General features: G+C 48.6%; 2 pseudogenes; one reads left to right on the forward strand and one right to left on the reverse strand.

The window, feature by feature from the left end:
• The first annotated feature begins 3,586 nt into the window (after positions 1–3,586).
• Positions 3,587–33,352, forward strand: LOC135886706 (alpha-2-macroglobulin-like; annotated as a pseudogene).
• Positions 33,353–37,514: 4,162 nt separating this feature from the next.
• Positions 37,515–62,942, reverse strand: LOC135886809 (scavenger receptor cysteine-rich type 1 protein M130-like; annotated as a pseudogene).
• Positions 62,943–138,435: the final 75,493 nt, after the last annotated feature.

The raw sequence follows: 138,435 nt of genomic DNA on the forward strand, positions 1-138,435 counted from the left end.
ATTAGGCACCTAAATAACTTATACGTGGCCTGATTTGAAGAGGAGCTGAGCACCCACAGCTCCTGTTGATTTCACTAGGAGTTTTGAGTGCTCAGCACCTATGGAAATCAGGTCACTTTTAGTTAGTTGCTTAAAAGTCGGTTTAGGGGCGGAAATTCAGGCATCCTAAAGGTTGAAAATATTGGCCAGTTTCTCTGGAGCCCTTAACTTGGTGATGCTTCCCGTCTCTCAGAGAACCCTCATGGCACCCAAGCCCATGGGAAGGGTTCTTTGCCATTCCAGAAACCCAAGTGTTCACCATTTGTCACTCTCAGGTTTGATTAGCCGCTTCTCTTGTTCGTGAGCTATTTTCTGAGACCGGTTTAGAAACAGCATCTGGAGAGAACCCCTCACATCAGGCCAAATCCATTGTGTGATGTTGCACTCTATATGATTTTATGAAAATATGCTAATGAGTTCCACATAATGTAACTGGAATATGCTTCATGCAAAAGGTCTCTTGTAAGGTATCATTACAAAGCTTATAATCTACTGAGTGTGGTCATCCTAGTTGTATAAATGTACCGCTCATGTATCTGAAACTAGAAATATGAAATATAACTCTGAGGGCCTATTGTAATTATGCAAAGTGTGGGCCATTAATGGTGGTTTGGAATCTTGATGACTCCCATTAACCAGGACAATCGTCTGCAGATGGCTCTCTTTTACTTGTAAGTCTCCCTGTATACCTGTGTGCTGGCAAGTGGGTAATGTTTTCCCTTTAAAAAGGTGATCAAAGTTTATGTGAACCCCGCCAGGTATTTAATAATTTCAGAAAGCCTGATTCTAGTTTCACTTATACTGTTTAAATCTGATATTACTCTAAACGAGTCAGTGGTTTTATTATGGGGTAACTAAAACAAAACAAAACAAAACAAAAAGAACAAAACAAAAAGAAAAAGCAGGCCCATAGGCTTTATCCTTCCTGTGTAATGGATTAAATTTTTCTGTCATGAGTTTGTTCTTTCTTCTGTTTTCACAAAACATGCAATACACATCAACTTCACTATGGGAAAAATGTTCCTAATCTTCAATCTATTGGGGAAATGCCTGAAAAAAACACAGAAATCACCTCCCAGAATCTACACGATTTAGACATTTCTGCTCCAATACGTCTGTTGGTCTATAAGGTGCCACAGGACTCTTTGTCGCTTTTTACAGATCCAGACTAACACGGCTACCCCTCTGATACTTGACACCATTTAGACAATTTCTGATGTAAATTTCTTAATGAAATGATTGAGTTCTATCTTTCTAGGCTTTTATACCATATTATCAATGCAGCTACCTGACCAACTGAATGATCCCTTAAAATTGTAGGATAGTAAAAGAGGAAATTAATTCACAAAAGAAGACCAGGCATTTTAACTGCTTTTATTAGACCATACTGATGCATTTGAAAAGAGCCTTGCAATCAAGTCAATGTCATTTCTCCCAAATCTGGGGTGGCAGTCTCCCCTTTGCTCTGTTCTCACTTAACAGGGACAGGAGCAGGGGCAATCCTTCTCTTGATGGCTCTCCTGCCATTCCTCTTCTTGGAAGGTAAAACCACAGGCTGATTTAAGTGCAGGACTCCGCCCTGAGAGATGGTGACACCTCCCAGCAGTTTCTTGAGCTCTGAGCCGCTGTGAATGGCCAGCTGCAAGTGCCGTGGGGAAATCCCACGCTTCTTGCTGCATGCAGCGACTTCCCCAGCAATATCCACAATCTCATGAGTCACTTATTGAAGCACCGCGGCCATATATACTGGGGCTCCAGCTCCAATACGGTCTGCAAATTGTCCTTTGCGGAGCAATCTGTCTATGCGACTGACAGAGAACTGCAGCCCAGCCCAGGAAGAATGGGTGATTTTGGCCTTAGGGTCTTTTGCGGTTGAGGTCTCCCCAGAGTGCTCAGACTCTGACTCAGTCTCAGACATGTTGCAGACTTCTAGTGTTCCAGCAACACTTGGCTTGACTTTCTTGGCTTTCTTTTGTTTTCTCTGCTTGGTTTACCTGAGTCTTTCCTCAGGAATTGGCCTGCCTAGCTTTTTTCTTGACTTGCTTGGCTTCAGTGGATGTTTCCTTGCTTGGCTCCACTTGCCTGTGTCTTTCTTTGCTTGGCTTGCCTGACTCTCTTTCCTTCTGTTCCTGGCTCTGTTCACTTGGTTTTCTCGCTCTTATTTTGCCTTCTTTGATTTCTTCCTGGTCTGGCCTGATTATGACTGGCCTGACAAAGTGTGGCTTGGCTAAGCCACCTCTTGAAATCACCACAGTAGTATGCTGACCCTGTCTGAGCCTGCAGCCTTTTATAACCTCAGTGCAGACAGAGAAAACATACTTTCTGATTGGTTGTCTGAGAACCAATGGGCAGCTACTTCATTTGTTACCCAAGCCAGAGGGGATATGTCATCCTTTGATGACATCATTCCCATTGATTCACCGTTTGTGTTGGATTTTTAGTCAGTGATATCTGCTATTAGCAACACTCATCCTGTAACGGCATGAAATAGGCTTTGGTTACATTTTGAAAATGAGATGCCTTAAATTAGGCACCTAAATAACTTATACGTGGCCTGATTTGAAGAGGAGCTGAGCACCCACAGCTCCTGTTGATTTCACTAGGAGTTTTGAGTGCTCAGCACCTATGGAAATCAGGTCACTTTTAGTTAGTTGCTTAAAAGTGGGTTTAGGGGCGGAAATTCAGGCATCCTAAAGTTTGAAAATATTGGCCAGTTTCTCTGGAGCCCTTAACTTGGTGATGCTTCCCGTCTCTTAGAGAACCCTCATGGCACCCAAGCCCATGGGAAGGGTTCTTTGCCATTCCAGAAACCCAAGTGTTCACCATTTGTCACTCTCAGGGCTGATTAGCCGCTTCTCTTGTTTGTGAGCTATTTTCTGAGACCGGTTTAGAAACAGCATCTGGAGAGAACCCCTCACATCAGGCCAAATCCATTGTGTGATGTTGCACTCTATATGATTTTATGAAAATATGCTAATGATTTCCACATAATGTAACTGGAATATGCTTCATGCAAAAGGTCTCTTGTAAGGTATCATTACAAAGCTTATAATCTACTGAGTGTGGTCATCCTAGTTGTACAAATGTACCGCTCATGTATCTGAAACTAGAAATATGAAATATAACTCTGAGGGCCTATTGTAATTATGCAAAGTGTGGGCCATTAATGGTGGTTTGGAATCTTGATGACTCCCATTAACCAGGACAATCGTCTGCAGATGGCTCTCTTTTACTTGTAAGTCTCCCTGTATACCTGTGTGCTGGCAAGTGGGTAATGAAGTCTTACAGTGACATGTGATCATGTCACCTGAACTGGAATCCATCTTTAACCTGGTGCTTTTCCATTGAGAAGGGGGGCGTGGGAATCCAGAGAGGGACAAAGGATTCCCGCCTTATGTAAAAGATATATAAATGGGTGGAACAGAACAAAGAGAGAGCCATCATGAGGAATCCCCTAGCTATCACCTGAGCTGGAACAAGGGCTGTACCAGGGGAAGGACTGTGCCCAGACTAGGAAGGCATCCAGTCTGTGAAAGAGACTTATTGAAACATCTCTGTGGAGGAATATGGTAAGGAAGGGTCCCACTCGTGCTGGGGTTGGGGGTGTTGGAAGCAGGAGCAACCGTCTGGGATTCATCCATTCCAGGCACAAAAATCCAGTTCAGGATTGTCTGGGGTTTAGATGAGTGAAGAGTGATCTGAGGAATGGGCCAGGAAAACACTGGAGGCTTTAAGGGATCAGGATCTGAGCCCCCATCCAGTGGTGTTTAGGTTTCTCCTCAGCACTTGAACTGCCAGGGTCACTGTTCACTGTAAGCTCGGGAGTATCTGGATCTGACTACAAAGGCCTATCCCTCGGGCCTACTGGATTTGGGCTGTGATTCCAGCCTCAGTACAATGCAGCTTTATTTTTGTGTAGGGTCTTTCCTACCAGTTGTGTGCAGTATATGGTACGGATGCAGAACAAACTATGTGCATGCTGCATTACAGTGGCACAGTTTGCTCCCCCTGTGCTCTGCCAATGAAACTGGCTTAACGCACCTCTCCTGTCTACCCTTCTCCCACTCGGGTCTTCACACCTTTGTCCTTGCGGCCCCTGACACTCAGAACATCGTCAAATGTTCAAAATAAATAAATAAAGACACTTTGGCTGGAGACCAAGCCTGGAAAACATCAGCCCCAAAGGACAATCTTTCGGAAGGTTTATGAGGAAAGGAAAATGAGGCCAGCAGGAGTGGTAGATTCTCAAAGAACTTTAATTATAGTGGTTGCCACTAATCACAAAAAGAGAGAGAAATTACAGCTCTGTCTAGTCTAGGGAAATGTACCACTCCAGCCCCAACCCCGACCACTTGTGAATCATCCCACAGAAATGCTCCAGCCACTTACAAGCATTCCAAGAGCTTCCTCTCAGCAAGCCTAAGAACCAGCTCATTCTGAACGGGTTAGTAACAGTGGCTCCACTACTCCTCTCGCTGCTGTCCGACAGGGCATTCTGAAACTTCCCAGAATCCACTGCTTCTGGGGTCTGTGCTGGGAACTGCGGGATAGGTACCACATGGTGTCGCAACTGAAGGGCTTTAAAGCAGTGCTCTTGTAGGGCAAACCCGCAGAGCTCCGAACACCAGTCAGCATGGCAGTGCGGGCACAGTGACCAGCCTGTGCTCCAGCTGGGCCGATCTCACAGACTTTCACCTCCTTGCTTGGGATGCCTCCCCATGTGCCACTCCAAGCCATGCTGGCTTTTGCCTGAGCCTTATACCTACAGCAGCTCTTATTGAGTTTGCTCTCCACTCTTCCCCCCCCACCCCCACCAGTGTCTCTCTCCCATTATTACCCCTCATTCAGTTAGTTCAGAACTGCTGAGAAAATTCACTTTGGGGCTGAAACTTGACAGTCTAGTGCCCAGCCAGGAGGCGAATGTATTCTGTGAGCTCAGCCAGCAGGAAACAATATTTGCTTTTACCGTGTTATGAAACAGCTTTTATCCGACTCTTTTCACGCAGGGATAAGTTTAAAATGGCTGAACTTTCGGGGCCAGATTCACTGGTGCTGTCCGTCTGCTTTGTACCACTCCAGGGACGCAAAGTAACCGGGCTTATGGCTGCTTTGCTTCACTGGAGCAGCACAGGAGCCAGAGCACACAGTGAATGTGGCCCTTTAAATCTGGTGAGTGACGATGGTGCACTGGGGAGTCGGGCCCTCACTAGGTATCACTTGCGTAGCATAGTTTGGAATACAGCCTCTAAAGCAACGACAGCCCGACGGTCGGGGTTGGGCAAGGGGAGCAAAGGGGAGGGGAGCAGGGTTACGGTGTCTTTCTCTTCAGTTCCACAGTCCCTGGCCAGATCCTCAGCTGGTGTAAGCTGGCACAGCTGCTCTGACAGCCATGGAGCTGTGGTGATTTATAGCAGGCTGAGAATCTGGCAACATGCGTTGGGGATGGGAGGGGGAGAGGCTGTGTCTGTCACTCAGTGGGGAAGTGACAGTGATGTACATGTGTTCCCACCACTCTGCTCAACTCTGGCCCGTCTCTCCCCCTCAGTGCTGCCCAAGTACAAGGTGTCAGTGAAGCTGCCCAAGAAAATCACCATCCAGGATGAGGAGCTGTAAGTGGCCGTCTGTGGTCTGTGAGTCGCTGGGTTTGAGTCACCGTTCTTTGTGCTTGTCCACCATTGCCTTCCCGCTGCTACTCCAGAAACCAGAGCTGCAGAAGGCCCCTGGGGTCACTTTCTCTCCATCCCCAGGCGCCCTGGGCAGGATTGTTCCTACTGTCTATTCTGCACCCAGCCCAAGCTTTAAACATCCCAAGGAATGGGGCTCCTCCCCCTGCCCCAGGAAACGATGCCTCAGACTCATACAACGCACTCTCAGAAAGGTTTTCTCCGTTATTCAACCCAAATTTTCCCTTTCTTAACATCCTTCCATCCTTCCTAATCAGACCCCCAAGTGCCCCCTTAAATAATCCTGCTCCCGCCCTTGGTGATGCCTCCTTCAGACACTTGTAGGCAGAAATTACGTCCCTACTTAGACATCCCATAACCAGACTCGCCAGATTTAACTCTTCCTTCCCTCCTCATAAATCCCTCCCTCCAGCTCCCTGCTCATATTGCTCTTCTCTGAACACCCTCCAATTTGTCGATGGCTTTCGGGTAAAGAGGTGCCTGGAGCTGAAAACAGTGCTCCAGAGGTGTCGTGTAGCGGTGACCGGAGATGATAATCCCTCTCTATACAGCCTTAGTGCGACCCCACCTGGAAGACAGTGTTCAGCTCTGGGCCCCACAGCTCTGAGGAGACTGCACCTGGAATATTGTCTGCAGGTCTGGGCTCTTCCGTACCAGAAAGGTGTGGCCAAATGGGAGGGAGCTGGGAGAAGGGAAACTCAACTGATTACGGGGCAGAAGAGCCGGAGTATCAGGCAACATTTCCTAATGGGGTAAGCCTGCTGGGTAATGGAATAATCTCCCCCGGGAAATGGCAGGAGTCCCATCACTTGAGTCACTGAAAAACAGGACTAGACCAAGCTCCAGAGAATAGACATTAGGAAACCAGCAACAGAGTCCTCAGGGGCAATGGTATAAAGGGCCCCAAAAGGCCTCTTCTGACTGACTCTGTCTCCCTGTCTAAGCACCTTGTGTCTCTTTAACCCCTCTCTGGTTACAGATACACCTATGGGACCCCTGTCCCCGGCCTGGTGAATGTCCGTGTGTGCCGGAGATTCTCCCCGTCCAGGTCACACTGCTATGGAAGAGAGGCCGAGGCTGTGTGTGAGGAATTCACCAGACAGGTGAGTCCAAGGCCCATCCCATAGGCAGGAGGCGACTGTCTTGAGGAGGGCGATCTGTGTCTGTCAAAGGGGATTGTTAGACCTCAGCTGGGATTCTGTGTTCTGGGTTGGGCTCTGTCTCACAGGAGGGAGGTATTGGTTAGAAGGAGGTGAGGCCAGGGCTGTGGGCTATAAATTATGAAGAAAAACCCCTCGGGTGAAATCCTGGCCCCATTGAAATCCATGGCAAAACTCCCATTGACATCAGTCAGATCAGGATTCACCCCCAAATGGGTATTTCTTCTAGCTGGGAAATAGAAGACCCAGTGAACGGGATTGAGATGGGGAGGGGAGCAGGAGCAAAGCAGAGGAGAAAGCAAGAGGGAAGTGTAGGATCCGGAAGAGAGAGAGAACTCAAGAGGAAGAAGAAGAAAGAGAGAGACAGGGCAAGGAGGTAGAGAGAACAGGGTAGAGCAATAAAGAGAGAAAGGGAGAATATGAAGGAGAAGAAAGTAAGAGAGAAAATAGAGGTAGGTTAGACAGAGATAGTTGGAGGAAAAGAAAGAGAAAGAAAGAAGGAGGAAAAGAGAAAGAATGTGCATGGAGAAAGAGAGAGGATTCCAAGGGTGGATAAAAGACACAATGAGATTTATCACACTAATGGGAAGTTGCAGATCTAGGGGATGTAATCTGAACAATCAGGGAACCAGGTGTGTAACTTGGAGAATTTGGGGTGAAGTGCATCAGAGAGGGCAGCATGTTAGATACATCACTGGGGACCAGAGATGCCTTGATTGGTTTGTTGAGGAAGAAGGGAAGAGAGGGAGTCAGGCCGGATCAAGCCAATAAGAGGATGGCATTAAGGCAACTCAAGCAGCAGGGAAACGTCTTGGGTGCTGGGGTATCTGTTCCTGTTTCACACGGACCTGAATTGTACAGGGATTTCCATGGTAATTTCCTCTTTGGTCTCTGGCTCAGGCGGAGGTTCGAGGCTGTGTCTCCAATGTGGTGAAGACTAAAATATTCCAGCTCAAGCGAAAGAGTTATGAGATGAAAATTGAGGTGCAAGGCAAGATCACGGAAGAGGGTACAGGTATGCATCATGCTGCCCTGCTGGAGCTGTGGGGCCACACTGCAATAGCAGTGGGCGTTGCAAGCCAGCACTGAAGGGTACTGGCAGAACTGGACAACATGGGGCAGGATTGGAGCATCTGGAGGTGCTGCAGGTCAGTGCATTAGTTCAAGCCCCTCTTTGCTGTGTTTTCTTGCAGGGGTGGAGTTAACTGGGACAGACTCCAGTGAGATCACAGGCACCATGAGCAAAATCAGCTTTGAGCAGGTGGACTCTCATTACATACCAGGGATCCCCTTCTCCGGGCAGGTAGGGAACCTCTGAGAGCCCAGGAAATTACCTGACACGAGTGTGCTTGTCTGTGGAGAACGAGAACTTGCAAAGGGAAAAGGGAAAACGTGGGAGGATCACAAACCACGGGAACAGGAGCCATCTCCCTCTGCCTCTACACATGCTGCGGTATCCTTGCCATTAGTGGGAATTGCAGCGCCTTCCTCTGACCTCCTAGTGCTGTCAGAGACAGGATACAGAGGAGAAGGCCCATTGATGTGGCCAGCACAGTCCTTCCCATGTTCCCAATCACACACTCTGTGAGGACGCGCCACCTCCTCAGGTGGTTCAGACTCACCCAGCACATTCATACACGCCTGGCCCTTGGTCAGCTCTGTAGGAAACACCCTCTGGAGCTGCCTCAGGGGAATAACGTGGGCAAAGGGTCATTAGGACTGTGGGGACTGCTTTCCCTGAGTAGTAAAAGCAACGGAGATTGGATTTGTTCCTTTAGGTGAAGCTGGTGGACGGGACTGATGCTCCAATCGCCAACAAAACCATCTGGATTTCCATAGGGAGAAACAACTATGAAGCCAACTACACAACGAATGAAGAGGGCCGAGTCTCGTTTTCTATAGACACTGTCAACTTCACAGAAAACTCCATTCAAATCACTGTGAGTGGCTGAATCCAGGGAGCTAGGGGATGGGAGGTGTCACTGACTAATCTCCAGGGGAGATGTCCGTGGGTTTATTGATCTCTCTGCCCATCGGGAGATAAAACAAAGAGTTGGTTGGCTGGGAATTTCAGTCTCCTCCTCTCTGTCTTGCTCTCTCTCTGTCTGTCCCTTGCTCTCTGTGTCTTGCACACACTCTGTCGCTCTCCCTCTGGTTCTCCATCTCTCTCTCGCCACATGAGCATGGAAAATGCAGATCAATGCACTGTGCACTGAAAAATCTGCCAAGAACATGTTTTTAAAATTACCCACTTTTTCCTTCTGAAATGCTAGTAGACTTGTTACTCACTTTTTGATCTGATGTAAAAACGTTCTTCTTTATCAGGCAAACCATAAATCTGAACTGAACTGTTATGACACAGACTGGATCACCCCTGTGTATGGTAACGCCATTCACACAGCAACACGCTTTTACTCCCCGAGTAAGAGCTTTCTCAAAATCGAGCCCCTGTCTCAGACTTTAAGCTGCGGCTCCAATGAGATTGTCCGGGTGCACTACATCCTGAAGCCAGAGGCCGTGGGGGAGCAGAAGGAAATCGTCTTTTACTATGTGGTAAGCCCGGACCTAGTGACCTCTACCTCCGTATACATGACACAGCACTGGAGGCCAGACACCCATATATGTCCCAGGTCACCAAACTGCCCTGAGGCCAGGTTCTCTTGACCTTGACATTTTCATGTAAAAGCCAGTGAAGGAAATGCTGAACTGGCCAGCCAGTGGATGGTTTCTGCAGGGAGAGAGAATTTCTGACTTGGTCGAGGTCCCGGTAAACTCCAGTCTGGGTCTGGGACTCTGTATGGCTCTGTGGGATTTTCTGCTCCTTCCCCACAGGAAGGCATCAGTATAGACACCCCCCACCATTCCCCCATGAGCATCCCCCACCTCCCACCAGGACCCCTGTAACAGGAGGGTTTCTTCTTCCTGGCACGTGATGGCCAAGGGAGGCATCGTGAGGGCAGGCACCGAGGTGCATCCCGTGGGGGATGGAGAACGTGAGTAGAGCTGTGTGAATAACTGATTTCCCGGTTCCCTGGCCGAACCAGAAACCTCCAAAAACAATTGTTTGGGGGCGACTGAACCATTTCACTTTTGAGCTGCTTTAATCTTTTAAAAATAGAATTGAAGGGAAATTGTAAATGAGGAGTTGTTTTGAATTGAAAAATGGAACCTTCCATTTAGGAAATGTCGAAACAAAACCTTCTGATTTGTTGCCGATTTTTTCCTGACCAAAACCATTTGGTGAATTTCACACAAATTTGTGAAATGTTTTGGTTGATCCGAGTCTGCGTTTTTCGACAACAAAAAATCATCTGAAAAATTTCGGCCCGTTCTCATTGTGAGCTCTCCTCACCCCTTTCTCTGTCTGTCCTGGGAGGCTGAGCTGCTGTGTCTGAAGGAGGTGCCGAGAACAGCGCCCTTCTCTCCTCTTCACTTTCTCTCTTTCCTTCTTGTCTCACTAGTCATGGTCTCTCTCTCCCTTTGACACACACACAGTTCCCCTGACCGATTTCATTTCATTAATGGCAGTCTCAAGGGATTCCCAGTTTGACTGATTCAGGCTGGCTGGGCAAATTCCACCTTGAGGAGCAGGAGTGTGGAATCCCACCCCCTCTGCAGCCCTGTGCGCACAACCCTCCGCACAGAGCCCCTGTACATGCACTTCTTTCCTCGCCTTCATTATTGCATGGGCAGGGGGGTCCTGCACTGATGGAGGACAGTGCTAGACTCTAGCTGATATGGATTTAGGGGACATGCTGAGATCCACCAAACCCATCTCACCTGAATATCCCACACCGGGTGTTTGCAGTAAGAGTCAAAGGCCTCAACTATGCGCCAAAACTCTTACCCTTGGATAGCGAATTTTTCAGGGTGGCTGATGTTGCAGCCATAATGAGGGAGCCTAGGGAAATGTGTGGCCCTGGAGCTGATTCTCTATAGCTTAGCTCCCGCCCCCTGTCTCTGTTTGCCAGATATCCAGGTATTTGAGCTGAGCCTCCCCGTGGGGCCTGATATCGCCCCCCTGGCCCGGGTACTCGTATACACCACTTTACCCAGCGGGGACGTTATCGCCAATTCCAAAGATTTCAAGATTGAAAACTGCTTTGCCAATAAGGTGAGCATCCGGTTTCTATAACTCACATTCACCCCATGGACAATGGCCCACCTGTGGAACCTGGAATTGAAATTTTCAAGGAAGACTCAGGAAATGTTCAATGGCTCCATGAGCCCATCGGGCACTGACCATGGATCAGTAATTGAATATGAGAGATGAATGCACATCAGGACTAATTTGCATAGGCAGAATTATGGAGGCACAATTGACGTATGGGGGCGCTGCTGGTCATGTGTGAATTGCATTGGTCAGGGATGAGGCGCATTGGCAGGGCTGTGTGGGGAGCCCAGGACTGGAATAGCGGGGGCTGCAGGGCAGAGTTCAGGGGCATTGACAGAGCTGTGTGTGGCGGTTCTAGGACTGAGCTGTGCTGCGGGTCAGAGTGTGAAGGTACCTGGAGAAGTAGCTCCTCTAACTCCTTTCCTGGGGTTGCAGGTCGACTTGCATTTCTCACCGGCCGAGGGCCTCCCCGCCTCCGACACTCACCTCCGAATCGGAGCCTCCCCGGGCTCCCTGTGCGCCGTCCGTGCTGTGGACAAGAGCGTCCTCCTCATGAAGCCTGAAGCCGAGCTCTCGCCCAGCTCTGTAAGCGCCACAAGAGCTGGTCTTGTCTGGAAAGTGCCGAGAATCACTCGTGAGAGCTAGGGCAGAGCAGTCTGTCTGTTATTGTAGGGTCCCTCATCAGCACAGGGGCTGCGCCCACTGCTTGATCTATGTAGGGCCCTCATGAAAACTATTGCTGCACCCAGTGGTTTATAGTTCTGGGGCCACTTGTGAGGACACAACCACACATACTGATTTATTACTGGAGGGCCACTGGTGAGCACTGGTCAGCACACACTGGGTTATTATGGAAAAGTCAGTGCTAAGCCCTGGAGTCAGATATTCTGCTCTGTTACTGTAGGGTTTGTTATTGTAGGGTCACCCTTGGTCACTGGGATTGCACGCACATGTGTGTTAGTTTAAAGTTGTCTGTGATCACTAGGGTGGCACACACTGTTGGTTTATTATTGGGCCTGTGGTCACTGACATCGAGGCGTGTCCGCACAGGTGTATGATTTGCTCCCGGTAAAGGAGATCAGGGGTTATAATTACCGGGAGCACCATTTGGAGGAAGAAGACGATAATCCTTGTGTGGAACTGGACAACGTCATTATAAACGGATTCATCTACGGACCCATTTCTCCTGACGGTGAAGGGGACGCCTACAACGTTCTCAAGGTGAGTGCCACGTCTCCCTTTAGTGCGCTAAATTGCTGCTAGTTCAGAAGATTTCCTCACCGGATGCTGGCTGAGCTGGGTGCATGTTAGCCAGCACATTCGAGGTAATAACTAAAGCTGGGCCAGAAAACCCCAGATGGGAACACCCTAGCTTTGGGAACTGAATGCCTCTTTCCCCATCATTAATTTAAACACGACAAGGAGACGTCCTAACAGCTGGGGCAAAGAAATAGCGCCCAGAAATGGGCAACTCCGCCTCTGCAGCCATTTTGACAAAGAGATTCTGTCCCACACGCTCTCTATCCCGTCTACGTAGATCTCTGTGAAGTGCCAGTCTCCATTTTATCTACACACACACACACACATGCACACATGTGCGGAGTGCCGCTCTGAGCCAGCACCCAAAGTAATTACCCAGCCCCAGCTGGTGAGGCTCGCTCCCAAATCACCCAAACCCCAGCACACCTGAAAATGACTGCTAGGCATCTCAGCAGAGAGGCAGGGGATGGACTGGGCCAGAGAGTCTGAACTCCCTCCAGGGCAGGGCCGAGGCAAGCCGGCAGGGGCTGAGTGCACGGCGCAAGCTTGCACTGCTCATGCCTCTGATGAACCTGCTCTGAGGACACAGAGGACGTCCGTCTCCAGCTGCTGGTCCGGCGCCTTTCACTGACATAGACCTCGCCCTTCGCTTCCCACCAGCCACACTGGCATTGACCTCTCAGGCCTTAGTATCTGCTCTTGCAGTGACCCATCCCTGCACTGTGATAAGCCCGTCACATCCTGATCCAGTCCAGACAGCACATTTATCTCCCGACGTATGGTTTACTTTACCACATGGCTGTCTGGGTTATCTTTTTACAGGGGATGGGTTTAAAAGTCTTCACCAGCACCAAGGTCCAGAAGCCCAGACTCTGCATGGAGAGAATGGACCGTGTACATATGGCACGTGGTAATGGCAGTAAAATAACTTGCTTTGTTTTACCCTGCTTATACGCCCCGTTAGGTGCGTTTCCTGCTCCCCTCCCTTTCACCCTCTCCTCTGCATGGAAATTAGACCAATTGGACCAAATTCTGATCTCAGCTATGCTGGCCAAAATCCACCTACAAGATCTCTATCAAGCATTCTTAAAACTACAATACCCACCTGCTGAAGTGAAAAAACAGATTGACAGAGCCAGACGAGTACCCAGAAGTCACCTCCTACAAGACAGGGCCAACAAAGAAAATAACAGAACACCACTAGCTGTCACCTTCAGCCCCCAACTAAAACCTCTCCAGCGCATCATCAGAGATCTACAACCTATCCTGAAAGATGATCCTTTACTCTCACAGATCTTGGGAGACAGACCTGTCCTCGCTTACAGACAACCCCCCAACCTAAAGCAAATACTCACCAGCAACCACACATCACTGAACAAAAACACTGACCCAGGAACCTATCCTTGTAACAAAGCCCGATGCCAACTCTGTCCACATATCTATTCAAGTGACATCATCATAGGGCCTAATCACATCAGCCATACCATCAGGGGCTCGTTCACCTGCACATCTACCAATGTGATATATGCCATCATGTGCCAGCAATGCCCCTCTGCCATGTACATTGGCCAAACCGGACAGTCTCTACGCAAAAGAATTAATGGACACAAATCTGACATCAGGAATCATAATACTCAAAAACCAGTGGGAGAACACTTTAACCTGTCTGGCCATTCTATGACAGACCTGCGGGTGGCTATCTTAAAACAGAAAAACTTCAAAAACAGACTCCAACGAGAGACTGCTGAGCTGGAATTGATATGCAAACTAGACACAATCAACTCAGGATTAAATAAAGACTGGGAATGGCTGAGCCATTACAAACATTGAATCTATCTCCCCTTGTAAGTATTTTCACACTTGCTTCTTATCAAACTGTCTGTACTGAGCTATCTTGATTATCACTTCAAAAGTTTTTTTTCTCTTACTTAATTGGCCTCTCAGAGTTGGTAAGACAACTCCCACCTGTTCATGCTCTCTGTATGTGTGTATATATATATATATCCTCAATATATGTTTCACTCTATATGCATCCGAAGAAGTGGGTTGTAGCCCACGAAAGCTTATGCTCTAATAAATTTGTTAGACTCTAAGGTGCCACAAGTACTCCTGTTCTTTTTTTAGTCCTGAAATAGGAATCTGGTCCATTTCCACCTGCTTGCTCACCTACCTGCTTGCTCCACCTGCTTGCTAACCTTCCACCAGCTAAGGAAATATGCACTGTTGTAACTACACTGATGCAGTGGCACCTTGCATCCCCTAATGTAGATTTGCTGCACTGGCACAAAATGGCTGCTAAATCTTGTTGACTTTGGTTGCAGCTCTCTCAACCTGGAACAGGACAATTTCCGCATCCAGGTTTTCACCTTCCAGCAAGTGCTAGAGAAAAAAACTAAGCAGAAAGAGAGCCAGGTTCAATGGGGAGGGAGTGTGAACCCAGGGGGAGAGTTTAGGATTGGGAAGCAGGAAATCTGTATTCCATTCTCAGCTCGCCCATCAAGTTGACCTTGGATGAATCATTTCACTTCTTTGTGCTTTAATATTCCTATCTGTAAAAGGGGACTAATTATACTTACACAGCCTTGTGAAGAGCTCTGAGATTAGATGGCTAAATATTAGTGTTAATTATGCTCTCAATTACACTAGTGGAAATGAAGAGTAACCAGATCAGATTACTGACCCTCTAATCCAATGTCCCCATTCCTACTGTAGAACATCAGACTACTGGTCTATATATGGCAGTGTCCTGCCTCCTGACCATATTGGATCAGCACTGTCATCTTTTTAGTGCAGGATCCCTCTTCAGACAGTGGCCAATGGTGGCTGCTTCAGAGTAAGGTGGAAAACCTTGGTAATACACCTCACTGTGCAGTACCGTGGGGCAAATTTCTTCCTGGCCTACGGCTTCTTATCAACTTGTGTTATTCTCCGACAATCCTGATGCACGAAAACTGATATCCCTGACCATGTGAATCCTAGCTGGTGTCACTAGTGTTGCTGTTACTCTTATTCATATACAAACACAATTTTTTCCCCTGTGAATCTGACTCAGCTACTGCACCTATAACGGCTTGGGGCAGTGAGTTCCACAGGCTAATTCCATATTGAAGTGGATATAGGCAGGGCTCTAGGGGTTGCTTCAACACAGTCATTACATCTGGGCTTCCCATACATTCTGGGATTGGAGGTGGGGGAATAAATATGTCCATCCATCCATCCCACCCCTGTAAGGGGCGCAGAAGTCTTTAGAAAGCAAACAGTTTGAGATCACAATAGGGCAATAGAGATGTTTTTTCAATGGCTTTGAAAAAGGTTCTAAAAAGATGACGACGCTGGGAGTGGCGTGTGCAAGAGAATGACTGGTTACAAGCAGAGACGGGTCTAAGTTTGGGTTTGAACATGGCTGAAGTTTGTGAGGAAAGGTTATTAGATCTTGGGTTTAGGATCAGGCCTATCACTAACTATAAACAAAGTGCCATGGTTTAGAATAAAGTCTAACATGTTATGTCCTCTCTCCCCTTGCCACACCCTGCACCCCTAATGTCTAAAAAAGAGAATACATTTCCGATAGCGAATGCACACAGCGTCGCTCACTTCTCCGATCATTTGTATCACATCATCGCTCATGGCCCAGTGGAGACCATCCGGAAGTATTTCCCTGAGACGTGGATTTGGGATTTAGTTCCAGTGAAGTAAGTGATGTTTATGGGATGTGGTGAGTGTGGTCAACTGGGTTACACAGACACTCAGAAGAAGTTGCTCAGACACCCATGAGATGTGCTTATATCCTTCTATGATAGATGGAGTACCTTTTGTAGATAGACTAGAGAGAGACAAGCATGAAGGATGGATAGGCAGGTAGAGGAAAGGCAGGAAGTAACTAGTTCTACTAATACACCACATCCACTCCTTCTCCTCTCAGTAACTGGGAGACAATTAATTGTGTGCATCACAATGGATGATCCCCTGTTAAGTGATCCAGCACTAGGTGACCTGCCTGGGAAATTTGTGTGTGTGAGGGAGATGTAAATTTTTTTTGGTCCCAGCTCTGGTGCAGAAGTCGCTACTAGCTATGCATCTCATCCTTTTCTGTATCCATGTGTCTGAGGGATTTTCTGTTGTTCACCATGGAACCCCACCCCCAGTCTTGTTACTTGGATGATTCTTCTGTGGAGCTGGATGTAGGATGGGATGGGAGGAAGTGCTCTGCGGTGAGCCTACAATAACCAACCAGCATGCACACCCCCGGTGCTCCCGAGGGACCCTGCAGTTACAACGGGGGGGGGAGTTAATTCAGGATGCTGTGAGGGATACAGTTGTTTCTCCCATGCTAGGAAAGCTTCCCCCATCTCCTTGTTCTCCTTTTGTCACCAGGTCCGTCGGAAGTGCTGAACTGGCCATGACCATCCCCGACACCATCACAGAATGGAAAGCCAACGCGTTCTGCACTTCAAGTGATACTGGCTTTGGCCTGTCCCCGACCGTGTCCCTCAGAGCCTTCCAGCCCTTCTTCGTGGAACTCACCCTGCCCTACTCCGTGGTGCGCGGCGAGACCTTCACTCTAAGGGCCACTGTCTTTAACTACCTGACCCGCTGCATCAGGGTAAGGGACACTCGCAGCTTTGCTCAGCAGGGGCCAGGGAGGAGACCACATGGGCCAGTTGCAACATGGCTTCCCATCCAGGAGAGGCAGCTGATTGGCCCTTAGGAAAGTGTCTTCTTACAGTGGAAAGAAATGGGTGATGGAAAGGAGGAATCTGATTGGCTCCTAGGTGTGTGTTACTATAGGGGTACAGAGTGAGCGTTATGAAAGAAGGAATCTGTTTGGCTGACAAAGGTTTGCGAGCTGCAGATATACCTGACACCAACTTCCTGTGTGGCTGAAGGCACCTGGCCTTAGACCTCCTGTGCCTATCTCATGACCCCATGGTAAGCAAGGTACCTGGGGTGACCACACACTGTGCATCACCCCTTACTCTAGTGGAGACTCCAGGCTTCCTGGAATGGACACATGTGCTTGGCCTTTGGCCTCATGCCGCACAACACCCCCAGCTGCACTACAGCCACTGGGAAACTCGCTGGCCTGTTGCATCCATGGAAACGGCACTGACTCTTTAGCCCCACTAGCCTGCAGTGTATTCCTGCTCCAGCACAAGGGACTGGAGGGGGCTCAGGAAGGGGGTCCCTGCAAAATTGTGGTGACTTTTCTCTCAGCTTTTATTTAAATGGGTTTCATTCTAGATAAATTGAAACGGGAACATGCTTTACAGTGTTAAGGGCCCCCAAGGCCCTCTCATCCGCTTCCCCATCCCTTTCCTTCCCTTCGCTACGCTCACTGATGGTCCCCAATTCTGTTCTCTCTCAGCTACTCCCAGATAGCCCCCCGCCCTCCACAGCCAGCACTTCACCTCCTCCCCTAACAAGACACCAGAGGGCTCTCAGACTCATACCAAGGTGGTAAATTTGGGGTCACCACTTTGTCTTTATTTGCACAACTGGTCCCGAGTCCCTCAGGCCCTGCAATCACCTGTTTCTTCAGAGCCATGCACCCAACTCTCTGCCCATCCTCAGTCTCCTGCACCTCCCCAAACCTCGGTACCCCTCAGCTTTCCCCACCTCAATCCCTGCCCCACCAAATCCCTGTGGCCCCCAAACTCCCTACCCCCTCTCCTCCCCTGCACTGTCCCATCTCCATTTACCCCCAAACCCTTCGAACCTGTCTCTGTACAATTGACAGGTCAGCATCTCACTGGCTCCATCTGATGACTTCCAGGCTACCCCTGTGGAGAAGGAAGAAGAATCTTATTGTCTCTGTCTGAATGGTCGGAAAACAATGTCTTGGACTGTGACCCCAAAATCTCTGGGTAAGGGACTTGGCAACTCCAAAATCTCAGGATAAGAGACTAATGGATGGCTCCAAAACCTCTGTGTGAGGGACCAAGTGGCTCTGAAATTTCTGGATCAGATACTGGATGGCTCCATCCTCTCTGGAAGGGACTGATCTGCTGTGAAAGGAGGAAGGCTGGCCTTGTGGCTGAGGCACTGGACTGGACTCAGGAGACTTGGACTCAGTGTCCAGCTCTTGGGCAAGTCAGTGTCCCTGTGCCTCAGTTTCCCCATCTGACTACTGCGATGGGGGCCATATAAATACCTGGATTGACAGACTGGTTGGGTCTGAAATTTCTGGAAAAGGAAGATGATGGCTCTGAAACCATGCAGGGGCCCGGGAGGCAGAATCTGAAGAACTGACCCTGCACTCCCCTCCTCTCTATCTTGCCCAGCCCCATTCGATGTAGCCATTGGAGTCTAGGGGTTGGAACTAAGGCTGCCGCAGAGCTGTGCTAAAGTGCTAATCTACATGTGACTTGAGCTCTGCACTTTTTAGAGAGGTTTCCATGTAATCAAAACAGAACACCAAGCGAATGACACTGACACCTCTGTAGCTGCAGTGCCTGGCAGAACACTTATCCTCCTTTGTTTCAGGTAATGTGAATTTCTCAGTGAGCGCTGAGGCCCTGAAGACAGATCTGCCCTGCGGGAACGAGGTAGTGGAGACCCTGGACAAAGGGCGGAAGGACACCGTGATCAAACAGCTGTTAGTAGAGGTAGGTGGGCTGTTTGGTCTCTGTGGTATAGAGAAGCCATGATAACTTACTGATGTGTCGTGACAACTGATATAATGCTGCAGGTCTTCTTGGTTTTATAGGGAAGCCATAATGACTTAATATGATCTCAGCAATAACACGTTCTCTAACGCCGTAAAGGGAAGCAGCGATAAGTCCCTATATTAGCCAATATAAACTGTAATACTGCATAACTTCTTACAGAAAAATACTGGTATCTTGTTACACCGTGTGACTGAAATAATAAGCAAAGGTGATAAGTTTCTCACAGCCATGTCTTTTGGGACAGAAACCAAAGGAGAGTCCAAAGGAGAGCAACAAAAATGCTAAGAGGTTTAGCAAACCTGACGTATGAGGAAAGGTTGAAAGAATTGTGCATGTTTAGTCTAGAGAAGAGATAGCTGAGGGGAGAACAAGATAACAGTCTTCAAATATGTGCTATAAAGAGAATGGTCATCAATTGTTCTCCATGTCCACCAAGGGTAAAACAAGAAGTAATTGGCTCAGATTGCAGGAAGAGAGATTTAGGTGTGATACCAGGAATAACTTTCTAATTGTAAGGGTAGTTAAACACTGGCCCAGGTTACCTGGGAAGGCTGCGGATTCCCCATTATTGCAGGTTTAAGAACAGTTTGGACAAACACCTGTCCAGGATAGTCTAGGTGTACTTGGCTCTGCCATATTCTGAGCGGGATGGATTAGATGACCTCTCAACAGGGCCGGCTCTAGGCACCAGCAAAAGAAGCTGATGCTTGGGGCGGCAAATTTTTAGGGGTGGCATGGCCGGCGCCAGAATGCCGCCCCTAAAAATGTGCCCCGGCCGCCCTAGCTCAACTCCGCTGCTGCCGCTCGCGCGCCATGGCGCACGAAACAGCTGATTCGCACTCCGCTGCTCGCCCTCCCTCCCAGGCTCTCAAACATGGGAGGGAGGGGGAGCTCCCGAGCGGCCGCGGCACGCAAAACAGCTGATTCGCGCGCCGCTGCTCGCCCTCCCTCCCAGGCTCTCAAACCTGGGAGGGAGGGGGAGATCCCGAGCAGCTGCGGCGCGTGAAACAGCTGATTCGCGCACCGCTGCTCACCCTCCCTCCCAGGTTTGAGAGCCTGGGAGGGAGGGGGAGACTCCGAATGGCCGCGGCGCGCGCGCCGCTTCTCGCCCTCCCTCCTAGGCTTCAGAGCCTGGGGGGAGGAGGCAGGGCTGGGGATTTGGGGAAGGGGCGGAGCTGAGGCGGGGCTGGGGGTGGGGTAAGAAAAAAACGGGGGGGGGGGGGCAAAAATCCTAGAGCCAGCCCTGCCTCTCAAGGTCCCTTCTATGGTTCTGTCCTGTTACAGTCAATCTGTTTTGGCTTTTGCTTTAAAGTTATCCTATGTGCCAAGTGAAATTTGAATTATAACTTGGCTCCTTTTTCAATATATAGGGACCCAAAGAACTGTGAAACACTTCACAAAAAAATTCAAAATAAGTGATTTCTAAACCTCTTCAGCTGAAGAATATTCACTTTGCTTCCGTCACATTAGTGGAAATGTCCAACTTCATCTTTGGCTGATCTGACAGTTCTGGAAACAGAGATGATTTTTCTCAGAATTATGAAGGAGGTGAAAATAGGGCTTAAAATAATAGGAGCCTAGTGGCCACCTTATGGGATGCAGGGGCTGTATTGGTCTTGCCCTGTTATTTTAAAGAACTGACTAGTGCACCACTGCCCTCTACCAGATGGAATCAGAAATGCTCATCTGTGTGTGCTAGGCTAACAAAGAGTTAGAGCTGGTTGGAAAACAGGATTTTTTTCCCCCCAGTGAATTTTTCACCAGAAAAAAAATCTTTAAAAAATCTTTCCTGTGAAATATTCAAAACTAAACTCAACAGCAGATTTGTCACTGAGATTATTTTTGAAAAGACATTTGGAAACAAAACAAAAAACGTTCATATTGACCACAAATGTTTTAGTGTGTGTGTGTGTGTGGGGGGGGGTCAACTTTTGGATTCTCCCCCCTGCCATACCCCCACACTTTTAAAAACTTTTTACCTTTCCGACTGAAGAAAGAGAGGGAAAGGTTTTTTAAAAGTGTGAGAAAGTGAGGGAAAGCCCCTTTTTACACTTGGCTACAGTTTTCCACCTGGCAAAAGTTGGAAAACAGTTATAAAAAGGGGGGAAACCTATTATTCTCAGAATAAAAATTTGCGGGGGAGGGGTGTGTTCCAAAAACAAAAGTTGTTTTGACTAAACCCACTTTTTTCACAACATTTAGTTCCTGAGTTTTAGTCAAAATTGTTTTGGTCATCTCAATAAATAACAGGGCTTCTTCTTTAGCTCAAGCCATGGGGGTCTGGGCCTTTGGAGCAGGAGGAGCTAAGTTCTATCCCTACTGTAGCCCTACAGGACTAATTGGCCACAATGTGTAATGGTGAATTTCTAGTTGGCCCTGCAGTCACTACAATATGTCATTTCAGGGCACTGAGCGCTTTGGCCCTGACACAGCAAAGCTTGCTTTACTTTAGGCACATGACTTGTCCCATTGACCTCATACAGCCTTAAAGTTAAACACTTGGCAGGATCGAGCCCCTACATCCCTTCATTAGCATCACAGCATATTATCAGCACCAGCACATGGTGTAAAGCTGGAAGTTCTCTCTGTGTAACAAGGAAAGTCCATGTTTTACAGTGTGCTAGCAGCAACTAATCACCCATGGTAGAACACTGCAATATCCTCCCCTGGGGAGTGAGGAGGCAATAACTTGTTAGTAGCCAATTTCCAACTATTATCTGCTGGCTTCATGAGAATTATTATTACATGAGAATTTGCAAGTCTCCCTCTTTCTCTGATTCATGCTCTGCTCTTTCTTTCTTTCTTTCTTTCTTTCTTTCTTTCTTTCTTTCTTTCTTTCTTTCTTTCTTTCTTTCTTTCTTTCTTCTCTCCATCACCCCTGGCCAGATGTTTCTGAAACCAGGTGCTCAGTGTCTCTGCAGGTTCTCATCTTTCTCATTTTCCTTCCCCTTCCCTTTTCCTCCCCAACCCAAAGCCTGAAGGGCTTGAGAAGGAAATGACCTACAACTTCCTGCTCTGTGCAGCTGGTAAGAGCCCCACATACCTGACTTGTCTCTGCAAAGGGAAGGGTGGAAACCCCGGGTGTCCGAGGGGAAGAGCTAACTAGAAGCAGTAATATGGAACTGAAGAAAGTGGGACACCTCCAGCTGGATAACCAGGAAACGTTTCCTAACACTGAAGGGCTGGAATGGCCCCCAAGGGAAGGGCTGGAAGCCTAGGTCTTAGGGAACGTTCCTGCCCGGTCCTGGGGGGATGGGCTAGATGGGATTTAATGGGGCTTTCCCCTTCTCTCACTCTCTGATTCCATGGAGTGAATTTACAAACTGGAAGGTGCCAGAGAAAGAGCTGGAGACTGCAGTTCCCTTGTCTCACCAGGTGGTGGCACCTCGCTCCATGTGGAGGGCTGGGATGGCAGGTGAGGGGATCCACGCCTGAGAGGGGAGTTGGGGATGGGTGGGGGGTTCACTATAAAGCTATGGAGGAATGGAGCTACTAAAGGCAGGGAGCCCCTGTGCATGCCAGGGGAAAGACATTAGCAGGGGCAGTGTCCTAGCTCCTGTGCTGGGGCCTGGTCACTGTTACACAGGGGGGGATTTTACTACAATACCATCTATGTCACTTTTCCCCAGGAAAGACAGTGCCTCAGCCAATGTCCCTGAAGCTCCCAGAGAACGTGGTGCAGGGCTCGGCCAGAGCCTATTTCTCAGTGCTGGGTAAGTGAGGCAGTTCGAAGAGCCTGGCTGTGGGTGCTGCTGCCGTCCCTTCCGCATGCCTGATGGGGTACTGGTCTTTCCACCCGTTCCACTCCTCACCCTGTTGTGCACCCGTCACAGTCCCTCCATTTATCCCCCAGCTACCCACTGCTATAGTCTCTATCTAGCACTTCACCCCTTTTTCTCTCTCCTTCCCCCCACCTCTGCCTCTGGGCCCACGTCTCTAGCTATTCATCCAGCCTAGTGCTCCCATCTGTCCTTCCAGCAGCACGCCCTTCACTTTGCCTTTCATGTGTCCCTTCTCTTTCAGAGCATATTTCTCTGTCTCCTCCTTTCTCTGTGTTGTGTGTGTCTCTCTCTTTCCCTCTTATTGCCTGTGATCTCACAAGCCTGTTATGGATGCCTCACACTAGCATCCTTGCTCTGCGGTGCACTCTGCCTCCGCAGGCCGGCTCTGGGCCACACTGACTCCCTGTGTCTCCATCCCCAGGCGATATCCTGGGCACAGCCATGCAGAACCTGCAGCAGCTCCTCCAGATGCCCTTCGGCTGTGGGGAGCAGAACATGGTCCTGTTTGCCCCCAACATCTACGTCCTGGACTATCTGAATAAGACGGGGCAGCTGAGCGAGGAGACCAAATCCAAGGCCATCGGATACTTAGTCAGCGGTGAGGAGGGACGGGGCTTTTGTTTCTTCACTTGCTCCCTTCCAAGCTTGTGCTGGGAGCTTTTCTGTCTGCCTTGCTCAGATAATCCTTCCACATGGAAGGATGGACGGACTGAGGGAACCACCTGCCTCTCGGGGGGGAGGGGGAACGCACTTGTACCTTCTCAGCCCTTTCATCCCATTGCTCTCCAGTGTGTGAGCCCACTGGTAATTCACTCTTACCCAGCAAACCAGACTCGGCTCCCCAGATGGCCTATAGGCCTTTCCTAGCCACCAGTGTATTGGCAGCACCGTCACAACTGACCCCTCATCATTCACCTTTGAATCAGGGCCTCTGACACCCCCTCCCCCCCCCCACCAGAGGTCAGAGGTTCCCTTTCCCAGGAGCTACTCCGAGTAGTTACTTCATTAATGGTTGGTGTTACAATAGATCACTTCCCAACAGGGGGTGCCATAGCATGGTAGTAGAAAACTCTACTCTCTGGAAGTGCTTGATGGGAGAAGATGGGTCCATGTGGATGAATGACACAGCCTGGGTGCTGCACTGCACTGGGTGCATTTCTGCTGATGACATGCAAGGCGGAGAAGAAGAGCTGGGTTGGTTCTGCAGGTCTGGCAGCAGTAAATGGAGCAAAACCTGGGTTTAAGCCTTGTTTTCACTAGGGGAGATGTGTCTATTTGTGACACATTTAGCCAACTTGTAGTTTTAATACATGTTAGTTGATCACGGTAAACTCTAGGCTCCTCGCTAAGGTTAACTCAGCCAGCTAACATGTGTGAAACTACAAGTGCCTTGTCTGTGTTAGGATTGAAACACGTGTTAGCTAGCAATGTTGGTAATGCTCCTTTATTCCTAATGTGGACATGACCTTTGCCAGTAAAGCCAGTAGCCATGACTCTGAACACACACGGGGCAGAGCTGCTGAGTGACAAGGGGCCTTTTCCACGCAGTCACTTTTCAGAACAGCCCCAATTTGGGTCACACCTTTAATTATTCCTCATTCTCCATTTCTGCTCCACCCTGTTTTTAATGAGGGTTAGCAATCTTTCAGAAACAGCCTTCCCATTTATTTTAGGTGCTGCAAAGGGATCCTTGAACCTGGTATAGGTGGCTAGTAGATGCACATCATAACCCTGTTGCCTGTACTTTCTTTTAACGCCTAACAGAAGACCCAGGCCTCTCTGCTGAGACACTGAGGCTGTTTTTAGGAATGGGAGGCCTGCCTGGCTTGTGTACTCTACATCGGACCTGCTTCTGTGTCTAAGGCTTGATCTAAACCCAGCTTTGTACCAGTGTAACTATTTCAGTTAGGTGGTGATATTTTACCAAAATAATTTAATCAGTACAACCCCTAGTGTGGAGGCAGTTCTACCCCTTTCCCATCTGGGAACAAGCTGTACTGGTATTAGCACTTTTATACTATCCTAACTACATCCACACTGGGGGATTCACAGCATTTTAATGTTACTGGTACAATTAAAGCAGGATGTTTGTGTGTAGACAGGGCTGAAAATTCTCTTTTCCTGGCTCATGTCTACACCTGGACTTTATTGCAGTAAAACCCAACTTCATTCTCCCTTTCAGGTTACCAGACACAGCTGAGTTACAAACACTGGGACGGCTCCTACAGCACTTTTGGGCCACGTTATGGGCAATCAGGGAACACCTGGTAAGATTTCAGTGCTGCTGAATTCTTTCCCTTCTCTTGTTATAACCTGGAGCTTGCCCATTGTTAACAGATGCTGATCATGAAGGGGCGGAGGAGAGGGGAGGAGCTCTAGAGCTGATGATGTGGGATAAGGCAACTATGAGAAGTGGTAGGGAAGGGAGATCTCCCTTAGTTCATATGCTAGAGGCCTGCGATTTTGGATTAATAACCATTTACAGCCCTCTGATTTCCTGCTCAGCTCAGGTTAGAGCAGCCTGGGGGCTGTTCTAACTTGCTCCAGGTGGTCACAGTCCCCTGAGGATCAGACGTCAGCTCGGTGTGTCCAGAACACAGCACACTCCAGCCACTCACTCTCTGTACCAGGGGCTATACGGAGGATGGTGTAAAAGTGCCGGCCAAAGATTCCCCTGCTGGGTGACTTGCTGGTAGTTTCAGCTCATTTTGTGTTACCTGAACAAGGTGCAGGGGTCAGAACAGGGCAGAGAATCCATCCCAAAGTCCTGATTGTGGATACTTGTCCTTTCTGAAATTATGTGTTTGACCCTCCGATGGAAAATTTAGCCACCACTGCCCTCAGGATAATGAGGTGGCTGGTAACTCAGGGTGGAGCCATCACAGCCCCTCAATGCTTAGTGTATGCCTTGCTGGGTGAACAAACAGTTCTGCAGGGAGTGGCAGTGGGCAGCTCTGTCGGGGTTGCTCTTCCCTCTGCCGCTACTGACTCCATTGCCCCAGTGTGGTGCTAGGAGGCGCTGTGCTGCAGGGAGCGGGTTGGGTAGCTCAGTAAGGGGCATTCTCCCTCTGAGTGCTGACCCCAGTCTGATGTTAGGGGGCGCTGTTTTTATAATAAGTGTAACTTTAGCGCCCTTGTGGCCAAGATGGAGTCTGCTCTGCAGGCAACTCTGGCCAAGAGAGGGCGCGCGCAGGAATGCAGCAGGAGAAATCCCTTCCACCCCAGGGGCGCCTGTTCCAAACCCCCCAGAGTGAACACACACACCCACAGGAAAAGCACAATGGATATAACAAAGGGAAATATTTATTTACAGAGGGATGAGAGGAGAAAAACAACAAGGCGAAATATAGGGGGAGCCTGGGCTTGCTCTGGCTTTTTTGCCGCCCCAGGCAAAAAAGCCTCCCGCCGCCCCCTCCCCCCCGGCGGGGAGCATGGCAGGGGAGGGTGCCGAGCCCGGTCGCAGGCCCGCTCTCCCCGACCGGCCGGAGCGCCGGGGGGAGGGCGGAGAGCCCGGCCGGGGCTCCGCTCTCCCCGGCGGCCAGAGCGCCGGGAGGAGGGCGGAGAGCCCGCCGCGGCTCCGCTCTTCCCGGCGGCCGGAGCGCCGCGGATAGGGCGGCGAGCCCAGTTGCGGCCCCGCTCTCAGGCCGGAGCGCCGCACTGCGCCGCCCCCCTCCAGGTGCCGCCCCAAGCACATGCTTGGTGGGCTGGTGCCTGGAGCCGGCCCTGGGGGGAGCAGTAAAACAGGATTGCATCCAAGCCAAGGCCCCACAGGCCCAGTGGTAGCACAGTCTGGAAGGGCAGACACTGAGCAATGTGTCTGCACACAGAGTTCAGGAGTCCTGAGGAAAGTTCCAGTCCGGTGGTGAGTCTTGGGTGCTCCTGGTCGTCTTTGGCGCCAGTGAACTTTCCCCCAACAAACCCCTCCGGTGCCCTCTTCTGACGCTCTCTGCAAAGCCACACAGAGCGACCACCTCCCCACTTAACTATCTAGCAACCTCCCTCCTTGTTCCCAATGCAGAGTCCCAAGCTCCAGTACTCACAGCCCCATACAGCTCTGGGCAGCCGTGATACTGGGTCCAGCTCCGGCCTGTCCTTCTCTGGCGATTCCTCCCTGGCACAGTGCTCCTCCTGGCTCCTGTCCTGGGGTGTCCCCGATCGGCCCTGTCCGTCCCAGGCCTCAGGCAGGTTCTCCCTCCTTCATTTTTCCAGGGCCTCCGGCTGCCTCTGCCTCTCCCTCTCCTTGGAGCTCCAGCGCTGCCCCCTGGAGTTTCCCTCATTTTTTCTTACTTTCCCCCTCCACCCAGGAAAAAGATTTAAAGGGGCCATGCACTCTAAACCCCAAAGGGGTTACATAAGAAAGTGCAGAGCCAGTGTCCTGGCCATTCCTGGTCACTGAAGATTGTGGGCTGTTCTCCCAAGGGTTCTGGACAACCACCTTCTACCCCCTAAACTGTGCCCCGGCCATTTGAAACCAATGCAGGAAGCTGGCTCACTTCCTGTCCTAAAAACGGGCAGTTTTGCTGTGGCCTGTCAGACGACTGCTGGGTCTTGCCCCCAGGCTCTGCTGCATGTCAGTAGGTGGCTGAGTGAGATAATGGCTCCCTGGCCCATGGCCACCAGCTCTCCGGCCCCTGCTGCTTCCCCTCAAGCTGGCGATACCCCAGGACCCCGTCCCCTCCAGCGAGCACAGGGCATGGGAGGGAGCTCTCACTGCTGCCCGCTCTCTGTCGCAGGCTGACGCCCTTCGTCCTCAAGTCCTTCGCGCAGGCCCGCTCTCACATCTTCGTCGAGGAGAAGCACATCCAGGACGCCCTGGCCTGGCTCGCTGGCAAGCAGAAGGAAAACGGCTGCTTCCGCAGCTTCGGGACGCTCCTGAACAATGCCATAAAGGTGACGTATCCACCCAGCTGGCTTCCCATGGGCCTCATGGGACCCATACAGGACTCCAGTGACATGGAGAAAGCCTGCAACTGTGCATGGGAACAGCTCAGCCACTGCAGCACATGGTGCTGGGGCAGGGGGCTTGGAAATGGGGCAGATGGGATCTACCAAGGGAGGCAAGAGCGGGGGAGAACCATACTGTACATGGAGCGACCATGGGTAGGGGAAGGGAGAAGAGGGGCAGATACCTGGAAGCTACCATAGTGTGGGAAGAACAGGGATGTAGAACGCCCCTGGGAGGAGGGGCCAGTGGGTGGGGTTTCGGGGTTAATGTCTCTCTCTGTGGTTCCCTGCAGGGCGGGGTGGACAATGAGGTCACGCTCTCTGCCTACATCACCATCGCGCTGCTGGAGATTCCTCTGCCCATCACTGTACGTATCTGTAACCCCCCAAGCCACAGACAGAGCTGGGGACCCCCAAGTCACAGCCTCCCATCCCGAGAGAGAAGCCTTTAAAAAAGGGGGAAATCCAGTCAGAAAAGACTTTAAATTGAGGTCCAAATCTGGAACTGGAATTTCCCTGCAGCTTCCCTTCCAGTCCAGGGTGCTGGTTCTGTCTCATCTCTAATCCTTTTATATGATCTTTATTTAAAAACTTTTGAGATGGCATTTGCTTGATCCTCTCTTACAAGCCTACAGCTTAGCGTTTTACAGATATTTAACACTTGGGTAAATAACACTTAACCCCTTGGCAGTTGACACCAGCCAAATGGGTCCCCATCAAGGGCTGATTTCTGTTCTCCTTCAGTTAGGTCTGCTCCACACCCAGAAATCGCACTGGCAAAAGTTTTATCATCAGCGAGCAACCGAAAAGACTATATTGGTGCAGTGAGTTGACACTGGGCCAGTTGTGCCAGCGCGTTGTGTTCAACTAGTATCAGGCCAGATTGGCAAAAGTGTGGTGCGTTGTGGGTAGGCATCCCAGTGTCCTCTGTGCCACTTTCAGCAGCACTGCCTTGTGGGGAAATGTTGCTGCGTAGCTTTCGCTGTGCTTGTGGGAAATGTTCACTCAGCACGTGGGACAAGGTAGCAAGTAGCAGGAACAGCTGTGGCTGTGGAGAATGTGCTGACTGTGTAAAAGCCAGGCGGGCTTCCCATCACTGGGCCCTTGGTTCAAAAGTGCTGCCAGTCTCTGCTAAAGGGAATGTTGCACTGTGGGACTGCAGTGGGCGACCTCTCCCCTCCCTCTCTCAGCCCATGTCTCTCTCCCCATACAGCACTCTGTGGTCCATAATGCTCTGTTCTGTCTGGAGACGGCTGCAGAGCAGGGAGGAAACCACGTGTACACCAGGGCGCTACTGGCCTACGCCTTCGCCCTGGCGGGGAAGGAGGAGAAGCGCAGGGCACTGCTGGACTCGCTAGACAAGGAAGCTGTGAAAGAGGGTGAGAATTCCCGACGGGCCCTTCTCCTGCATCCCAGCCCACTGGCCCTACCTCCCCCACTTGTAAAGTGACCATGTACTGATAATCATATACAGCTGCTCAGAGGGGAAACCACAGCAGAGGAAAGTTAGGAGGGACCAGGACCAGGTGGGAGAATGTTATTTGACTTGAAACAAGATTGAGAGAGAGGCAGCCCAGGCATCCAGATTGTAATTGATTGTATCCTTCAGTATCCAACCTACCTATTAGGTAAAATGTCAACATTCCCTTTGCATTTGTCTCCCTTGCGTTTGCCCTTTCCCTTGTCCCTGCCTTCCCTCCATTTGCCCCCTTTCTCTACTCTGGAGCTTGTTAGCTTTTCCTCTGTTTGTTTCAGTCTGTTTTCCCCTTTTCTATACTGTGAAATAACTGGTCTCTCCTTTCTTTTCCCCGTGCTCTCTTTCTCCTTCCCCCAAGTCTCCAAATCTCTCTCCTGCCTCCCACACCAAAAGCTCTCACATACTCCCTTCTTCCCTGCCCACAAAATCACAGGCATACTGTGCAGATTCTCTTCCTCCCTTTCCTGCCCTCCTCCCTAGGATCTCTCACCCAAGGTTTTTCTTTCCTTCTCCCCTGGTTTCTCCTTCCCTCTCCCTCTCCTTGCTCCTTTGGGTCCAGACCGTCGCTACCCTCCTCTCCCCCTTTGCCTCAGGAGGATTCCTGCCCCCCCCACCCCCCTCCCCAGGACTGTCGCCCATTTTGAGGGGGGAGCCTGTTGCAGGGGGAGGAAGCAGCTCAGTGACATCTAGCTTCCTCCCCGCCCCCACAGGCTCTGTTGGCTACAGCAGCCCAGGGGTGGGCCAGCACCGAGAGCAGCTCAGGGGGCAGCAGGTGAGGCAGAGGATGGTTTGGTCTAAGGGGCATTACATGGAGAGAAGCATCAAGGGGGCACATTTTAGGACACTGGGAGATGCCTTACAGCTCCCCAGACATAGGGGGCATTACCAGGGAGGAGAGAGTTGGGGCCGGGTCCCCTTTCCCTAGGGCTGGTTCCTGTGGGGACGGTTTGATTGTTGCTTTTTTTAAGGTGCTGAAATATTCATATAAAGACAAAGGGAACTTTTAAAAAAGGAGAGCTGGGGCCGGGGCTGCCGGTGCCTAACTTTGTAGCGACACAGGTGTATCTGGGGGTCCCCCCCCCACACCTCAGTGCTGTGAGTGAGCATATCGTGAAACCCTGACCAAATGGTACAATTCCCACTGAGCAATAGCACAGCTCTTCCGGTGTCTTCACTGGCTCCGCTCCATTCCTCACTCCAAGCACTGCTCCTCGCTCTGAACACTCGTTCCATGGGAGCGATGGCCCCTGGTCAGCACAGAGTGACGTCTGCTCCCTATAGCAACAGACAAATGAAGAGGAGAAGCCTGATGTTTGGACTGATAAAATGAAAAAACAGATCATTCCGGGGGGCCCAAATTAAGGTTCTGGTGTCCCAGGAAATCCCAGGAAGAACTGGGACTGTGCTGGTAAGAAAAGGACTTATGGGCTCTTCACCCCGCTGGAGTGGGGTGTGACCGTCACTGCTGTAACCCTTCGGCCTTGAGCGCCTGGGGCCACTTAGCGACCTCACACTTTTTGGATCAAAGAGCCCAATAAAGGCTGCTACTGTCCATTCCTGGGATGTGCCTTCATAAGATAAAGGGGATGTAGGCACAGAGGTGGCAGCCTGATTAGTTGCTGAGAGTTCGTACCACAAGGTTTGTATAAATACAGTAGACCAGCAAGTGAGGGACTATTTAATCCTTTCACGTCTCATGTCAACATGCCAAACGAGCTCGGGGGGCTCTGTTCTCCCACCCGCAGCAGCAGAAGGTCAATAACCCCCTCAGAAATGGCATGTACTAAGCATCTGTATTTCCTTCTCTCCTGCCCTCCCTCTCCCTTCTCCCACGGCAGATGGCTCCATTCTCTGGCAGAGGCCTGGGAAGGAGCCGAAAGCCGATCTCCCCTTCTTTCACCCCCGTGCTCCTTCTGCCGAGGTGGAGATGACATCCTACGTGCTCCTCGCGTACCTCAACACTCAGCCGGCGCCATCCCAAGACGACCTGTCATTAGCATCTCAAATTGCAAAGTGGATCAGCAAGCAGCAGAATCCCAACGGGGGCTTCTCCTCCACCCAGGTGAGTGGTTCTCCTCCCCAGCCTCAGACACCCAGGGCAGGAGGGAGAGGCAGACAGGAGAGGGCAGGAGACAGACAAGCAACCTGGTGGACGGGGGAGGCTGCCCTGGGGAGAGGGCAGTCCCTTCATTGTACAGTTTAGATCATGGGATAGTCACAGCATGGAGCATAGTGACATCCAATCCCCACAGGCTCCGGCGGGCTAATGAGGCGAGAGACTGGACAAGTGATGCTCCTGTGTACGGAGGGCAGAAGATTCGCATTGAGCACCCACGAATGCAGTGCCATCCCCAGCTGCCCCCACCACTGACCTCATCCAGCCAGGCCAATTCAGCTCGGGAGCTGAGGCCTCCCCAGAGAAGCAGCAGCTTCTGAGCTGGTACATTCCTCCATTTTGTTCTTTTCTGGATTGTCCTCTCAAGATCCCTGTCTCAGGCAGGAGCAAAAACAGCTGAGGCAGGATAGATTTACCCTCACAGGGCTACCGATGTGTAAGTTCTCAAAGGCCTCTAGAAAGACATTGTCGAGCTTTTGAGAGATTTTCAGAAAAGAAACAGTGTAAGTTCCCACTATTTGTTTTAGAGTTACACAACCCCAGTTCCTAACCCTCTTACACACACACACACACACACACACACACACACACACACACACACACACACACACACACAAATCCTCTAACATTACTTCTTAATCATTCATTTACCTGAGCAATGTCTTTTCCATTTACCTTGTCCACCCGTGACTCCCCCAAGCCATGGTCGCCTTCCTAGATAGAGGTGGACAAGCAGAGGCTGTCACGCTCATCGGTCTGCCTCACAAGCAGTTGGGTTCAGGGTTGGGTTCCAGCGTATCCATCAACGGGCCCTGATTGTAACTGTTGCTGATGTAGTGCTTTCTCCACACAAGTCCAAAGGTGCTCGGAACTAAAACAAAGTCCGATGTTCTCACGGGGGTGGTGAAGGAGTCCATGTTACCTCTCAGCATTTCCATGATTTCTAAAACACGTGTTCTTGGGAAGAGATGGCCTCTTCTGCCCAGCGCTGGGACTTATGCGGTGGTGGTGATGCACCCTGATTGGCAGAGGGCAGTGGGAGGAGTTCTTCGAGGGGTCACACGACCCTCTTCTGGGCGGTTCATCCCACCCCAAAACCTGCCCTATTTTCATCAAATATGCTCTCGGGGGTGGTTCCCAGTGGCTGAAACCCATCCTGATTGGTAGAGGATGGTGAAGAAGTTGTTATGGGGTCACATGACCCACTTCTGGATGGGTTACCCCGCCCCAGAACTCCCCCCAATTGGTCAAATCTCCTCTCAGGGCAGTCCTATGGGGGCAAAACCCATCCTGATGGGAGAGGGCGGTGGGAGAAGTTCTTAGAGGGGTCACATGACACACCTTGCTTCTGGTCATGTGTCCGGGTTGACCCCGGAAGTAATACCCCCAGGGCGGGATTTCCTGTGACAGGTGGGTAGGGTTTAACGGGTCAAGGGGCAGGGATAACACTGATTGATGGTAGGGTCCTTATACTACTCACCAATCATCACCATGTGAATTTGCTTGTATGTTATTTCTCCCATATCCAATCCTGCATCTGTTCTTGAGTGTTTTAAATTGTCAGCTTTCTGGATCTTGGAGTGTGTCTGTATCTGTGACCTGAATGGGCCTTTGGGTGCTACAATAATATACATTAAATAACCATTTGATTATTAATAATAATTAATATTTAATCCACCTCCTGCTTTATTACCAGGAAGTTGAAAGAAGAAGGCTGCACTAGTTAAAAATAAACCAACCTGGCTTAGAGGGGAATTGAAAGCTGTTATAAAAATTATATATATGTGATAAAAATGAGTATATATGAGCCGCCAGGTATTGTAGAAAATTGATAAGGGAAGCAAAGGCATACAAGGAGAAATCTATAGCCAGCAGAATTAAGGACAATTGGAAGCAATTTGTAAAGTATACTAGCAACAAAATGAATCCTAAAAATGGTATCAGTCTATTTACTAGACGGAAATGGTAGAATTATCAGTAGCAATGCAGAAAAAAACAGAAGTGTTCACTAATTTTTGTATTCCATATTTGGGACAAAGTCAGATGATGTAGTCATATCACATGAGGACAAGGATGATGATGAAGAAGAAACTCAGGAGAAACATTAAACAGCAGCTACCATTAGACATTTTAGAATCAGCAGGTCTGGATAACTTGCAACCAAGAGTTTTAGAAGAAGTGGCCAAGAAGCTGTCCGAATCATAAATATTGGTTTTCAGTAACTCTTGGAATGCTGGGGAAGCTACAAAAGATTAGAAGAAAGCTTATGTTGTGCCAATATTTAAAAAGGGTGAACAGCATGACCTAGGTAATTGTAGGCCTGTGAGACTGACATCGATTCCAGGCAAAATAATACAACTTCTAATATGGGACTCATTTAATACAGAATACAGAATTAAATGAGTGCAATACAATTAATGCGAATCAAAGTGGGTTTATGGAAAATGGATCCTGTCATATTAACTTGATATCTCTTTCTGGTGAAATTACATGTTTTATTAATAAATAGTATGATTGTGCTAATGGACTAAAAACTGACTACCTGACAAGTGGAGCCATTGATAAGTTTAAGGTGCAAATTGCACAGGTCACTAATAACAGGTTCCTTATTCAGGGAGCTACCTGAGATTATTATCAAGTGAGACTGGTGAATCAGACAACTAGAAATAGGAAGACTATTTAAATTTATTTAAAATCCAAGCATAATTATATGAAAACACATACATATAACACAACACCCTCACAGCTCGCATTCTTGCAATCTTATGGAGACCATTAGAGATAAAGATGAAGAGAACAGTAAGTGGAAAGCACCCAAAGTTGGCAGTGACAATCTGTTTCCAGCATCCTGTCGTCCCAATGTCTCAACTAAGGGTTGGTCTGACCATCTTTTTATAAAAGGGATAAAATAGGTGAGCTAATATCTTTATCTGCAAACATCTTTTTATACCCTTTTTCTTTGGAGGCATTTCGGCGATGAAGCTTCAGTGCCAGTGAAGACACCCGAAGCTAGTGAAGGGCCCATTGCTGAAGTGGCGCCGAAGACCCAGAGCGCTGTCCCGTCATTAAAAGCGCCGCAGCAGGTGGCACCTTTTTTTTTCGCTCCCGGGTGAGTAAAATTAAAAAAGGCTCCACTTGTGCTCGGTGAGGGAGCGGCCGCTGCCCCGCTCCCCCCCAGCTACGCTACTGAATCTACGTATTGTAAACTATTGTTAAATCTTATAACGTTAGGTTAAGCTGTCATGCTAACTCCTTTCCTACATAGGCGATCATAACTATTAACAGACCCTCTAGGCCTCAGATTATTGTCAAGCCTTCATTAGTTGGTACACAGATTCTTATAGGTTTCAGAGTGGTAGACGTGTTAATCTGTATCAGCCAAATCAGCGAGGAGTACTTGTGGCACCTTAGAGACTAACAAATTTATTTGTGAACTAAAACCCACTTCATCAGATGCATGGAGTGGAAAATACATTAGGAAGATATATATAACAGTACATGAAAAGATGGGTGTTGACATACCAAGTGGGGGGTCAAGACAATTCAATTAAAATGGGCTATTATCAAAAGGACGAAAAATCACTTTTGTAGTAGTAATCAGGTTGGCTCATTTCAAACAGTTGTCAAGAAGGTTTGAGCAACAGTAAGGGGAAACTAGCATGGGGAAATTATTTTTTAGTTCTTGTAGTGACCCATCTACTCCCGGTATTTATTCAGGCCTAATTTGATGGTGTCCAGTTTGCAAATTAATTCCAGTTCTGCAGTTTCTCATTGGAGTCTGTTTTTGAAGTGTTTTTGTTGAAGAATTGCCACTTTTAAGTTTGTTATTGAGTGTCCAGGGAGGTTGAAGTGTTCTCTGACTGGCTTTTGAATGTCATAATTCTTGACGTCTGATTTGTGTCCATTTATTCTATTGCATAGAGAAGGGGCAAGGCAGGGGCATGGCCTCAGGGAAGGGGTACGGATGTTTGGTCTGTAAAATTACAATAAACAACAAATGTCCAAAAGCACATCAAATGGTTTTATTCAATATGAAACCTTTTTTTTTTTAACTTTTGCTTTCGACAACATTTTCAAAAAAGTCATTTTTGGCTCAACCCAAAACATTTTCTTTATTGTATTATTATTATTATTTATTTTTTACTATTGCCAGAGAACCAAAACATCTGTTTTTTGCCAAGTTCCAGCTGTGGGAGCTGAGTCTGAGGTGAGACAAGCAATCACTCATGTAGACTAGGGTTGCCAGGAGTCCGGTTTTTGACCAGAACGCCTGGTCGAAAAGTGACCCTGGCGGCTCCGGTCGGCATCGCAGACCAAGCCATCAAAAGTCCAGTCAGTAGCGCAGCAGGGCTAAGTCAGGCTCCCTACCTGCCCTTGCCCCGCGCAGCTCCCAGAAGTGGCCAGTATGTCCCTGTGGCCCCAGGCGCAGGGGCAGCCAGAGAAGCTCTGCACGCTGCCCCGACCTCGAGCGCTGGTTCCACTGTTCCCATTGGCTGGGAACCATGGCCAATAGGAGCTCCAGGGGAGGTGCCTGCAGGCGCGGGCAGCGTGCACCACGCAGAGCCGCCTGGCCATGCCTCCGCCTAGGCAGCAACAAAAGAACCAATTCTAACGAGACAATTCAATTAAAGTGGGCTATTATCAGCAGGAGGAAAAAATCACTTTTGTAGTGGTAATCAGGCACATTTCAAACAGTTCATAAGAAGGTGTGAGTAACAGTAGGCAGGAAAATTAGCATAGAATAAAATATCAGGGTTGGAAGGGATCTCAGGAGATCATCTAGTCCACCCCCCCTGCTCAAAGCAGGACCAATCCCCAGGCAGATTTTTGCCCCAGATTCCTAAATGGTCCTCTCAAGGATTAAACTCACAACCGTTGGTTTAGCAGGCCAATGCTCAAACCACTGAGCTATCCCTCAGCATGGGAAAATAGTTTTAAGTTTGTGTAATGACCCATCCACTCCCAGTCATAATAGCCCACCTCCTGCTCAGCACGGCCTGCAGCTCCCACCCAGATGTCATTCACCCCTAGATTTCACAGGCCATGGAAAGGAGCTCCTTCCCTCGGGCTACAGCTGGCAACTCCTCCCTCTGTAACCCAAGCACCAAGGAAATTTAACTCTTAATGGGAGGAGGGGGATGTTTTATCTGGGTGTGACATTTCCCTCTGGTGTTATCTGGACCAGTGATCTGCTAGGCCTCTCCAATCCTTGACTTTGGGAGCCAGTCTTACCCTGCTCTGCTGTGAGAGCCCCCACTCCTAGGCTGTTCTCGCGCAGCCTCTGGCATGTAAGCTGATTGGATTGTGCAACCATATGACACTAGCCAATATCTCCAGTCCCAGACACAACCCTAGTTACCTCCGTCTTGCAGTGTCCAGTTATGCCCACTGCACGCTGCAAGCTTATATGAGTTCGTCAATTTAACAAAGAAATTGATATGTACCAAGCTTGTTCTCCCAAGGGGAGTCTCTGACACACTTCAAACCAAATGCACTGCTTCAGGTAGAATAAACAAACAGATGTATTAACTATAAAGATAGATTTTAAGGGATTATATGTCAAAGCACAACAAGTCAGATTTGGTCAAATGAAATAAAAGCAAAACGCATTCTAAGCTGATCTTAACACTTTCAATGTCCTTACAAACTTAGATGCTTCTCACCACAGGCTGGCTGGTTACTTTTCAATCAGGCTCTCTCCTTTGATCAGTGTTTCAGTCGCTGTGTGGTGGTGGTGGTGGTGTCTGTAGATGTAGGTGGAAGAGAGAGAGAGTATGGCAAAATGTCTCTCCCTTTTATCATGTCCTTTCTTTCCTCTTGGCTTTGCCCCCTTCAGAGTCAGGTGAGCATTAACCTCATCACATTCTCAAACTGACCAAAGGAAGGGGGTGACTCCCTCGAGGGTCTAACAGATTCTTTTGTTGCTGCCTAGGCCAGTGTCCATTGTTCCTGTGAGGCTGGGCTGGGTTTGTCCTATCCATGCCCTGAGGAGGTGTGAACTGCCTTGTGTCTTCGAGAGTTTTTGCCTGGGCTTGCTTTTAAGCCCTGAGGATACATTTTCAGCCTTATAACTACATACATGAAATTATAACCTATAACCTTACTATAACATCACTGTAACAATTACTATAACATCACTATAACAACCATGCTCAGTGCATCATGAGCCTTGCGAAGACACCCGACATGACAAACTTTGCATTGGATGCCACACAATCATTTTATAAAGATGAACATGGGGTGTAAGGTGTCCCGCTGAGGAACAGAGTGTCACACTGGGGTATTCAGAGAATCTGTCCTCTCTGTTGGACCTGCAAAGGGAAAGGAAGGAGAGTTGGAGCCTGGAGTGAGGGGGAGGTGACGTGTTTGTTACCAGGTAGAACCTCACCTCTGAGAGGCCTTGGGGGCACTGTCCAGCTGTCACTTCCACAAACTCCCTCACAGCAGCACAGGGCCTGTTTGTTAGTGATTTTGGGCCCAAGTCCCTTGTGCTCTGTACAACAATGAGGATACTAGTAACAAATCAGCACACTGGGGCCTGTGATGAATACAGGGGCTTTGTGGGCTGATGTCTGAGCCAATCTGACCTGAGAAAGGATCCATCCCACAACATCCAGGATCCTCCTGCACACAGGAGATGGAAGGGCCTGGTCTGGGAACAAAGTGGGGGGAGGGGCTGGTCCATACTGCTCCCTGAAAATTACAGCATGTAGCAGAAACATCTCCTGTCACTCACCTGAGCAATTCACAGCAGCATCTTCCTTATGGTCACAGTTACTCTCACCCCAGTGCTTGGAACAACAGTCCCAGAGAGATGACTCTGTCCCTCTGCAATTCAACGTCTCCACCCAGATGGGACCAGTCCCCTCGCCGAATGCAGCCTCCCCCGGGGCAGATACAGCAGATCCACAGCCCAGTTGTTTACACACAATGTTAGCATCCGCCATGTCCCAGGAGTCATCACAAACTGTTCCCCAGGAGCCACGGTACCAAACCTCCACTCTCCCCGAGCATCTGTCCTCTCCTCCCACAACACGTAACTTCTCCTGGTCTGGAAATGCAGAAACCTCACATGTTACTGAGACAGCTGGGAAAGTCCTTAGGGACCAAGAGGGAGACACAGAGAAGCAGAGATACCTGTGCAGCTTGTAGAGTTCGGGCATTCGGTAAACAGGGTCTGAGGTGGTTTCCCTTTCCTTCCTATGGAGAGAAAGCTGAGGTGAGTGGATCGGACAGTGTGTGCGATGCAGGTTCGAGTAGGGTTTATCGGTATTTCACATCCCTAATACCAGTGCTTTATAAATTGGCTGAAAGCCAAAATCTGGGTTATTGAATAATTAATTAGCTACTCATCGGTTACTCTGGATTTTGCAGTCTTTAAGCAGCTTCCTGCTGGTGGGTGTGTCTCTTTATGTAACTGGTAGGACAGTGTCTGATTCTCCTCTAGCTCTCCCTGCGACAACCCCCCTAACACCTCTGCCCAGAGACTGGAATGGAAACAGACACCTGAGCTGAAACTCACCCTCATTACCGCAGGACCCAACAGAAGAGGGAAAGTAATATTGAGAGGGGGCTGTACAGGAGCTGCAGGTCTGAACTTCCCCACACGAAAAGGCAGTGTGGTCCAGTGGTTATGGTGCTGCACTCGGACTTAAAAGACTCGGGTTCTATTTTTGTTTCTGCAACAGATCTGCTGTGTGACTTGGGCAAGTTCCTTCAACTCTGTTCTCTGTTTCCCCTCCCACTCGTCTGGTCTATCTTGACTGTAAACTCTGTATGGCAGGGCCTCTCTCGATTTGTGTTTTGAGTGCCTGGGGCAGTAAGGCCTTTGGGGATTTTAGGTGTTACCATAATATAAATAATACTTGAGACACAGATCTATAGATGAACTTCACAGCCCAAACTTCTGATTGTTATTCCTTGGAAGATGTTTAACCAGAAAGGCACACGAATCATGTTCTTTAATGAGTAACAGTTCCTGGCTCTTACTAGAGGCCTTAGCCAATGCTCATTAAGGCACCATGGGTGACCTTAGGACACTTCATCTCTGTGTCTCCATTCCCTGTCTGTAAAATGAGGGTAATAATGCTTTCCTGAAAGGCTCTGCTGCTGTGTGAGTGAGACTTGAGAGATCAAGATTCTGATCCCAGTAACAAGGATTGCGAAGGGCTTAGAATGTGTTCATGCTAATTAACCATTGAAACAATTTACCAAGGGATATGGGAAGTCTCCTTGATATGAAGTCATTAAATCAAGACTGGACGTATTTCTAAAAGATCTGCTCTAGCTCCACTAAAATGTACTGGCTTGATGCAGGAATTACTGGCTAATATTTTATGGCCTGTGATATGCAGGAGGTCAGATTAGAAGATCCTAACAGTCTCTTCAGCCTTTAAAATCTGTGATTCCGTGACTTCACTGGGTATTGGATTAGGCCCTAATTGTGGTTGCGGTGAAATGTATGTTTTTGTAATAGCGATATCCATGTTTGTTATTAAGAGGCCACATTACTATTTCTAGAACCTCAGATACCAAAAAGAAGTTTGTACCATTGCTGAGAATGTTATATAGCTATAGATATAGATTGATATAATTGTTATATGTTGTTACTTTTCATTAGATCTTTTTAAGAAAATATAATAATTATATCAAAATCTTTCAGTGAGCTAGACCTGACTGTTGAGTGTGTGTGTATATATGTTTGCTATTTACCTTCACAAGCAATATGGGTTTCTTCTACTCTGTTACACGATTGTTGTTTCCAAGGGTCTGACGGGCATTGCAAAAGGGAGCTGTGCTGCTTATCGCACCGAACACCATCCACCCAGGTGGGGCCAGAGCCACTTCCATGTGTAAACTCTTTCAAAAGTGTCCCTCTGTCTCCGCAGTCCAAGTGTTTGCATATAAGTGCCATGGTGACAGCATCCATAGGACTGTTGCAAACACTGCCCAAGTCCCACTGTAGAAAACCTCCAGTCGCCAGCACAGTCACTGCCACTCACCAGTCTCAGATCCGTGAATTCTAGGAGGAAATGCAGAAGTTGGGTGTGAAGGTTTCTGATTCTGAAATACACGGGGGTTTAAAGGCTGAAATCCCAGAGATCGCTAACAACCCTGTCCATTCTTCTACAGAAAAATCAGAGACATTCTTCTAGAGACCAGTGACCTGCCCATGAGCAATGAAATTATTATTTAAAAGACGCCAACAGTTGCAAACAGTGGTACCCGAGATTCAGAAATCAATCTGATATTTGTAGTACCCCTTGGTATTAACTGTTGGCAATGCTGACTTTTTAATGGTGACCACTGCCAGTAGCGGGGAGTGTGAGAGAGAGAAAGGAAAAAGGAGATAAATTTTTGAACATCCTCAGCTCACTCCTCAGACACCCATGTACTTCATTAACTCCCCTGATTATCAGACTCATGGGAGCATTCCCAGACCAGACCTGAGCAGAGAACTCCTGCATCCTCTTTGTGTCTGCAGTTGTGCTGGCCCCACCCCCTGGAAGGACACGCCCAACGATTGGATTCATTACCAGTGCAGTTCACACCATCCAGCCAGATCTGCCCGGATCCTTGTGAAGAAACTTCTGATAAAAAGCATTTAAGGGGACTGGACCTAACCCTGAACCTTTAGTCGTCTGAGTCATCCTTATGGGACAGCTCTTGAAAGTAAGAACTACTAGTGAAGCTAAAGCTTTGCAGAATCAGCTCCTACTTGGAAAACTTGAACATTTTCAAACAGCTCTTCTAAAGATGCGCAAGAAATATCATATTAACTAACAAATTTATCAAAAATTCCAATTTTCTTTTAAATTGTTACAGACTTGGGAGGTTCCAGCGGCTTGGAGAAAATCAGACTTGGGACCCATTTATTTTCCAAATAAAGGAAGAAAGGCAGGTGGATACATGTACCTACGGTAAAGTCTAATAGACTTAGGGCTCTATTCTAATGCTGCTGAAGTCAACAGCAAAACTCTCCCTGCCCTAATGGTAGCAGGAATGGGCCCTTACTGTGCCGTAGTTACCCTGCAACTGGAATCGGCATGAACAATTATTTCAGTGCAGTAACAGTACAGTGCATGATACAGGTGTTTGTTAAAAAATCTGTTATTTGAAGAAAGCCATTGTTTATTTAAACCCTCCCCAGAAAAGAACCATAAGAACATAAGAGCTGCCAGCCTGGGTCAGACCAGAATTCTGTCTGCAAAAGTGGCCGGTACCAGAGCTGTACCCTGACCATCTTAGCTAATAGCCATTGGTGGACTTTTCCTCCAGAAACTTATCCAGTTCTGTATTGAACCTAGTTATACTTTTGTCCATCACAACATCCCATGGCAATGAGTTCCACAGGTTAGCTGTGCGTTGTGTGAAAAAGTTCTTCCTCTTGTTTGTAAACCTGCTGCCTATTAATGTAATCAGGTGATTCCTTGGTTTTGTGCTGTGTGAATGGGTAAATAACATTTCTCTACTCACTTTTTCCGCACCATTCATTATTTTAAAGACCTCTATCATATCACCCAATGCGTCTCTTTTCTAAGCTAAACAGCCCTAATCTTTTTAGTCTCTCCTTGGACAGAAGCCATTCTGTACCCTTCAACATCCTTGTTGCCCTTCTCAGTACCTTTTCCAGTTCCACTATATCATTTCTGTGGATGAGGCAACAAGAACTGGACATAGTATTCAAGGTATGGGCAGACCATGGATTTATTGTGATAGTTTCTGTCTAATTTTCTATCCCTTTCCTAATAGTTCCTAATATACCATTAGCCTTTTTGATCATTTCTCAATTTTCAGCAGTTTTCAAAGAATTATCCACAGTGACTCCAAGATCTCTTTCTTTGGTGGTAACGGCTAATTTAGAAGCCATCATCGTATATGTGTCACTGGGATTATTTTTTTCCAATGCGCATTGGTTGGCACTTATCAACAATGAACTTCACCTGCCATTTTGTTGGCCAGTCACGCAGTAATGTGAGATCCCTTTGTAACTCCTTGCAGCCTGCTTTGGACTGAACTATCATCTACAGGCTTTGCCACTTTACTGTTCACACCCTTCTCCAGATCATTTATTAATATGTTGAACAGCACAGGTACCAGTACAAATCCTTGGGGGGACCCGCTGTTCATGTCTCTCCATTGTGAAAAGTGACCATTTATTCCTACCCTTTGTTTCCAATATTTCAACCAGTTACTGATCCATGAGAGGACCTTCCCTCTTACCTACCCCGTGGCTACTTAACTTTCCTAAGAGCCTCGGTGAGGGACCCTGTCAAAGGTTTTCTGAAATCCCAAGTACACTGTATCAACTGGATCACCCTTATCCACACGTTTAGGACTCCCTCAGAGAATTCTAATAGACTGGAGAGGCATGACTTCCCTTTACAAAAGCCTTGTTGACTCTTCCCCACAAATCATGTTTATCTCTGTGTCTGATAATTTGGTTCTTTACTGTAGTTCCTACCAGTTTGCCTGATGCTGACGATAATTGCCAGGATCTGCTCCAGAGCCCTTTTAAAAAATCAGCCTTACATTAGTTACCTTCCTGTCATCTGATACAGAAGGTGATTTCAGTGATAGGTTACATACAACAGTTAGTAGTTCTGCAATTTCATATTTGAGTTCCTTCAGGACTCTTGGGTGAATACCATCTGGTCCTGGTGACTTATTACTGGTTAGTGTATCAATTTGTCTAAAATATCATCTTATTACACATCAATTTGGACTGTACATCAGATTGGTCACCCGAAAAGGATAGCTCTGATGTGGGGATCTCCCCCACTTCTTCTGCAGTGAAGATTGATGCAAAGAATTAATTGAGCTTCTTGCAATGGCCTTGTCTTCCTTGAGTGCTCCTTTAACACCTTTGTTATTTAGTGGCCCCACGGTCTGTACGGCAGGCTTCCTGCTTCTCATGTACTTAAAACAATTTCTAGAGGTAGTTTTTGTGTCTTTAGCAATGTGTTACAATAGTGATGTACAATCAGTAGCAATAAAAATATCATATAATCCTCAATTCCTTTTTCTTTTCATTGAAGCAAAAGGATGTACTACTAAGATTAGGACATAATACCACATTATAACAAAAAGTTTTACTTAATCACCAAGAGAAATAGGGTTATGTATGACTTCCTTTTCCTGTTAATAATAATAATAGAGTCTAATTCGGATATAGCACAGTTCAGTGGTAGTTCTCAAAGCAATCTACAAAGGAGGTCAATGTCATTATCCCCATTTTACAGATGGGGAAACTGAGGCACAGAGCGGTGAATGACTTGCTGGAGGTCACCAGCAGGCCAGTGGCAGAGCTGGGAGGAGACCCCAAGTCTCCTGAGTCCTGTTCCAGTGCTCTGTGAAATAGGCCACATTGCCTCCCCCTCTTTTCTTTTTTGATTTTGAACACCCCATTATTGAAGTTTTTAAGATAAGAAGCCACTGTAGTTACATATTTACTGACATGCTCAGAAAATTCTCTCTTCTGCCCAACAAATGTTAGAATGGATATCAATATTTTTCATTGTAAGAATTTTCCGTTATTCTTTAAAAAAAAAAAAAAACCCCACCAAAAACCCATCTGATTGTTTTTGTGGTGAATGTGGGGGCAGGGTAGAGGTTACTGCTGTGTACCCTGAACTGTGACTTAAGAATTTGACTTTTAAGATGGTGTCACAGTGTCAGAGGGAACAGGCAGCTCTGTCCCACAGGTGGATATGGTCACAAGACCAGTGGCTGCCAGTCATTAAAGCTGGATGGGGCTGACTGCGGGACAATGGAGCAATCATCATGGGGATGTTTTCCTAGATGGCCTGGCTGGCCAACCGGGAAAACTAGTCTGAGGCAGAAGGAAGACTTCACCTGGCCCTGTAACACAGACCACTGAGCAATATGGTAATTGAGCTGAGACACACACAGGACGGGTGGGGACTTCCAGAAAAAGCAACTTCACAGAGAAAGGGGAACAGAGTGGGGCAGACAAACTGAGCCCCAGCTGGGTCTCATGAGCACCTTGGTTCTTACAAGAACACAGGCTCATTCTGTTCTTTTCTTGTTACTCCCCAGGGAAGCCCAGCTCACTTAATTTGCAGGGAAGCAGAGATTAGATGAGCTACAACACAAGTATGGGGTGTTTGTTTTTTTAAACCCCTTTTGCTCTAATACGTTGTTCCAGCTGCTGAATAAAGTGCTTTGTTCTGAGTACGCTGTAGGTCACTATCACGGGACACAAGTTCCCCGGGGGAAGAAATGCTGGTGCCTGAAACCCAGTCGGACCTGCAGGGTGCTGAGCGGTTGGTTTGCACAGGGTAGTGTAACCAGGCCAGGCCTAGCGGAGGAAGAATCTCGAGATTCCACCCCAAGACAGGCCAGGGCAAGTGGGCCAGACCTCACGTGGGTGCACATAGAGACACCAGAAAGGGGAGAAAGGTGCAACTAACTCTGTAACCCTGACAATGTTCAATGAAAATAAAAAAAAGTTTGTGAAAATTTCCATAACAAGGAAACTGTTTTACATCTGAAAAGTTTTGATTAAAAACACAAGACAGACAGACAGACAGCGAGGTTGCTGCAGTGCATTAACCTATCCTATGGCTGTGCTTTTCTCTGCACATAATACTATATTTTTACAACAGAGTTTGATCCTCAGATCCACATATTTTCAAGGTCTGATGTGATCACTGCACAAGTTGGGGAATATATAGGCCCTAGGACAGGTCATATTCCCCTTCAACAAGGACAGGATGTTTGCAAGATTTCATAGTAAGTCACCTCACCTGAGCAAACAATGCCGACATCCTCAGCAATTCCTGCCTGCTCTGCCTCAGATGTGGAGATGATGCAGAGCATCAGATTAGTCTTGTTTCCTGCACACTGGACACTTCTCAGCCCCACGGGGCCCGTTCCTCGCTCAGACTTAGGGGGGTTATAAGCTTTCTCAGCGACTCCGCACTGGAGCTCCCTGCACACCACGCTGGCATCGTCCATGTCCCACTGGTCATCCAGCACTCTGCTCCACACACCACGGAGGGAAATCTCAACTCTCCCGTCACACCGGCTCTCTCCATTCAGCAGTCTGAGTGATTCAGAACCACCTAGGCACAGGAGAGATGGGAAACACACTGAATAACACTCCCTGTTATACACTAGAAATAATACAGAGTGCACATGAAATTATGGACAGTTTCTCAATAAGAAGGCATAAGCCACTGGTCAGAGTGTGCCACAGTGTTAAAGGGAACAACCTCTGTGAGAAGATACTTATTCTTTTCACTCTATAAGTAGAAGGTGCTATAAGGATTGTAAAACTCTGAGCTTGACAGAAGGGCTTGCTAGTAAACCCTGTAAATGAGTGAGCGAGGGAATTCCTGCAGGTTACTGATTGGGAAAATAGTCTCTGTGTGTGGTGGTGGAATGGCTGCTGAGGTCTGTAGTCACTTTATCCAGGTTTAAATGCCTGGAAGCCAGTGAATGGTGCCTGCACAAGCACTTAGCAGGTGGGTCGCGCATGATTTAGGCAAGTTTGCCGTGAGGAAGTTTGACCAATGGAAGAACAGGGTTCATCGTGGTCAGGAACAAGTTATTGTTGATAAATTCCCTTAGTTCCTTCTGATCTTTGCTCAGTAGGTGGCAACTTTCTTGGTTCACCTGGGTCCAGTGCAGGAGCTCCTAGTGTGAGATAGTTCCTGGCACTGGTGGTTCTACCAGGAGTTGTCCCCTGAAGTGTGGTGTCATCTCTGAGTCCAACGTGAGATTCCAGCTGATCAATCCACATCACACTAAGCAGGTTGTGTGTGGGGCGGGGAAGTGGACGTTCTCTGTTGGTGAATATTGTGACGTTCTTGGGATGTGAATCTCAGTCTTTGCGTGTGTATTGGAATCAGTGAATCCTACAGGTGGTAAGTTAGGAATTACTCACCGAGTTCAGACACAGGTGCAGCCAGAAGAGACTGACAATGTCAAAGACAACAGCAGAGTCAGTGCAGGGCACACCCACTGGCTGTGTCAGGTACAGTATGTACTAGTATAGCAACCTGACGGGTGCAGTGTGTGTGCACTGGGTCCAAACAGCTCAAGGATCTTGGTAGCCAAATAACATTTCAAGGCTAAGAGTGAAATCCTGGCCCCACTGAAGGCAATGCTAAAACCTCCATTGACTTCAACAGAGCCAGGAGTTCGCCCTAAGACTGGACCAGGAGAATGCCTGCATGCAGCTAGTGTAGGCAGGGGTGTAGCCATGGGTGGGCTGTGGCCCACCCAGTTAGCATCCAGACCCAACCAAATCAGGGCCGGAGCCCCCCGAATCCACAGGCTGGGGCTCCCAACCCCAGCTCGGTGTCCGTCAGCCTGGCCATGTCTCTCTCCTGCCAGCTCCGTGCACTGTTTCCCTGGTTTCTGACCCCAGTGCTAGCCCCATGGGGAGTGTGCCTTGTTGGGGCAGGTCTGGGTGGGGCTCGTGCTGGAGCCGGAGACGGGGGCATCAGCTCCCGGCGCCGGCAGGAAAGGGACGTGGCTGGGCTGATGGACACTGAGCCAGGGTCGGGAAGGATGGGTGGAGCTCGAGCCCCAGCGGGACCCCCCTTTGCCCAAAGGGCGCACCTAGGATTACCAGATGTCCCGATTTTATAGGGACAGTCCTGATATTTGGAGATTTTTCTTATATAGTTGCCTATTACCTCCCATCACCTGTCCAATTTTTCACATTTGCTATCCGGTTACCCAAGACACACCCCGCAGCCTGTGTGCCCTGGGCAGCCTCAGCTTTGGGTGCCTGCTGAGTGGTAAGGGCTGGCTGGAAGGGGTGGACGGAGGCAATCCCTCCCTCCCTCCCTCCTATCCCCTCCCCAGGGCACTGGATCCCTCCTGCACCCCTCCCTCTGCCCCTCCCATCACTGCCCACCCCCCGAAAGCCTGGTCCCACCCAGGTTTCCTGTCCTAGCTATGCCACTAGTGTAGTGTGAGGGTAGAGAGTAGATTTGGGGCTTTCCGAGGAGGCTCCTGGCTATAACTGGTACCACAGCCCCTCAGGAAGGGGAGATGGGATCATGGCAGAAGGAGCTCGTACGGAAGGGACCAGGTGTTTTTCCTTAGAAGGGATTCTCCTTCCAGCAACTGTAGGGAGAAATCAGAATCTTCATGTGCTGAGGAGTTCCCTCCGAGAACCAGGGTATGGGCTGGGTAGGTAGTTAGGAGAGGCAGGGCAGGGCTGCAGGGAATTCAGTTAGGAATGCAGGTAGCAGCCTCTATGAGAAGCAGGAGAACTGTGAGGTGAATTGCCCCCAAGGTACAAAGGTATCAGCTGTAAAGAGGAGAGTAGATGTCTGTTGAGAATGCTGGGCAGGGCCCTATATGCTTAGTCATGGTGTGTAACGGCACCAGTGACTCTGGTCTCTGTCGGAGTCAGTCCTGGAAGCTATGTGTCCATTATTAGGAAGAAGGTTGAAATCCAGGGCTTCTGCAGTAGGTTTCACTGTAAGGACCCCAGTTCCAGCCAGTCAAGATGCCCTATGGAGACTTTGTACATGGATGAGAAGAGGGGGCGGAGAGGTGAGCTGCAACTTCATTAAGCAGGAGGGATCCCTTTGGTGAGGGTAGAAGCAGATGATCACAGTGGCCTCTTTGGGTCTTAAAACTCTGCCGATCTATAGACCCAGAAGACAGGCTCCATTTAGCCACAAGGGAACCAGATTGGCTGGCCATTAAAATTAAGTTTTCTAGTGAAATATTTTCCCCACAGGGCCCTGGCCACTTTCAGTGCCCAGGATGGATAAATCAGGGTTGTGCAGCGTCAGGCTGTTGCCTGTACAACCCCTGCCTCATTCACTGTAGAAACTGGAAGGCCTGTAGAGAATGAGCAGGGGAGCGCAGGAAGAACTAGGATGATCTTATTAAGAGCGGTGACTGTCATTCAGTAAAGCTCAGTTCTGTTCCTGCCTCTGCCACCGACTTCACAGGGTGAAATCCATCCCATCATCCAGATCATTAATAAAGATGTTGAACAAAACTGGCCCCAGGACCGACCCCGGGTCACTCCGCTTCATACCGTCTGCCAACTAGACATGGAGCCATTGATCACTACCTGTTGAGCCCGACAATCTAGCCAACTTTCTATCCACCTTATAGTCCATTCATCCAATCCATACTTCTTTAACTTGCTGGCAAGAATACTGTGGTAGACTGTAGCATGGCGCAGCACTCACTGGCACGATGCCTCCTGCTGGTTGGTCTGGGAATTAGCTCTTCCAGCTTCGGAGCACCTCCTGCTGGCCAGTGTCTCCCTTGCTGCTGCCTACTTCTTCCTTTCTTCAGGTACCACCCTTTAGTTCAGGCCCCACGTCCCTCCCAGCCTGCAGTGCCCCTTCTCTGGGGTACCTCCCCACAGCAGTGCCCCCACACTAAGGGATCCTCCCCTTCCTGGGGAACCCCAATTCCCTGAAGCTCACCTTGCCTCAGTGACCAACTGCCTGTCTTCATCTAGCCCCTTTTCTCAGGAGCAAACTCTAGTCTGAAATGGCTGCTCATGATTGGCAAGGGGCTGCTGCCTTTTCCTAGCCTGGCTGCACCGCTGCAGCCTCAGTACCAAAGGCCCTTTTAGCTCAGTCTCAGCCTGGGGACTCGCCTGGCCAGAGCTCCCCAGCTCTGCCTGTCCTTCCCCAGCACTACTCTGTTTGAGATACCCTTCTCTAGCCAGCAGCCAGGTCCTTCCCACTCCACCAGTGGAGTGAGACTCCCCCGCCTAGCTCCAAGCCCTTTTATCAGGGCCAGCTGCACCCTAATTGGGTGTGGCCACACCTGTGGCTGCCTACCCAATTGGCTTCACTTGGCTGCTTTCAGCCCCAGCGCTCTCCAAGGGCTGGCTTTTAACCATTTCCAAGCCGGAGCGGGGTGACCGCCCCACCACATATCAAAAGCTTTGCTAAAGTCAAGTTATATCACATCCACCGCTTTTCCCATATCCACAGAGCCAGTTATCTCATCGTAGAAGGCAATCAGGTTGGTCAGGCATGACTTGCCCTTGGTGAAACCATGCTGACTGTTCCTGATCACCTTCCTCTCCTCCAAGTGCTTCAAAATGGTTTCCTTGAGGACCTGCTCCATTATTTTTCCAGAGACTGAAGTGAGGCTGACTGGTCTGTAGTTCCCCGGGTTCTCCATCTTCCCTTTTTAAAAGATGGGCACTGTATTTGCCTTTTTCCAATCATCCGGGACCTCCCCCCATCACCATGAGTTTTCAAAGATAATGCGCAATGGCTCTGCAATCACATCAGACAATTCCTCAGCACCCTCGGATGCATTAGATCTGGACCCATTGACTTGTGCACGTCCAGCTTTTCTAAATAGTCCTTAACCTGTTCTTTCACCACTGAGAGCTGTTCCTCCTCCCCATACTGTGTTGCCCAGGATAGCACTGTGAGAGCTGCCCTTGTCTGTGAAGACCAAGGCAAAAAAAGCATTGAGTACTTCAGCTTTTTCCACATCATCTGTCACTAGGTTGTCTACTCCATTCATTAAGGGTCCCACACTTTCCCTGACCTTCTTCCTGTTGCTAACATACCTGTAGAAACCCTTATTATTATCCTTCAAATCCCTTGCTAGCTGCAACTTCAGTTGTGTTTTGGCCTTCCTGATTACACCCCTGCATGATCGAGCAATATTTTTATACTGCTCCCTAGTCATCTGACCAAATTTCCACTTCTTGTAAGCTTCTTTTTTGTGTTTACGCTCACCGAAGATTTCGCTGTTAATCCAAGCTGGTCGCCTGCCATATTTTCTATTCTTTCTGCACATCGGGATGGTTTGTTCCTGCACCCTCAATAAGGCTTCTTTAAAATACAGCCAGCTCTCCTGGACTCCTTTCCCCCTCATATTAGCCTCCCAGGGGATCCTGCCCATCAGTTCCCTAAGGGAGTCAAAGTCTGCTTTTCTGAAGTCCAGGGTCCATATTTTACTACTCTCTTTTCTTCCTTTTGTGAGGATCCTGAACTCAACCATCTCATGGTCACTGCTGCCCAGGTTCCCACCCACTTCTGCTTCCCCTACCAATTCTTCCCTGTTTGTAAGCAGCAGGTCAAGAGGAGAATGGCCCCTGGTTGGTTCCTCCAGTAGTTGCACCAGGACGTTGTCCCCAACACTCTCCAAAAACTTCCTGGATTGTCTGTGCATTGCTGTATTGCTCTCCCAGCAGATGTCAGGGTGATTGAAGTCCCCCATTAGAACCAGGGCCCGTTTCCTGGAAACTTCAGTTAATTGGCTGAAGAAAGCCTCATCTACCGCATTCTCCTGGTCTGGTGGTCTATAGCACACGCCCACCACGACATCACCCTTGTTGCTCTCGCTTCTAAACTTAACCCAAAGACTCTCAACAGGCTTTTTTCCAGTTTCATACTGGAGCTCTGAGCAATCATACTGCTCCCTTACATACAGTGCAACTCCTCCACCTTTCCTCCCCTGCCTGTCCTCCCTGAATAGTTTATACCCATCCATAACAGTGCTCCAGTCATATGAGCTACCCCACCAACTCTCTGTTGTTCCAATCACAGTATAGTTCTTTGACAGTGCCAAGACTTCCAATTCTTCCTGCTTGTTTCCCAGGCTTCTTGCGCTCATGTATATGCATCTAAGATTACAAGCCGTCAATATAACTAGGGTCAAGGAAAGATGTGGCTGCTCAGCTCTTCTGCAGTCAGGCAGTGTGGTCGGGTGGAACGAGCACAGGGCTGCGAGTCAAAACACTTTGTTTTATCCTGTCTCCACTGCTGACTCACTGGGTGGCCTTGGGCAAGTCACTTTGCTTTTCTCTCTCAGTTTCACCATTTGTAAAATGGAGCTAATAATAATACTTACCCACCTGCTTCCCTGGAGTTTCGTGAGGGTTTATTAATGTCTGGACAGTACTTTGAACACATAAAGCTCTGCAGAAATGGTGAGTACTCTGAAGAATCAGGCACTGAGGGTCTCAGGTTGCTGCCCAATCACCCTGAGTTTGGAATTTTAGGTTTAATCGTTATATGTAAAATTTTCAAAAGCAGCTAAATGATGTAGGAACCTAAGTGCCATTTTCAGAAGTGACTTAGGCAGCAAGAGGGAGAAGTCTGCATGGTTCCTGGGCTCCTACGTTACTGGAGAAAATGGGATTTAAGTCTCTAAGTCACTTAGGCACTTTTGAAAATGTTATTCTTGGGCTTCTAAGAGCCTAAGTCACTTTTGAAATGGGCATCATAAGAGTCTGCTATCTCCTGGGGGTGTTATGAAGACAACTTCATTAATGTTTGTGGTGCATTCTCATACTATGGTGATGAACACCACAGAAAAGTCCATGAAGAAATTAATAATTCTGTATTCAGTGCAGTGTTTGTATGGTATGTAGAGTGAATAAGGCCCTGGATCACATGTTGAATGATGAGGATAAAAAGAAATATTCAACAGCTCCTCCATCCCCTGAGCACCATCCTTCCTGTGCACTGAAGGAGGCAGGAGCTGGGGGTAGGTGAGAATAATAGGATGTGTGCATGCAAGTAGACTGTATCATAATGTATATGCACAAGGGAGGGTGGGGGGCTGAATTAACATTAGATAGGTAACCTTAACTCTGGTATTTTCTAATTCTTGTGCCTTTGGCTTTGACTAAATCAACTAAATAATGTAGTTTAATTTTTTACTTTTATAAAAGGTAAATATTAGAGCGGGTCAACAACCCAAAATTTTTCCTGTGAAGTATTTCAAATGCAGTATTTCAATTTTTAAACAGATCTGAGATACTGGCATGTGGAAATGGAATGAAAATTTTTGTGTAGACTCTAAAATGTTGATTCATTTAAACTTTTGGAAAATGAAACATTCAATTTTCCTTTCCAGCTTTTGGATTTACAGGTTTGCCACTTCCTCCCCCTTCTATTTTTTAATCTTTTCTTCCATTGTAAAAAGTTAGAAAAAAGTAAATTAGTAAGAACGCAGGGGGAAAAACCTTTTGAGTCTTTTCAATTGGGAAGGTGTGAAAAAAGTAAAAAAAAAAAGCTAAGTGAGTAAAAGCACTAATTTCTCTGTGGTGTGCTACCAAAAATACCCGCAGGAACTCACAAGAGAGAAGGGAAATGGTGATTTTCAGCAGTTTATAATTCAGCCAAACCTGGGAGGAATCTCACTGCACTAGGAGAAGGCACCTCCCTGGCCCCAGCACTGACACCTTCCCAAATTTCAAAGGCTGCAGCAATCAAGGAAGGTGCGAGAGCTTCTCAAGAAGGTGCCGAGAATATTTTATAATAGAAAGTGTGAAGCAACCTCCATATTCGGAGTCACTACCAGCTCCCCCCTCTAATTACTATTGGAGAATGCTGGGGACAATGAATTGGTGACATTTATGTAATCTGAAGGACAAAGCGCTGCCCCTGCTCCGCTGCCCTGCGTAAGGACAGAGTTGCTGATGTTTTTACTGGAGAATCCAGGGCTTTCCCAGGTCACAACTATTCTTTTGTGAGATATTATTTACTTTAATTTTATATTTAATACATTTACTATTATTATACGTGCTTTAGGATCTAGCTCCCCCTCCCCTTGCTGTGCCCTGAGGTTCCCCTGCTCTGGGAGCAGTGTCACACACTGAGGGGCAGGTGTCCTTAATCCAGCATTTCTCCTGCACTTACCTGAGCAAACCACACTGGCATCATTGTCACGTGAGCACTGAGAGGCCCCCAGAGCAGTAACAGGGCAATGTCCCAAATGGGTTTCAGTCCCTTTGCAGTTAAATGTGTCTGTCCAGACAGAGCCAGTTCCCTTCCCAAAATACGCTTCTCCTGGAGCCAATACAGCGAATCCACAGTCGAGCTGATGACAGAGAACGTTGGCGTCCGGTAAATGCCAGTGTGAGTCACAGAGGGTTCCCCAGGCACCAAGAACCTGGATCTCCACCCTCCCTGAGCACGCTGTGCTGCCGTTCACCAGCCGGAAACCTGTGTGCCCAGGGGAGAAGGGAGAAGGGGTTTAGAGAGGGAACCTTGGAACTATTTTATACCAAATAGTAAAAGAAAGGAAAGTCCGGTGGCATTTGATCCCTTTCTAATTATCTTGGCTTGTTTGGGGGTTTGATCCAACCCTATTAAACCCAACTCCCTACTCAGCAAGATCATTACATTGCTTCACCCTAATCTAGAATACACAGAACTGGGATTTTAAAGACATTGTGCTGAATTCTTACGTGAGCATATGACACCAGCATCATTTGTGTGTGAGCACGTCTGATTCACTTCTGATATCCTGGGACAGGAGAACAGGAGAGACTCATTCCCCACACACTGGAATTCTTCAGTCAAGATCAGCCCTTGTCCTTCTCCAAAGTGACCTCCTCCTGGGATAGATACAGCTATTCCACACTCAAGTTCATTACAGATAATGTTGGCAACTTTGAGATCAAAGTGTGCATCACAGACTCTGGTCCATGTATTTCCACGTTTTATCTCCACACGTCCTGAGCAGGCACTGTTTCAAATGTAATCAGCTGGGGCATGTGAAGGCCAACTGCCCCAAGAACCCCAACAGACTGAAGTTCATTACATTGGAGTCACACCCAAGGTCCTCAGGCCCAGATGCCTCCCAGGTAACCTCAGAGCGAAGGGAAACTGTGAGTGTGGGCAGGAAGACGCTTACAGCGTGGATGGGCCACTGGAGCACAGGTGTCAGCTATCCACCAATCGGTAGGGGACCCCAAATTCATCAACCCAGAGGCCCAAGTGACGATTCAACCATTCATGTCAAAATCTTTAAATTTGCCTACAGCTGAGTTGCCTGTCCAGTACAAGGGCTGGTCAGGAAAGTGGACTTTTGCAGTCTATGATGATTATCCCATTCCCATGCTGCTGGGGGAAGATTTGGCCAACCATGTGAAGCTAGCCAAGAGGGTGGGAATGGTCACCCGCAGCCAGGCTAAGCTTCCACACCTATCCCTGTTCCTGAGCCTTCCACCAGGGCCGTGTCTGTGTTACCAGAGACCCAGACAGAAGTGGTGGAACCAGATCCCCTGCCAACGACTGCAACAGCCGTAGTGGATCCAGTCCCAGAGACCCAGCCGAAGCCAATCCCAGAACCGGAATTGGCGAAGCAACCAGCACCAGAACCATTGCCAGCACTGAGTCCAGCGCTTGCAACCCCGTCTACAACTCCAATGCCAGAGGGCATCAGCGAGCCTGCACTGGCAGAAGCAGCAGATAACCCTACACAAGAGGCTCAGCCAGAGCCTGAAATACCACATAGTGCTCCAGCAGAGAGCGGTTCGCAGTCAACGGAAACAGCACCATCACCTGCATCGCTTCCAGAGGGACCAAGCCCAGGTCCACAGTCCAGTGAGGAACTGATGTCTCCAGCATCAAGGGAACAGTTCCAGGCCAAACAGGAAGCAGATGAAAGCCTCCAGGGAGCTTGGACGGCGGCACGGAGCAACCCACCGCCTCTCATCTCTTCTAATTGATCCTGGTTTGTTGTAGAAAGAGGACTTTTATACAAGGAAACTCTTTCTGGTGGGCACCAGGAAGACTGGCATCCTCAGAGACAGTTGGTATTTCCAACTAAGTACCAGGTAAAACTCTTGAGCTTAGCCCACGATCATCCTAGTGGCCATGCTGGGGTGAACAGGACCAAAGACCGTTTGGGGAGGTCATTCTGCTGGGAGGGACTGGGCAAGGATGTTTCTACTTATGTCCGGTCTTGTGAGGTGTGCCAAAGAGTGGGAAAACCCCAAGACCAGGTCAAAGCCCCTCTCCAGCCACTCCCCATAATCGAGGTCCCATTTCAGCGAGTAGTTGTGGATATTCTGGGTCCTTTCCCGAAAAAGACACCCAGAGGAAAGCAGTACATACTGACTTTCATGGATTTTGCCATCTGATGGCCGGAAGCAGTAGCTCTAAGCAACACCAGAACTAAAAGTGTGTGCCAGGCACTAACAGACATTTTTGCAGAGTAGGTTGGCCCTCCGACATTCTTATGGATTCGGGAACTAATTTCCTGGCAGGGACCATGAAAAGCCTGTGGGAAGCTCATGGGGTGAACCACTTGGTAGCCACCCCTTACCACCATCAAACGAATGGCCTGGTGGAGAAATTTAATGGAACTTTGGGGCCCATGATACGTAAATTCGTAAATGAGCACTCCAATGATTGGGACCTAGTGTTGCAGCAGTTGCTTTTTGCCTACAGAGCTGTACCACATCCCAGTTTAGGGTTTTCACCATTTGAACTTGTGTATGGCCACGAGGTTAAGGGGCCATTATAGTTGGTGAAGCAGCAATGGGAGGGTTCTACACCTTCTCCAGGAACTAACATTCTGGACTTTGTAAGCAACCTACAAAACACCCTCCGAGACTCTTTAGTCCTTGCTAGAGAAAACCTAAAAGAGTCTCAGGAAGAGCAAAAGGCCTGGTATGATAAATATGCCAGAGAGCGTGCTTTCAAAGTAGGGGACAAGGTCATGGTCTTGAGGGCGCTCCAGGCCCATAAGATGGAAGCATCATGGGAAGGGCCATTCACGGTCCAAGAGCGCCTGGGAGCTGTTAACTATCTCATAGCATCCCCCACCTCAAACCTAAAGCCTAAAGTGTACCATGTTAATTCTCTAAAGCCCTTTTATTCCAGAGAATTAAACGTTTGCCAGTTTACAGTCCAGGAAGGGGATGACGCTGAGTGGCCTGAAGGTGTCTACTACGAAGGAAAAAGTGGTGGTGGCATGGAAGAGGTGAACCTCTCCACGACCCCTGGACGTCTGCAGCGACAGCAGATCAAGGAGCTGTGCACTAGCTTCGCGCCGATGTTCTCAGCCACTCCAGGACGGACCAAACGGGCATGCTACTCCATTGACACAGGTAATACTCACCCAATTAGAACCCCACCATACCAGATGTCTCCTCATGCCAAAACTGCTATAGAACGGGAGATCCAGGATATGCTAAAGATGCGTGTAATCCGCCACCTAACAGTGCATGGGCATCTCCAGTGGTTCTAGTTCCCAAACCAGATGGGGAGATACATTTTTGCGTGGACTACCGTAAGCTAAATGCTGTAACTCACCCAGACAACTATCCAATGCCACACACAGATGAGCTATTGGAGAAACTAGGACATGCCCAGTTCATCTCTACCTTAGACTTAACCAAGGGGTACTGGCAGGTACCGCTAGATGAATCTGCCAAAGAAAGGTCAGCCTTCATCACCCATGTCGGGCTGTATGAATTTAATGTGCTCCCTTTCAGGCTGTGAAATACATCCGCCACCTTCCAAAAACTTGTGGATGGTCTCCTAGCAGGATTGGGAGAATCTGCCATCACCTACCTTGACAATGTGGCCATCTTTTCTGATTCATGGGCAGAACACCTAAAGCATCTGCAAAAAGTCTTCAAGCACATAAGGGAGGCAGGACTAACTGTTAAGGCTAAAAAGTGTCAAATAGGCCTAAACAGAGTGACTTACCTTGGACACCAGGTGGGTCAAGGAACTATCAACCCCCTACAGGCCAAAGTGGATGCTATCCAAAAGTGGCCTTTCCCAAAGTCAAAGAAACAGGTCCAATCCTTCTTAGGCTTGGCCGGATATTACAGGCGATTTGTACCGCACTACAGCTAAATCGCCGCCCCACTGACAGACCTAACCAAAAAGAAACAGCCAAATGCAGTTCAGTGGCCTGAAGAGTGTCAGAAGACCTTTAACCAGCTTAAAGCGACACTCATGTCTGACCCTGTGCTAAGGGTCCCAGACTTTGACAAACCGTTCCTAGTAACCACAGATGCGTCCGAGCATGGTGTGGGAGCAGTTTTAATGCAGGAAGGACCGGATCAAGAATTCCATCCTGCCGTGTTTCTCAGCAAGAAACTTTCTGAGAGGGAAAGCCACTGGTCAATCAGTGAAAAGGAATGCTATGCCATTGTGTACGCGCTGGAAAAGCTACGCCCATACATTTGGGGACGGCATTTCCAACTACAATTGGGCGAGGGATAGCTCAGTGGTTTGCGCATTAGCCTGCTAAACCCAGCGTTGTGAGTTCAATCCTTGAGGAGGCCATTTAGGGATCTGGGGCAAAAATTTGTCTGGGGATTGGTCCTGCTTTGAGCAGGGGGTTGGAGTAGATGACCTCCTGAGGTTCCTTCTAACCCTGATATTCTATTTTCTTTTCTTTTTCTTACAAACCGACCATGCTTCACTAAAGTGGCTTCATACCGCCAAGGGAAATAATAAAAAACTTCTTCCGTGGGGTTTAGCTCTCCAAGATTTTGATTTTGAAATACAACACATTTCAGGAGCTTCTAACAAAGTGGCTGATGCACTCTCCCGTGAAAGTTTCCCAGAATCAACTGGTTAAAAGTTGTTCTTGGAATGTGGGACATATTGTTAGTTTTTATATAATCAGTAGTATGTCTAAAGGTGCATGTGTCTTATTAACTCTGTTTTCTCCTAGAGCTCTAGGAAGAAATCACAGCCAGTGTGGAACCGGCTGTCCAACACTATCTGTGATTTGGGGGGGCGTGTCATAACTTTAAAGGGAAGGGTAACAACCCTCCGGTATACAATACTATAAAATCCCTCCTGGCCAGAGGCACCAAAATCCTTTTACCTGTAAAGGGTTAAGAAGCTCAGGTAACCTGGCTGACACCTGACCCAAAGGACCAATAAGGGGACAAGATACTTTCAAATCTTGGGGGGGCAGAAGGGGCCTTTTTTTGTGTGTGTGTGTGGTGTTCGCTCTTGGGACTAAGGGGGACTGGACATCAGTCCATGTTCTCCAAATCTTTCTGAACAAGTCTCTCATATTTCAAACTTGTAAGTAACAGCAAGGCAAGGCGTATTAGTTTATCTTTGTTTTCTCAACTTGTGAATTTTCCCTTTGCTAGAGGGAGATTTATCTCTGTTTTGTTGTAACTTTGAACTAAGGCTAGAGGGGGTTCCTCTGGGCTCTTTGAATCTGATTACCCTGTAAAGTTATTTTCCAGCCTGATTTTACAGAGATGATTTTTACCTTTTCTTTTTAATAAAATCCTTCTTTTAAGAATCTGACTGATTTTTCCATTGTCCAAAGACCCAGGGGGTTGGGTCTTTGATCACTTTGTAACCAATTGGTTAGGATATTATTCTCAAGCCTCCCCAGGAAAGGGGGTGTAAGGACTTGGGGGGATATTTTGGGGGAAGAGGAACTCCAAGTGGTCCTTTCCCTGTTTCTTGTTAAATCATTTGGTGGTGGCAGCGTACCAGGTTTTAACCTAAGCTGGTAGAAATAAGCTTAGGGGGCTTTCATGCGGGTCCCCACATCTGTACCCTAGAGTTCAGAGTGTGGAAGGAACGCTGACAAGGGGTCATAGTAGACAAAGAACTGAACGTGAGCTCCCAGTGTGATGCTGCTGCAAAAACAGCTAATGTGATCCTTGGATGTATAAATAGGGGAGCAATGAGTACAGCTGGCTGACATGCAGGATTTCCAGTGTACAGGAAATTTCACTACTTTAAAATTTCCTGTGAATTGGAAATCCGGCTAAAATTTTGTTTTGGAAACTCCAGCCCATGGTGTATCCAACATGAAATTTGCTCCCAGGAACCCCAACAGATGCGGAGTGACACTGTTAACATCAGGACAAGCATGTCAATTTCCCACAGCCACTGCTGGGGCTCTGGGGCAGCCTCATCAGGTGGCCTGCCCTGGACCGGGGACCCCCGGGCTCCCAGACTGCTTGGCCAGCTGGCAGCCTAAATAGGCAAATAGCCCAGTCCGAGACATTCTGAAAGGCAGGGCTGTCCCAGAACCACAGACCCTGGGACACCGGAACCTATCCCAGGACTTCCAGGATCCCTGATGCAGACCCTGGAGCCGAGCCTTGGTTAGAGCTGGGGCTCCCAGGGCTTGCAGTTTCCTATCCCATGGCAGAGAGCCTGAAAGCATTGGCAGGGCTGCCCTGGAGGCACAGACCCTAGAAAGACCAGGGTCTCCAATCCTGGGTCAATCTGTATGGTGGGGCTGCCCCAGAGCTGCAGATCCTAGAGGACTGGGGTACCCAGCCCCGGGACAACCTGCATGGCAGGACTAACAGGAGCCACCAAGGAACCTGTCAGGGAACTATGGACATTTCCACGAGACCCTGGATTTCTCCTAGAACCTGATTCACTTTCATGATAAATGTTGAGTTCAACAAACTGGCATTTTCCAAGGAAACTCTGATTTACCAGATAATTTCCAACCCGCTCTAGTAGGGAGGTGATTTTTTTCTCTGTGTACAGCACTGGGGAGACAGATACTGCATCTGCTTTTAGTGTCCACATTGTAAGAAGGATGTTAAAAAATTCCAGGGCTTGAAAATGTGCCCTGCAGTGAGAGATTAAAGGAGGTCAATCTGTTTAGCTTATCAAAAAGATTACCTAGATGGACATGGTAAAGGGTGGTAACTAGCCACGTCAGAGGGGCAATGAGTAACTTGTTTGTATCAGAGTAAAAAAGACAGGTCAGAGAGGGGATGTCTTTCTGTCCTCAGCGGGGGGGAAGTGGAAAGTCTCGCCACTCACTGAGCCAAGTCCATTGTAAGGGGCATAGATGTGCCAGTGTAACTGTTGACATTGATCCGGGGAGCTAGTACCGTGCTTTGTCAGCAATAAACCTGGCCGAGCGCCTTCGCCACTGAACCGAGTCTGTGGTCTTCTTGGGTAGTTTGGTCGAGGTCTGCTGCGTCAGCCACCTGCGCACAGCTAAGAACACACACAGAGAGAAAACACGCACAGCCAACAGCTGACAACACCTGGGAGGCAGGGAAGTGTTATCTCCATTTTACACATGGACAAACAAAGCCCAGAGACGCTATGGCCAAAATTATCAAAAGCGTCCACTGATTTTGGGTGCCCAACTTGAGAAACCCACGTCCTGGCTTTTGAGAGTGCAGCATCATTCCCACTGACTTCAGTTTAGAGCTGTGAGTGCTCAGCACTTCTGCAAATCAGACACTCACGGTCTCAAGGGGGCCACCCATAAAATGAGGAACACACAATTAATGACCACCTGGGAAACATTTGGTTTCAGTGACTTGCCAAACATCACATAGGAACTCTGTGGCAGAGGCAGGGATAGACTCCAATTCCCCAGGGCAGCATCCAACTGCCTTAACAAGAGACCCTCCTTTCTCTTTCTGCAATCCCCTGCCTCACACACTGCACACTTCACAATTCCTGCAACAAATGAGGCAGAGATCCTATAGACAACCTCATCTTTCACTCCACAACCCTGATTCAGAGCACTGTTTATTCTGTGAAGAAAATAGCATGTAATCATGTAATGAAAGACCATATCTTAATGCATACGCCAAAATAGAGGTGCAAAGACAACTTTAATTCTGCCATTTCCTTATTTTTTACATCTCAACTTTGCAAACTTAACGTTCCTTAAAAGTAATGTTTTGTGCATAATTTCCTAGCTTTAAAAAAAAACAAACTGAAAAAACAGAAGTTCTAAGATGCGGAATCATGTTGAAACCCACATAGATCGTCAGCAGGGTTGGAACCTTTAGATCTGCCACACAAACCTCTGCCACTTGAGCTAATGGAGTAACTGACAGCAGTAGTAGGTTGTCATCCTCTTTGTGGACCAGCACTAAACAGGTATCAGAAGATTTTTTTGGAGTGTTTGACAAATATTTGCTGACAGCAGGGGAATGGCAAAACTCAGGGATACTGGGTTCCATTCCAGGCTCTGGAGAGGTGTGTTCTCTCATCGTCACAGACCCATCTTCCCCTTTTCTACCAAGCCTAACTCCTTGTGTTCCTCCCCTCCAACCTGTCCCGGTCCTGTCTCTTCCCCATCCCTTGCTCTGTGTCCCAGTCCCATTCTTCTTGTCTATCCAATTCCAGTCTCCACTCCTCAAGCTTCTCATCCCCAGTCCCAGTCTCCTTGCCAAGCCAGTCCTAGACTTCACCTCTGGCTTCCCCGGCCAAGTCCCAATTTCCCCCTGTTTCCTGTGCTGTCCCTCCCCTCTGGGGTCCTCAGCTGATCTGTTTCTCACTCTTACCCTTGCCTTGGGTTGTCTTGTCTGTCCCAAGGCCCAGTTTCCATCCCTGGATGCCTCATCCAGTCTCAGGGTTTCTCTCTACACACACTTAGCTTGTGGAAAACTGGGGTGTAAATTTACCTCGCACTAGCCTGCTGTACACTGAGTGTCCATGTGGAACCTGCAGCTGCGCACTAACATTTCCCTAGTGCTTGGAAATGGGATAGATCAAAGCACACAAGGGAACTGCTAGGGCTTCTCTTCGCTACCACACTAAATCAGTGCCACTGTATCGATGCAGCGGTGCCGATTTAACGCGTCTGGTGAAGACGCATGACGTCGATGGGAGAGCTCTCTCCTGTCGACATAATTAGTCCACCTCATCGAGAGGCAGAAGCTTGCTTGGCGACAGAGCATATCCCGCTGACATAGTGCAATGTAGACACTGCTTTAAGTCAATGTAAGCTCGGGGAAGGGGGGTTGTTTTCACACTCCTGAGCGACATAACTTACATCAACGTAAGCAGTAGTGTAGACAAGGCCTCAGTGCGCAGCCACACCGTCCACATGGACACTCAGTGCATGGCAGGACAGTGAAGGGGAGATTTACACGCCAGCTTGCCACAAACTAAATGTTCATGAAGATATGCTCTCAGTCTCCCCCACCCCACCCTGACTGCTTATTCCAGTCTCATCGCCCAGTTAGTCTTAGACTCCCCCACACCCTTGTTCCTGATCTGATCTGTTTTTTCTCACCCACAACCAGTTCCTCCCCACTGGCTCCCAGTCCCAGATTCCTCATCCAGTGTGACATTCTATACTATGGGAGAGCATGCTGTAACCCCCATATAACCTAATTTTCATACAGTTGTGATATTACATACAAAGCATGCGTTGTAAGGTATCAGGGGAAAGGTTATGATCTGCTGAAAGTCATTTCTCTATTCATATATGTATATCATTAATGCATATGAAGTTATGATAATTGTGTAGTATGGTTGTCACTAAAACATGCTGTAAGTTGGGGGAATCAGCCAGATATTAGCTTCCCAGAGGCAACAGTAAGGAAAGTAACCAACGCCCAGGCGGGGTGTCAAACAACCCATCAACAGCCATTGTCCAGGAAGGGGAAGGAAAGGACACGATAAAGGAAGAGATGTTTGCCCAGCTCTTCCTCTCTCTTCCACCTACATATACAGATATCACACCAAGCAACTGAAGCACTGATCTAAGGGGAAAGCCTGGCTGAAGAGCAACCAAAGAGCAACTTTGGAAAGAGTTGAGGACTTCTGTTACCTTGGTTGCCAACTTTCTCAAAAGGCAAAAATAGACAGTGAGATCAAGCACAGGATCCAGTGCACAAGTGCTTCCTTTGGGAATCTTCTCTGGCACGTTTTCACAGACCATGACCTACAGCAGGACACCAAGATCCAGGTCTATGAGACAATTGTTATTCCTACACTCCTTTATAGATGTGAAACCTGGGTGACCTATCGACAACACCTCAAGAGTCTGGAGAGGTACCACCAACGATGTCTCTGGAAGATCCTTTGCATCAAGTGGGAAGATCACTGCACTAACACCAGCATTCTCATTGAAGCCAATGTCACCAGCACTGAAGCAATGATCCTCACTCACCAACTCTGCTGGGCTGGACATTGTGTGCGGATGCCAGACTCTCGCCTCCCAAAACAAGCCCTCTACTCTCAGCTCACCCATGGTCAGAGATCCCGTGATAATCATAGGAAACCCTACAAAGACACACTGAAATCATATCTCAAGAAAACTCATGTGGACATCACAAGCTGGGAGAAGCAATCAACCAACCGATCTCAATGATGTTTCATTCTCCACCAGGCAGTGGCCCGCTTCAAGGAGAAGTGCCCTGCCCTCGAATTTGAAAAGAGAGAGAGAAGGAAGGAGAGAAAAAGAACTTTCCCCCAGCAGGCAGCTGACTCATCAGGAAATGTCTGTACCTATTGCGGGAAGATCTATGTTTCCAGGATCGGACTCCTGAGTCGTCTCAGGACCCATATGTAAATCTGTGGTAGAGATCATCCTCAAATGGAGGGGTCGCCAATGATGGCAATGCTGCTGCTGCAACCAATGAGGCTGTGGGCCGACAGACAACAGCCTCTTTCACTGTGCATCCCTGATTTACTCCCTGGGCACCGTTCAGCCTGTGCACTGACCGGGGCAGGGACCTTGGCAGAGGAGAATTTTTTGGCGAAGTCTGGTATTAATCCAACCAGAAATGAAAAGCGAAAGCGGGATGAAAAGGGGTTGAGAGAGACAAGGTGGCTGAGGTAATATCTTCTATTGGTCCAACTCCTGTTGGTGAGAGAGACAAGCTTCTGAGCTTACACACAGCTCTTCTCTGTAAGATCAAAAGTTTGTCTCTCTCCAGCAGAAATGGGTCCAATAAAAGATATTACCTCACTCACCTTGTCTGTCTAATATCCTGGGACTAACGCAGCTACAACAACACTGCATATAAGAAGAGGGCTGTCACTTTTTGGAAAGTTTTCTAGTATTCTGTCAGAACAGTATCTCTCAAAAATTGCTTGGTGCAGAAACATCACAGCTCTCGTATGTGTTTGTTCTCAGTGATATCTAGTGCACAGGGCTAATATGTAGACAGGTCACTGGTTATTTCTAGAATAATTCTGAATGGGCTCAATCCTGAGTCCTTTATTCTGTTTCTACTCAGTCTTTACATAGCAAACTCACATTACAGTCAATAGCTGCCTGCCTGAGTAAGGAACCCTGGGTTTGGCCCTATGAGCTGGTCCTGCACCTCTATCCAGGGAAGACGGGGATTAGTGACAAGAATGGACATAACCATAAGAGCTATGGAAAGACTCATTCTCCTCCCCAACCTTCAGCACAGTCAGGAACTACCCTGCCAGCATGGCAGGGGTTAAAGGGACACTTTGGGCCCAGCTAGCCCCACCCTGCTATATCTGCAGCCAATGCCAGGCCTGGGGGGAGAAAAGGAGAGAGCCTGGCTCAGTTGAGGGCTGACTGGCGAAGAGGCAGGAGCTATCCGCCTCCCTACCTGAGGGGAAGGGTCACTAGCCTGGCAGCCGAGGCAGCTGCCAGGGAGTAAGCGCTGTCTCCCCAGCCAAGGGGGACTGTGGAGGAGACCTAAGAGCCTCCGGCAACTAAGGTAACTGGGTGACTGAAGCGCAGAGACATTGTGGGGGTCAGTCTCACCAAACTTGCGGCTGCCCCATCTGAAGGAATCTGGGACCACAGCAGGAGGCCACCCAAGATCCATGAGAGGGCACTAAGGGGTACAAGCCACCCAGCGAATGGGACTAGAGGGGCCATGCCCCAAACAAAAGGGACAGTGGTAGGAAGTAGCCCAGTGCAGGGGATTTAGATCCCTGCTGGGAGGCCTCCCCTATTCCGGTGTAGATGCATGCAGGACCCTGGGCTGGGACTCGTTGGAGAAAGAGGGCCTGGGTTTCCCTGCCCCACTGCCTAAAATGGGGCAACTTAACCTGGAAAACAAGGGGCTGGAGGTCAGGGGCACCAACCACTAGGCAGCCTGGCCCTTCAGACGCCCTGTTACAAACTCAAACTTTATTCCCACTGCAAACGTGCAGCTCCAGCTGAGATGCAGGCGCAGTTTTACAGAAGGGACTTTTGCTCGGATGCCCCTTTGTCTGTGAGCAGCTCCCTCCTCCTGGTGCGGTTCAGAGGAGAGGGACTCCCTGCTGTGCACTTGCTAGGTGTGCAGCACAAGGCATTGCAGTGGTTATTACCGGGTTAGGGAATTCACACTGGCGAAGGTCGATCTGTTTTTTGCAGAGTTTCAAAGTCCTGACAGTGAAGCTCATTTCTGTAAAGTTGCTGCCCAACCCATCTTTTTATTTTTTTAAAATACTAGGAAATGGCAGATGTGAGCTGGGTCTGAATGAGTTCTCCCCTGACAGCTAGCTGGGAGGGGGAGAGATTTACATGAACACACCTCCTCTGCCTAGATATCCCGCAGATAGAGCGGGATGCAAATTACTGGGATGTAAATTTACCCGCACTAGCCTGCTGCACACTGAGTGTCTGTGTGGACCCTGCTGCTGCGCACTAACAGTTCCCTAGTGCTGTGAAACGGGAGTAGATCAAAGCACACTAGGGAACTTGGTGCATGGCAGGCCAGTGCAGGGGAGATTTACACCCCAGTTGCCACAAACTAAATGTTCATGTAGATCTGCTCTCAGTCTCCCCCACCCCACCCTGACTGCTTATTCCAGTCTAGCAGGAGTGGAGACTGGAATTGGATAGACAAGAAGAATGGGACTGGGACACAGAGCAAGGGATGGGGGAAGACACCAGCCCACTACTGCCCTGATGAATGACTGCATCAACAAGAAACCTTCCACCCTGCAAAGCAGGCAAACTCCTGGCTCGATCAGAGATTCTTGATAAGCCTCCACCCCTGGCCACAGGTCCCACAGCTGGGCTGAGACCCTCCATGACACTGACCCACGTTCAGAAAACGAACGGGAAATTGGGAGCCATTCCAAGGGAAAGGAAAGGCCTGGCACTGGAACAACTGGAGATGAGAAAATGAAAATGCTTCACAGTCACAGTGGGGGGTCCTCAGTGGCCAGTGCCCTACAAACACTGAACCTTCTCCCCAGTCAGAAACAACCCCACCCTTGTTACATTTTACAACCCCTTTGCCCCCTCTCACAACTCCCTCCCCATTACTTACAGTTTTCCATCTAACACTGTCCTTTCACCTTCCCATCATTAAACACACGGACTGCTTCCATCTCCCACCTCACTGCTGCAATCCCCATGGCAAGAAGATGCCTGTGCTCTGCCACTGACACACCCTACAGAACACAGCACTGTGGAAGCAGAGAAAGAACTGATAGGAAGGGGATTGCAATGCATGACAGTTTGTTAGCAAGAGTCAGGCTAACTGTAACCCTAATAACGCGAGATTTGTAGAAGCGAGGATTGTGTGAGGCGAGTGGGAAAGAACTGTGTGAGAAGTTGTTGTGACCTTGTGTAGATAATGTGCAAACAATATGGAATGTAGACTAAGAGTCTACATTAGTGAGAAAAACAAGATATCAGAATGACCTATGTATAAACAAAATGCAGCTGTTGCTTTTCTTTGTCTGTAACAAAAGGTATAAATGCTTGTTGTAATTGTTTACCTGTTGAGAGACCTGCCTAGGAGGGGGAGACCCTGTGTCCTAATGCACTCTCTCCCTTTACGCAGCTGCTTGAGAGAATAAAGTATCTGACTTTGCTGTATCCAACCAAAAGAGTGAGAACTCTATTATTCTCTGACAGCGCTAAAATGATGCATACTGGATCCCTCAGGGTACATTGGCATCTCTTCCCTTTGGTCACATGGGTGGCTCAGAACCAGATCTCATATCACAGTCACAGCTTTTCCAAGCTGCTCCAACTCATCGCCTCCACCATTCAGTACAGCTACACCTAACACAGTGACTGCAGCTGGAATACAGGCAAATAATTCCCAGTGGCAGTGGCTAGTCCAGCTCCAGGGGGCAGAGTTAAGGCTGCCTTGGCATTCACCTTAACTCTGTATTGCCTGGTTTTCAGGGGTTTGAGTTTTGCCCAACTCGATGTCTTGGAAGGGCACGAGATATCTCGGGCAACCTGAACTCTGTGTGAATGAAGTCTCTGTCAGTGAATTTTAACTTAACTCCACAGTCTCTGACATGCGGAGCTGTCTGTCCACAGGCAGTAAGGAGAGTCTGGCCTTCATTGCAGTGAATGAACAACGGCCTCCTGTCTCGGGCGGGACTCGTAGAGCACCAGTGACAATAAATAAGTCACCAGTGTGAGAAATGTTTAACTCTAGCAGTGACTGCAGGGCTATGTGCACACAGAGGGCTCGGGTCTCCATAGCGCTGTGTGTAGGCAGCTGCACTGGTGTAAAGGTGGTGTAAAGTGGTCCTTACACATCACTACTAGTGAATTACATTGGCTCACCACCTCTGAAGTGATTGTTGCCTGTGTGAAATGGGTGTAACTGCAGCTGGACCAGTTGAGTTCGTGAGACAAGAGTCATGCTCCAAAGGAGAATGAGGCTGAACAAAGAAGGGAGTGGTTAGCAAAATCTATACTGTGCTCAGTCTCCAGTGCAAACCTGGGTAAATTGGATGCAAGTGGCTGGAGTTTGTACAAAGCTGGTGTACAGGGTCCTACTCGATAACCATATTTAACAAGGCCATGCTCTGTGCTGACCTCACCGCTGTTCTTCCCTGGGGAGACAAGTCTGTTTTTATGCTTCCCCCCTGGTACTGCCTTGTGTATATAGGATTGCTGCCTGACGTGTAGACTATGGGTAGGACCTCGGGGGGAGGGATAGTTCAGTGGTTTGAGCATTAGCCTACTAAAACCCAGGGTTGTGAGTTCAATCCTTGAGGGGGCTGTTTAGGGATATGGGGCAAAAATCTGTTGGATGATTTAATTGGGGATTGGTCCTGCTTTGAGCAGGGGGTTGGCCTAGATGATCTTCCAACCCTGATATCACTGGTCTACAATTTTTGAGAAGTCGTCTGCTTCAGAGATAAAATGTGCTATTTATTATGTATTTTGATGTGCTGAATTCAAATATGACAATTAAAACAACTGATTGGCTACTGTTTCTAAGATATTTAAGTTTTTACATTTTATGTCTATGTATATTGTGTAGATAGTAGAGTTTTAATCATAAATTGTAAACCTAGGTCTTTTCATGTGTTTATGGTTGCTTTACATGATAATATTTCACCTGTCCTGTTTCTGTAACACTTTAAAAATCAGCAAAAGGGTTATATAAATAAAATTTATTATGAAGCAAAAGGCAAAAAACTATTATGTACATAGTTTAGTCCTATTCAGTGTCTACTCGGCGCTTCTTGGCTTGTCTCTTGTATTCATGAAATGGAGCATCTCTTGTCACTGTCCAGCAATAGTCTGCAAGCATTGATGGGCTCCATTTGCCCTGATAGCGTTTCTCCACTGTTGCAATGTCCTGGTGAAATCGCTCGCCATGCTCGTCGCTCACTGCTACGCAGTTCAGTGGAAAAAAATCTAGATGAGAGTGCAAAAAATGTATCTTTAGTGACGTGTTGCAACCAAGGCTTTTGTATGACTTGAGGAGGTTTTCCACCAACAACCTGTAGTTGTCTGCCTTGTTGTTTCCGAGAAAATTTATTGCCACTAACTGGAAGGCTTTCCATGCCATCTTTTCCTTGCCACGCAGTGCATGGTCAAATGCATCATCTCGAAGAAGTTCACGAATCTGAGGACCAACAAAGACACCTTCCTTTATCTTAGCTTCACTTAACCTTGGAAATTTTCCACGGAGTTACTTGAAAGCTGCTTGTGTTTCGTCAATGGCCTTGACAAAGTTCTTCATCAGACCCAGCTTGATGTGTAAGGGTGGTAACAAAATCTTCCTTGATTCAACAAGTGGTGGATGCTGAACACTTTTCCTCCCAGGCTCCAATGACTGTTGGAGTGGCCAATCTTTCTTGATGTAGTGGGAATCTCTTGCACGACTATCCCATTTGCAGAGAAAACAGCAGTACTTTGTGTATCCAGTCTGCAGACCAAGCAAGAGAGCAACAACCTTCAAATCGCCACAAAGCTGCCACTGATGTTGGTCATAGTTTATGCACCTCAAAAGTTGTTTCATGTTGTCATAGGTTTCCTTCATATGGACTGCATGACCAACTGGAATTGATGGCAAAACATTGCCATTATGCAGTAAAACAGCTTTAAGACTCGTCTTCGATGAATCAATGAACAGTTTCCACTCATCTGGATCGTGAACGATGTTGAGGGCTGCCATCACACCATCGATGTTGTTGCAGGCTACAAGATCACCTTCCATGAAGAAGAATGGGACAAGATCCTTTTGACGGTCACGGAACATGGAAACCCTAACATCACCTGCCAGGAGATTCCACTGCTGTAGTCTGGAGCCCAACAGCTCTGCCTTACTCTTGGGTAGTTCCAAATCCCTGACAAGGTCATTCAGTTCACCTTGTGTTATGAGGTGTGGTTCAGAGGAGGAGGATGGGAGAAAATGTGGGTCCTGTGACATTGATGGTTCAGGACCAGAAGTTTCATCCTCTTCCTCTTCCTCGTCTGACTCAAGTGAGAATGATTCTGGTGCATCAGGAACCGGCAGTCCTTCTCCGTGGGCTACTGGGCGTATAGCTGATGGAATGTTTGGATAATGCACAGTCCACTTTTTCTTCTTTGACACACCTTTCCCAACTGGAGGCACCATGCAGAAGTAACAATTGCTGGTATGATCTGTTGGCTCTCTCCAAATCATTGGCACTGCAAAAGGCATAGATTTCCTTTTCCTGTTCAACCACTGGCGAAGATTTGTTGCACAAGTGTTGCAGCATATGTGTGGGGCCCACCTCTTGTCCTGATCTCCAATTTTGCAGCCAAAATAAAGGTGATAGGCTTTCTTAACCAAAGTGGTTATACTGCACTTTTGTGATGCAAAAGTCACTTCACCGCAAACATAGCAGAAGTTATCTGCACTGTTCACACAAGTACAAGGCATCTCTGCTCACTTTGGCTAAACAGAAATGTGTCCCTTTGCAAAATCAAACACTGACAAATAAGAGAGCATGACACTGTATGATTTCTAGAGCTGATATAGGGCAATTTGTTCAGCAGAGTGATGTAAGCTTCGTTATGATTGCATCATCCATGACTTCTAGGAATAACATGATGCAATTCATATCATGTATGACGCAATACCAGCTTCAGATTGCATCATTTATTGTTTTGCCTAAAAAGCAAGTACTGTCCAAACCCAGTCATAGATTTATTCATAGATCCAGTCAAAGATGTATTTGAGTCATTTCTGGTTTAAATTGAGATCCCTTCCCTTTATAACTCACTTATCCTCCGCCATTCCCAAGTCAAGGGTCGTATATACTGACCCAATAGCATATCTTGAAAACTAGAGCCAATCAACAATTTTAAGCATCATTTTCGTTCTCAGTGACCCAGAATTAGTAAAGTTTGACTACATTTATTTCAGAAGCATTTTGGCTGTAGAGCAGTGTTATTGATGTATTTGTTTGGATTTAAAATACTAAAGTGATGCCCAGCCAAGGCTCTAGGCACCCGGAAACACTGATGACACACTCAAATCCCTGCAGCATTAAGTCACCATTTCAACAGGATCTTAGCCAGCCAGACACCTACAGAAACTCCTTCCCAGCCATTTCTCATTATGTGACGCTTGGCTTCAGTCCTTCCCACCCCCTCCCCAAACGAGTGTATTTTGCAGTGTGCCCAGAAGGTCACCTAATTTGGGCTATTTTGACCGAAAGGGGAGAGCAAGTTCCAGAGTCTTGGAGCCTTCACAAAGAGCACGCTGCCAGCTACTCCTCTCTTTTATAAAAGGGGGAGCCAGCTGTGATAGTACGACACGGGGAGAGAGGTGATCCCTCAAGGAGGCTTGTCCCAGGCCACTTAGGTCTTTATAAATCATCACCAACATCTTAACCTCCACCCAGAGCTGGGCAGCCAGTGTAGACCCTGCAGCACGGCTGTAACATGCTCCCAGCGAGATGCCCTGCTCAGTGAGTGAGTCGCTGCCATTTGCACCACCTTTGTTCTCGGAATAGTTTTAAGGTGCAGCCCCACATAGAGGTCACTGCCATAGTCCAGTCTCAAGGTAACAAAGGCCTCAGTAACAGTGGCAAGATCCAATCAATCCTGAAAGGAAAAGTCACAACCTCCTAGCCAGGCACCGATGGTAAAAAGTTGACTATAAAAGTCACCACCTTCGTTCCAGTTAACCCAGCTCCCCTAGTAAAACACAGAGGAGACTTACATGCTATGTCCCAAATTGTGAGGAGAAGAAGCCACAGCAGCAGAGTGGAGAGATGTCCCTTCATTGCCAGCCTGACTTGCTGCCCCCTCCTCACACTGCACTGGCTGCACCTAAGCAACTACCAGGGCTCTTCTGTGTCTGACAAGTGACAACAAAGCAGTGGAAGGGAAATATATAGATTCAGAGGCTGGCATCAGCTGTGGGAAGGAACCAATAGCAAACCCATCTGCCTTTTTAGTTATTATCAGTGGTTTCATCTGTGACTTTATGGAACTAAAACATACAATAAAACTCAAAAGCAACAAACATCACCATATATGAGTGATGAGCCCCCTCCTGACGTCAGGTTTACCACAGCCTCAGATCATCGGGTAACCCCCAATCTCCAGTGAGGGAAGGAAAAGTTCTGCACAAACTGTATCCGTGCTGTTTCTCACCCCGATAGATTCTATATTGTATTAAACATGAATTGAGAGAGGCTGGTTATTTTATAAACTAGGAAAAAAATCCCCTGTGCCAAAGGTGATCATTATGAGACCAATTCCCAGTATAGGACATGCCCAATTGTAGACAAAGACAAGTCACTAGAACCAGGTTGTGTCACTCAGATCAGCTGTTGTACAAGAGAAATTACCGAACACCACTTGTAATATTGACAGTTATTCTACTAATAGACCTTGGGGTTTCCTGCCTAGACCATGATCATTAGTGGTAGAGGCAGATCTTAGGACTTCCTGAGTAGGCCATGACCCGCTCTTGCAGTAGCAGGATGTCCTGCACACACCATGCCCATCAGTGCTGTCAGTAGGGGGAAGACTCCTTGGAAACAAGTCTACTTGATTCTTGGGACACAGACAATTAAAGAAACAGGCACAAGGCAAGGGGAATATAGCACAGAATAATGACTGGCTGGCACCACACCTACCTCAGGCTCTTCCTAAAGGGAACTGTTACAAATACTTGGGTTAAGGGAAATGTCTTTAACCCTTTACCTTTGCATTTTCTCCCATGCTGCCCTTTCTGTATGGAGAAAACTCCCCGAAAAAATCAGTGAAGCCAACACCCGATCCTCCTTGGAATCTCTCGACACTTGACAGCGACTAGCTTGGCAGGTGAGGAGGCGTAGCTGTGCCTCTTCCCCTTCCTTCCCTCTCCTTATTTTTACCAACCTCCCCGCCCCAATCCTGCCATTTCCCCTCACTCGGCCCTCCCCCTACTTAAAGAAACAGTAACAACAAAACAGGAAATTGCACCAATCATCAACATGTGAATTTGCTTCTATGTTATTTCTCCTATATCCAATCCTGCATCTGTTCTTGAGCCTTTTAGACTGTCAGCTTTATGGAGTTAGGAGTGTGTCTGTATCTGTGACCTGAATGGGCATTTGTGTGCTACGATAATATAAATGTAATAACAATTTGATTATTAATAATAACAATTAAGTCATGTCCTGCTTTTTTAGCAGAGGGTTTAAAGAAGAAAGAAGCAGGCTGTACTAGTTAAAAATAAACCAACATGGATTGGAGGGGAAGTGAAGGCTGATATAAAAATGAAATTATATATATATATATATAGATATATATATATATATATATATATATATATATATATAGATATATATATATATATAGTGGAAGACAGGTTATGTGAAGAGAATGAGCGGTCAGGAATTGTAGACAAAGCAAAGGATTACAAGGAGAACTCTATAGTCGTCAGAATTAAGGACAATTAGATGGAATATGTTAAGTATACTAGCAACAATAATAATCCTAAAAATGGTATCAGTCCATTACTAGATGGAAATGCTATACTTATCAGTAGCAATGCAGAGAAAACAGAAGTGTTCACGATATATTTTTATTCTATATTTGGGACAAAGTCAGATGATGTAGCCATATCACATGAGGATAAGGATGATGAAGAAACCCAGGAGAATGTTAAACAGCAGCTACTGTTAGACATTTTAAAATCAACAGATCTGGATAACTTGCAATGAAGAGTTTAAAAAGAAGTGGCCGAGAAGCTCTCTGAATCATTAATATTAGTTTTCAGTAACTATGGGAATACTGGGGAAGCCCAAAAGACTAGACGAAAGCCAATGTGTTGTCAATATATAAAAAGGGTAAACAGCATGACCAAGGTAATTATAGGCCTGTGAGACTGACATTGATTCCAGGCAAAATAATATAACTTCTGATATGGGACTCATTTAATACAGAATTAAATGAGTGTAATATAATGAATGCAAATCAATGTGGGTTTATGGAAAACGGATCCTGTCAAATTAGCTTGATATCTCTTTTTAGTGAAATTACAAGTTTTGTTGATAAAGAAAATCATCGTCATTATGGATTAAAAACTGGCTACCTGACAAGTGTAGGCTTTGATAAATGTAGGGTGCAAATTGCACAGGTCACTACTAACCGGTTTCTTACTCAGGGAGCTACCTAAGATTATTATCAAGTGAGATTGGTGAATCAATTATGTAGGAACAGGAAGACTTTGTTTAAAATAAAAATAAATCCAAGCATAAGCATAGTGTAACCCTTCTGCCCATCTAAATTGGCAGCAACAAGGGCCAGGTTCTGTATCTAGGGGTTCCGTTTCAATAACGCAATGCAAAACCAGCTCGAGCCCCCACCCAGTGACCTGGGACAATTACATACCACCCCCTGGGCGCCTCTAAGAGGCAATACTTCCCCTCTCGCAAGCACGGAGTCTGAATGTAGCAGAAAATGTTTAATAACATGAGGTAAATGACATCAGCATTAAATTGGAAAAAACACAAACCATGAGCAAAAGACCCACCCAGGCGAATTGGGCCGTGTCCTTTCCCTTTGGGTCTTGAATCCAGCAACCAAAAAATCACCCAGAGTCCCCAAAGTCCAACACCCCCAAAGTCTCTGTCCCTGGTCAGTGCAGCCCCAAAGTAAAAGGGGGGGCACGCAGGGTGTTAAGGGGCACCTTACGTGATCCGAGGCCGACCGGCTGTCTCTCCATGGGGCTCCGCCGCAGCCTTCACCACGAGCCAGTCCACTTCCTGCCGTCCCACAAACTGCTCTGCTCTACGAGCCGCTCCAGCCGTCCCCGCAAACAGCTCCGCTTGCCGTTCCTTGGGCCACTTCAACCGTCCCCGCAAGGCTCCGCGCTGCTCCTCCAGCCGTCTCCGCAAATTGGTTTTCCCATCCTGCAAATTTTCAAAATATAAAATGTAGATCCCATCCTAAACTGGGACTGTAGACAGGTGCTGTCCCAGAGAAACCCTTCGTGGTCTGGGGAGGCCCTTCAGTTTCCCATTAGGTTCCCAAAAATAATCCACTCACAGAAAAAAGTCTTCAAAGCAATAGACCTCCTCTCTTCGGGTCTAATATATTCAACCAAGTTCAGCTCCCCAAAGTGAGCCACTCAGGTCAAGATTTCCAGTCTGCCTTCTGGGGCTGTGTGGTTCAAATCCTCTCTGGCCTGTAATTTCACTGCTTTCATGGCACTCCTTCTAGGGGCTGTGTGCTACCTGAGTTCTTTTGCTCTCTGGGCTCCCAGCAGCTGAGCTCCTCCTTGACTGAGCTGGGAGCTTCCTGTTGATTCACCGGCCAAGTCTACTAGCAATCAGACAGTGCCCCTATCATCACTGGGCTGGATCCAGGCAAGCAAGGGAAATGAGGGATGGCTTGTGTGCCCACATCCTGGCAACTCAGGGATGAGGAACCTGTAATGCAGTGATGGGGCATGTGTTGGGGGAATGTGATGCAGTAAGGTTTCATACTGTTGCACTAAATCTATCAGAAGTGTGGCCCCTGCTCTCCTGCCCCCAACAGAATGTGTTGCCCGTGTTGCACATAGCTGTACAGGTGATGTGGGTTGTATGCAGGTGGTGTGCACAGGGTACATCTGTCCATTCCAATGCATACAGCTGTTCACTGACCACCCAACCACAGAGTTTCCAGGGCCTGCTCTGGCTGCAGGACATGATACCCTGCAGAACAGTGCAGCCCTGGAGCGGAAGTTTGTACTTGTGGAGCTAGTGCTTTAATGGGCTGTGCACTGGTATTGGAGGTGGAGGTTGCACCCAATGGCCACCAGGTTGATCAGCTGCTCCATCAGCAACTGGTCCCAATTGCTCTGGTCATGCTTGCGGAATTGAGCCAGTATTCTTTCCTCCTGCTGTGTGTCCCATTCTTCTTTCACCCTCTGGTACTCCAGGGGTCATCAGTGCTGCAGAGCATGTTGGGGAACATCTCATCCCTGACCCTCTTCCCTTTTCCTTGCTGACTAAGAGTCCTGTCCCAAAGAGACTAAGAGGAAGGGTTAATGCAGCAAAGGTGGGAGCACCAGCCAAGAGGATGAGAGCATATTTTTTCCCATGTTTGAAAAAGAATCCCCCCTTTTACATTCTGCATCACGACAATGTCACAGGTTGGTTCTGTTCTCAACTTGGGTTGCTCTGATTCCATCTTGATTCACTGACCTGCTCAGAAGCTCCTGCCAGCCATGTTGCCAGGCCACAGACATACTATGGTAAGAATTACAGATTAAAATCATTTAATCATGTTGGGGCTAGCTGTGACATTGAGAAGTGTATCCTGATATGTCTGGGCTCAAAAAAGAATTAGGTAAGCTCATGGAGGATAGATCCATCAATGGCAAGCAAGAGATCCCAAGTAGCTTAGCTTGGGCTAGCCCTAAAGGACATGTAGAGCTTGCTTATCATGGACATATAGAGCTTGCTTATCATAGAAGTGTCTATTACCTTTTGAAACTTAAGATTGTGACTCATTTGGGCATGCATGTAAATAACTCATTTCGTTCCTTAGTTAATAAACCTTTAGCTAGTTTATTGTAGTACTGGCTACAAGTGTTGTCTTTGGTTTGAGATCTGAGGTGCAACTCACCTGGAGTAAGTTACTGTCCTTTGGGACAGAGAGTACCTGAATATTGTTGTGCTTTTTGGTGTAAGGGACCATATCTCACAAAGGCAGGCTTGCCTGGGTGTCAAGATAAATCAAAGTTCCCCAGGGGATTGTTTGTGGCTCTTGTGATACAGGAGGGCCAGGGAGCACTGGGAGAGGGGAAGTATATAAGCCCTAGGCTAATTAAGGCGTGGTTCCCTGTAGATTAGGGAGGGTGGCTACAGGTTAATTGGAGCACCTGTAGTCAATTAAGGCCCTGTTAGCAACCTAATAAACCCCCCTGCTTCAGGCAGTCAGGGGAGAAGGAGGAAGGAGAGAGGACTGGAGCTTGGAGGTGTATTGTGAGACTTGGAAGATCAGAAAACCAGAGTAAGGGAGACCCTGCCCCAGCAGGGGAGGGAGACTCCCTCCCCCAGCATTTAAGGACCAACGGTACCCCACCCAAGGGGGAAGAGGGTAAGAACCTGCAGGGGTTGAGAGAGGCTGGGGCTCCAAGTAAGGAGCAAACCCAGACCCCTCCCCCACTTCCCTCCTTTACCACCTTCCTGGGCCACTAGTAGGGCCCGCAGTGCCCCAAAAGCAGGGGCAAGGGGTGACATCTTAGCACCCCGCCAAGAAAAGCACAGGACCCACCATACTACATTGGCCATCTTGTCACACTCTGTGTTAAGGCTGTTACAGGGCCTGAGGAGCTCACACTTGATACTTTGTTGGTGAAATCTAAGTATAGAGCTCATGAACAGTTTGGGGTTTGAACCCTGCTTCTTATTAGTCTGCCCTGAGGTTGGTGTTCACACTCCAGTCAGGCAGACATAAGGAACAGGAGAGTTAGGCTGGAAGCAACGTGGCCACATGGCCAGAGCAGTGCACAGGGTTTAATGCAGTCTCATTTGTTCAAAATTTGAAACAAAATGGGAATCCTACTGGGGCCTGGGACCAGTATTGGTTTTCCCATTATTTCAAATTGGGAAACCTTGCAGAATATCAGTCTGTTAGAGATCCCAGAGTGGAAGAGAAGGCTACATTTCCAGGCAAGTAGAGGAATTCCATCTATCCAGGAATATATCCAACCAAAAGTGGCAACCCCAGGCGAAGCTAATCCCATCCTACTGCATGCAATATCCTCCATAGCAATAATTGTATTGGTCACAACACAGAAATCCCTCCCTGTTACGCTACCCTTTCCCCCACTGTAATAATAAAGATGGTGGGCAGATCTGATTCTTATCAGCTGTGGATCTGATTGCTGGCTCTGCGCTGCTCCTTCTCCAGGCTCTTATGCAGGTCCATCTCCAAACCAGGTCCGTGGAAAAGGGATCCTGGACACTCACTAGTTCAAAGTTTCCCAAACTTTTGCTGTCATGCTCCACCTTCCTTCAGAGATGCATGGCCCCCACACACCTCCCTCTCTCCAAGTAGAAACAGCAACTTCATGGATGCCTGGATCCCACATTGTCCAGGACACCTTAATGCTCCCAGCCCACGAGCACCCCCATCTGGGACATGCTCCAGGTGGGCAGCCCGAGTAGGACAAAAACAGCCCGTCTGCTCCCCTTCCTGTGGCGTTACCCATGGAACTTCCTCCCCCAAAGCACCCACAGTGTGACCCCAGCACACACGCCCAACAGCCTGTGCAGGCAGGGAGGAACCACCTCCCAAGGGGTGCACATGCACCAGCCCCCACAGGGGCAAGCGAGCTGGAATGGGCCCCTAAACCTCACACAGGGAGTAGCCACATCCCTCTGCTTCCCACCCCTCCCTCCTCATCGCTCCTCGAGCCCAGCAGCAGTGTAAGGGGCTGGGGTGTAGGTGGTCTGGCCTAACGGTCACTGCTGGGCTGGGATCCACACATCAGGGACTGTAGCAGGGGTCTGAGGAATTGCTAGAGCCAGGTTCAATAAGCAAGATTCGGGGTCTAACTCAGGCTGTCGTCCAGGACCACAGATTAGAGTCAGGAGACAAGAGTCAGGTTCAGAGTCAGGCTTGGGATCAGAGGCGAGAGATCAGGAAGTGAGGTAACGTGCGGAGTCACTGTAGGCCCAGTGTCTGTGCGGGTGGCCAGACAACTTTCTGGGGTTAAATAAGGCACTTGGCAAATAAGAGGACCTCTGGATACTGTCATTCTTGATCCCTTGGGTGGTACTTCTTGCGGCACCAACTGTCCACAGTGGTCTCTGGCTGTAGCTCCACAGGGCCTCCCAGTGGCACTGTGGGAACATCAGCTGTCCCAGGCTCTGCAGACCCAGGTTTTGGTCAATGAATTCTTACATCACCACCCTCTTTGGGGCACACTTCCTCTGGATGGGAGCTGGACCTGGTATATCTGGATGGTCTTGATTAAACCTTTTTACTGGGTCAGGCCCATGGACATGGACATGGGCAGCAGGTCCCCAGGAACATTTTTCAGCACCGCAGCCCTCCCAATCGATCAGGTAGTGCAGTCTCCCCTCTGCAGTTTAGAGCTGAGGAGAGCAAGGACTATGTATTCCCCATATTGGGTTGATTTGCTGACAAATCTGGAAGTGTCCAAATACCCAGTTTGCAGTATGGCTTGCTCATATGGAGGTGTTTTGCTGCAAGCCAGACCTTTCCACCCACCCTGAGAGCTCGGCCTTCCTGGTGTCGATGATCTGCATATGGTTTGTAGTCCCTTTTCACATCCTGGAGATGGTCCTTAAGCTCCTCCTGGATATGGTGAATTTCTTGGATCCAGCAGCAACTGCTGGGTTCAGGGAGGCTGCTGTCAAGGCCAGGTGGAAGCTAGGGTGGAACACATCATTTGCAAAGAACGGACTCTCCCTCACGTAGGTGCATTCAGCTTGTTGTATGAGAACTCCGCATAAGGAAGGAGGCAGAACCAGTTGTCAAGGCTGTATCCCTACTTTGAACTTTAGGGTACAAATGTAGGGGCCTGCATGAAAACTTCTAAGCTTATCTACCAGCTTAGCTCTGGTCCGCTGCCACCATCTTAAGAATTCCCTCCCTGGGAAGCCTTGAGAAACCTTTCACCAATTCCCTGGTGAATACAGATCCAAACTCCTTGGATTTTAAACAAGGAGAAATTGACCCTTCCCCCCTCCTTCCTTTCACCAACTCCTGGTGAATACAGATCCAAACCCCCTTTGGATCTTAAAACAAGGAGAGATCAATCAGGTTCTTAAAAAGAAGGCTTTTAATTAAAGAAAAAGGTAAAAATCATCTCTGTAAAATCAGTATGGAAAATAACTTTACAGGGTAATCAAACTTAAAGAGCTCAGAGGACCCCCCTCTTCTGTCTTAGGTTCAAAGTACAGCAAACAAAAATAAACACTCTGGTAAAAGGTACATTTACAAGTTGAGAAAACAAAGTAAATCTAAGACGCCTTGCCTGGCTTTTACTTACAATTTTGAAATAAGAGAGACTTGTTTAGAAAGATGGGGAGAACCTGGATTGATGTCTGGTCCCTCTCAGTCCCAAGAGCGAACAACCCCTCAAACAAAGGACACACACAAAAGCCTTCCCCCCCCCCCAAGATTTGAAAGTATCCTGTCCCCTTATTGGTCCCTGGGGTCAGGTGTCAGCCAGGTTACCCGAGCTTCTTAACCCTTTACAGGTAAAAGGATTTGGAGTCTCTGGCTAGGAGGGATCTCAGCACTGTACACAGGAGAGCTGTCACCCTTCCCTTTATAGTTATGACACGCCCCCCAAATCACAGATAGTGTTGGAAGTTTGGTTCCACACTGGCTGTGATTTATTTCTTGGAGCTCTAGGAGAAAACAGAGTTAATAAGACACATGTACCTTTAGACATACTACTGATTATATAAAAACTAACAATATGTTTTATTACAAGAACAATTGTTAACCAGTTAACTCTGGGAAACTTTCCCGGGAGAGTGCATCAGCCACTTTGTTAGAAGCTCCCGAAATGTGTTGTATTTCAAAATCAAAATCTTGGAGAGCTAAACTCCACCGAAGAAGTTTTTTGTTATTTCCCTTGGCGGTATGAAGCCACTGTAGCGCAGCATGGTCTGTTTGTAGTTGGAAGCGCCGTCCCCAAACATATGGGCGTAGCTTTTCCAGCGCGTACACAATGGCGTAGCATTCCTTTTCGCTGATTGACCAGTGGCTTTCCCTCTCAGACAGTTTTTTGCTGAGAAACACGACAGGATGGAATTCTTGATCCGGTCCTTCCTGCATTAAAACTGCTCCCACGCCTCGCTCGGACGCATCTGTGGTTACTAGGAACGGTTCGTCAAAGTCTGGGGCCCTTAGCACAGGGTCAGACATGAGTGTTGCCTTAAGCTGGTTAAAGGCCTTTTGACACTTATCAGTCCACTGAACTGCATTTGGCTGTTTCTTTCTGGTTAGGTCTGTCAGCGGGGCGGCGATTTGGCTGTAGTGTGGTACAAATCGCCTATAATATCCGGCCAAGCCTAAGAAGGATTGGACCTGTTTCTTTGACTTTGGAACCGGCCACTTTTGGATAGCATCCACTTTGGCCTGTAGGGGATTTATAGTTCCTTGACCCACCTCGTGTCCCAGGTACGTCACTCTGTTTAGGCCTATTTGACACTTTTTAGCCTTAACAGTTAGTCCTGCCTGCCGGATGCGCTCGAAGACTTTTTTCAGGTGCTCCAGGTGTTCTGTCCATGAATCAGAAAAAATGGCCACATCATCGAGGTAGGCAACTGCAGATTCTCCCAATCCTGCTAGGAGACCATCTACAAGTCTTTGGAAGGTGGCGGGTGCATTTCGCAACCCGAAAGGGAGTACATTGAATTCATACACCCCTGCCTGGGTGACGAAGGCTGACCTTTCCTTAGCGGGTTCATCTAGTGGTACTTGCCAGTACCCTTTGGTTAAGTCTAAAGTAGAGATGAATTGGGCATGTCCCAATTTTTCCAATAGCTCATCTGTGCGTGGCATTGGATAGTTGTCAGGATGAGTTACAGCATTTAGCTTACGGTAGTCCACGCAAAAGCGTATTTCCCCATCTGGTTTGGGAACTAGAACCACTGGAGATACCCATGCACTGGTAGAGGGGCGGATTATACCCATCTGTAGCATGTCCTGGATCTCCCTTTGTATAGCCGCTTGGGCATGAGGTGACTCCCGGTAGGGTGGGGTTCTAATTGGGTGAGCATTACCTGTGTCAATGGAGTGGTATGCCCGTTCGGTCCGTCCTGGAGTGGCTGAGAAAATTGGTGCAAAGCTTGTGCACAGCTCCTTTATCTGCTGTCGCTGCAGACGTCCCAGGGTCGTGGAGAGGTTCACCTCTTCCACGCCACCATTCCTTTTTCCTTCATAGTAGACACCTGCAGGCCACTCCGCGTCATCAGTTTCCTGGGCTGTAAACTGGCAAACGTTTAATTCTCTAGAATAAAAGGGCTTAAGACAATTAACATGGTATACCTTAGGCTTTATGTTGGAGGTGGGGGAGGCTATGAGATAGTTAACAGCTCCTAGGCGCTCCTGGACCGTGAATGGTCCTTCCCACGACGCTTCCATTTTATGGGCCTGGAGCACCTTTAAGACCATGACTTGGTCTCCTACTTTGAAGGACCGTTCTCTGGAATGTTTATCATACCAGGCCTTTTGCTCTTCCTGAGCATCCTTTAGGTTTTCTTTAGCAAGGGCTAAAGAGTGTCGGAGGGTGTTTTGTAGGTTGCTTACAAAGTCTAGAATGTTAGTTCCTGGAGAAGGCGTAAACCCCTCCCATTGCTGCTTCACCAACTGTAATGGCCCCTTAACCTCGCGGCCATACACAAGTTCAAATGGTGAAAACCCTAAACTGGGATGTGGTACAGCCCTGTAGGCAAAGAGCAACTGCTGCAACACTAGGTCCCAATTATTGGAGTGTTCATTTACGAGTTTACGTATCATGGCCCCCAAAGTTCCATTAAACCTCTCCACCAGACCATTGGTTTTATGGTGATGAGGGGTGGCAACCAAGTGATTCACCCCATGAGCTTTCCACAGGTTTTTCATGTTCCCTGCCAGGAAATTAGTTCCCGAATCTGTAAGTATGTCGGAGGGCCACCCTACCCTGGCAAAAATTTCTGCTAATGCCTGGCACACACTTTTAGCCTTGGTGTTGCTTAAGGGTACAGCTTCCGGCCATCGGGTAGCAAAATCCATGAAAGTCAGTACGTACTGCTTTCCTCTGGGTGTCTTCTTTGGGAAAGGACCCAGAATATCCACAGCTACTCGCTGAAATGGGACCTCAATTATGGGTAGTGGCTGGAGAGGGGCTTTAACCTGATCTTGGGGCTTTCCCACTCGTTGGCACACCTCACAAGACCGGACATAATTAGCAACGTCCTTGCCCATTCCCTCCCAGTGGAAGGACTTCCCCAACCGGTCTTTGGTTCTGTTCACCCCAGAATGGCCACTGGGATGATCATGGGCTAAGCTCAAGAGCTTTACCCGATACTTAGTGGGAACTACCAACTGTCTTTGAGGATGCCAGTCTTCCTGGTGCCCACCAGAAAGAGTCTCCTTGTATAATAGTCCTTTTTCTACAACAAACCGGGATCGGTTAGAAGAGCTGAGAGGCGGTGGGGTGCTCCGTGCCGCCGCCCAAGCTTTTTGAAGGCTGTCATCTGCTTCCTGCTCGGCCTGGAACTGTTCCCTTGATGCTGGAGACATCAGTTCCTCCTTGGACTGTGGACTGAGGCTTGGTCCCTCTGGAAGCGATGCAGGTGCTGGGGCTGTTTCCATTGACTGTGAACCGCTGTCCACTGGTGCACTATGTGGTATTTCAGGCTCTGGCTGAGCCTCTTGGGTAGGGTTATCTGCTGCTTCCACCAGTTCAGACTCGCTGGTGCCCTCTGGCATTGGAGTTGTAGATGGGCTTGCAAGCGCTGGACTCAGTGCTGGCAATGGTTCTGGTGCTGGGTGCGTTGCCAGTTCCGGTTCCGGGACTGGCTTTGGCTGGGTCTCTGGGATTGGATCCACTACGGCTGTTGCAGTCGTTGGCAGGGGATCCGGTTCCACCACCTGTGTTTGGGTCTCCGGTAACACAGACGGGGCCCTGGTGGACGGCTCAGGAACAGGGATGGGGGTGAAAGCTTGCTTAGCCTGGCTGCGGGTGACTATTCCCACCCTCTTGGCTAGCTCACGTGGTTGGCCAAGTCTTCCCCCAGCAGCATGGGAATGGGATAATTGTCATAGACTGCAAAAGTCCACATTCCTGACCAGCCCTTGTACTGGACATGCAACTGGGCTGTAGGCAAGGTTACAGACTGTGACACGAAGGGTTGAATTGTCACTGTAGCCTCCGGGTTGATGAGTTTGGGGTCCACTAGGGATTGGTGGATAGTTGACACTTGTGCCCCAGTGTCCCTCCAAGCGATAACCTTCTTTCCGCCCACTCTCAAGGTTTCCCTTCGCTCCGAGGGTATGAGAGAGGCATCTGGGTCTGGGGTTCTTTGGTGTGATTGGGGTGTAATGAACTGTAATCGGTTGGGGTTCTTGGGGCAGTGAGCCTTTATATGCCCCAGTTCATTACATTTAAAACATCGCCCTGCTAAGGTATCACCAGGGCGATGTTGGTTGATGGAGACTGGTGTGGTGGGGTGAGAAGGCGTCTGGGGTTTCCCTTGGGATGTGGGTGGGGCCTTGGGTTGTCCCCGGTGATAAGGTTTTGTTTCGGCTTGCCCCTTCTGATATTCGCTCCAACTGCTACTAGCTTTTTTCTTTTCTGTCACCTCCACCCATTTGGCTCCAATCTCCCCCGCCTCGGTTACAGTTTTGGGCTTCCCATCTAGGATGTACCTTTCTATTTCCTCAGGAACACCCTCTAAAAACTGCTCCATTTGCAATAGGAAGGGCAACTCTTCCGTAGATTTAACATTTGCTCCTGATATCCAGGCATCCCAATTTTTCCCAATGTGGTAGGCATGTCGGGTAAATGACACATCAGGTTTCCACCTTAGGGCTCTGAACCGCCGACGGGCATGCTCAGGTGTTAGCCCCATTCTGATTCTGGCCTTGTTTTTAAAAAGTTCATAACTGTTCATGTGTTCCTTAGGCATTTCAGCCGCCACCTCTGCTAAGGGTCCACTGAGCTGCGGCCTCAGCTCTACCATGTACTGGGTTGGAGGGATGTCGTATCCAAGGCAGGCCCTTTCAAAATTTTCTAAGAAGGCCTCAGTATCATCGCCTGCCTTGTAGGTGGGGAATTTCCTGGGATGGGAAGTGGTACCTGGAGAGGAGTTGTTAGGATGGTCTGATGCACCCTGCCTAGTCCTTGCTGCTTCCAGTTCCATCTCTTTTTCTTTCAGCTCCATCTCTCTTTTATGGGCCTCCTGTTTGGCTTTTTCTTCTCTTTCTCTCAGCTCCATCTCTCTTTTATGGGCCTCCTGTTTGGCTTTTTCCAGCTCCATTTCTCTCTTGTGGGCCTCCTCTTTAGCTTTTTCTTCTTTGGTAGTCATTTTCCTGGTTTTCTTGTGCTGGGTCACACCCCTCTGCAGTTGACTGAAACTGGGATGTACTTAGCTCAGGCTCCTGCTGAGTGCTGCTGAGTTAACAGAGACTTTCTAACAAGCTACTCCCGAGGATGTAAAAAGAAAAAAAAAAACAATTCACCTTGTAAATTACCTTTTACCAGTCGTTTGCTCATTAATTGAACCCTTCTCTTAACAAAGGACCTTGTTAAAAAAACTTAACACCTCTGCCTTCAGGCAAGGAGAGATAAGATATGCATCTACCTTCAGCTCTGCTTTCCAAGCAGCTAGAAGGAAAAAAAAATCTTACTGGCTTTTGGGTTTAAAACGATCCCACCGCTGTGCCACCATGTCAAGGCTGTATCCCTACTTTGAACTTTAGGGTACAAATGTAGGGGCCTGCATGAAAACTTCTAAGCTTATCTACCAGCTTAGCTCTGGTCCGCTGCCACCATCTTAAGAATTCCCTCCCTGGGAAGCCTTGAGAAACCTTTCACCAATTCCCTGGTGAATACAGATCCAAACTCCTTGGATTTTAAACAAGGAGAAATTGACCCTTCCCCCCTCCTTCCTTTCACCAACTCCTGGTGAATACAGATCCAAACCCCCTTTGGATCTTAAAACAAGGAGAGATCAATCAGGTTCTTAAAAAGAAGGCTTTTAATTAAAGAAAAAGGTAAAAATCATCTCTGTAAAATCAGTATGGAAAATAACTTTACAGGGTAATCAAACTTAAAGAGCTCAGAGGACCCCCCTCTTCTGTCTTAGGTTCAAAGTACAGCAAACAAAAATAAACACTCTGGTAAAAGGTACATTTACAAGTTGAGAAAACAAAGTAAATCTAAGACGCCTTGCCTGGCTTTTACTTACAATTTTGAAATAAGAGAGACTTGTTTAGAAAGATGGGGAGAACCTGGATTGATGTCTGGTCCCTCTCAGTCCCAAGAGCGAACAACCCCTCAAACAAAGGACACACACAAAAGCCTTTCCCCCCCCAAGATTTGAAAGTATCCTGTCCCCTTATTGGTCCCTGGGGTCAGGTGTCAGCCAGGTTACCCGAGCTTCTTAACCCTTTACAGGTAAAAGGATTTGGAGTCTCTGGCTAGGAGGGATCTCAGCACTGTACACAGGAGAGCTGTCACCCTTCCCTTTATAGTTATGACACCAGTTATCTTGATGGTAGTTAACAAAGCACTTTAGGTTTTGCTCTAATAGTTGGTTCACCATCTCTGTCTGCCCATCTGTCTGGGGAGGGTGTGACATTACGCCCCATATTCTTCATAGAAATATGCTTATGATATGAATGGCATAACTAAGATGTATTTTATGGAAGGTGGGTCATGTGAGGTATCATTGGAAAGGTTATGATTTACTCAATATGATTATCCTATTCATATACATGTATCATTTCTGTACCTGAAGTTAGAAATATTGACTATGTAACAATTACAACTGTGTTTACACCTAGGGAACACCCACCAGACAGTATGCAATGAGCCTGGGTGGACCATTAGGAAAGACAATGGGTCTTTGAAGATGCTGAACTCCGTCTTCCTGGAGTTCCTTCCTGTGGACATTGCAAATAAACCTTGTCTCGTGGTTCCTTTGGCACTGCAGGGTCATGGGATCATGTCACCTGGTACTGGATACCATCTTGGACTGCTGGTACTTTTCCACTGAAGGGGGGTGGGGACCAAACAGGGAAACAAAGGATTCCTACCATATGCAAATCCTATTTAAGGCTGGGGTGTGAGTTAATCAAGGTTTCTGGTTCTTAACAGATCCCCCACCCACGATGACTGCTGGAAACACCTAAGACTCATCTGGGGAAGAAGGACTGGGACCCAGGCCGAGAAAGGGGTCTAGTCTGTGAAGACAAATACCTGGAACTTTAAGCTGCAAGTAAAAAAATTTTGTCTTCAAGAAATTCTGCATCCTGCCTAAAACAACATTTAGGGTGAGAATTTACTATTTGTAACTGGTTTCTTTAGTGCGTTAAGCTTAGTTTGCGTGTTTGTTTATTTTGCTCAGTAATCTGCTTTCATCTGTTTGCTATCCCTTATAATCACTTAAAATCTGCCTTTGTAGTTAATAAACTTGTATTTGTTTTCTGCAAGCCAGTTTGTGCAATTCATAACTGGGGAGGGGGGGCAAAAAGCTGTGTATATCTGCCTGGAGGGAAGGGGCACTTTTCATGAGTTTACACTGTATAGATTTTTCTATAGCACAAGGCAATATAATTTTGGGTTTACACTTCAGAGGGTGTGTGCACTTGAGTGCTGGGCAATCCCTGAGCTGAGTGTTCTCACACAGAGCTCATCTCTCTGTCTCTGTGATTCTTTGCAGCTGGATGTGGCCCTACCTGTGTGTGTGCTAGAGGAGGCTTGAGAGCCAGGCACAGCAGGATAGGGTGAGGGAGCCCAGGCTCGTGGAACAGGAGGGCTGAGTGGGACCCCAGTACATCAGGTGGCTTCCCGGATGCGGGGAGGCAACCCACGTGAACATCCAGTAGCCAGCACACTTCATGCCAAAAGTTTGAGACAAGCTCTGGGCCTCGGTCCAATGTGATACAGCCAGGAACTCCGTCAATATGGATCACATAAACCACTAGGAATCAAGCTGTTGTTTCAGCAGAGGGCAGGCTGTTACAGGGGATGAAGTAGACCAACTGACCAAAATGACGCACAATAATCAAGACCACTGTGTGGTTATCAGAGTCAGGGAGTTCCACTATGAACGTCCAAGGTGAGGATGGCCCAGCGTCTAGGTGGAGTCTCCAGGGGTACTAGGGCACTAAGGGGCTTAGTACAAGTCACCTTAGTGTGCACACACAGGTCATAAGAATCAATGTAGTCCTGGACTTCAGTTTACATATGGGGCCACCAGAAGAAATGGGAAGTTGTGCGGAAAGTCTTAAGGCAGCCAAAGTGTCCTGCCAATGACATGTCAGAGCAGAGATGGAGCACTTCTAGCCAGGGGCGTCCCACTGTAAAGAATATGTACCCATCAAGATAAGTGATCCTATCCTGCATGGAACATTGCATTTTGGTTCTGGCTCTTATTTGTTCAGGCTGTTCTGTCACCTCCTGTGATAATGGATCACCCCGCGAAGCAGATCAGATTAGATCAAGCAGTCTTGGCATATTGTGGCACTAAGGAAGTTGTGAGGTTTTAGGACACAAGGTAGTTCTTGGTTAGAGTCCTCACCCTATTGGTGGTATTTCCCCTTTCAGGATAAGGCTTTGGCTTTCCCATTCCTGGTTTCCAGGCGATAGGTGATGACGAAATCAAACCAAGAGAAGAATAATGCCCAAGTCTAGTTACACAGATATTCAAGGTATTTATGGTCAGAAAAAACTTGCACTGGGTGTTGGGCTCCCTCAAGTTAATTTTGCCACTCTTCGAAGGCCGATTTAATTGTGAATATTTCCTTATATAGGATATCATAATTCTATTCAGCAGGGATGAGTTTTCAGGAGTAGTAGGCAAATGGGTGCAATACTTGCTGTGCTCTATGCCTTTGGGAGACTATGGCCCCAATGGCTATATTAGAGGCATCTGCTTCTAATATGAATGCCTGGGCCAGGTCCAGATATGCTAGACTGGGAGTGGTAGTGAAAGCAGCCCTGAGGTATTCAAATTTAACTGCCTTGAGAAGGAGGTTCGTCATGGGGGGCTATGTCCCCTGAGAAGCCTGGAACCATTGGTGAAAATCGAGAAAGCCCAAGAAGCACTGTAACTCCCGGCGGGATATGGAAATGGACTTGGATGGCCTCTACCTTCTGGGAGTCCATCTTGATATCTTCTCAGAGGAAAGATGTAACCCAAGAGTTCTGTGGAGGATTGGTCAAAGGTAATTTTTTCCAATTTCACAAACAGGCCATGCTTCTGTAATCTTTGCAGGATGGAACGAACATTGTAACAATGCTGCTCAGGATTATCTGAAAACACAAGGATGTCATTGAGATAGATGACTACCTACTGGCCCAAGACGTCTCTAAATATGTTGTGCATGAAGAATTGAAAAGTTGCGGGAATGTTGGCCAGCCCAAATGGCATTACTAAATATTTATAGTGCCCATAAATCGATCAAAAGGCATTTTCCATTCGTCTCCTGCTCTGATGAAAACTAGCTGATACATGCTACAGAGGTCCAGTTTGTTCAAAAATTCTGGCACACTGCATACTATCTACACACTCCAAAATTAAGGGCAGTGGATATAGGTTTCAGACCGTCACCTGGTTTAGGGTCCGATAGTCTATGCTTTCTTGGGGGTTCAGCTTAAAGGTTGCAAGCAAACAAAAGCATCTGGGGTTAGCACAGAGGAGTCGACAAGCCTTTCAGAAATAAAAGCATTGCTGCTCCGTGTCCCCGCAGCCCAGAGAGAACACACAACAAAGGGAAGTTTTTTCCCAATTTTAAAAAGTTCTAGCCTTCCCATTGGCTATTTCAATCAGGTGTCCACTCCCTTTTTTTTCCCTCTTGTTTGTACCTATGCAGGGAGGCTTTTTAACCCTTTACAGGTAAAGCAAGCAGAAAACAACCAAGAGGAATTTTACAGCTATCTGGCTGGCTGGGTGTCCATAAAAGGGAACTAACCCCCCTTCATTTATCACAGGGGCTTCACAGGCCTGCCAGTACCAGAGGCGGAGTGCTTGGCCTCAACAATACCCTTGGAGACAGAGGACCTTGACAGGGACCTGTCTTTTTCAGAGCTGGCTCCTTAGAGATAGATTCTATGCTCCTCTTTTGGGGAGTCTTCCCAGCATGCTCCAAAGACTTCCCTTTCTTAGGGGAAGGATGCCCCGACATGTACTGGGCACTGGATCTGTCCAGAGACAGATGTACATGGGAGAGGGTGTCTCCTGATCTGCTCAGAGGGTGGTTACAGGGAGCATTCCATAGCCAGCAGTCTGAGCTTTATCTCCTTTTTCTTCCTAGCCCTGGACTTATGGACCAAAGGTGAAAAGGGAGGGGAAACAGTCCTCTCACCTATTACTAACCACTGAACGGTAACCTACAACTACACACTAACTTTGAAGAAAGAGAAAAGGCTGAGTACGCTCTAGGCGGACATGCTAGTTTTCCATCTTGGGCCAAGGCAGTAAAAAGGAACTGATGGTGGTTTGCCTGCGCACCTCTATCAAGCCTTGGTGTCTGCCACGAGGAGGAATAGTGCACACATGGGCCGGACACTGTTAGCTAGATATCTCTGATTGAAGGTTCAAGAGGCACATGTGCACTTGACGTGGAGCACCCATAGAGACACTACTCAAAGAAGAACAAACCATTTGCCAATAGAACTGTAGAGGCAGTTACTTTGCTGCCTCCTCAACTGGCTCCTCCTCCCTGTTTTTCCCACATGCCAGTAGGCTACGTGCATGGCTCTTGGTGCATGGCATTGGGAGGAGTTTCTTGGAGGCACTAGGGAGCATGTCCTTTCATGGACAAGCTGAGTGCCACAGAAGCAGGAAAACTATGCCTGAGCCTGCAGCCCTGGACATAGAGGGGTTCCAGTCCCAGAGACCCAAACAGAACCAGTCCCACAACCGGAACTGGCGGAGCAACCAGCACCAGAATCATTGCCAGCACTGAATCCAGTGCTTGCAATCCCATCTCCAACTCCAACACCAGAGGGCACCACCAAGCCTGCACTGGCAGCAGCAGCTAAACCTGCGTAAGAGGCTCAGCCGCAGCCTGAAATACAACCTAGTGCACCAGCAGAAAATGGTCCATAGTCAATGGAAACAACCCCATCACCTACATCGCTTCCAGAGGGACCAAGCCCAAGTCCACAATCCAGTGAGGAACTGATATCTCCAGCATCAAGGCAGAGAAGGAAGGAGATGAAAGCCTTCAGGGAGCTTGGATGGCAGCACAGAGCGACCCACCACCTCTCAGCTCTTCTAATAGGTCCCGGTTTGTTGTAGAAAGAGGACTTTTATACAAGGAAACTCTGGTGAGCACCAGGAGGACTGGCATCCTCAAAGACAGATGGTTGCTCCAACTAGGTACCGGGTAAAGCTCTTGAGCTTAGCCCACGATCATCCTAGTGGCCATGCAGGGATGAACAGGACCAAAGACCGTTTGGGGAAGTCATTCCACTGGGAGGGAATGGGCAAGGACGTTTCTACCTATGTCTGGTCTTGTGAAGTGTCCAAAGAGTGGGAAAACCCCAAGACCAGGTCAAAGCCCCTCTCCAGCCAATCCCCATAATTGAGGTTCCATTTCAGCAAGTAGCTGTGGATATTCTGGGTCCTTTCCCGAAGAAGACACCCAGAGGAAAGCAGTACATAGTGACTTTCATGGATTTTGCCACCTGATAGCCAGAAGCAATAGCTGTAAGCAACACTAGGGATAAAACTGTGTGCCAGGCATTAACAGACATTTTTGCCAGGGTAGGTGGGACCTCTGACATTCTTATGGATTCGGGAACTAATTTCCTAGCAGGGACCATGAAAAAGCCTTGGGAAGCTCATGGGGTGAACCACTTGGTTGCCACCCCTCACCACCATCAAACAAATGGCCTAGTGGAGAAGTTTAATGGAACTTTGTGGGCCATGATATGTAAATTTGTAAATAATCACTCCAACGACTGGGTGTTGCAGCAGTTGCTCTTTGCCTACAGGGCTGTACCACATCCCCAGTTTGGGGCTTTTCACCATTTGAACTTGTGTATGGCCGTGAGGTTAAGGGGCCATTACAGTTGGTGAAGCAGCAATGGGAGGGGCTTACATCTTCTACAGGAACTAACATTCTGGACTTTGTAAACAACCTACAAAACACCCTCCAAGACTCTTTAGCCCTTGCTAAAGAAAACCTAAAAGATGCTCAAAAAGCAGAAGACCCAGTATGATAAACATGCCAGAGAATGTTCTTTCAAAGTAGGGGACCAGGTCATGGTCTTGAAGGTGCTCCAGGCCCATAAAATGGACATGTCAAGGGAAGGGCCATTTAAAGTCCAAGAGCGCCTGGGAGCTGTTAACTATCTCATTGGGTCATCCACCTCAAACCAAAAGCCTAAAGTGTACCATGTTAATTCTCTAAAGCCCTTTTATTCCAGAGAATTAAAGGTTTTTCAGTTTACAGCCCAGGGAGGAGATGGCGCTGAGTGCCCTGAAGGTGTCTACTATGAAGGAAAAAGTGACGGTGGCATGGAAGAGGTGAACCTCTCCATGACCCTCGGACGTATGCAGAGACAACAAAGCAAGGAGCTGTGCACTACCTTTGCATCGATGTTCTCCGCCACCCCAGGACAGATTGAATGGGCATACCACTCCATTGACGCAGGTAATGCTCGTCCAATTAGAGCCCAACCTTACTGGATGGCTCCCCAAGCCAAAACTGCTATAGAACGGGAGATCCAGGACATGTTACAGATGGGTGTAATCTGCCCCTCTGAAAGTGCATGGTCATCTCCAGTGGTTCTCGTTCCCAAACCAGATGGAAAAATACGCTTTTTATGGACTACCGTAAGCTAAATGTTGTAACTCGCCCAGACAACTATCCAATGCCACGCACATATGAGCTATTGGAGAAACTAGGACATGCCCAGTTCATCTCTACCTTAGACTTAACTAAGGGGAACTGGCAAGTACCACTAGATGAATCTGCCAAGGAAAGGTCAGCCTTCATAACCCATAAGGGGCTGTATGAATTTAATGTGCTCCCTTTTGGGCTGCAAAATGCACCCACCACCTTCCAGAAACTTGTAGATAGTCTCCTTGTGGGATTAGGAGAATCTGCAGTCGCCTACCTTGACGATGTGGCCATATTTTTGGATTCATGGGCAGAACACCTGGAGCATCTATGAAAAGTTTTTGAGCGCATAAGGGAGGCAGGACTTAACTGTTAAGGCAAAAAGGTGTCAAATAGGCCTAAACAGAGTGACTTACCTTGGACACCAGGTGGGTCAAGGAACTATCAACCCCCTACAGGCCAAAGTGACTGCTATTCAAAAGTGGCCTGTCTGAAAGTCAAAGAAACCAGTCCAATCCTTCTTAGGCTTGGCTGGATATTACACACGATTTGCACTGCATTAAAGCCAAATCGCCACCCTACTGACAGACCTGACCAGAAAGAAACAGCCAAATGCAGTTCAGTGGACTGAATAGTGTCAGAAGGCCTTTAACCAGCTTAAAGCGACACTCATGTCTGACCCTGTGCTAAAGGCCGCAGACTTTGACAAACCTTTCCTAGTAACCACAGATGCATCCAAGTGTGGTGTGGGAGCAGTTTTAATGCAGGAAGGACCAGATCAAGAATTCCATCCTGTCGTGTTTCTCAGCAAGAAACTGTGTGAGAGGGAAATCCACTGGTCAATCACAAAGAAGGAATGTTATGCCATTGTGTATGCTCTGGAGAAGCTATGCCCATACGTTTGGGGACGGCGTTTCCACTTGCAGACCGACCATGCTGCGCTGAAGTGGCTTCAGACTGTCAAGAAAAATAACAAAAAACTTCTTTGGTGGAATTTAGCTCTCCAAGATTTTGATTTTGAAATACAACACACTTCAGGGGCTTCTAACAAAGTGGCTGATGCACTCTCCCATGAAAGTTTCCCCAAATAAACTGGTTAAAATTGTCCTTAAAATGTGAAATATACTGTTAGTTCTTTTATAATCAGTAGTATGTCTAAAGGTGCGTGTGTCTTATTAACTCTGTTTCCTCCTAGAGCTCCAGGACGAAATCACAGCCAGCGTGGAACAGGCTGTCCAGCACAGTCTGTGCTTTGGAGGGCATGTCATATATATAGATAGAGAGATCAAATCAAATCCCTCCCCTCCTTGGCAGCTGTACTGAATTGCCTTACCTGTAAAGAGTTAAGAAGTCAAATAACCTACTTGGCACCTGACCAACGAGGAAAGATACTTTCAAATGTGGGGGGATGGGGAGGTTTTGTTTGTGCTCTTTATTGTTCCCTCTTGGGACGGAAGGAAAGACTAAGCAGGTACAATATCTCCTGAAAATATACCTGGGCTAGTTCTACACTACCCGCCTGAATCGGCGGGTAGAAATCGATCTCTCGGGGATTGAATTATCGCGTCTCGTCGGGACACGACAATCGATCCCCGAATCGACGTGTTTACTCCACCAGGGGATGTAGGAGTAAGCGCCGTCGACAGGGAGCCACGGAGGTCGATTTTCCCGCCGTCCTTACAGCGGGGTAAGTCGGCTCCGATACGTCGAATTCAGCTACGCTATTCGCGTAGCTGAATTTGCGTATCTTAAATCGACACCCCACCCCACCCCGTAGTGAAGACCTGCCCCTGGAATAATAGATCTAAAACCACAGAAATTGTAAGTAGGCAAGGAAATGCATTAGGTTATCTTTTGTTTTAGCTTGTGAATTTTCCTTATGCTAAGAGGTAGCTTTATTCCTGTTTTTGTAACTGTGAAGCTGAGCCAGAGGGGAATCCTCTGTGTTTTAAATCTTTTATTTACCCTGTAAAGTTACCTTCCATCCTGATTTTGCAGGTGTGATTCTTTTATTTTTTTCCTTTATAAATAAAGCTCTTCTTTTAAGAACCTGATTGATTTTCAGTGTACTGAAGACAAAGGGTCTGGTCTGTGCTCACATTGCTAACCAATTGGATGGTATATTATTCTCAAGCCTCCCCAGGAAAGGGGGTGAAGCAGCTTGGGGGGATATTGGGGGGGGGGGGGGATAGGGATTCCAAGTGACCCTTCCCTCAATTTTTGTGTAAATCACTTGGTGGTGGTGGCAGCAATACCGTCCGAGGACAAGGAAAGGAATCTGTGCCTTGGGGAAGTTTTTAACCTAAGCTGGTAGAATATAAACTCAGGGGGTCTTTCATGTGGGTAGCCACATCTGTACCCCAGAGTTCAGAGTATGGGGGGAAACCCTGACAGGGCTCCTGCAGAGTGTGGTGTAAGTAGGTCTGAGAAAACTGTAAAAAACCAGAGCATAGGTGCTCTGGCCTAGCGGTCACCACTGGGCTGGGGTCCACACATCAGAGATGGTAGTTGGTGAGCAGGGGTCAGAGGAATCGCCAGAACTGGGTTCAATAAGCAAGAGTCAGGGTCAGAGTCAGACCAGGGTCAGAGACCGGAGATCAGGAAGCAAGGTGAGGTCTCGAGTTCACCATTTCTCACTCTCAGGGAATGTTCCTAATCATCAATTTATTGGGGAAATGCCTGAAAAAAACACAGAAATCACCTCCCAGAATCTACACGATTTAGACATTTATGCTGCAATACGTCTGTTGGTCTATAAGGTGCCACAGGACTCTTTGTCGCTTTTTACAGATCCAGACTAACACGGCTACCCCTCTGATACTTGATACCATTTAGACAATTTCTGATGTACATTTCTTAATGAAATGATTGAGTTCTATCTTTCTAGGCTTTTATACCATATTATCAATGCAGCTACCTGACCAACTGAATGATCCCTTAAAATTGTAGGATAGTAAAAGAGGAAATTAATTCACAAAAGAAGACCAGGCTTTTATTAGACCATACTGATGCATTTGAAAAGAGCCTTGCAATCAAGTCAATGTCATTTCTCCCAAATCTGGGGTGGCAGTCTCCCCTTTGCTCTGTTCTCACTTAACAGGGACAGGAGCAGGGGCAATCCTTCTCTTGATGGCTCTCCTGCCATTCCTTTTCTTGGAAGGTAAAACCACAGGCTGATTTAAGTGCAGGACTCCGCCCTGAGAGATGGTGACACCTCCCAGCAGTTTCTTGAGCTCTGAGCCGCTGTGAATGGCCAGCTGCAAGTGCCGTGGGGAAATCCCACGCTTCTTGCTGCGTGCAGCGACTTCCCCAGCAATATCCACAATCTCATGAGTCACTTATTGAAGCACCGCGGCCATATATACTGGGGCTCCAGCTCCAATACGGTCTGCAAATTGTCCTTTGCGGAGCAATCTGTCTATGCCACTGACAGAGAACTGCAGCCCAGCCTGGGAAGAATGGGTGATTTTGGCCTTAGGGTCTTTTGCGGTTGAGGTCTCCCCAGAGTGCTCAGACTCAGACTCAGTCTCAGACATGTTGCAGACTTCTAGTGTTCCAGCAACACTTGGCTTGACTTTCTTGGCTTTCTTTTGTTTTCTCTGCTTGGTTTACCTGAGTCTTTCCTCAGGAATTGGCCTGCCTAGCTTTTTTCTTGACTTGCTTGGCTTCAGTGGATGTTTCCTTGCTTGGCTCCACTTGCCTGTGTCTTTCTTTGCTTTCTCCACAGAACCTACTCTCCACAGTTCTCCCTGGCGGTGGCGCTGTATGGTCTCTCCTGGTGCTGTGGGAACATCAGCTGTCCCAGGCTCTGCAGACCTGGGTTCTAGTCGAAGGACCCTTACAAGCAGCAGGAGCTGAAGCTGGACACCCAGCCAGTGAGAGGAGCTTTCACCAACCAGTCAGGTTCTTGAGGCTGCCTGTTAACCCTGCTGTGGCCCACTCTCCACAGTTTGAAAATTAATACGCTCTGGCCCATCCATCCTGCCAGCTATTAGGGTCGGCATCTCCTAGCCTGCTTGGCAGAGCCGGACTAAGCTGTGCAGAACTGAGAGCAGGCCATGTGGAAAATGAAGGGTTACATGCCAATCAAGAGTCTCTAAACCATCAGGTAGCTTCTGGTGCATAAAGAGTGAGTAGGAAGTGAGAGTAGAAGGGCAGGAAAATACAGGCACAGGGAAATGTGGGAATGGCATTGGAGGACTATCTCAACATGAGGTCGGGGTGAGCAGGTAAGGTCAAGGCTTAAGTAAAACTGTGCCCCACTCCCCCATCCATACACACCGTCACAGATTCAATGTGCCCCTAGACACATGTTTAAGAGCTTTGAGTGTGGATGGAGGGGGAGGGGAGATGGGAATAACACATGGCAAGCCTGCAATATAGATATAGCTTTAGGCCTTGCAATGCTGAACGTAGCAATGCCTAAATATCTCTATCAACCTGACCTAAGGGCCAATATTCTCCCTTATTGGTTTACAACTGTTCACATGCTTTCTGAACCAGTCCATTGAAAGGGCATCAATCTAACTTTTTACATAATCTAAATTACTTCACCAAGCTCGGTATGCAATAGATCTTGCTGAACATTAGTTATCAAACCAAAAACATGATGAGTTTTGGCTTTTGTATCATTTGCTCACCTGCACTAGTTCATAAAAATGTCTTAGGTATTCTCAACCCAAGGAATGTTTGCAAACTGTTCACATTAAATACTAGCTGTTGGCTATTTGTGGTGCGTGATTGGTCCCAAAATGTTGTGTCTGCTCCTCGACTGGCTGCGTGAAACTTCTAGAAGAAGAACACATGATGCACTGTGATTAATGAGGATGTAATAATGTATTTCTGGGACAAATTGATGAAATTTCTGAGATTGGAAAGTAATTGCAAGAGTCCCAAGAAGTCATCTGAACAGTGGCCCGACCTCATGAACAGCAGCAAATGGAGTTGGAGATGTTTGTCTGAGATTATTTGTAAATCTTTTTCCTTATTCAGGCAGTTCTAGTATGAAGTCTCCACTTTGGAGAAATTAAGGTTGTATGAGGTCACCAGTTCTAATGAATCAAATTTATCCAAGGAATTGCTGAAACTGAGTGAATTCACTACAAGAGCTAACCATTGATAGCCACATCCAACCGTATGGGGGGATGGCTGTCATCTTGTGTGTACACAGCAACCCCAGCAAGGCAGACTATGGTCAATGTTGCCTGAGCATTTCCATGTGAAAGGGTCCCTTTTCAGCTCCTTACAGCTTTTTATCTTTCAGGCTGAATTCTTCTACATCTGGTCTCTACTTAAGATGATCTAAATTTGTTTTTAATGAAAACAGATCAACCACAACATACTTGTACAATTATTAAAAGTAACTAAACAAACCAACTAATCAACAAACAAAAAACACCCCCAAACCCACCTTATCCTGAACACCAATAGTACTTCTGGGGTTTGGTGCAGACACTAGATGTTTAGCAGATGTTGGTTGCAGATGTGCTCTTAGATGGCACAGAGGAACTCTGTCTGGATTTGGCCTAGTTCTGAGAATGTATGAAATGGATGGGACAGATATTGCAGTAACTTTGGGGACTATATTGTATTTGATATTTAAAGTATGGAAACCTGCAAAAGCCATTGCACTGAGATAGGCCAGAGAGTCTGAGCTGTAGCATATTTATAGCCCTATAAAATATGGCATTATATTTGTGACGTTGCACCTCATAAGGCTTTATGGGAATATGTTTATGAATGTAAATATGACATAACTGGAATATGTTTTATGTTACATATGCCATGTAACATATCTCTGTAAAGGTTATGATCTATTGAATATATTCATGCTATTTGTATGCGTGTATCATTTTTGTATTCGAAGTTATGAATATTGGCTATGTACTTGTTCAATTTTAAGTAGCCTCAGTGAAGCAGTTGGTCAGCTTCCTGAGGAAAGACTATTCTCAGTAAGTGCCCAGTCAAGAAACACTTAAGCTAACAATGAACTTGGAGATGCCAATCCACATCTGCGCTTCCCTAGGAATGTAGCCTGGCTGGTGAGGAACTCAGTCATGCATGGACATGTGATTTGCCCATGTGACTCCAAAACTCCATCTTGGAGCTGAATTCTGGATAGGAGAGAGGAGGGGGTCTCCACCCACAAGAGAAAGTCTATTTAAGCCCCTGGGAGACCCCTCCATTCTGTCTTCAGCTGGCTCAAGAGAGAGCCTCTCTACCCCCAAAGGATACCTGAAAGAAACTGGAACAAAGGACAGTAACCACAGGGCTGTGAGTGATTGCTGGACCCAGACTAGAAGGAGACTAGTCTGTAAAAGAAGCCTACTGGAAAATCTCTGAGGGTGAGATTTCATCAGTAATCACTTTCTTACTGTATTAGGTTTAGACTTGTGTGTTTTATTTTATTTTGCTTGGTAATTCACTTTGTTCTGTCTGTTATTACTTGGAACCACTTAAATCCTACTTTTCGTGTTTAATAAAATCACTTTTTACTTATTAATTATCCCAGAGTATGTATTAACACCCGGGGGGGAGGGGGGGAAAGGCTGTGCATATCTCCCTATCAGTGTTATAGAGGGCCAACAATTTATGAGTTTACCCTGTATAAGCTTTATACAGGGTTAAAATGGATTTATTTGGGTGTTGGACCCCATTGGGAGCTGGGCATCTGAGTGTTGGAGACAGGAACACTTCTTAAGCTGTTTTCAGTTTAGCCTGCAGCTTTTGGGGGATGTTGTTCAGACCTGGGTGTGGGTTTGTAGCAGGCAAGCATGTCTCGCTCAAACCAGACAGTGTTCTGATGTCCCAAACTGGCAGGGGAAACAGGCTCAGAGTTAGTCTAAGCAGATCAGTTGGCAGTTCCCAATGGGTTTTCTGTGATCCAACCCATCACAATATTTATTATGATTTATACTAGTATCGTGTTCTGAAGGCCCCTAATATGAGCTGGGTGAAACCTTATCATGGGTTGAGTTAAAACCCCAGGGAGACTGAGAAGTATGAAGTCACCTTTCAGTTAACATAACAGTAAGCGTAAGCCCCCATCTAAGACAAAGTGTTTTACTAGCCCTTTCCCCATCTTGAGAATAAAAGTCCTTATTCAGATGTGTGAATAGGTGCTACAACTAGGGTGCTGGGGGTGCTGCTGCAGTCCCTGGCTTGAAGGGGTTTGCATCATATACCAGGTTTACAGTTGGGCTGAATGGCTCTCAGCCCCCCGCATTCTACAGTTTGTGCCAGCACCCCTGTATGTATGGCACTGGCTCGATGGCAAAGTGTAAACACATCAGGATGCAGAGCCAGGTATCACTGAGCCAAGCTGGGGTTTGTGTCTCATGGCATGTGGACATTTTAAAGGGGTTCATTCTAAGATGAGAGCAAAATACTTGGTATAAGTAGTACAAGTACAAGCAAATAGTATCTAAGGGCCTTGACAGCCCACTTTATCGCGAGGCATTCTCTCTCAATGACTGTGTTATTGTTCTCGGGGCAGCAACTTCTTTCTCAAGGGCAAAATGGGCTGGTCTATGTCCTCCAATTCCTGTGGGAGTGCAGCCCCCAGGCCCCATTCCAATGCACCCATTTGTAAGATGAACTCTTTATTAAAGTCTGGGCACTGCAGAGAATTTGCTTTATTTCACCATATGCAGCCGCACATGCAGAGGTTCACTGCATCTTTCTGGGTGCCTGGCTGCACAATAACTATGCCAGTGGGGCTGAAATCATAAAAATGTGGGGGTATGAAGCACTGGTGTCTCCTAGCCAACCCCTGGAAAGTTTTTATTTGCCACTTTGTGGTGGGGACAGGACATTCTATGAGGGCCTTTACCTTCTCTATTAAGGATTAAATCCTCCCATTCCCCAGTGTGTAGCCGAGGTACTTTGTCTCTGTGCAGCCAGTCTGGCATTTGGCCGGGCTGGCTGGGAGACTCACAGCTCAAAGGGACTAGAGTAGGTCATCAGCATGGTGGAGGTGCTCCGCCCAGGTGGTGGAACAGACCATTACATCGTCTAAGGCAGTGGCTCTCAAATTTATTTACTGGTGACCGCCTTCACATAGCAAGCCTCTGAGGGCTTGGCTACACTTGGGACTTCACAGCGCTGCCACGGCAGCGCTATGAAGTGCGAGTGTAGTCGCACCGCCAGTGCTGTGAGAGAGCTCTCGCAGCGCTGTATGTACTCCACCTCTCCGAGGGGAGTAGCTTGCAGCGCTGCGAGCGAGCGTGCAGCGCTGCAGGCACTGATTACACTGGCGCTTTACAGCGCTGTACTCACTGCGCTCAGGGGGGTGTTTTTTCACACCCCTGAGCGCAGCAAGTTGCAGCGCTGTACAGCACCAGTGTAGCCAAAGCCTGAGTGTGACCTCCCTTATAAATTAAAAGCATTTTTAAATATATTTAACACCATTATAAATGCCTCCCCTCAGGCATTGTCACTCTGTCTGGGGCTTGGGGTAGAGTTTGACAGCTTGCGACCCCCATGTAATAATCTCATGACCCCCTGAGAAGGGCTGTCCCTAGCCATTTTGGTGCCCTATGCATCCCCCCCCCATGGGGGGGGGGCGCTGTGTGGGGCCCCAGGCCTCCGCCGGGGGGGGGGGGGGATGAGGGAGCTGGCGCCAGGCCTCTGTTGGGGGGGGGGAGTGCTGGCCACCTTCTGCGAGAAGTGGAGTGACCCGGCCCCAGCCTGCTCTGCTCCCCTGGCTACCAGGCATGAGGGGCAGGGGGGAACCATGCCCCAGCACTAGCTGGTGGCGCCGCAGTTGGGAGCCAGCGGAGTGGAGCAGGCTGGGGCCGGGTCGCTCTATTTATCACCGCCGGTGAGTGCAGGGAGCCCGACCCCTGCAGCAGTCCTCAGGGGAGGGGCTAGCTGGAGTGGGGGCAGGGCTGGGGTGGAGCAGGGGTGGAAAGAGGTGGGGCTGAGGCGGAGCAGGGCAGGGGCCATGTGGAAGAGGCAGAGCAGGGGCTAGAGCAGCACGCAGCTGCATAGGGCACCAGGAAATTTGATGCCCCAAATTTCCTGGTGTCCTACGCAGCAGCATACTTTGTATATGGGTAGGGACGGCCTTGCCCCTGAGGGGCCCTGATCCCCAGTTCGAGAACCCCTGATCTAAGGCTATGTCTACACTCACACCTATGTTGGCTAAGCTTTTGTTGCTCAGGGGTGTGAAGAAACACACCGCCCCCGAGTAACATAAGTTTTGCTGGCATAAGCGCTCATGTCACTCATGTCTCCCGCCGACATCGCAACCACCGCTGTTTGAGCTGGTTTTATTATGTCGATGGGGGAGATCTCGCCCTTCGGCATAATGGGGCTACATGAGCGCTTTTATAGCACCACAGCTGTACAGCAATTCAAAGGGTGAAAAGCTAGTGGAGAATTGTGGGTCCTCCTGGATTGAGAGCTACACGTACAGGGGCTTTTTTGTCCCAATTCTGGGTTTCCTTACTTACAAATTTTTGCAACTTCTCCTTTAATGGATGGTTAAGCCGCTCTACCAGGCCATCTGTTTGGGGTGACAGAGGTTTTAACTGAGTAAATTTTCAGGATACCGCAAACCTGAGGTATTAACTGGGACATGAAGGCTGTGCCCTGTCCTGTCAGGAGAACTCTTGGAAACCCCACTCTTGCAAACACTTTAATTAATTGAGTAGCTACTGTCTGTGACACGGCTGAGCGCAGGGCTATAGCTCGGGTTACCAAGTGGCATAATCAACAATCACCAAAGTAAACTGACAATGGAAGAGGACTTGGTCGGGGGGAGCAGCTGTGGGCCATCAGTTGGCATTCTGGACAGGATGAACAATAATCTTTGATGTTGCGATAGACCCAGGGCCAAAAGAACTGGGCCAGTATCCTCTCTTGGGTCTTCTCCACTCCCAAGTGACAGGACTACGATACATCTTGGACCAGTTTTAACACTTGCTTCTGATACAACTTAGGGTTTGGCGGGCCCTGGTTTGTTTGTTCCGGGTCACCCTCACCAAGCAATCCCCTTTTTGTTCCAAATGGGGGTAATGGGTGTCCTGGTCAGGATCAGCCAAAAAACAATTTCCCCAAGTTAACCAGCCACACAGAAGACTCAAGACTGGCTCCTCCCTCTGACTCTGGATGAAGTTGGGCCCCTCGTCTAAGACCAGTGGGTTGTCCCTAGGAGGAGGCTGTTCCCCTTTTCTGACCCTGAGCTGTTCGGTTCCAGAACAAAGTGCTGCTAGGAACAGTGTCAGGCCTGAACAGTCGGGGTGCAGTGCTCCAAACTATACTGTAACCCTACTCTTCAGGCCTGACACTGCTCCCGGCAGGACTTCGGTTTGGAACCGAACAGCTCAGAGTCAGAAAAGGGGAAAATTTCTTTTAGCTTAACCGCTCCTTGGCTGACCAGGTTGAGTGCCAACCCTGCCTTCCCAGTTACCCACACAAGACTGGTTACAGGTCCTCACATGTCCCCAGTCCCAGCCCAATAAAACCGGGTAGGCTAGGTGTCAGGCCATCGGCACTCACATTTCAACTGTCTGCCCCATACTTTTCACATTACTTTAGCCATGGCGTAGGGCCAAACGTCCCGATGAATACACTCTACATAGACCAAATCTGCCCCTTTAGAGATCTGGTAGTTATTAAGTGCTCTTGTATGAACATCTAAGAACATTAGAATATAAGAACGGCCATACTAGGTCAGACCACAGGTCCATCTAGCCCAGTATCCTGTCTTCTGACAGTGGCCAATGCCAGGTGCTTCAGAGGGAATCAACAGAACAGGTAATCGTCAAGTGATCCATTTCCTGTTGCCCATTCCCAGCTTCTGGCAAACAGAGGCTAGAGACACCATCCCTGCCCATTCTGTCTAATAGCCATTGATGGGCCTATCCTCCATGAATTTATCTAGTTCTTTTTTGAACCCTGTTATAGTCTTGGACTTCACAACATCCTCTTGCAAAGAGTTCCACAGGTTGACTGTGTGTTGTGTGAAGAAATAATTCCTTTTGTTTGTTTTAAACCTGCTGCCTATTTATTTCATTTGGTGACCCCTAGTTCCCGTGTTACAAGAAGGAGAAAATAAATAACACTTCCTTATTTACTTTCTCCACACCAGTCATGTTTTCATAGACCTCTACTATATTCCCCCTTAGTCATCTCTTTTCCAAGCTGAAAAGTCCCAGTCTTATTAATCTTTCCTCATACGGCAGCCATTCCATACCCCAATCACTTTTGTTGCCCTTTTCTGAATCTTTTCCCATATATCTTTTTTGAGATGGGGCGACCGCATCTGCACACAGTATTCAAGCTGTGGGCTTACCATGGATTTATATAGAGGCAATATGATATTTTCTGTCTTATTATCTATCGCTTTCTTAATGATTCCCAACATTGTTAGCTTTTTTGACCGTTGCTGCATATTGAGTGGATGTTTTCAGAAAACTATCCACAATGACTCGGAGATCTCTTTCTTGATGGGGTCTAAATTAGCTGTTACCGCTCATTTCTTCTCAACTGGAATTCCTTCAGCTGTCAGCCCTCATTCATTACAGCTGACCCATTGCCAGGGCTGTGCCCAGCTTCCAGTCCCTTGGGGTAGCAGGGGTACACCCCATAGCCCATGAGACCATTCCCAAGGTGTTTCTTGGGCCCTGAGCCCCCTTCCCCGTTGGATCTGAGCTATGGATGTTTGATTGCCAAGGTTTCCCAGAGGCTCACACTCCAATTCAGTCTCCAGAAAGTTCTCCTCCCTCCCACACAGGTAACCACAGTCCCGCACCCATCTGTGGGCTTCAAGTCTCTGGGGTTAATAGGCGAAGCATAAACCGCTGCTGCTCCCTGCTGCTTTTGCTGGCACTGTTGTTGTTGTAGCTGAAGCTGCTGGTGTAACTGCTGCTGCTGGGTAACAATCTGCTGCAGCTGCTGATGTTGTATCTACAGTTGCTCACCCTCCATTGTAAAGGGGATTCAAGATCCATGGTTTCCTGGGCAGTGGCAGACACAGCCTGCATTCTCCACCTGTCCGCTGGGCCTGTCCACAAGCCTGGGGGCAAAACAACCAGCCCCACCCAACTTTGCTTTAGCCGCCTCTGTTATTCCTCTGCCACACAAAGACAAGGTGTATGGAAAATTAACACAAGTGATAGTCCTGACCCGATACTGCAGGGTTCTCTACCCCCAATAGCTCAAGGCTCACAGCCGTCCCTTAGCCTCAGTGTTTTATTTCACACTTTTTTTTCTCTCTGTTTCTACTGTTTACTGACTGAATTTTGTCCCATGTGGCCAGGAGGTTTTCCTTGCTTGGTGAATGTGCCCACATACTGGAAGAATGTGTGCTTGGCTCAGCTGATCTGCATGTTGCACAGAGTGAACTGTTGCTTTGTGATTGTTGGGGTTATTAGGCATATATATATATGAACCAAAGTTCTTCCATGTTTAAACTCTGTCCTTCCATGTTTAACTCTAATCGACCTCAAGAGCCAAGGACAGGAATTGGAATGTGTAAATAGCCAGTTACCAATTACGACCTTGCTCATAACCAGGTCCTAAGCAATAATGATGAGGTTTGCACGTTTCTAGCTGGAGGAGGGGTAGTAAACTAAGGGTAAACAGAACCAAATGATTGTTTAGAGGAATGTTACTAACAAGCTAGATTTATAGCCCTAGAATGATTTAACGGCTTAAATGTATAAACATGTCTTCGGTAGAGAGGGGAGAGGGAGTGGGGGGGTGGTAGAGGGGGAGAGAGGTGGGGGCTTAGTTGTAAAGTATAAGAAGAGAGAAGCTATTTTTTACTGATGTGCTCGATTTGAGACTTGCCTGTCTCCTTGCACCACTTTGAGATCTCAAATAAACTTTGATTGTTTCTCCACCCCGGTATGTTTATTGGCGCGAAGCACGCAGGGCAACGAACCAGCGCTGTTGCTGTCCTCGGGCCTCTGTGCCTGCAATAGTCTTGGCGTCCCTGGGTGGGCTCGAGGCTGAAATTTAGCCTTGCCCGGACCCCTCTCGGAGGTCGACGGATTGCGGCGATGACCGACGCCCAGAGCTCACCGGTGACTTCATCGGGAGCCTCGGCGGAGACGTGGTTTGTTCGACCCCGGAGGGTACAACGGTGCAACGCGCTCAATTAGTGGAGAAACAGCTGCAGGCGACGGTGCAGAACCGGACCCTTGGATAAGGTAGGAACAGTCCAGTGGGGACTTTACCTGTTTTGACATGGGGACGCCCAATGTCTCCCTAGAGTATGGGGCAGGGGCAGAGTACTGCAGGCAGGGCAAGGTGTACGCCCTTAGAATGCATTCTGGTGAACTGGAAAGTGTTTGGATCGGATCCGTTGATTAAAAGTAAACTGAAAAAATTCTGTACAGTAGACTGGCCTCAATATCAGCTAGAGGACCAGGAAAGGTGGCCACCGGAGGGATCACTTAATTATAATACGATCCTTCAATTGCTTCTGTTTTGTCAGCGAATGGGTAAATGGAATGAACATATGTATGTACAGTTGTTTATGTTGTTAAGAAATAGGTCAGATCTTTTGCAAAGGTGTAATTTGACTCCGACAGGTTCGGTAGTAACTACTGTTAGTCCCCAGAACCCTCCCCCGGTTGTGATGGCAGAGTCGGTGTCCCCTTCGGCTCCAAAACCCCCACCATATAAAGACAGGGTGCCTCAGGTCCCAGAGATTGCCCCCTCGGTGAGATTCTATCCATTGATTACTGAGACTCGGATAGCCCGTACTGGAACAGATAATCGCCCAGCCACTACAATGCAGGTTTATACCCATGTGCCTTTTAACCCAGTGGACCTAGCAGCTTTTAAGACACAGGCAGGGGAATTCTCTACGAATCCAAGCAAGTTTATCTCGGTCTTTGAAGGGTGTCTGGCTAGCCCTAAGCCTGACTGGGATGACTGTAATGTCCTTATGCGGACCCTGCTGTCTGAGGTGGAGCGAAATCAGGTTGTGTCTAAGGCATGGGAGGAGGCACAGCATAGACATGAGGCAGATGCAGCAAACGTCCCTGTTGCTGCAGTTCAGGTCCCTACAGCAGACCCCCAGTGGAATCCCAATGTGCCGGCGGATCTCACCCTTCTCACTGTATACAAGGAGCTCCTATTACATGGTCTCCGACACTCAGCTGTCCGACATAACAATGGGGCTAAGCCGTATGAGCTAGTACAGGAGCCAAAAGAGAGTCCGGTTGCTTTTCTGCAGCGTATTCGGGATACCATCAGGCAAACTACTAATGCAAACCCTGATGATCAGGCTACTGAGGCAATTATAAAGGGTATCTTTACCAGCCGTGCTGCCCCTGATATTAAAAGGAAACTGCAGAAAAAGGAGGATTTGATGGGCATGACAATGGCACAGATTCTGGAAACTGCAAACAGAGCTTACAGCCTTAGGGAGGGAGAAAAGGAAAAGAGGCAAGTGAAAATGATGGTTGCAGCAGTACAGGCTGGTGGCAGGGGAAGATTTCAGGAAGGTGGAAGGGGCCGGGGAATGAGAGGACGTGGGCGTGGGCGCCCTGGCTTACAGGAAAGGCGTCTGGGTCGCAACCAGTGTGCCATATGCTGAAAGGAGGGACATTGGAAAAATGAGTGCCCCGAAAGGGAAGGTACCCCTATGATGGCAGCGGAGGATCAAGAATAGGGGTGTCAGGGGAGACAGACTATCCTGCCCCCGGAACCCCGAGTAAAAATGCGGGTGGGAGATTCAGACATAGACTTTTTAATAGACTCTGGAGCTGCACGAACTGCTGTAAACCAACCCCTTCAGCTGCCTGTGGCAGATTCCCTCACTGTGGTGGGAGCCACAGGGAAAGGAACTAAGTGCCCAGTATATGCCCCAGCGGAATGTGCTTTGGGGAACAGAACTCTATCTCACAGACTGGTTTACCTCCCCGATTGTCCAATGCCACTATTAGGACGGGACCTGCTTTGTCGCTTAGGTGCTACCCTGCATTTCACTCAAGATGAAATAAGCCTTACCTTACCCCCAGAGAATGCCTGGATAATGACACTTGCAATTGAGCCCTCAGCTATGCAAGCCCCAGAGTGGAGTCAGTGGGAGAAGCGGGTTTTTCCTCTGGTATGGGCATCAGGGATCCCAGGAAAGGCAGCCCATCATACTCCTATTACTGTTCAGCTCTTGCCAGGAAAAGGTCCAGTGCGAATCAAGCAGTATCCGATCAAAAGGGAAGCCAGAGAGGGACTGCAGGAGACTACAGACCAGTTCCTAAAGTGCGGGGTACTTCGAGAATGCCAGTCAGCTTGGAACACTCCTATCTTGCCTGTACAAAAGCCCAATGGCACATATCGGCTGGTCCAGGACCTGAGGGCAGTTAATGAGCGGGTTAAGACTCTACACCCCCTTGTTCCAAATCCGTATACATTGTTGGCCTCTATAGGGGGGCAGTACACCCATTTTTCAGTCCTGGATTTAAAGGATGCTTTCTTCACGATTCCGGTTGACCCCCAGTCTCAGGAGATTTTCTCCTTCGAGTGGGAGGACAAAAGGAGGGTTAGAAAGCAGCTTTGCTGGACAGTGCTGGCCCAGGGATTTAAAAATTCCCCCACCCTTTTCAGCCAGGCCCTGGCTAGAGACTTGGAGGAGTGGGACAACGAGGACAAAGTCCTCCTCCTGCAATATGTGGATGACTTGTTAATTGCTGCTGTGGGTCTAACCTCTTGCCTTAAAGCCACTGTGAGCCTCCTGAACTTTGTTGGACTCCGAGGATATCGAGTAGCACAGAGTAAGGCTCAAATTGCCCTTCCAGAAGTACACTACTTAGGATTTTACATCAGGCAGGGGGAACGTCAGCTTTCAAATGAAAGAAAGGAAGCTATCTGCCAAATTCCTATCCCAAGCAATCATAAACGGCTCAGGGCGTTTCTGGGTATGGCAGGCTTCTGTAGGATATGGATCCCAGAGTTTGGACTGTGGGCTAAACCCTTGTATGAATGTGTTAAGGGAGCGGATCATGACCCCTTTTACTGGTCCTCAGAAGCCGACAAAGCATTTAAGGTTTTAAAAAGGAAACTGATGGAAGCCCCAGCTCTGGGTTTGCCCGACCTCACTAAGCCATTCCAATTATATGTGCATGAAAGAAAAGGAGTGGCCCTGGGAGTGCTTACTCAGTTATTAGGCACCTGGAAATGTCCCGTGGCATATTTCTCTAAACAACTGGATCAAGTTGCTAAGGGATGGCCGGCATGTTTGCGAGCGGTCGCAGCAACTGCCCTAATGCTTGGGGAAGCTGAGAAACTGACACTGGGGGGAACTGTGCAAGTGTATACTCCCCATATGGTTCAAGCCCTGCTGGATACTAAGGGTGGTCTCTGGCTTACCCAGGCTCGGGTAGCTCGGTATCAGGCAAAGCTTGTAGAAAATCCTGAAGTTACCTTACAGACCTGTCCCTCCCTTAACCCAGCTACCTTGTTACCGGAGACAGAGGAGCAGGAACACGACTGTTTGGAGGTCATAGATGCTCAATACTCCAGCCGCCCAGACTTAAAAGATCAACCCCTCCTGAATGCTGAGTATGAGTGGTATACGGACGGCAGTAGTACAGTTGTAAACGGGCAAAGGAGGGCTGGCTATGCTGTTGTATCTGTCCACGAAACTGTGGAAGCAGAGGGTTTACCTGCTGGGACATCAGCCCAGCTGGCTGAATTGGTAGCCTTAACCCGTGCACTTGAACTGTCAAAAGGGAAAAGAGTTAACATTTTTACTGATTCCAGATATGCCTTTGGAGTACTACACGCCCATGCTGGTCTATGGAAGCTGTTACCTAGGATATCTTGCCCCTCCCCTTCGTGTCTTCCCTAAGCTGCCCCCTGGCCGCCTTAGGCGGCATAGATCCTTGTATGCCACCCCAGAGCCCATTACAGAAGGAGACAGATTGGGTATGATCTTTCTCCCATCCTATGGGGTGGGACGACTGGCTCAATTTTATCGTAGGCTCTCTGTGTTTCTCACCAAGTATGCCAATGAGACCTTGGCCATAGAGAAAAGCCTTAACTCAGAGCTTTACCAGCTCCGGTTGCTGTCCCTGCAAAACAGACAGGCTTTAGATTATGTTTTAGCCTCCCAGGGCGGAGTGTGTGTCCTTATTGGGAGTGAATGTTGTACTTATGTCCCAGAAAACTCACAGGACATTAACAAGCACGTCCTGTCAGCCGAACAGGCTTTTGAGCAGTGGAAGGCTCAGGAAAGGGAACCCACAGTTTTTGATTCCCTTTGGGGTTGGTTGCCCAACCTAGGAGGACTGGGAAATAGCCTTGTGCGTCTCCTCCTCACAGGTGTGGTACTGTGCCTGGTCACCCTCCTCCTGATTGCTTGTTTTAAATTGCTCCTCCGTAAGCTTTGTGCCCCCCGTTCCCCAGAAATCCCAGCATACCCTCTCATTGAGAACCCTAGCTCCATGGCACTCAATCGTATCTTGTCTACAGAATATGAGAAAACTCAGCCAAAAGCTTGTTGAGTATTCTCAAAGGAGGGAACTGTTGGGGTTATTAGGCATATATATATATGAACCAAAGTTCTTCCATGTTTAACTCTGTCCTTCCATGTTTAACTCTAATCGACCTCAAGAGCCAAGGACAGGAATTGGAATGTGTAAATAGCCAGTTACCAATTACGACCTTGCTCATAACCAGGTCCTAAGCAATAATGATGAGGTTTGCATGTTTCTAGCTGGAGGAGGGGTAGTAAACTAAGGGTAAACAGAACCAAATGATTGTTTAGAGGAATGTTACTAACAAGCTAGATTTATAGCCCTAGAATGATTTAACGGCTTAAATGTATAAACATGTCTTCGGTAGAGAGGGGAGGGGGAGTAGGGGGGGTGGTAGAGGGGGAGAGAGGTGGGGGCTTAGTTGTAAAGTATAAGAAGAGAGAAGCTATTTTTTACTAATGTGCTCGATTTGAGACTTGCCTGTCTCCTTGCACCACTTTGAGATCTCAAATAAACTTTGATTGTTTCTCCACCCCGGTATGTTTATTGGCGCGAAGCACGCAGGGCAACGAACCAGCGCTGTTGCTGTCCTCTGGCCTCTGTGCCTGCAACATGATGAACATTGGTGCTAGGTCAACACACAGCATAAGACTGACCATCTGTCTGGGGTTCTGAATAGAGCAACTGCACCCGCCCCTTCGCCCCCCCACCCCCCGATGTCTTTGAGCAGAGGGAAATGATTTGGGGCTGGTGATTGTCTCACTGACTATTGCAAATTGCAGCTGCTTGGCTGGGATTATCATTACACAGGGTTCCTGTGCAGGCCTTGTACATTGTGGAGCTGGGCACCTGCTAGCAGGGTTCCCTGCAGGGTGGCTGGGCTGCACTCCCCTTCCCCTCCTCTCCTCATTATCCTCCCCCTCCTCCTCTTTCTTCTCTCCCACCCTCCCTTTCACACTCCGTAGGGGTTATGTTGATGACATTGCTTTGGGGGCTTGGGGGGTTTTGTGTCTATGTCTCTGGCAGCCAGGGACAGCCCACCCTTCCCTTCCCTTCCCTGTCATTGACGCAGAGGAAAATACACACAGAGGGCAACACCTCAACCTCCTCTGCTGACCTGAGATTTCAATGTTCCATTAGCTTCAAACTGAAAATATCCAAACTTTTCCTTTCTATGGTTTTCAATTCAAAACTGTCTGAATTTTACGGGAAATTTCAACATTTTGTTCAGCTGTTTTCCCATTTAAGGAGACAGGGAAACTGAGGCACAGAAAGGTGAAGTTAAGACCACACAGGGTCTGGGTGACAGAGCCTGGAGTAGAAAGCAGGTCTCCTGACTACCAGGCTGGTGCGCTGTCCACTGCCCCACATCTTGTGGTGACACAGTCTAAGATCTGCTCACCAGGCAGACAGACTTGCCAGTCTTGCCGTAAACAACCAGTTGTTAATTAACCCAACTGTAAATACTGTCTGGGTGATGGCACCAGTGATAGCTGTGAGGAACACGCTCAGTGCCAGATTTTCAAAAAGCAGCCTTAATTAGGCTTCCAAGTCCATCCTTACACACCTGCATTCAGTTGTGTAGTTGGGAGTAAACCAGGATAAACAGAGTTTATCCACGTCTCATTTGGGGAATATGGAGTTTAGTTTGGAAGTTTATCCACTTATTTTTTTACCACTCCCAGATAGGTGTGTATCTGCATGTACGTGTGACAGCATTTGCTCCCACCTTTAACACTGCATTGAACCTATCAGTGTTACCCACACAAAATTCTCTATTACTCACACACTGTTATTCGCACACTCCACTTGATCCAGTTCCTAGGACTCAAGGCATAACCCTCTTAATTTAGACACCCACCCTTACACATTTCCTAGGGCTCAGGGTGTAAACTTCTGCGGGTTTGCAGGACCTTCTACCAGTGAAAGAGCCTTACACAGTAATATCCTTATCCTCTATTTGTTAACAATTACCAAGCAGAATACACATGCTAAGCATACAATGCTATGCTCACCAATCCTGATCAGGCAGGCGAAATTTCCCTGTTGGCTAGGCAAGATCAGTCTCATCTGGATTCTGGTTGCTGCACGTCTTAACATTCTTAACAGCTTTTCTTGTGACCTGCCCCTCTATGTACCCTCCACCCCAGCACTGCAGCCCGAATCATGGCCTGGTGCAGTGTGGCGGTCCCAGGGTTTGAGAGCCAGCCCGCCCCACACTCACCCTGCAGTGGCTGATCCAGTCCCGTGGGGCTGGGTCTACCTCCCTGATCCGGGAATTGTGACCTGGCACGTGGGGTTGGGTGCCTCTCAGATGCAGCCTGTCCACTCCTCCATAATGTCAAAGGGGTGACTAGGCCAAATTTGAGTAAGTGGCATTGCAACCTCACTCATAGTGTCACAGCACCTCTCAGATTTGTCCTGGACACCCATTCATAATGACCAGGGATCCTAGTTTTCCATGATAACCCCCCCCCCCCAAATTCTCTGATAATTTTTTTTCAAAATCTATGTTTTCCCATAATTAAAATGAAACACTAACTTTAGTTTCCCTAATCACAATATATAGATAGATAGATAGATAGATAGATATAGGTATCAGTTGAACATAATGTTTTATTGATACACTATATTTATAATTTTTAAGCTGAGCCCGAGCAACACACATTCACCTGATTAGCTGAAGTTTTGATTATTTGATCTGACCCCGGTCCACTGTATGTTTTTATTTTTTCACAAAATGTAAAAACTAAAGATTCTCTGTAAAAATGCAAATTCTGTGTTTTTCCGCATTTTTCCATGGCAAACAGATTTATAGGAGCCCTGATAAAGACAGATGATGGAGGGGCAGCAAGGCCAAAACTGAGTGGCTTTGTGACCCCCATATGCCAGGTGACAATGCCTGGAGCAAGGAGGTGATGTGACCCAGGAGCCCAATGGTGCATAGTATTTCACAGGGATTCCCTGGGTCAGATATATGCATCATAGTTAAAACACCGTATTTGTCACGGAGGTCAAAGAAGTCATGGATTCCATAACTTTCTGTGACCTCTGTGACTTCTGAAGTGACTGGTGTGCCTAGCCTGGGGGCCCCTGAGCAGCACAGGCAGCCCCCGGGCCAAGCGCACCAGCAGGGGCTGGTGCTGTCTCGGGTGCCTCTGCCCCCCAGCAGCAGGAATTGGGGTGTGTGTGTGGGGGGGATCAGGACTGGGGATTGAGGTCTGGGGCAGTGCTTACCTGGAAGGGGGGAATCCCCTCCCTCAGCTCCAATGTCCACATGCTGCCTCTGCCGGCAGGCACCACCCCTGCAGCTCCCATTGGTCATGGTTCCCAGCCAATGGGAGCTGCAGAACTGGGGCTTGGAGTGGAGCGGAGGCAGCAGCATGTGGAGCTCAGGAGCTGGGTAGGGAGCCTGCCCCAGCCCCACCAACCGTCCCCCCCGAATGCGCCGCAACCCCCCCAGTACACCCCCACCCAGCACCACCAGCAGTGCCCCCCCAAGCACCGGCAGTGCCCCCCTGAGCCGTGCCCCCCCAGCACCTGTGGCACCCCCGGAGATGCCCCTCCCCCCAAGATTTAGTCAGGGGTATATAGTAAAAGTCATGGACAGGTCACGGGCTATGAATTTTTGTTTACTGCCTGTGACCTATCTGTGACTTTTACTAAAAATACCCATTACTAAAATGTAGCCTTAATCATAGTTCTCTGAAGGGTGCCATGTAAGGTCTCTGCGAAGAACCAGTAGACCACTAGTCATGATGATCATTGCAGAATGCATGTACAGATAATATTTAAGGAGTTATAGATCTACAATGAAAATTATGTTCTTAAGGTCCTGTAGGTAAGGCAAATCACCAAGAGATGGCAGACCTCCGACATGTTCCTCTCAGGCAGGAAGTAATAGATACCTGTATATGGTGTATTGCATGCCTCATAGTGGAAGCCTATTTGCAAACTGAGCCAAAGCAAATGGAAAGTCTGCAAAATCTGCAAGAGAGAAAAACTACAGGATGAAATAAAACAGCAGGGGAGTGTCCTGTTTACGAATAAAGACAAAGGATGGGACTGGTATATTCTGGGGGAGGGGTGTGGCAAAAGAACACACTGGAGACTTCACGTAGGAATCAAGCTGACAGTATATTTGACTCAGTCAAAGCCAGATTGGCTGTAAAATGCTGCAAGGGGTTTGGGTTAAGATTATTCTACAAGATGTGAGAGTGTCTTGTTAATTAAGTCTGGGCTCCAGAATGCAGGTTACAATTTTGTTTTATACATAACTATTTGTTTCTATACTTCTATTGCTAATGCTTGATTGTCTATCTTTGTTAAATAAACTTATACTTGACTTCACTATAAACATATCTAAATTCTGAGAGATAAGCGGAGAGGTGATCTGAGGTCTAACTGCTAATCTGAGTTGTGTTGCTTCTTGTGAATACTGAGAGCGTTCAGGGGTCCAGGGGCTGGACACTGCAGGGAGATGTTTGGAGGGCTCAAGGGCCTCCCTTCTGCACATGGCCAGGAGAATTGTGTTTGCCTACACCAGGATCTTGTGACAGGTTAATCGAGGCCTGGACATGATGATCCATCTAGAACCATCCCATGACCCACTGGTGGTTCGGGATGCACTGTTTGGGAAACACTGGACTAAAGCTAATTCAGGTATGTCTGTATGAGCTGCAATCACACCCCATGTTTGCAGTGATGATGTCTTTAGGGGTGCTTTACACTGATTGGCCGGGGAGGGAGCACTTGGTCCGTGGATTCTCCAGCTTGAACTCTGCCTGAGGAGTGTCTGGAAAGTGGGTTGCTGCCATGAGATTTTGTTCCAGTTACAGAAGGAACTGAAAACTGGAACCACATGAGCATCATTCACATGTTATATTTTAGGGGTAATTCATCTGGGGGCTTTGGCCCTAGCAGAATAGTTAGAAACTTGTGGTCTGTTCTAAATGAAACTTTAGGCCTACAAGGAAGTCTCTGAAGCATTTACATGCTATGCAGGGGATAATACCTCATTTTGTAAAAGTGCATAGCACTGCTGTGTTGGTGAGAGCTGGAGAGGCCTGTGTGATGGGTGCCACATTGTAGGTGACTGTGTTTGAAAAAAGACTGTGCTAGGTTCATAGAAAGATGAACTGTCTGAAACCACAGTATCTTTATTCAGACTATATAAGGCTATACTCAACAGGATGCTCAGGCTATGTGCAATCTTCCTGAATGCTGGGCTCTGCGTTGGCCCCAGTGCCAGGAGATTTTGTTCTTGTCCAGATATCTCGAGGGTTTTGACTTCTCCTCCAGGCAGTGTGGAAATTTTCCCAGGAGGCTCATATGCCCACACCACGACATGCTTCACTGATATTCCGAGCCTCACTCATCTGGGTTATGGCTTGAACATTTTCTGGGTCTGCTCTGACCGCTGTACCATCAATGATTTGACCCAGAAACTTGACTCGGTTCTGTTACCTCACTCTTATTGTTTAAATTTAGGCCTAACTTCTCCAGGCCCTTTAGTACTCCAAAGAGAGATTGACTCTGCACTAATCCATGTATGGGAATATCATTCATTTGGCAGAGGACCTCTTCTACCCTCCTGAGAGTTGTGACATTTTCCCTTTGAAGTGTTCAGGGGCAGACAGCTTGCCAAGCAATCCCTGATTGAAACAAAAGCCTCCAAAACTTTCAGGGTGTGATGAAAGCTGTCAATATGCAGATTCTCTCCTTGATTTTCTAGACCAATCTAAATGCCTGGTTCCTCCATGGAGACAGAGCTCTCAGACTTCCGATGCCTCATACGCTCTCAAACAAAAGTGTAACCATCTCTCCGTCTTAGCTGTTCTGTCTGCTGCAGGTAGAGTACACTGTCCCAAGCAGGCAGTTGCTGGAGGAGAGAAGGTAGGACCAGACCTCAGAGGCCTAAAGGAATCCCTGGGAACACACTGTGATGTGCAGCTGCTCTAGCAGGACAACCCCCATGGACATGATGTGCAGCTCAAGTGTCTCTTGCTAACCTTAAGAGTTAACATAAGAACATAAGAATGGCTGTACCAGGTCAGACCAAAGGTCCATCCAGCCCAGTATCCTGTCTACCAATAGTGGAGAATGCCAGGTGTCCCAGAAGGAGTGAACCTAACAGGTAATGATCAAGTGATCTCTCTTCTGCCATCCATCTCCACCCTCTGACAAACAGAGGCTAGGGACACCATTCCTTACCCATCCTGGCTAGTAGCCATTAATGGACTTAACCTCCATGAATGTACCTAGTTCTCTTTTAAACCCTGTTATAGTCCTAGTCTTCACAACCTCCTCAGGTAAGGAGTTCCACAGGTTGACTGTGCGCTGTGTAAAGAAGAACTTCCTTTTATCTGTTTTAAACCTGCTGCCCATTAGTTTCATTTGGTGGCCCCTAGTTCTTATATTATGGGAACAAGTAAATAAGGGCTGGTCTACACTGGGGGGGGGGGATCGATCTAAGATACACAACTTCAGCTACGCGAATAGCGTAGCTGAAGTCCGAAGTATCTAAGTTCGAATTACCTGGGGTCCACATAGCGCGGGATCGACGGCCGTGGCTCCCCCGTCGACTGCGCTACCACCGCTCGCTCTGGTGGAGTTCCGGAGTCGATGGTGAGCGCGTTTGGGGATCAATATATCGCGTCTTAACGAGACGCGATATATCGATCCCGGATAAATCAATTGCTACCCACCGATACGGCGAGTAGTGAAGACGTACCCTAACTTTTCCTTATTCATTTTCTCCACACCACTCATGATTTTATATACCTCTATCATATCCCTCCTTAGTCTCCTCTTTTCCAAGCTGAAAAGTCCTAGCCTCTTTAATCTGTCCTTATATGGGACCCGTTCCAAACCCCTAAACATTTTAGTTGCCCTTCTCTGAACTTTTTCTAATGCCAGTATATCTTTTTTGATATGAGGAGACCACATCTGTATGCAGTATTCAAGATGTGGGCGTACCATGGATTTATATAAGCGCAATAAGATATTCTCCGTCTTATTCTCTATCCCTTTTTTTATGATTCCTAACATCCTGTTTGCTTTTTTGACTGCCGCTGCACACTGTTTGAATGTCTTCGGAGAACTATGCACGATGACTCCAAGATCTCTTTTCTGATTAGTTGTAGCTAAATTAGCCCCCATCATATTGTATGTATAGTTGGGGTTATTTTTCCAATGTGCATTACTTTACATTTATAGACTCATAGACTCATAGACTTTAAGGTCAGAAGGGACCAATATGGTCATCTAGTCTGACCTCCCGCATGATGCAGGCCACAAAAGCTGACCCACCCGCAACAGAATCTTCCAGCCTGCGACCCCTGCCCTATGCTGCGGAGGAAGGCGAAAAACCTCCAGGGCCTCTGCCAATCTACCCTGGAGGAAAATTCCTTCCCGACCCCAAATATGGCGATCAGCAGTACCCCGAGCATACAGGCAAGATTCTACAGCCGGACCCTCATTTTACCCGCGATGGCACGTTAATGCCTAATTGACTAAAACCACGTTATCCCTTCAAACCATTCCCTCCATAAACTTATCAAGCCTAATCTTGAAGCCAGAAAGGTCTTTCGCCCCCACCGTTTCCCTCGGAAGGCTGTTCCAAAATTTCACCCCTCTGACGGTTAGAAACCTTCTTCTAATTTCAAGCCTAAACTTCCCCACTGCCAGTTTATATCCATTCGTTCTCGTGTCCACATTACTACTGAGCTGAAATAATTCCTCTCCCTCCTTGGTATTAATCCCTTTGATATATTTAAAGAGAGCAATCATATCCCCCCTCAGCCTTCTTTTGGTTAGGCTAAACAAACCGAGCTCCTCGAGTCTCCTTTCATAGGAAAGGTTTTCCATTCCTCGGATCATCCTAGTGGCCCTTCTCTGTACCCGTTCCAGTTTGAGTTCATCCTTTTTAAATATAGGAGACCAGAACTGCACACAGTACTCCAAATGAGGTCTCACCAGCGCCTTGTATAACGGAAGCAGCACCTCCCTGTCCCTACTAGAAATACCTCGCCTAACGCATCCCAAAATCGCATTAGCTTTTTTCACAGCCACGTCACATTGCCGACTCATAGTCATCCTGCGATCAACCAGGACTCCGAGGTCCTTCTCCTCCTCCGTCACTTCCAACCTATGCGTCCCTAACTTATAACTAAAATTCTTATTAGTCATCCCTAAACGCATCACCTTACACTTCTCACTATTAAATCTCATCCTATTATTTTTACTCCAATTTACAAGGTCATCCAAGTCTCCCTGCAGAATATCCCGATCCTTCTCCGAATTGGCAATACCTCCCAACTTTGTGTCATCCGCAAACTTTATCAGCCCACTCCTACATTCGGTTCCGAGGTCAGTAACGAATAGATTGAATAAAATCGGACCCAAAACCGAACCTTGAGGAACCCCACTGGTGACCTCCCTCCAACCCGACAGTTCACCTTTCAGTACTACCCGCTGCAGTCTCCCCTTTAACCAGTTCATTATCCACCTCTGGAATTTCATATCGATCCCCATCTTTTCCAATTTAACCAATAATTCCTCGTGCGGCACAGTATCAAACGCTTTACTAAAATCGAGGTAAATTAGATCTACCACATTTCCTTTATCTAGAAGGTCTGTTACTTTCTCAAAGAAGGAGATCAAGTTGGTTTGGCACGATCTGCCTTTCGTAAACCCATGTTGTAATTTGTCCCAATTGCCATTCACTTCAAGGTCCTTAACTACTTTTTCCTTCAAAATTTTTTCCAAGACCTTGCATACTACAGAAGTTAAACTAACAGGTCTGTAGTTACCCGGGTCACTTTTTTTCCCCTTCTTAAAAATAGGAACCACATTAGCTATTTTCCAGTCCATCGGCACCACCCCCGAGTTTACAGATTTATTAAAAATTATCGCCAAGGGGCTTGCAATTTCTCGCGCCAGCTCCTTCAATATTCTAGGATGGAGATCATCCGGTCCGCCCGACTTAGTCCCATTTAGCTGGTCAAGTTTGGCTTCCACCTCTGATACTGTAATGTCAATCGCCCCTCCTTTATTCCCCTCTGTCCCGCTCCCTCTATTCCTAAGCCCTTCGTTAGCCTTATTAAAGACCGACGCAAAATATTCATTTAGATATTGTGCCATGCCTAGATTATCCTTAATCTCCACTCCATTTACATGCTTCAGCGGTCCCACTTCCTCTTTCTTTGTTTTCTTCCTATTTATATGGCTATAAAACCTCTTACTATTGGATTTAATTCCCCTCGCGAGGTCCAACTCTACACGGCTTTTGGCCTTTCTCACCGCATCCCTACATGCTCTGACCTCAATAAGGTAGGTTTCCTTGTTGATCTGCCCCCTTTGCCATTCTTTGTACGCTTTCTGTTTTTTCTTAATCGCCCCTTTGAGACGCCCGCTCATCCAGCTAGGTCTAATTCTCCTGCCTACTAACCGTTTCCCCTTTCTCGGGATACAGGCCTCGGACAGCTCGTGCAACTTCAGCTTGAAATAATCCCAGGCCTCATCTGCCTTTAGCTCTCTAAGTATGTTAGCCCAATCCACTTCCCTAAGTAGTTGCCTTAATTTATTAAAGTTGGCCTTTTTGAAATCGTAAACCTTAGTCACAGTTTTATTTCTGTTAATCCTTCCATTTAGTTTAAACCGAATTAGCTCATGGTCACTCGAGCCAAGGTTGTCCCCTACTACCATTTCCTCAACTAGGTCCTCACTACTCACCAGCACCAAATCTAAAATGGCATCCCCCCTCGTCGGTTCAGCTACTACTTGCTGAAGGAATTCATCTGCTAGCACGTCTAGGAACATCTGAGCCCTATTATTGTTACTAGCATTTGTTCCCTTGTTACTAGCATTTGTAGTTAATTTATCCACATTAAATTTCATTTGCCATTTTGTTGCCCAATCACTTAGTTTGTGAGATCATTTTGAAGTTCTTCACAGTCTCCTTTGGTCTTAACTATCTTGAGCAGTTTAGTATCATCTGCAAACTTTGTCACCTCACTGTTTACCCCTTTCTCCAGATCATTTATGAATAAGTTGAATAGGATTGGTCCTAGAACTGACCCTTGAGAAACACCACTAGTTACCCCTCTCCATTCTGAAAATTTGCCATTTATTCCTACCCTTTGTTCCCGGTCTTTTAACCAGTTCTCAATCCATGAAGGGATCTTCCCTCTTATCCCATGACAACTTAATTTACGTAAGAATCTTTGGTGAGGGACCTTGTCAAAGGCTTTCTGAAAATCTAAGTACACTATGTCCACTGGATCCCCCTTGTCCACATGTTTGTTGACCCCTTCAAAGAACTCTAATAGATTAGTAAGACATGATTTCCCTTTACAGAAACCATGTTGACTTTTGCCCAACAATTTATGATGTTCTATGTGTCTGACAATTTTATTCCTTACTATTGTTTCAACTAACTTGCCCAGTTCTGACGTTAGACTTACCAGTCTAATTGCCGGGATCACCTCTAGAGCCCTTTTAAAATATTGGCGTTACATTAGCTATCTTCCAGTCATTGGGTACAGAAGCTGATTTAAAGGACAGATTACAAACCATAGTTAATAGTTCCACAACTTCACATTTGAGTTCTTTCAGAACTCTTGGGTGAATGCCATCTGGTCCCGGTGACTTGTTAATGTTAAGTTTATCAATTAATTCCAAAACCTCCTCTAGTGACACTTCAATCTGTGACAATTCCTCAGGTCTCCCTAATGTCTTCAGCCATGAAGCCTGAAGCAAAGAATTAATTTAAAAATAACAGGAGTACTTGTGGCACCTTAGAGACTAACAAATTTATTAGAGCATAAGCTTTCGTGGGCTACAACCCACTTCTTGTAGCCCACGAAAGCTTATGCTCTAATAAATTTGTTAGTCTCTAAGGTGCCACAAGTACTCCTGTTATTTTTGCGGATACAGACTAACACGGCTGCTACTCTGAAACCTAGAATTAATTTAGTTTCTCTGCAATGACTTTATCGTCTTTAAGTGCTCCTTTTGTATCTCGATCGTACAGGGGCCCCACTGGTTGTTTAGCAGGCTTCCTGCTTCTGATGTACTTAAAAAACATTTTGTTATTACCTTGTAAGTTTTTGGCTAGCTGTTCTTCAAACTCTTTTTTGTCTTTTCTTATTACATTTTTACACTTAATTTAGCAGTGTTTATGCTCCTTTCTACTTACCTCACTAGGATTTGACTTCCACTTTTTAAAAGATGCCTTTTTATCTCTCACTGCTTCTTATACATGGTTAAGCCACGGTGGCACTTTTTTTAGTTCTTTTACTGTGTTTTTCAATTTGGAGTATACATTTAAGTTGGGCCTCTATTATGGTGTCTTTGAAAAGTGTCCATACAGCTTGTAGGGATTTCACTCTAGTCACTGTACCTTATAACTTCTGTTTAAGTAACCTCCTTATTTTTGCATAGTTCCCCTTTCTGAAATTAAATGCCAGAGTATTGGGCTGTTGAGGTGTTCTTCCCACCACAGGAATGTTAAATGTTATTATGTTATGGTCACTATTTCCAAGCGGTCCTGTTATAGTTACCTCTTGGACCAGATCCTGCGCTCCATTCAGGACTAAATCGAGAGTTGCCTCTCCCATTGTGGGTTCCTGTACCAGCTGCTCCAAGAAGCAGTCATTTAAAGAATCGAGAAATTTTGTCTCTGCATTTCATCCTGAGGTGACGTACCCAGGCAATATGGGGATAATTGAAATCTCCCACTATTATTGAGTTCTTTATAGATTCATAGATTCTAGGACTGGACCTCAAGAGGTCATAGAGTCCAGCCCCCTGCCCGCATGGCAGGACCAAATACTGTCTAGACCAACCCTGATAGACATTTATCTAACCTACTCTTAAATATCTCCAGAGATGGAGATTCCACAACCTCCCTAGGCAATTTATTCCAGTGTTTAACCACCCTGACAGTTAGGAACTTTTTCCTAATGTCCAACCTAGACCTCCCTTGCTGCAGTTTAAGCCCATTGCTTCTTGTTCTATCCTTAGAGGCTAAGGTGAACAAGTTTTCTCCCTCCTCCTTATGACACCCTTTTAGATACCTGAAAACTGCTATCATGTCCCCTCTCAGTCTTCTCTTTTCCAAACTAAACAAACCCAATTCTTTCAGCCTTCCTTCATAGGTCATGTTCTCAAGACCTTTAATCATTCTTGTTGCTCTTCTCTGGACCCTTTCCAATTTCTCCATCTTTTTTGAAATGCGGTGCCCAGAACTGGACACAATACTCCAGCTGAGGCCTAACCAGCAGAGTAGAGCGGAAGAATGACTTCTCGTGTCTTGCTCACAACACACCTGTTAATACATCCCAGAATCATGTTTGCCTTTTTTGCAACAGCATCACACTGTTGACTCATATTTAGCTTGTGGTCCACTTTAACCCCTAGATCCCTTTCTGCCGTACTCCTTCCTAGACAGTCTCTTCCCATTCTGTATGTGTGAAACTGATTTTTTCTTCCTAAGTGGAGCACTTTGCATTTGTCTTTGTTAAACTTCATCCTGTTTACCTCAGACCATTTCTCCAATTTGTCCAGATCATTTTGAATTATGACCCTGTCCTCCAAAGCAGTTGCAATGCCTCCCAGTTTGGTATCATCCGCAAACTTAATAAGCGTACTTTCTATGCCAATATCTAAGTCGTTAATGAAGATATTGAACAGAGCCGGTCCCAAAACAGACCCCTGCGGAACCCCACTCGTTATGCCTTTCCAGCAGGATTGGGAACCATTAATAACAACTCTCTGAGTACGGTTATCCAGCCAGTTATGCACCCACCTTATAGTAGCCCCATCTAAATTGTATTTGCCTAGTTTATCGATAAGAATATCATGCGAGACCGTATCAAATGCCTTACTAAAGTCTAGGTATACCACATCCGCAGCTTCTCCCTTATCCACAAGACTCGTTATCCTATCGAAGAAAGCTATCAGATTGGTTTGACATGATTTGTTCTTTACAAATCCATGCTGGCTGTTCCCTATCACCTTACCACCTTCCAAGTAGTTGCAGATGATTTCCTTAATTACTTGCTCCATTATCTTCCCTGGCACAGAAGTTAAACTAACTGGTCTGTAGTTTCCTGGGTTGTTTTTATTTCCCTTTTTATAGATGGGCACTACATTTGCCCTTTTCCAGTCTTCTGGAATCTCTCCCGTCTCCCATGATTTTCCAAAGATAATAGCTAGAGGCTCAGATACCTCCTCTATTAGCTCCTTGAGTATTCTAGGATGCATTTCATCAGGCCCTGGTGACTTGCAGGCATCTAACTTTTCTAAGTGATTTTTAACTTGTTCTTTTTTTATTTTATCTGCTTAACCTCCCCCCTTCCCATTAGCATTCACTATGTTAGGCATTCCTTCAGACTTCTCAGTGAAGACCGAAACAAAGAAGTCATTAAGCATCTCTGCCATTTCCAAGTTTCCTGTTACTGTTTCTCCCTCTTCACTAAGCAGTGGGCCTACCCTGTCTTTGGTCTTCCTCTTGCTTCTAATGTATTGATAAAAAGTCTCTATCCCACTATTATGGCATGGAACTCACTGCTGTTTTACTGCTTGCAGTGATTCAGCCAGTTAAGCACAAGTCTATTTGCAGTTTATCATGTAAATAACAAACCACTCAGGTCAGCTCCGGCTTCTTGTTTCCCTTTATTCCTGTAGCTATTTTGATAGCCTCTCTAATCTCCCTTAGCATTTCATCGTCACTATCACTGTCCTGGTCAGGTGGTTGATAATAGATCCCTACTGTTATATTCTTATTAGAGCATGGAATTACTATCCATAGAGATTCTATGGAACATGTGGATTCATTTAAGATTTTTACTTCATTTGATTCTACATTTTCTTTCACATATAGTGCCACTCCCCTTCCCACTCGACCTATTCTGTCCTTCCGATATATTTTGTACCCCGGAATGATTGTGTCCTATTGACTGTCCTCACTCCACCAGGTTTCTGTGATGCCTATTATATCAATAGCCTCCTTTAACACGAGGCACTCTAGTTCACCCATCTTCTTATTTAGACTTCTAGCATTTGTGTACAAGCACTTTAAAAACTTGTCACTGTTTATTTGTCTGCCCTTTTCTGATGTATCAGATTCTTTTTTATGTGAATGTTTCTCGTCTGATCTGGCCCATACTTTATCCTCTTCCATCCTCCTGACTAAAATCTAGAGAATCTCTATCAATAGACTCTCCCCTAAGAGAAGTCTCTGTCCGATCCACATGCTCCTCTGCAGCAGTCGGCTTTCCCCCATCTCTTAGTTTAAAAACTGCTCTGCAACCTTTTTAATGTTAAGTGCCAGCAGTCTGGTTCCACTTTGGTTTAGGTGGAGCCCATCCTTCCTGTATTGGCTCCCCCCATCACAAAAGTTTCCCCAGTTCCTAATAAATTGAAACCCCTCCTCTCCACACCATCGTCTCATCCATGCATTGAGACTCTGAAGCTCTGCCTGCCTACCTGGCCCTGCCCGTGGAACTAGGAGCATTTCTGAGAATACCACCATAGAGGTCCTGGATTTCAGTCTCTTTCCTAGCAGCCTAAATTTGGCCTCCAGAATGTCTCTCCTACCCTTCCCTATGTCATTGGTACCTACATGTACCACGACCACCGGCGCCTCCCCAGCACTACACATAAGTCTATCCAGATGCCTTGAGAAATCTGTAACCTTCACACTAGGCAGGCAAGTCACGATATGGTTCTCCCGGTCATCACAAACCCAGCTATCTATGTTTCTAATGATCAAATCTCCCATTACTAACACCTGCCTTTTCCTAGTGACTGGAATTCCCTCCCCCTCAGAGGTAACCTCAGTGCAAGAGGATACCCCAACATCATCTGGAAGAAGGGTCCCAACTATGGTACAGTTTCCCTCTGCTGCCGTTGACTGCTCTGCTTCCCTGGGACTTTCATCCTCCTCAACAGCACAGGGGCTGTCTGACCGGAGGTGGGACAATTCTACAGTGTCCCAGAAAGCCTCATCAACATACCTCTCTGCCTCCCTTAGCTCCTCCAGTTTTGCCACCCTGGCCTCCAACACCCGTACACGGTCTCTGAGGGCCAGGAGCTCCTTGCACCGAATGCACACGTATGCCACCCGCCCACAGGGCAGGTCATCGTACATGCTACACTGAGCGCAATAAACAGGATAGCCCCCACTCTGCTGCTGGGCTTCTGCCTGCATTCTCTCCTACAGATACCTAGGTTAATGATAGGGGGTTTTGTTTAAATCAAGAAGTTTTTATTATAGTTTAGTTTAAAGGTTTTAAAGAATGGCAAGTGTACCTCGTCCCCTTCCCACTCCCCTTCCAAACTCCCTCTCAAAACTCCTTGTTAGCTGCCCCTGGTCACTGACTCACTGCTTTATAAAGCCCTGGCCTTCCTGATAGCCCCGCCCCCTGACTAAGGCTCAGCCAATGAACAGAAGCTTCTAGATTTCAAACCTTGTTTAGAAGCTCACAGCTTCCAACTGTTGGGCACAGCACTGCAATGCAATGCAGTGGCTAAGAGGACTAGTGTGAAGCTTAGCTTTATAAACATGGGCATGTCAAACAGGAGTAGCTCTATACGCAGCACTGGTGAGACCAATTCTGGATACTGGGTCCAGTTCTGGTGTCCTCACTTCAGAAAGGATGTTGAAAAAAAAACGTTCAAACATCATGTGTCAGGACCCAGAATCATAAGACTGGCTTAAAAATCATGAGATGTTTTCAAACAATACATTTGGGCTCTTGTCTTTGCTTTTTGTGTTGGAGCCTTTAGGGGGACCCTGTGTTTAAGCTTTTCTCCACAACCACAAGGGCTAGAACATCGCTGTGTTTAAATGAAGACTGAGACTCTCATGCAGTCTATGGACGCCAGAGCTGGGGCTCTAGAAACTCCTAATAAAATCGTGTTGGCAACTCTACAACATTTCCTTTCCCTACACACTCACTGCGCACCAGGTCACAGGAGCTAGGCTAACCACAGGGGATTCTCCTGGGAAAGGATTCGGCCCCCGGTAGAGAGCAGGAAGCCAGGACTGCTCAGGCCACAGCAGCCCTGAGATTCAGCTCACCTGTGTGTGCCCCACCTCACAGAGCGGTCTGGGGGAGAGAGGAGAAGCTGCTCCAGCTGCTCTGGCAGATTCTAGAGTGCAGTGCACCAGTCCCCGGGAATATGCCCAGTGGGACTCAGGGGCATCCCAATCCAAGCATTGCCTGTCCACGCTCATGGGGCCAGGTCAGATCAGAGCCCCTGGCTCGTCTCAGGGGCAGGAAGTAGATTAGGGGACAAAGAGGAGTGTCCCTGCTGGGTACCCCAGAGAGTGGAGAATAAAGGAAAGGATTCCATGTGCTTTCCCCTGCCCCACTGATCAAACCAACTCAGGCTGCACAGGGCCCCTCCTACCTCCCCTAGCAGGCAGGGCCATGGCCAACCAAAGCATGTGCCATGACAGGGAAATCACTCTCTGAAGAGCCTGTCCTCAGGAGAGACACTAGTGGAATAAGGCCAATGGACAATCTTCCTGGGGTAACGGGAAGGCCTTATTTCCTATGAGCAGAGCAGAGTTGTACTGAAAATCCAATTGCTTTTGTGGGATTTTTTTTTAATTTCCCATTAAAACTTTTTGGTTTTCAATGGAAACCTAAACCCAAAACTAAAACATTAAGGAATACAGGAAATCAGTGTGTTTCCAAAACTATATTATTTAAAGTTTGCAGTTAAAGGTACATAAGAGAGCTGAATAGGCGGATGCAGACTTTAAGGCTGTTTCTTTAAGCAAAAGGGGGTGTGACAGGGTGGGACTCACCACCACAATGCCTCCTGCTGGTTGCCTCCAGGAATTAGCTCAGTCCAGTGGAGCACCCTCTCCTGGTGGTGTCCCACCCATTGTCTCGCCCTTGGTTGGCATATGAGTCCGCATTGCTCTCCAGCTCACGGCATCCTCTTCGGGACCACTGCCCTCCGGCAGTGCCCTTTAGTCCATCCACACCCCCTTGGGGTGAGGGGGAGTTTATCAGCAGTCCTTCTACACCCCAGCCACCATGTCCAACCACACCCCCAAAGTCTAATCCCTCCTGTCAAGGATCTGGCATAGTCTGTAATGTCCGCTCCCCACAACCAATGACTGGGTGTACTGCAAAGGGAAAGGGGGGGACCCAGGCACACCCTCTGGCAGCAGCCTCGCTGTTCTCCTCCTCTCCCCTCATCTGTCCACTTCCCTGGGCTGCTTCCCCTCTGGCCCTTGCACCCGCTAGGCCCTTCCCTTCAGGGCTTGCAGCCTGGCAGGTTTCAGGCTAAAGCTCCCATCTACTCCCCAAGCCTGGCTAGCACTGCTCTGTCCATGGTCCTAGTTTCCCCACTCTGGGGACGGACGGACGGACGGACAGACAGACAGACAGACTCACTACTCCCTTCCTGGGCAGCCTTTATATAGAGCTGAGCCTGGCACTGATTGGCTGTCTCCAATCTGGGCCCTGATTGGCTCCCAATAAGCCCTTCTCTCATTGGCTGTCTGTCTGCACAGGTGCCCTGGCCTGCTGCAGCCCACACTCTTAGGGAGTGGGGTAACTCCCCCCATTGCAGGGAGTGATCAATCTGTTTGGGTTGTCCTACTGGCTGGAGCCCTCTCCTTTCCTTTCTGGGCTGCTGCTGCTGGCTGGAGTCTCCCTTCCTCCCTAGACTGAGGGGGGGGCCTTGCCAGCCTGTCCCCCCGCCCCCGGAGGGAGAAGTATGGGCCCCACCACTATCACCTAGCGGTCTCTCCTGCCTCACTGGCCGGCTGACTGCTGCTGCTGTGTTGGAGCTATTGCCGCTGTCGAGGAGAAAGAAGAGAGGATTCCTGCTGCAGGAGATTATGTAGGGGGTTTGTTTATGAACTGAGTGACTTTTACCATCTCTGCTCCTGGCTGGTGGTGACTCCTGTTGCTGTTGAGGGGAGCAAGGGGGAGAGGTGCAGAGCCCTCCCCCTCGCCCATCTGCTTCCCCCCCCACTACCATCCCCACCGCCGCCCCCTCCACCACCCCGCATACCACCTGGACTTGCTCTTCACCCCTCGATGTGGCTGTTTGTTCTCCCACCTTTTTACCACCTGGAACTGTTTGCAGCAGTGAGCAGAAGGACTGAGTTATTCAGGCCCACGTGGGTGCACATACCTCCCCACTTTGGACTTACTCTATTCCCCCAGCTGCTTTTGGCTGGCGGGGTCCCCTCCCTGCTGTGCCTCCCGGCCCCCCTGTGTTAGTTTGCCCCTCCCCTGCCTGCAGCCTGCCCCACCCGCTACCTGCTTTGACCCTCTAGGGATTTCCCTCTCCGTTAGTTTGCCTGCCCCACTCTAGCCCTTCAGTATTTGTTACTTGCCCTGCCCCAAACTTTGGGCTTTGGTTAGGTTGCCTGCCCCGCCCTTAACCTTGTAGTTCCCCCCTGTGATTTGCCTGCCCCTTGTTTTTTCCTCTGCCCTCCCTTGCCCGCCCCCACCAGTTCGGTCCCTCTTAACTGTGCGCCCATGCTTCCTCCATAAGCGCCTGTGTCCCCTTTTAGTTGTGCCCCCACCACTGTTCACAGCCTCGCCACTGATATTGTAGTCCCTCCCCTTCCCAGTGCAGCCGGAGGAGCCGGTATCCCTACCCAGTACCTGTGCCCCCCTTTTGTCCCCGTGTACCCCACCGCTGGCGTCCTCCTCCCCTGCCTGCAGCCTAGCGGGGAGGAGTGGTTGCTTCTTCGCTTTCCCCCGATTCCCCCTGGTGTTCCCCGCCCACTGGTGCCCTCCTTCCCTGTACACAGCCTAACAGGGAGGAGTGGTTAGCTGTGTTCCCTTTCCCCCATCCCCCCTGCATATCCCACCACTGGACCCTCCTCCCCTGCGTGTTGCCTAGCAGGGAGGAGTGGCTGCCCGTCGCCTCACCCCCACATTAGGGCCTCCTCTTGCCATCATGGAGGAGGACCCTGCTCCTGCCCCTGTCCCAACCCCTGTTTCGATCCCCAACCCTGCCCCTGTCCTTTCCTCTGCTGACCCTGTGGTGTTCCCATTGCCACCGCCTCTGCCCGCCCCAGCGGCTGACCTCTTGGCCACCACTAGCCCAGACTCTGCCGCTGCCATGGCCGCCCCTTCCACTGGCAAAAAGGGCCAGGGGAATAAAAAGGGCAAAGGCCCAACCCGGAAACCAAAACCTCCCGTCAGTGGGGCCGACCTCCCTGCCGCGGCCCCGACACCTGCCGCGGCCCCTCCTTCCCCTGCCATTCCTTCCACCAGCTCTGGGGGCGATCCATCTCGAGCCCCCAGAGCATACGCCCAGGTGGCTGCTGCCCTCCCCGCATGCCACTGCGCCATCCGCCCTGACCGCCGCCTCCGGTACCATCCCTGGTGGCCGGGGCCCCTTCCTCTCGATGACCAGGAGGCACGGCATCTGTTGCCTCCTGGTGCCTGCCTCGCCGCAGTTCGAAACATACGTGCGGGCATTGGCAAGGGTGGTGGGGCCCACGGCCGTTGTAGCGACCTCCAAAATGTACGGGAAGGTCGTATTCTTCCTGGCGTTGGAGGCAGCTGTGCAGGAGGCGGTGAAGAAGGGCCTGGCAGTAGGGGGCGTGTTTGTTCCCTTGGAACCCCTGTAGGACCTGGGCGTACTGGTGGTGTTAACCTCTGTTCCGCCCTTCCTTCCCAATGCTGCCCTGTTGCCTGCCCTCTCCACCCTGGGGAAGCCCATTTCCATCATCAGCCCTCTCCCGCGGGGCTGTAAGGACCCCTCCCTCTGTCACATCCTGTCCTTCCGCCGGCAGGTCCAGATCCAGCTACTGCTGGCGGCGCGTGATGGGGTGGCGCTCGAGGGGTCCTTCCTGGTGCCCTACCAGGGGGCCAATTACCGGCCCATTATATGACGGGGGAGGCCCAGAGCTTCCTCTGCCAGGCGACGGGGCACGTCCGGAGGGACTGTCCCCTGGCCTGGCATGGAGGGACCCCCGAAACCCGGGAGGGTGCCAGCCTTGTCATTGCTGGCAACCCTGGTGGCCCGGCTACCACGGCCCCTCTTCCTCCTGCCACAGCCCCCGCTCGGGCCCCAGGGACGGCCAAGCGGGCAGGCCTCACCTCCATCGGTTGCAGTTCGGCGGGGCCCGAGAAGGAGAGGGCGGCGAGACCCCTGCCGGCCGAGGGAGAGGCCCTGTCCCAGGGGGAGGTTTCCTTTCCCCCCGCTGTCCCGCCTTACTGCCCCGAGCCCTGAAACCATCGCCCTTGACCCCTGTCCCCACTGACTGGCCCTCCACCTCCACTTCCACCTTGGAGGGCTAGGTGCTTGTCCAGGGGAAGCGCGGCGCCCACAAATTGCGGGCTCTATCCCTCCCCTCCGATGAGGAGGGCGAGCAGGCCCCCCAAAAGATGCTGCCAGGGGCCGGGGCTGCTACATCTTCCGCTGCGCCCCCGGACGGAGCCCAGCAGGAGGCGGCAGCTATGGAAGCCATGACAGCGGACGGAGGCGATCCTGCCCCCCTTGTCGAGTCCCCCCCTGAGGAGGCCTCTGCAGGAGTTCCCCCGGCCCCTGTACCATCTGTGCCCATCGCCGCCGCCGATGCCAGGGCAGCTGTTGCCCCGGTTGCTGGTGGGGAGGACTCTGGAGCCACAGGGACTGATTTTACGTCCATATTTGAGGAGATTGAGGTCCTGGGTCTGACCCCGGTTACCCAGGTGGAGGACGACCCCCCGCCAGTGGGCCTCAGTCTGGGTGGCGGTTTAGCCCCGCTGCCCCCTCCTACTCCCTGCCCCTCACCCCATGCTGTAGACCCCGCTCTTGTCCTTGGGGCTCCCCTGGCCCTACCCATCAGCCCGGCCGCAGATACCACCCCATGTGAGGCCACCGAGCCCCGTGGGGCGACGGCCAATGCCGAGCAGCTGGGCCCTGAGCCTGTGGGTGCACCCACTCCCAACCAGACAGAGCAGTTAGTCTCCCCTCAAGAGGGGGGGGGGGGCCCTGATGACTCCATCCTGCCGGACGTCGTGGCTGCAGGTGACGCGCTTGCAGTGACGCCTGTGCCCGGCGTCGGTGATGGCTCCCCTCCTGCCCTGAGTCCCCGTCGAGAGGAGTCACACCCCAGCTCGGCTGCTGGGGACCATGTATCCATTTCTGTCCCCGTTCTCATTCCAAGCCCTGCCACTGCCCCTGATCCTGTCCCCTCTCTTGCCCCAGCGCTAGTCCCAGTCTGGACTCCCGCTCCAGTCGCTGCCCCTGTTCCAAATCCTGTCCCTGTCCCTGTTCCTGCCCCTGCCTCTGCCCTTGATCCTGCCTCCAAAGCATCGCCTGTCCCCTTCCCCTCCACCTCCCATTCTATTGCCGCCCCCGAGGTTGTCTCGTTCCCGCTACCCATGGACAAGCCTCAGGGGGTGGTTTTCGTGTCTCCCCTTCCCGACATTATGGCGGCTGCACTATTCCCTCCGCCGCCTCCTTCCTTGCTGGGGATGGAGATGGGCTGCCCGGTGCAGCAGCGCCAGGGCTCGGCCCCTTGTTTGCCTGTCTCCGCAGGCCGCGAGGATCTCTCGGGGGCCTTACCGGAGGATGGCAGCAGATTGGCTGCCACGTCCCCCTCCACGCTGAGGGATGAGCTGCGCCACTTCCTGAAGGACACCTGTGGCTCAAAGGGTAAGGTGCAGCTCGCCCTCCAGCGCTGGGGGGGACTTCCATCACATCCTTTGGGCCGTGAAGGCCTTTTTGGGGGAGGGGAGAGGGACTGGGAGGCAGGACATCGAGGCCTACCAGCAGGCCCGCAATTTCCGCAACTCCCTCGTGACCTTTGGGGTCGAACATGGGTTGTTGCGGGCCTTCGGGAGGCTGTCGATCACCCTGCCTGTGAGGATCCACCCCAGCCCTCCGTATGAAAGCTGTCATCTTTGCCACATTAAACACCCGGGGCTGTAGGGTGGGTCTCCGCAGGAGCCAGGTGCTCTCCTTCCTTCGGGAGGGGGGTACTCTATGATCTTCCTGCAGGAGACCCACACGGCTCCAGCCGTCAAGGCTAGCTGGCAGATAGAGTGGAGGGACGGTATATTTTAGCCACCTCGGCACCCGCTCGGCCAGGGTGGCCACCCTGTTCTCCCCCGAGCTACGGCCTGAGGTGCTGGGGGTCGCCGAGGTTGTGCCGGGTCGCCTGCTGCACGTCCGGGCCTGTGTGGAGGGGCTGACATTAAACCTGGTCAATGTCTACGCCCCGAACAAGGGCCCGGAACGAGTGCGTTTCTATCAGCAGGCGTCGGCCTTCCTCGGCACCCTGGATCCTCACGAGTGCCTGGTCCTGGGCGGGGACTTACACCACCCTCGAGGACCGGGACCGCTCAGGAGTCGAGAAGTCCCAGGCAGCCGCGGGCGTCATCAGGGAGATCATGGACCATCACTCCCTGGTGGACGTCTGGTGCGACCACCACCCGGACGACGACACCACCTTCCCCTATGTCCGGGTGGAGGACGCCACTCCCGGTTGGAACGCATTTATTTCTAATGTTTCTATCTGGCACGGGCCCACATCTCCAGCATCTGGTCGGCCCCATTCTTGGATCACCACCTGGTGATTGTGACGGCCTCTCTCAGTTTGGAGAGGCCAGAGCCGGCCTATTGGCATTTTAATAACAGCTTGCTGGGGGACGTGGGCTTCATGGCATCCTTCAGGGAGTTCTGGCTGGCCTGGCGGGGGCAGCGGCGCGCCTTTCCCTCAGCGAGACGGTGGTGGGATCTGGTAAAGGTGCGCGCACGGCTCTTCTGCCGCGATTACTCCCGGGGTGTCAGCCAGCTGAGAGATGCGGTGATAGGGTGATAGGAGTGGGAGGTCTTAGAGCTAGAGAGGCGTCTGTCCTCAGGCCCCGAGGATCCACCCTGGGAGAAGCGGGAGGAGCTCCAGGCCCTGGAGGACCATCGGGCCCAGGGAGCCTTCGTTCGATCCTGCATCCGTCTCCTTCGGGAGATGGATCGCGGCTCCCGTTTCTTCTATGCCCTGGAGAAAAAGAGGGGGGCTAAAAAGCACGTCACCTGCCTCCTGGTGGAGGACGGCGCCCCCCTCACGGATACGGAGGAGATGCGTGGAAGGGCCAGGGCCTTCTACGCCAGCCTTTTCTCCCTGGATCCGACCGACGCCGAAGCCTGCAGGGTGCTCTGGACCAGACTCTCTACAGTCAGCGCGGGCGACTGAGACCGGCTGGAGCTGCCTCTCTCTCTGGCCGAGCTCTCGGAAGCCCTCCGTCTCATGCCCACCAACAAATCCCCGGGCATGGACGGGCTGACTGTGGAGTTCTACCATGTGTATTGGGACGTCCTCAGCCCGGACCTTGTCACCATCTGGGCCAAGTCCTTGCAAAGCGGGGTCCTCCCTCTCTCGTGCAGGTGAGCTGTGCTCGCCTTATTGCCAAAGAAGGGGGACCTCCGTGACCTATGGAATTGGCATCCTATCTCACTCCTCAGCACAGACTATAAGGTCGTAGCGAAGGCCATCTCGCTGCAGCTGGGGTCCGTGATGGCGGACTTGGTCCATCCCGATCAGACCTACACCGTCCCTGGCCGGACCATATTCCATAACTTGTATTTGGTCCGGGACCTCTTGGAGCTAGGGCTTAGGGATGGTCTGTCGTTCGCTCTCCTGTCCCTTGACCAGGAGAAGGTGTTCAACAGGATGGACCACAGGTATCTCCTGGGCACTCTGCGAGCCGGTCAGCTTCAGGCGGGGAGTACGGCAGGGGTGCCCCCTCTCAGGCCAGCTGTACGCACTGGTGATTGAGCCCTTCCTGTCTCCTCTGCTGGAGGTTGACGGGGTTGGTGCTTTGGGATCTGGAGCTGCAGCTAGTCCTGTCAGCGTACGCCGACGATGTGCTCCTCACGGTCCAGAAGCTGGGCGACCTGATGCGGGTGGAGGCCTGCCAGGTCGTTTACTCGGCAGCCTCCTCCGCCCAGGTCAACTGGGTCAAGAGCTCTGGTCTGGTGGCCGGGGACAGGTGGTAGGCGACCTCCCTCCCACCCGAGCTTCAAGCCATCTGGTGGAGCACGGGTCCGCTGCTCTATTTTGGTATTTATCTATCCACCACGCATCCTTCTCTGCCGAAGAACTGGCAGGATTTGGAGGGTGAGTGGCTGTGGAGATGGACAGGACTGCTCCGGTGTCTCTCCATGCAAGAGAGGGCGCTGGTGCTGAACCAGCTAGTGCTGTCCATGCTCTGGCACCGGCTCAACACCCTGAGCCCGGCCCCGGGGATTCTGGCCAGGCTCCAGAGGACGGCCCTGGAGTTCTTTCGGCCGGGGCTGCACTGGGTCCCTGCAGGGGTTTTGAATCTTCCCCTGGAGGAGGGAGGGCAGGGCCTGGTCTGCCTTCGCAGCCAGGTCCATGTCTTCTGCCTCCAGGCCCTGCAGAGACTTCTTTATGGTGCAGGTAGTCCGGCGTGGAGCATGTTGGCGCACGCCTTCCTCCGCTGCCTCCGAGGGCTCCGATATGACCGGCAGCTCTTTTTTTCTCCACCCGAGGGGTCTTCCGTGAGACCTCTCAGAGCTGCCGGTCTTCTACCAGGACCTTCTCCAGACCTGGAAGCTCTTTTCGGCGACCAGGTCCTTTGTGGCCACCAAGGGGGCGGACCTTCTCGTGGAGCCCCTGCAACACAACCCCGATCTACGTGTGCAGGTGGCGGAGTCTCCCTCAGTGTGCCGGAGGTTGGTCCTGGTGGAAGCCACTAGGGTCAGAGACCTCCTGGACTACGACGGGGGGACTGGGTGGATCCCCATGTGCTTGGTCGGCGCATGGGGCTCTCCACCCTTCCAAACCCCCCTGTGCGTACTCCAGGAGGTGGAGGCCGCCTTGTCACCCATTTCTCTCATCTTCCTGCAGCGGGCCCTGCGAGAGGGTGCTCCTTGGACCCTCCAGACATTTTTATTTGGCCCCTGTTCTGCGAGCACCCCGGCCTCCCAGTTCCCACACCCCCAGCCGGCTGCATACCCTGCAGCCGGTCCGGTTCCAAACCGCGCCTAGGGACCAACTGTACATGCTCGTGCTCCACACACTGCATTTCCTCACCCTCGCATCCCGCCCCGACACCAAATGGTGGGACTATCTTCCACCTAAAGAGGGTGAGGAGCCCCGGTGGGACAGCCTTTATTCCACCTTGGTCCCACGGCCCGCCGGGGACATCGGTTGGTGGCTCCTTCATGGAGCCGTGAGCACGGGCATATACCTGGCGCAGTTCATACCCGTACCCGAGGCCTGCCCCTTTTGCGGTGTGAGGGAGAACCTGGCGCATGCCTATCTTGAATGCGCCAGGTTGCAGCCCCTATTCCGGCTCCTCCAGAACCTCTCGTTGAGGTTCTGGCTGCACTTTTCCCCACACCTGTTCCTTTTTGCACACCCCATCTGTGGCCCCACGAACTCGCGAGACCTCCTCGTCAACCTCCTCCTGGCCCTGGCCAAACTCTCCATCTATACTACCAGGAGGAGGATGCTGGACAAGGGGGTTCTCTGCGACTGTGGATCCTATTTCCATTCCTCCCTAGTTTCACGCATCTGGGCAGAGTTCCACTGGGCAGTGTCCGCTGGCTCCCTCGACACCTTTGAGGAGCAGTGGGCGCTGTCCGGGGTTCTCTGCTCGGTTTCCCCATCCGGTACCCTCGTTTTGAACCTATGACCTTCACCTCAGTCCCTGTTTTTCTCATTTGTTGTCCCCCATAATCACTTGGTCCCTGGGTCCAGTGGTCCCTCCTGCTAGACTGGGGGAGGGGCCTTTAGAAGTGGGCGGGCTTGTGCCCGCCCACCTCCCGGGTTTTCCAATAAGACTACAGGGGGCAATCCATGTGACCTCAAAACTCTTTGAGAATGATATGGCAGAGAGGAACCTTCTTTGTTTGCAGAATCTTTCATCCTATGTTTGGGACTGTGATGGATATGCTAAGAATGGAACTACAACCCCCACCAGACCCTTCCCCGCTGCACTTCCCTTTCCTCTGACCAGGTACGGGGAATGGTCCTGAACCAGGAAAGGGCCGGGCTATTGTGGGAAGCGGTGGCCGCATGGCAAGCGAGGAGCTGCAGAGAGCTGGATGCAGAGGGCAGTCCCCAGGAACTGTATGCAGAGCTGCACATGGAACCGGCTGTGACTGCCAGAGATAACAGCTGGCTGCAGGTCTGTGAGAGGTTTATGGAGGAACAGCAGCAACTGGGCAGGGAGCCAGTGGAGAGCAGCCCCAAAGAGAGATACTAAGTGAACCTGGCCTGGAAACCTGCAAGGTCCCATTTGCTTGAATAGAGATTGGACTAGAGAGGGCACTCAAGGCACTAGGCCAGAAGACCCTTGACTCTCAACTGGACTGCCCCAGAGACCCAAACATTTACCAGTATTGCTCCCTATGAACTGTAACTATTTAAGCCTCTGGACCTAGTGTGTGTATAACCTTCCCCTTCCCCTTAGCCATGTGTCTGAGCAGTTAGTGGGACCAATCAGACCTAGCTGCCGAAGCACCTACAGTGCTTGCCTCTGAGTGACGGTGTACCGGGCACGCTACTGGCACTTCAGGGGTTTGGTGTACTCCAGCACCGAACTGCCCCAATTATTACAGGATTGTTTCTAATGGATTAAAGAAGAACTTGGGCTGAGACTAACACGTCCCTCTTGGGTTTGGTGTTTTTACAGTATGAACTTGCTCTGCTTGTGGGTACAGTGCATGTGTTTTAGCTGGTACCCACACACCAACATGGCTGAAACATGCAACTCCCTCTCTCATTCCTTTCCACTGGGGGTGCTGGCCCATCTTCTGTACGGCCAGAGACCGTGATGTGCAGCAGTCAGGGGTGTTGGGAGAGGTTTTGTTTTCTGTGGCTAGTGACTGTCCCTAAAGTTTCTCCTACCAGCGCCCTATTGCCTTTCACTGCAGCTGCCATTCCCTGAATACTAGGAGGTGACTGGGTTGGAAGGAGGGGGCACCTGTGAGTTGACGTGACCACGGGTCAGACACAGCAACATCTTAGCCATAACGTAGATGTGTAGATTTTAAGGCCTGTAGGGACAATTAAATAATCTAGTCTAACCCCCATACACATGACAGACCATCAAAGTCACCCCTGCATTGAGCCCAACAACCTGGATTAGACCAAACTGTTACAGCCCTCGGGAGTCTAAACTATTGTTTGCCACAGGCAGAGACTAGGAGGGACTGAGGGGCACCCACACCTGAGGCCCCTTTAATGGCAGGGAATTGATTTGGTGAGATATACCCAAATGATCCTAGCAAGTGACTTGTGCCTCATGCTGCACAGGATGGCAAAAACCTCCGGTGTCCCTGCCAATCTGACCTGGGGAAAAATTCCTTCCTGACCCTAAAAATGGAGATCACTTAGACCCTGAGCATGTGAGGGAGACCCACCAGCCAAGCACCTGAGAGAAATAGTTTTCTATATCACCTGAGAGCACTTGCTTAAGTAGCCCCTGTCCCCTCACGCCAACTCCATGTGGGGTGGAGAATCCATCATTTCCCTTGGTACTTTGTTCCAATGTTTAATCACCTATTTCAAATTTGTCCTTTATTTCTAATTTTAAATTATCTTGCATTAATTTCTTTATTATGCCTTTCTCTGCTAGATGAAAGAACCCTTTAGTACCCAGTATTTTCTCTTTGTGAGGGTATTTATGCACCATAATCAAGTCACCTCTTCATCTTCTTTTTGATAAACTGAACAGATTGAACTCTTGTCTCTCACTGTAAGGCATCTTTTCAGCTCTTTTTAAAATAGCTCTTCACTGCCCCTTGTCCAATTTTTCACAGTTAGTCTTAAAATGTGAACAATGCAACTGGATGCAATGTTTTGGTATTGGTCTTACCAATGTTGAATACACAAATAAAATCAGCGCCCTATTTCTAGTCATTATTCTCTTGTATATACTTCCAAGAATTGTGTTGGCCATTTTGGCCACAGCATCACCCTGGGATTTCATGCTGAGTTGTTTGTCCATTATGACGCATAAATCCTTCTCAGAGTCACATATGTATGACCTTGCATTTTATCAAAGCTCATTTATACAATGGAATTCCCTCCTCAGTCACCTTCACCTGCTGCTGTTCCTTTTCTCTTTCCTTTTCTCCAGGATCTGTGTATGCCATTTTGGGGGGAGTTCTCCTCCTCTCTTTGCCTGTGAGCAATGTGACCCCCCTGGATGGACTGACCAAACCCAGGATTCCTTCAGCCTGAAAGAAGAGGGGAGAGTTGACCTGCTCCCTCTTTAACGCTCCAGTCCCAAGCCCTAGGCAGAGTCAGAAGCCTGGGTTCCCTACTAAAGCACAAACATCCAACCTGGGGCTACCTCCTCTCTCTGGTCATTTCCTTTGTCCTGCACATCTGTCTTGAAGACACAACCCCTGGAACAGATTAGCACAGCCCCTGAGATTTCCTTTCTCAGTCTCCAAGGGTCAGTACACTCTATTACATGTCTCCATAATGTTGTCTTCTGTTTTTCCCTTTCAAAAGTAAATTGATTTATTCCTAGTCTCTTCATATGACCGTCCCACCCCCAAACTTCCTGCTTCCAATCATCTGCTTTCACTTTCTGTCAACCTTTTCTATCTCCATTGTATCTGTGTACAGATGAAGTGATCAGACTGAATGCAGGATTTGTGGTAAAGGAAAGAAAGACATTTCTGTGAAATAGCGATGTACTCTGCATGCATTCTGCTACTGATTTCATTGAGGGTTCATCCAGAGAACACTTCTGGCTTCTCCACTGGTCAGTACTCAGCTCAGCATTGATATTAAACTATATTTGTAGATGGCATTGGAAATAAATATTCCACTGTGTGAACATGATCAGTTTTACTGGGGTTTCTAGTAACAACTCAGTGACTTATTTGTTGTAGCTTTATCGGTTCAGTGGAAATCCAGACTCTGATTAACCTTCCCCTTGTCACTATTGTCTATAAAGTATTTATTATCCTAGCAGAAATATTCATCCTTTGTATTTATCGCTAATGGGGAATTCTTTTCTCCATTTTTTTAATTTCAGGGAAAATTTCCCATTTATCTCCTTGGATTCAATGAACGTTTCAAATCTGAATTTGCTTTAGGAACAACCATGTTGCTCACTGCAGAATGTTCTCTTGCT

The sequence above is a fragment of the Emys orbicularis genome, chromosome 1, assembly GCF_028017835.1.
Source record: "Emys orbicularis isolate rEmyOrb1 chromosome 1, rEmyOrb1.hap1, whole genome shotgun sequence".
Classification (NCBI taxonomy): Eukaryota; Metazoa; Chordata; order Testudines; family Emydidae; genus Emys; species Emys orbicularis.